General features: G+C 48.5%; 4 protein-coding genes across 4 annotated transcripts; 1 reads left to right on the top strand and 3 right to left on the bottom strand.

Moving 5' to 3' along the window:
* Positions 1–36,952: 36,952 nt before the first annotated feature.
* On the top strand, positions 36,953–92,557 carry RIMS4 (regulating synaptic membrane exocytosis 4). The gene is made up of 6 exons (XM_059480648.1): positions 36,953–37,093; positions 68,445–68,586; positions 81,806–81,918; positions 82,543–82,644; positions 82,896–83,035; positions 84,902–92,557. Exons 1-6 carry the CDS (start codon positions 36,997–36,999, stop codon positions 85,118–85,120), a joined length of 813 nt encoding a protein of 270 aa, XP_059336631.1. The 5' UTR covers positions 36,953–36,996; the 3' UTR covers positions 85,121–92,557.
* Positions 92,558–94,411: 1,854 nt separating this feature from the next.
* KCNK15 (potassium two pore domain channel subfamily K member 15) lies at positions 94,412–100,227 on the bottom strand. The gene is made up of 2 exons (XM_059480923.1): positions 99,945–100,227; positions 94,412–96,673 (listed from the first exon to the last, which is right to left on the bottom strand). The coding sequence occupies exons 1-2, from the start codon at positions 100,225–100,227 to the stop codon at positions 95,760–95,762; spliced, it is 1,197 nt and encodes a 398-aa protein (XP_059336906.1). The 3' UTR covers positions 94,412–95,759.
* An 11,215-nt stretch (positions 100,228–111,442) lies between these two features.
* On the bottom strand, positions 111,443–114,075 carry LOC132078592 (P2Y purinoceptor 1-like). The gene has a single exon (XM_059480833.1). It carries the CDS (start codon positions 113,751–113,753, stop codon positions 112,701–112,703), a length of 1,053 nt encoding a protein of 350 aa, XP_059336816.1. The 5' UTR covers positions 113,754–114,075; the 3' UTR covers positions 111,443–112,700.
* Positions 114,076–117,287: 3,212 nt separating this feature from the next.
* CCN5 (cellular communication network factor 5) lies at positions 117,288–123,515 on the bottom strand. The gene is made up of 5 exons (XM_059480974.1): positions 123,456–123,515; positions 120,874–121,090; positions 120,002–120,256; positions 119,245–119,438; positions 117,288–118,771 (listed from the first exon to the last, which is right to left on the bottom strand). The coding sequence occupies exons 1-5, from the start codon at positions 123,513–123,515 to the stop codon at positions 118,748–118,750; spliced, it is 750 nt and encodes a 249-aa protein (XP_059336957.1). The 3' UTR covers positions 117,288–118,747.
* Between the last annotated feature and the right edge of the window lie 4,600 nt (positions 123,516–128,115).

Raw genomic sequence — 128,115 nt, 5'->3', positions numbered from 1 at the left:
ATTGTAAATAGGGTCTGCTGATGAGGAAGAGAATGGTACATCTGACTCTATGTTCTTAAAAAAATAATTTATTACTTTATTATACTATAGTAATAAAAATACTATATTAAACAATATAATATTATTTAATATAATATATTAAAATACTATACTAAAATACATTTTAAAACTTACTAAATATTTAAAAATAATAATGACAACTCGTGATATTACACTATATTATATTAAAAATACTATACTATACTAAATATACAAAAAAAGCCTTACTAAACACTAGAAAAATAATAATGATATATATTATTTTTAATATAATATACTATGTTATATTAAAAATATACTATACTAAAAATACAAAAAAACTTACTAAATATAAAACAATAATAATGAAAACTCGCGATATTGTACTGTATTATATTAAAAATACTATACTATGCTAAAAATACAAAAAAAACGTACTAAATACTAAAAAGAAATGAAAACTTGTGATATTATACTATACTGTATTAAAAATACTATACTATACTAAAAAATACAAAAAAACCCCCTTACTTAATACTAAAAAATAATAATGAAAAGTCGTGATATTATACCATATTATATTAAAAATACTATACTAAAAAATACAAAACCACCTTACTAAATACTAAAAAAGTAATGATAAAAGCTCTTGACTCTTTTCAGAGTCCCACACAGCTTAGCGCTAATTAGTCAATGAGTTAGAACAACTCACACCAAAATCCAATTAAGCAATCACCTGTAAGTAAACAATCTCCAAACACATTCTACAACACAAGAAAACAAACACAATAATAAAAAAATAAATCAACACAAGAAAAGCAAATGAAATAAAAATTATTTTTCTTTTCTCTAAAACCTCTAGCTGCTTTTCAGCTTCCCAGAAAAAAAAAAATCCTAACAAAAAAATCATGTTCAAAAAATATGAATACCGCATCACCCTGCAGTTCCTCCAGGGATGGTGAAGGTTGGAACCAACACCAAACTTCAACTCTGGAAAAGCTTGCACCAGCAGCACGTGGTTCAATGTGTCACCCTTAGAGGAGGAAGTGCACATCAGCTCAAAGGAGCTGAGACAGGAGACACCAAAGTCTGTGCAGGAGCAGCCTTTTCCTCAGGGGCAGGCTGGATCCATGGGTAAACAACACAACAGAGAGACCAGCCTGCCTGGCTCTCCAGCAGAAAACATCCTGCTGTGTGTTTTTCCCAAAGAGCCACATTTCAGGTAGAGAAGGGTGAGATATAAATGGAATTTGGCTTTAGCAGCTGGTCAGTGTTAACCCTGTCACTGCCGTGGGGAGCACAGAGCAGCTGCCCTGAGCTACAGCCTCACAGAGAGTAAATCCAGAAGGGAGGAAATCACGGGATTTGCCCTGAAAGAGGAGACAGCTCATGGCCGAGGTGGCGTCCCTTTGCTGCAGGAGCGGTTCTTTACAAGGCCTGTGAGACCTGAGCCCTTCCCTGGGTACACCCCAGGCTTCACCTTTCAAAGGAGGCTCTGCAGGCAGCTGGGGCTGCAGGGACACTGTTCCTGTCTTTTGCAACTGATTCACCAGAGAGAGAGAACTTCCATCTCCAAACCACTTCTCTTGCATTGAGTTAGTGCTTACCATCAAGAGCAGGTAAAAGAAGTGGAACGAGCTCTTTGACAAAGATGCCAAACAGGGAGGGCTGGCTCCACTCCCCGTGCGAGCAGCAGTGTCAGAAGAACATTGTGATATCTGTTCCCAGCAGATGGCACAAGAGCTCGGGCTGCTCCAGTCTCTGCTCTTGCAGCCCGTACCTGCCCTCAGGTGTGCGGCTGCTGGTACAGGAAAGATGAACCTGAGATTTGTACTAAAATAAGTGCGTAAAGCTTTGTTCAGAAATGCCATGCTGACCCGTCGCTCAATTTTTGTGATTTTTTTGTTTTTGGTCATTTGTGTTGAAAGTAGTAGGTCTCAGCTGCTGTAGGTACCAGAAGCAAACGGTTGATGGCACTGCACGATCGCTGTCCCTGCAGCCGATCTGCCCCTGCGGCCTGAGTGAAAAACGAGGGTGTTTCATTTTCATGCCGTAGGAAAGACATTCACAAAATGCAATCGCCACCGACTGAGTATATTTTATCTCTTGACTGTTCTGGTACTCATCTTCCCAATCTTCTGCTCTGTGTATAAGAGTGTACAGCCTGGATGTTTCAATTATTCTAAGCTGGATCTCCCAGATCTCTAAATAGTGGATTAGGTGATGGATCCCACATGGAACTGGTGTAGTGATTTATGGCAGCTGACACAACTGACCTGCTGGAGCTGACAGCTGGGATGTCCACCAGAAGTCTCATCAGAATATCGAGAATTCCATAATTTGCCAGTGGGGGTTGTGCTGTACTTTGAATTGCACATTTCTCCCTAAGAAAGGAGACTTGTAAGGAAGCAACAAGGAACGTGAAAGAGCAAAACAGTATTTTTAAAATTAATATTTCTGCAATAGAAAATTTAAAAAAGCTCCAAGGGAAAAACTTCTGCAAAAAGTCTTGTATTTTCTCTGTGCATAAGGTGCTTGTGACATTACAGACTACTGTGATGAAGTTAAAACTAGAATTAGGTTAGTTAGAACTAAAATTACAACTAAACTGGGCACAGGCATAAGCATCTTGCATAGGATAGAACTATTAATAAGTTTAATTAAAGCAACCTTTAAAGCAAAGAGCATCAGGTTTTCCTCATGGTCCCTGCCAACTAAATGCTAGACTAAATAATACTTTGTTTGGGCATCTTTCAGTCCTTCCTTCTGTCCAAGGAATGCAAGTGATTTAGTGCAGCTTCTCTATTAAATGTGATTTGGACAAAAGTCAAATGGCTGTTTTAATTTGAAGGTGTTTAAAGGTCTGAAGGTGACTTTAGAGAACTCAGTTAAGAGCATAATTGCAAAGCAACTTACAAGAAGTAACTGTGGGAGCATGAAAATATAAATGACCTAAATAGTATAAAACAGTATGATGGGAAATGTGGTTGGAACAAATGTCTTGGATGGGATAGGAATTCAGCTCCAGGAATGCAATTTTGGCAGTAGTGCCCCAAACAGAGAATGCTATTTCTGGGGAAATGCACTGAACTCTGGGTCATGAATTAAACTCAGGTAATTTATGTTCTGCTCATAAAAAGTGGCAGTGTAAAAAAACAAGAAGAAATGGAATGGAATATATTGCTGTAAATTTTGTAGCTGCTGGGACCTGGAGAGTCAGTGTGTACTTCTGATGCCAGGTAATGCCTAAGAAAAATTCAAGCCAAGGAACACATAGTAAACCCTTCAAAGCTGCCAACTCAGTGACCCTAAGGAAATCCAGTTTCAAAGCAGCATATGAAGAGAGGTTTGAAGAGGTGACTTCCCAAACCCTGAACTTTATTTATTAGCTGTTTCTGACAAGCTCTAAAGAAAGGCAAATATCTTGATATTTTGAAATTGCATGGCATGTGTTCATTTTCATAGGAAACTCTGATCTTTAGGAAATACCAATATTATTCCATTTCCTGATTTCTCATTCTTTTCTCTCTTGGTATTTAATACCAGTCTGCTGTGTAGAACTTCCAAGGCACTGTCTTTTCTAAGCCTTGGCTGCCTGGGTCCCACAGAGCTCCAGCTTCCTCACAGCCAGCTATCTTCCAGGTGCCTTTGAAGTGGGATTTCTGCTAGAAAAGCAGCTATGGGAGGAATAACCCTCCCTGTGGTAATGACAGGTAGGTCTGCTAAGGTTTGGATGCTTCACTCCTCAGCATGTGCAGGTCAGCTGGAATTCTTTATGGGAAGATGCAGCCAGATGAGAAATCTCCACTTGGCAGAGGGATGGGTCCCTTTGGGATTTGGTGAGATCAGCTTGGACAAGTCCAGGCCCCTTATGGAAAACTGGGAGAAAAATCTACTTAATACACAGAGTGGTGGAGCTCCTTCTTTGGTATAATGCATAGGGGAGCCTGGCATGACGTTTTCTCTGGGTGTCTCTGGGGAAAGGCAGCTTCTCTCCCAGCAATATGGATGGTTTCAGGCCATACTTCAAAGTCCAGCCTGGGTTTTTGGTGTTTGCTTTTCTCCTTTTAAACAGGAACTATCCAAAGGGCTAAAAATCTGAAGTTTAAAGAACTATACAAGCTGCCTGGAGCTCCAAAGTGTTTCTTTATAATTAGCATAAATGCATTAAATATTTAACCTTCATCCTGTGAAAACCCTGACTTTTAAAAAAGAATTTACAGCACAGGGTGGAGTTTTATCTGCTCCTAAATAGGACAGCAATTTCCTTCTTTCCATTTCTGCCCCAAATCTCAAATTCCAGAGTGCAATGAATCAATTGCAGAGGAGGAGATGACTGTTCATCCCCCTCCCTATGCAATTGACTCTCAAAAACTTGATTTTTCTCAGACGAGTCAGGGTGAGAGTTCTGAAGTAGCACAACTCCAGCTGGATATCTGTTCTTTATTCTGGCTTGTGGTTCAAGGTGTCTTTTTCTTAATAAGCACCTACCACTAGACTGTTAATAGTTTAACAGTCCACAGCTTCCAAGGAAATGCTTGCCAGCAGTCAGAGCTGGAAAATAACTCAGAGAATGGCATAGGCCTGATAAAAGGATTAATAAATCATAGCCCTGAGAGCTGTAAGTTCAGTTTTGTCTGACACTGGCTCCACGGATTATTTTGTGCATTCAGTGCTCTTAATTGCTTTTTCTCCCCGGAAGTTTGTGTGCAGCTCTGGGATAGATTTGGAGAGTTTTCCCAAACAAACTGAACTAGATTTCTTCCTAAATTATATATAAACTCTGGTCCTTACAGCAGACACTTGTATTTGAGCTGTACTGAGGGGGCTGAAAAACAGAGAGGGGAAGGAGTGACACGTCTTCTCATGGCAAAAGTAGAATATTTTTGCAGAATAAAGCTGCCAACCATTTCAACCTAGCTCTGCTATTCCACTTTTACTGGAATTGTTCCGTCTGTTTCTCTGAAAATGAAAGTCTGTTTCTACTCCTGCCACCTGCTATTTCCATATGAAAAAGCTGTTTGGTTATAATGAAGGTACCATTTCTCCCAAGGGCGAAGTAAGGACATTTCATCACACTGCTCTTCCTGAAATTTCACTAACCAGATTCAATATGTTACTAGATTTGATCTACTTTTCCACAAAGCTTAAAGCCTTTAAGGGAAACCTCAAGTTCTGCGTGAGTATTTACAAAACAAAATGTCATTTCCCTGCTGAACTGTAAGACAGTCTGATCTGGCAAAACAAAAAAGAGAATCCAAAACCAAGATTCACTTTAGCTTTGAGACTTACCCAGTGACAAGCTTTTGGAAATCACAATGATTTCCAAGCACAGAACATATTTTTATCCCAGGCAGAAGTCAACAACAGCGTAAACAAAAAGTTCCTTCCTGCTGACCTCAATGTGAGCAGTGGGGGGCAGTTGAGATGGCCAGAATTTGGGTTCCTGAGCAAGTCAGCATTTTGCAGGTTCATTTGTGTTTTTAAGGAACTGTTTAAACAGTCCTTGACTCCAGGAGAAACTCTCCAAATGAATCACTTTTGACATCCACCTTTTAATGAACCCTTTGACATCATGAGCATTGTTCTCCTGCTTTCCAGGAACAGAGCAAGAAAACAGTCTGAAGACTGATGCTGGGCCACCTGAGTTTCCTGAACAGGATTCCTGGAAGAGAATCATGGAAAATTGATCCTGCTCTTAACATTTGTACAGCTGACTCAGTATCTAACCCATGACAGAATGTACTCTGCGGTACGTGACACCCAGGAGTTTATAACAAAATTAATTTGATCTTGCAGACCTGGATTCACTGCAGGAGATTCCCAAATGGCTGATAAAGGATTTGGCAAGGGAAAGAGCAGGGGGTCTGCCCTGGGCCATTTGCTGCACTTTCAGCTGTGCCTCAAGTCACCTTTTCAGGGCAGTGCAGACACAAACATGAATCAGAAAAGATTGCACAGTTACAAAGCTCTTTTCAGCACTGTATCCCTTTTCCTGGTAGCCTGGCAATCTCCTGGGCTGAGATACACTCTCTGCTTTGTCCAGGGCTAATAGTTATCATCAGGGATGGAAAAGTACAAGCTGCATTGAAGACTGAAGAGAAGACAGAGCTGAATTTTTTTCTCAAATCCCCAGAAAGCCATCAGCTGTGACTAGAGCTCTGGTTAGGATACTGCAGCTCCTTGTAGACTATCCAGGCTCATAAAACACACCAGGCTCTTGCTGCTTCTTTGAGTCCTTTGGGTTCCAGCCTAAGTTCAGTCCTGAAGGAATAAGGATTGGGGCCCATAGCAGACAGAGGCTTTTTTGAAAATCTCAATTGACACTTCCCTATTAATATTAAAGATCTGTCTGGTTTTTGCAAGCCATCTTTATTTCAGGCTTGATTCATTTATCAAATGCTCACAGATCAGCCAAAGGCCAGGGCAGTACATGGGAGTGTGTTAACACATCCACTCTTGGATTGCCAAAACATTATCCAATTATTTATGCTGATGCCAGCTGCTTGGAACATGGAAAGCCTTTCATACAGAAAAAACTCTGGTAAAGAAACAATGAAATGAGGATAGCTGAAGATGTCTTCCCAGGCTGGGTGAGACAGAGACACAAAGGAATCATCACAAATGCACACCTAAACACTTTACAAACATGAATATATCAAGGGATGAAGTCTTTGTAGTCCCAGGAATAGAGGCAGAGGGTGTCTTTTTGTTTTAAATCGGTTTTCTGACAGATTTCTTGAAGGAAGCACCACAAAACTGCTGTAAGCCCTTAACTACAAGTGCTACCAGCCACTAGATGTCCCAGAGCTGCACTCAAACTGCACCCATCAGCTGCAGACAGAGGGAGGGCAAACTTGGCAGTGCAGGAGACAAGGTATAATTTAACAGACTCGCTGATTTGTCTGGAATCAGCACACATATGTCCTCTTTAGGGCTTGTGTTGTACCTCTGATGGTGCAAAGAAATAAGGGATCTGAACAGACAGATGTGAGGAAGAGTTTCCACATCCCAAAGCTGGTCTTGCTTCATTTATTGTTTCTTTTAAACAAGGGTACAGCAACACTGCTGCCACATCAGGAAAGCAAAGAGGGGTGGGAAAACTGACACTTCAGTGTTAATGAACTCCTCAGAACTGCAATATGGAAGAGCAGAAGGCAAATATTTCTGATCTTGTCAAGCTGGTGTAACTGTGGATCTGCACATGCACATGAAGGTGCAATGTCAAGTTGCTTTTCTTTTGCTGTTCCTCATTTGTGGTTTAGCATCTCTGCTCAGCAAGCTGCAATGATGCAAGTTTCTATACACACGTGCACTGTTTTGTGCCCACTGTTTCTCCTTAATTTTATTGCTTTGCTATAATATTCAGAAGTGTTGTGATTTGGCATTTGACCCAGGAGAAAGTTGTGAACAGCTCACTCAGAGAAAAAGTCCAGAAAATGGCTCAAGCATGGCTTGTGTTCCTTCCATACAGAAGTGGTTTAGAAACATTCACTTTTCTGACATCCTGATGCCCACAGGGCCTCCCTCAGCCTATGTTTAACCTCCCTCCACCTCCAGTTCTTGGCTAATTCTTCTCTCTGAACAATCTTTGTGATGATCAGCCATATCTCTGCTTGTATGAAGCCTTCTGCAGCACTGGAGTGTTGTGTTAGAGCTCCCCTATTTCTCTTCTCCCTGTTGCTCTGCTGCATGATCCACCTGATCCATCCCAAGCAAAATAACTTTGCCTGATATGCACAGCATATCCTGGCACTGCTCTGAACACACCCTCACACATAGCTGGGATTTTGGGGTGCTCAGAAATCCTGGGGAAAAGTCCTCAAAGCCCACTGCTCTGCCTCCTGCTTGAAGTCATCTCCTACACGTGATTTTTTCCTGTTTATCAGGGAAAACAGACTGTGATCCTGCAATGCTCCCAAATCTGCCTCTTTTCTATGGCACTCACTTGCCACACAATTGTTATTTCTTCTCTGTCAGAGCAGTAATTTAATAACACATGCCAGGATCCAGCCAGCATGTCCAATAAAGGAACAGAAGCAATTTAATGTGATTCATGGTCAGGACTAATCATGACAGGACTAATTCTTTGGCATTCATTCCTCAGAGTAAAAAGTCAAGGAAAAAATATATTCTTGATTAGATTCTAAGAAAGTAGAAGAGTCCATAACCTCTTCACAGGCAGAAAGGAAGGGAAATGAATCCAGGACATATTTTTTTTATAAGTGACCCCCTGCACTGCTGGATGAGGAGGGAGAAAGGACTGTGTCAGAGAGAACTGTGGTGCTGCACTTGCCTCCTCTAAACCATTCCTTCCAGAGTGTAAAAAATTTCAGGAGACAAGGCTGGATGTGACAGTAAAAGGTTCTTGAGGTACCGTGGTATCTTGCTTGCTTCCCCTTGATACATCAACTACTAAGCAGGGTGAGATAGAAATGGGGTTTTGGATGCAGAAAGGTTGCATGGGGACATCTGCTCTCCATTCTGGTGCAGAATGGTGGTGCCATTTGTGCTTGGCAGGTCCTGAGGATGAATGAGAGAGAACTAATGAGAACATCAGAAAGAAACCATTTATTAATGCTTCCCTTGCTAGGAAAATCCATCGTGTCAGTCTCCTGTTCCTTCTACCTTACACCTCCATGACACTGGGTGACATTTTTAGCTTAGTCATTTTATCAAGGCTGTGAGATAAATCACTGCCCAGTGTGGGAAATGAGCTCAGCAACATTTATAGCAGTGTGGGGTCTCATGAAATCTTAATTCAATGACCTTTGAGTAAGAATAGAGGCAAATATACACCCCTGTCAGGCAACCACATCCTGGACTCCATCAAATCCTGCCATCTACTGCTCTGGCTGTTCTGATCCTGTGCTGCACACCAGCCCAGGTCTCTGCTTCAGTCCAATGGGAGTGCTCAGAGAGTTCATTTCTGCAGCCAAAGCTGCAGGCAGGAGGGATGAAACCCTTTCCCAGGGTGCAGCAGTGCTGGTGACAGAGCAGATGGTTAATGCCATCTAAAGGCAGGAGAGGCTGCAGCCCTGCTCTTCTGAAGCCTGCCTGTGACCATAGGAGCCACAATCAAGACCTGTTGCAGCATTATCACATCACATTCATCTGACAAAGCTGTCATTTTGCACTTTGGGCCTGGGGAAGCCCCATGGTGGGCAGGATGGCAGCCAAGCCTCAATGTATGCATGATGTGACAACCCTGTCACAGTGCCTAGGGACCTCCTGTGGCATGTCTGGCCCTGTGGTTAATGGCATTAACCCAGGCAATAACTGTGAGGGATCAGGACAATGTTGTGGGAACTGCACCTCAAAATCTCAGCAATGACAAGTCCACAGTGCAGCTGCACAGAGCTTGTGACCAGCAGGCAGCAAAACAAAGCACAGAGGCTGTTACACTCTGGTTGTCAGAGGACTGATGTTATGGTCCTTCATAACACATCCCTTCCCTTCAGTGCCTCTTTATCTGCCCACTTCTCTTTCTCTGACCAAGCCTCTGTGCTCTTCTCTTCACATATATCTAAATAAAGAAAGAAATCAGAAGAAACAGTGGAGCAGCAGTGATGCCACTATTCCCGTGATCATCATTATTTGTCATATCTACCCTCAGTTATGGTTTGTTTGTGCTGGGTTTTATCCAAAAGCATGGGAATAAGATATTCCTCACCAGAGGGAACACAGAGTGCAGTTTAGGATGTGATGCAACAGGTGGGGGTGTTTCAGGCTGGCAGGGACCATCTCTCCCTGCTTGGCTGGGTGGCAAATCTCTCTGGCCCTGGGCAGGAGGCAGCCAGGGAGCCTCTCACCTGCAAGGAAGCAAAGGCAAAGCGTTTGGTGTCAGCTCAGCCCGGTGACAAGGAGAGGAGCACTCCTCAGAAGTGCAGGAGTGGCTTTGCCAGGAAGCTGAACTCCTGGGTGGTGGGACATGGCTGTCAGGAAGCCCGGCCAAATGTCTCAGAGAGCCTGTGACGTGGCTCTGCCTCTCCACCACACACACACCATCTGCCACCAGCCGTCCCCAGGCACAGCCTCAACGTGTGCCTGCTCGCAAAGCAAGGCTACAATTAGCTCTGGGAGAAGGAGGCTGGTACCAAATGCCACCCCACACGAGCTCTGAACTGAGGTGGGGGCACTGCACGGTGCTCTGGCCACCAGTCTGCCCAGTTCACACAACCACCATGTCCACGGGGCAAAATACTTCCTCATCAGTGGCTTTCTCACTAAAGTCTGAAGAAACTTCCCTAAAGAGAGAGAGAGGAGAGAGCTCACTGTGACAGGTTGACTCTGGGCCGTGTTGGGGTGGTGGAACACGTGCACGTGCAGCCCATTGCACCTTGGTTTGTTTGAGTAGATTTGGAGCTCAACTCCCCACCCAGCACAGGGTGCATCAAACTGCTGATTCCTCTGCCAGCCTCATTCCTCTTCTGCAGCTCAGGCACTCCTGATTTCCCCATGAGATGCTGCAGGGATGGGTCTGCCTTCCATCCACACCGTGGCTTTGGAATGCACAGCCCAGCATTCCCTCTGGTCCCTGCCATGGGTGCACAAGGTAGGCTGGAACTGGTGTTTGCTTTCTATAGGGCCTGTCTCCCACATGCCCTTTGCTTTCTTGATGGTAGAACTCCCCCTGAACTAGAAGAATTTGCCATTTTAATTGAAAACTATTATTGATGAGGGTGTCATAGATTTTACTGTTCTCTACCCTCTCCCTTTCCTCTCTTAATTTTCTTGCTGTTGGAGACAGCCATCTGCTCTTCCTGCCCCAGGGCTCAGCCCTTGGGATTATAATATCTCCAAGCAGTCCTGAGTACAGGAAAGCTATGAGCCAGTAGACTTTGTGAGCACCAGAGTGAGGAAGCCTCATGGGAACAGAGTGAGAAATAGCAGGCCCAGCTTAATCATCATCTTGGAGCTCTCCCCTCACTTGGGAAGCTGAGACCGGCGGCAGAGAGAAGCTGCTCTGTGTAATCACTGCTGCACATGGAAAACCTGTGCCAGGCATCTTTCTTGGTTCCCAGGCTGCTTGGCACCTGTCTGCCACCCAGCTCAAATCCAGAAACTTTGTAAAGCAAAAGAATGCCAATCTTCTGAACTGCTTAGTAGTGAGTTCCTTCCCAAGAAGGGAAATGTGGCTTTCAATGCAGCTCCTGTTCTCCAGGGGTTTATGGTGATCAGCTGCAGCCTGACAGTGCTGTGAGGACTCCAGCAAAGCCCAGATCTCTGGCACAGTCAGCAGAGGCTGGACAGAAAGAGCTGGAAGCTTAGGATTGCCCCTTGTCTGTCCTTCTGCAGACTGGGGCTCTGGTGCAGCTTCATGGGGCTGATAACTGGTGATAAGGACAGGCTCCAAATCTGCTCAGTCAACATGGACCTGCTGCACTGCTTCATGGGCACCTCACAGAGCTGAGGGATGGGGCTGATAACCTGCTGCACAGTGAGGGATGGGGCTGATAACTGCTGCACTGCTTCATGGGCACCTCACAGAGCTGGAAGGACTCAGCCCCAGGACTCTTCATCAAAAGGGTGGAATGTCAAGTCCAGCTTGGCCAGGAAAATCAATTCCTTCCTGCCCAAAGGCGGGGTGAGTTCAGCAGGCTGTGCAGTGGACAGTCAGCTGTTTCGGACAGTCAGCTGTTTGTTGGAGAGTAGGGTTGAGCTCCACCATCCAGGGCATTTTCCCTCCTCCCTCAGGAAACAGAACTGTGCTCCACTTTTTCCTCTAAGAACTTTCTTTTCTCCCTGCAGTCTTTAGTTAACGAGACTTCCCCGCTCCAGAAACTCTGAAAAAAATGGTAAATTGTTGCCAACTTTCTTCAAGATTCCGTTACAAGGAGTCCAATAAAGCACAAGAATAGACCTGATTTGCTAGAAAGTAGGACTTTTTTTCCCCCTAGAGCTTGTTCCTATTGCCACAGAGAAAGCTCCAACACAGTCATCCACCTGCACCTGGGAGTGTGGTAGGAACAAGCCCAGAGGAGGTGGTGGATCCCTGGCTCAGCAGAGCTCCTGGAGTGCTGGCAAAGGGCTCCATGCTGCTGCTCTGTTCACAATCACCTGGTGGGATTTCCAAGTAGGGCAGATGTACATAACTCCATTTCTCTGACCCTCCTGTCAGGTATTAGATGTACATGCTGGAGATTGTGTCTGTAAAGGATTGTTGTAAACAGAAACTTTATATCAAACAAGAAGAGGTGACAAGGAATGAGCCACAAACAACCTTCCAAAGAGGGAGCTGGGTGTCTGCGAGTTTTCAGGTCCCGGCAGAGTGTTGTACTACTGAGGTGGAAATATGGAAGTTCCACAGCTCCACACCCGGTCAGGTCGCTGTGTCCAGCCCAGGAGGAGCTAGAGCCCACCTGGACTCCCTGGGGAGGGCATCCACACAATCCCATGTTTACAAAATGCCCATGTAGTGCTGGAGCTGGACACACTGGGATGAGTGCCTGTGCCAGGGAAATGCACTCACTCAGGGTGACAGGCTGCCTGCAGCCCTGCACAGGTGTGTAGGACAGGAAACCAAGGAGAACAAATATCCTGTTCAAATACTGGAAGACAGTGTGTAATTACCTGAGCTGGGAGCTGGCCAGGATTCCGGGAGCCATAGTGCTGCAAGAGCAAAAGATGAAACACGTGAGGGAGTGATGGATGGGGGAGATGGGTACCAGAGAACCAGGCACAGATTTTTACTCTCTTTAGGAAGGCAGCATCTCTGCACTGTGCCCATTGCTGGAGCTTTGACCCAGCAAGGATGGAGAGAGAGATGTGTGTGCCTGCTGCACCCTTCCCAGCCCCTCCATTGCCCTGCAGAGCTGGGGATGTGCCCAGGGGATGCTCTGGCCCAGGTACCCCTTGTACCATCCCTCACTGCTGTGTCCCAGCCACAGCCCCTCACACAGAGCCCTCAGCAGCTCCACAGGACTCTGTGCACTGGGCATGTCACACCCTGTGCCAGGCCCAAGGTGCATCCACACCTGGACACGGCTGGAATGGCACAAAGCATTTCAGCCAAAGCAATCCCAGAATCTGGTGAGGAATGCAGATGGGTTGGAGCAATGCATCACAAAACCCTTTGGGGCAGAGCAGGGAGTCAGAGCCTTCAGTTGATTGTGGGAAACCTCTGTCCCAGGCCTGTGGTGCTTGCAGAGACCAGCCCACAGTTCCCTCTGTGGAGAAGTGTCAGCCTCCACCATCTCTTCCTTCCCATCCACATCTCCACATATCCCATCACACTTTTCAAGAACCGTTTTTCTCCTTAATCACCAGCCCCAAGTTTCAAAGTTAATTGGGGCTGGTGAGGTATAAATAGATGCTGGACCAGATGGAAACTCTGTCGTGATTTATAGCTCACTGAGCCATCACATGTTCCACTTGTACTCTGAGCAAGGGCACCATTAATTATGACACTGCCCAGGCAGATCACAGGGGAGGTTACAACAATGATTTTCAAGCTGAGCACTTAAATATAACCAGGTTGTGACGTTTTGCTGAGTGTGTGAGATGCAGACAGGACCTGCTTGTTGCAGTGGCACCATTTCCAGAGCATTTCTCCAGTGAGCCCCAGGGGAGCTCATGAAGCAGCTATTTTGGTGACTTTTGCATGGACAGAGCCAACACAGCCAGTCCTTTGCAGGGTCTTGTCTTTGTCCAGGCAAACTGCAATAAAGCTGAGGGATATTTTCTAAGTCCTGTGAAGGGAGAAGGGAGAACTGTGCACTCCTGGCCTGAGGAAACCAGAAAAAGAAAGGAGATGTGGGCACCCCATGCTACAAGCTCTGTGTCCTTGCCTCCATGGACCATCATACACCTCCCCAGGGCTGCAGTCCAGGCTGATGAGAGCAGAGGAGAGGGACATCTCCTGAGCAGTGTTTTCAGGGGGATGCAAGGATCAAAGGACTTGCTGGAGGTCATCTGGGAGGGTCTGGTGCTGCACCAGTTCTCCTGAGTTTTTCAGGCCTCTTTTTATCACTGCCTGTTTCTCCTTGTAGCCCACGCTTAAAACTTCTATTCAGTTATCCATTGTGAATTGGGATTTTGCTAATTACTGGAAGAAAGGGAAGCTCAGGGCAGAGGGGTTGACTAGTCCTGCCTTTCCCCAAACCCGTTCTGCCTCAGGAACACACTCCCCATCACTTGTGAAGCACCCAGTTCAACAAGAGTGTGCAGTTGTCCTGATTTTCCTGGAACCTGCTGCTCAGAGGTAAAATGAGAACACAAGCCCCAGCCTGCTCTTGCTTTTCAAAAGTATTGACCTCTTGCATTCCCTGCACAGTGCAGCTTCAAAATTCAGACATGTGTCACACCCTGCTGCCAGATAGAGAAATCTTTACGAAATCTTCCTTGGGAACTCTTTGCATGACAAACTGAATAAGATGTGCAATTACAGAGCCATGATTTAAGAACTTAAAACCCAGCTAAGCTCAATAGAAGGTATCAGACTTAAAAACAATACGTAGGGAGAATTTAATCTTGCAGGGACTGCAGTTATTTGAGGGGAGAGATTGTGTTTGGGATTAAGAGTCAAATTACTCCACAAGTTTTTATTAAACCTTTATATTTTCAGCTCTACCTTCTTACAGCTGTTTTGGGACAGGAGCTTGATTTTATGATGGGCATAAATCCCCCTGAAATAGTTTGGATTCTCTGAAACAGGCAAAACATTAACAAAATGGATTTGGACTTTATCTGGGCTGCTGACGACTTAGAGCCCACACAAGCATTTCATTAAGGCATGCAATTTTCCAGAAAGCAAAAAGAGATCTAAAAAAAATATCTAATTTCCCTAGTGTTCCTTAAAACCCCAGAGAAGCCTTGAGCACATACACACACCCCTTGCTGTTCTGCATGCACACTCCTGCTGGGAAGTGCATGTCTGAGCATCCTTGTTTTGAATGGATCCCAGCTGACACACCACAGAAACATTCACTTGGGAAGCAACCTCTGATTGTCTTAGAGCTCCAGGCAACACAGCCCAGCTCCTCTGGGGGGATGCTGGGTGGGGTGGATGCACAGACAGGGCTCTGTCAGTGCCTGGATCTCAGGATCTCTGCTGGTCACAGTGACTCTGAGATATGTTCGAGTCTCTTTTTCCCAGCCCAGCTGTCAAAGAAGGAGTCAGAATTCTTCTGCTCTCATTCTTAAGGTTGTTTATTATTTCTTATCCATAATATTCTTTCTCTGACCTGCTGAGATCTGTCTGGCAGGTCAGGTTGAGGCATACTGGTGTCATCTTTTTATAATAAAAACTACGTGTACATTATTTACTATAACTTCCCAACACCTATCACCTATGTTACACAATGAGCTTCTACCCTAAACCAATCTAAAAATACCAACATCACCCAGAAGATGGAGGCTAGGAAGAAGAAGGAAAACGGACAAGAATGCCCACATTCCTCAATCTTGGGACCCTGAGCCCCCATTCTAAAAACCCCAAAATCTATTTTTCACCCTGTGATAAATTCACTACCAATCTACTTAAATTTTCATGGCTTGTAAATCCTCATATAAGGTTGGTAATTTTTCCCATGGGTCAAGATCAAAGGCACAGGGTCTTGGTCTCTGTGCCAAGGTCTTTGAGACCCCTGGGCAGGGGCTGGAGCCCTCCAGGGCAGCCAGAGGAATTTCCTGGGTTCCAACACCTGGATGGCCACAGTTCTGGCTGGACACAGGATGTGTATCAAATACAGGCTGACCCCAGTGTCTGGGGATGATGGGCATCTGACTCCATTAATTGAATACTGAATAATTGCTTTATTTAAACTATATTATATTATATTATATTATATTAATACTATATTGTAACTATACTATATTAAAGAGATACTATACAAAAGATACTAAATAAAAACCTGTGACTGTCTCCAGACAGCCAGGACACAGCTTGGACCAACTGGCCAAGGAAACAAAACAATCCTCCGCAGAATCCAATTCACAAATCACTTCAGGTAAACAATCTTCCTAACACATTCCACAGGTGCAAAAACAACAGGAGCAGAGAATACAGATAAGAATTGTTTTCTCTTCTCTGAGGCTTCTCGCTGACTTTCCCAAAAGATATCCTTGTGAAAAGTTGTGCCTGCTTGCTCTCTGTGGAGAGAGCTGTGGTTGCAGATGTGGTTTTATGGTGGTGGGAGGCTGGGGGCTCAGGGGCTCACACCTGTGATTGTATCTACAAATTTCCATCTTCCACCTGACAAATTAATCCAAGCACACAGACATCATGTCCTGGTGTGCAGTGGATGTATCTGTGCAAGACAAATGTTTGGTTTTGAGTGAGCATCATTGCTGTAGCAGAGAGGGCAGGAGCTGAGACAAATGCTTTTCCTCATTGATGCCTCTGATTCAATGGGGTTTTATTCAGCTAGCAGCCAACTCGGGGACTGGGAGCTGACCTCAGAGCTGAATGGAGCTGGCTGTCCCCAGCTGCAGGGTGGCATCCCTCTCCAGCTGTATGGAGGGTAATGTCATGCTATCAAAACATCTCTTCCTGCAAAAATACCTGGGAAAGAAAAAATGAGAGTCTGTGGTTTGATGCAGGCAGTGCTGGCCTGGAGGTCCCTGTGCAGCAGCTCCCTGCAGCTCATCCTTGGTGCCATCACCCAGCAGCAAGTGCTCTTCTTGCCAGTGATACTGAACAAACACACTCCTCTCTCTGCATCTCTGCAAGTGGGGTGACAAATGCAAAGTGCTTTAAGGCCCTCTGTGGGAAATAACTCACTCCTGTTGCCAGACCTGAGTGTGTGAACATCATTTTGTCTACAGGGACTGCAGGTCCATGCCAGGTGAACATGGGTATAGACCACATGTTATTAAATGAAACACAGAGGCCGGGAGAAGGAAGGAGCAGTCTGAGATGGGGAGCAAAACACCAAACACACACTGAGGTGTTTGCAGGTCTGATCCACGGCACAGAAACCTTTCTCTGCTGTGTCTCTGCAGTGGATCTGTGCCAGCTCCCCACAGGCAGGGCTCCTGTGCAGGCTGTGAGTCCCTGACAGGCCAGGCACTGTCACAGCTGACATGGCAGGAGGAGGAATGCTTCTGTCTCCTTCTGCTCTGCTCCCTGTCCCCTCCTGCTCTCCTCCCTGTCCCCTCTTGCTCTGCCCCTGTACCCTCCTGCTCTCCTCCCTGTCCCCTCTTGCTCTGCCCCTGTACCCTCCTGCCCTCCTCCCTGTCCCCTCCTGCTCTGCTCCCTGTCCTCTCCTGCTGCCATGCTGCTGTCTCACCCACTGCTCCATAATGGCTCCTCTTCCCAGCTCTGTTTGCTCCTTCCAGCCCAGCTCAGCTGCTTTATTCCTGTGGGGATTCTCATGGTGTCCTTAATTTTCTGAGTCTGGCCAATTCCAGCTTGTGCCAGGTCCCAAGGACCTTTTCACCTTTGCACTTTTCATTTGGAAAGGATGAGGCAAAGTGGGGCAGCATTGTGCACCAGGGAGGCTGAGGTGGGTACCAGGGAGCTGCACCTCTGAAAGCATCCTGGGTACATGGATTGTTGTTATTATTAAATGTTATTTGAGGAGTAGTGTGGTAACACAGTGCCATGAAATTGTCCTTGTCACCATGGCTGTGTCACCTGCCATCACAGGCTGATCTAGGCAAAGGCCCCATTCTGTCCAACAGCTGTGCAAATGCTGTTTGCAATCCCTGGCCTGCAGCACCATCCTCCCTGCCCATCCCTGCTTTTGTGCTGGGCAGCAGAGAGGCAAAGGGCAGGGAAATATTCACCAGGTTCAGGGCTGGCTTCATACCTGGTTCTCTCAGCAGGATGAGCACTTCTCATTTATGACAGAGGGAAGTAATTTGATGTTTTCTGCTGGCTGCACTCTTCTATCAGCCTGACCCTAACCCTGGTGGTGTGAAGCACTGGCTCTGTGGAGGCAGCTGGCAGGAAAGGAAGACAAGGGCCCTTCCTTGCAGCCCCTTTGCCCAAGCAGCACCATCCTGGTGCAGGGCTGCTCCCTCCTCCCCAAGCCAGCTCCTTGCCAGTGACCCTGGCTCACTCCCACTGCGGTGCTGCTGCTCTGGGTGATTAATTCACTGTGAGTAATTTTGGAGCAGATGATCTCATTCACGTGGTTCCTGCTATTTCCCTGGCAGAGTGGAGAGAAGGGGGAGAGGAGAGGAGAGGAGAGGAGAGGAGAGGAGAGGAGAGGAGAGGAGAGGAGAGGAGAGGAGAGGAGAGGAGAGGAGAGGAGAGGAGAGGAGAGGAGAGGAGAGGAGAGGAGAGGAGAGGAGAGGAGAGGAGAGGAGAGGAGAGGAGAGGAGAGGAGAGGAGAGGAGAGGAGAGGAGAGGAGAGGAGAGGAGAGGAGAGGAGAGGAGAGGAGAGGAGAGGAGAGGAGAGGAGAGGAGAGGAGAGGAGAGGAGAGGAGAGGAGAGGAGAGGAACATGATGTCCATGGGAGCTGTCCCTCTGTACATGCTCAGGAAGCCCAGCTCCAGTTTGATGACCACTTAGTGGTACAGTGCTACAGGCAGAGCGGAAGAAAATTTGCTGGCAAATTGGTTTCTCCCAATAGAGAGCAATTTGATCATTTAGCACGATAGGAGCTCACTTATGGCTTTGTAACAAGGCCAGCATTTGGGGCAGCAAGTGGCTCCTGTGGCTGAGGAGCAGCCTGTCTTGCTGGGCTCCTGGGGGGCTGGGGAGGGCCCCAAATGTAGGATGTGGCACTGGAACTCTGGGCCCTTGGAGACTGCCAAGTTCTGCCCCTCCAGGGGCTGGGGAAGCTTTGTGAGGAGCTGCAGGGACTCCCTGCAGTCCACAGTTACCAGTAGGAAAGCCCAGTGGATTTAGAAGCCTCCAGCTGCCTGCTGAGAGAGTCAGAGATGTTAAAGAAACCTTTAAAGTGAGGCCATGTTTGGACCTGCACTGAGGTGGCTGCTCCTCACTGGCAGCACGGTGGGTGAAGGGAGAGCGAGGGCAGCAGCACTGCCCTGTCCCGGGGTGCACCACGAGCAAACTGGAGTGAACCCTCTGAAATGGGATGAGATTAACAAAGCAGCTGAATTATTCTAAGCTAATAAACTACCAAGTCCAGATGGCTCCCACTATGAATACTATTAAACAGAAAAACTCAGGGTAAATTAGGAGATTTGAAGCGAAGGCTTTTCTTGTACAGAAGATGCTCTGTGGGGTGAGCAACAGTCTCCTCTCCCTGGCTACCTCCAGGGACAGAGATTTGGTGCTGTTTTTCAGCCCTGGATAAAAAGAGCATGTGCTCCTTTTAACTCAATTTCTGCTGTCCTTCCCTTGGAAACCATGCCTGTTGCCTCCTGGCAGTGCCAGGCTCAGAGCCATGGGGGCATCTTCCTGCCACACACATGCCCCAGCTGCCTGGGATCCATGGGCAAAATTATTTCCCATCCCTAGGAGTGATGTGAGCCCCAGCCATTTCTGTGTTGGCCCCCTCCCACTGTCTGATAGGATCCCACTCAAAGACTTTCAGCTAAGGGAGTAGAAAACATGAATTTGGTGCCTGAAATCATCAGCAGCAGCCCTGTGCTGTGTTTGCCGTGGGAAGGGCTGGGCTGTATCCCTGCATGGAGAGGCTCAGCAGGAGGCTGCATTTGAGGGCCAGATCCAAACCACAGCGTGCCAAGGGCTGTTTGTCCATCCCCCAGCCTGGGAAGTGGATCCAGAGGCAGTGAGTGGCGGCAGAGCTGGGGCAGCCCCAGCCCTGAGCAGCTGCAGGCAGTGAGGCAGTGCTTACCAGGGTTCAGGGCACCTGGGACATCTGTGCCATGCAGAGAGGAGTGACAGCTTGTGTCATGGGGCTGGCACCTGCCAGAGCAACTCAGGGCAGGGCAGCAGAGCAGGCAGGACCCAGTGGGTGCTTAGAGACACAACATTTCCTGCCCACTGTGGGGTCTGGCTGAGGACGGACATTTAAAGCACGTCCTTGTTCCAAGAGGGAGAAGAAACCACAGCAGGGAGAGAAGGAGCTGGTTTTGCTCCATCCACAGTGCCTGGGGCAAGAGATGGCTGATGTGTTTAGTGTCTGAATTACCCTGATGAGATGTATAAGCTTGTTATTTGTTTTAATTAATGAGAAGGAAACTGTTAGAGTGCCAGAAAGTGTGAAGAGAGGGGGAGCAGAGAGGGGAGATGGGGACATTTGGAAGGGAAGGATCCTATTAATATCTCTGCTGTTGAATGAAAGGTCATTAATGATCCAAAGAAAAATGAGAGTGGAGAAAAACAAGAGAACCAAATCCCTCCCTGCCTCCCATCACCCACGTTGTTAACAGAACATCTTCCAAGCCCTGCTGCAGTCCTGCTGCCCCTTGTTCTCTGCTTTTTTTCTGCTGCCTTTAATCTGCCACCCTCCCCTTGGTGCTGGATGGGGTGGGAGGGTTTCAGGGAAGATGAGAGCTGGTGCCTCACAACACTGACTCCTCAAAACTGCATCCTCCTGCTGAGATCCACAGCAATGTCTCCTGCCTTTGTCCCAGGACCTCACCTGTCCTGGGAAGTCTTGATTTCTGCTGAAAGTATTGAAATACCAGCCTTGGAGTGATGTTTGACAGGCAAAGGTGCTGCAGCAGGCAGAGAAACCTTCCTTGGTTTATTTCCCTAATTTTTTCTGCTTTTTTCAAGGTTTCCATGACCAGTGTGTGTTCCCAGCCCTGTGCTTGCCCAGGAATTGGTTTGTCACGCCTGAGGTGGAAGCAAACACAGATTAAATTTAAGCTATTTGTTCAGTACCTCAGTTACGCAATTGGACATCACAGATTAGGGAAGGTGACCTCCTGTAGCACAGGGGGGATTTAGTGAGATGTTTGAGCAAATATTACACTTCCTGGGATCCAGCACAGCTCAGGATAAAGCATAAAAAGGGACTGGCTGGCTGCCTCCCTGCACAAGCACCTGAACCCCAGTGATCTCTGCCTTCCCTCAGAGCCTCAGGCTGGAGGACCCAGGATCTCCAAAGCAGGGCCAGCCCTGGCTCTTTTTGCAAGGAGGAAAAGGAGAAAAGAAAAGATAAATGGAAGGAGAAGGGGGGGAATTAGCCTTTGCAGGGTCTCAACCACCTGCTAAACATGACCAGCCCAGGAGATACAGGGTTTTGTTCCAGTCACCATCACCCTGAGGCCTTCATGGTGTTGGTAAATCCAAGGCTTGAGGCTCTTGCTTGCTGCAAGGAGGCTCCCACGGACAGGGCTGGTCTGAGGGCTGTGGCAGTGGGTGGGGAGCAGGCAGAGCAGAGGACACAGCTCGAAGGATCACAGAAAGGTTCATTTGCTCAAGAGGCTACCAATGGACCAGCACTTTAAAATTTCAATCCGTGTGCTTAAAAAAAGAACAGAAAGGAAAGGAGCCAGCCAGGCTTGGTGGTTGCACTGCAAACTGTCAGTGTGTGTTTGTGGAAAGGCTTTTGACTGACAGCAAAGTTGTCAGAGGCCCCTGACGTCAGAGCAGCACAGCGAGGTGCCGAGGGAGCCGAGGGCACCATTGCCAACGGCAACAGCAGCATCAGCTCTTCTGGGTAGCTCTGAGCCCTCCTCCTCTTCCTCCTCCTCCTCCTCCTCCTCCTGGGCTCGGTTTTGGAGCAGACAAGCAGGCTGCCCCAGCACTGATGTGTACCTGCTGCCTGAGGAGCTCCCAGGTGGAGGAGGGAAGGGGAGATGCTCCCTGGATGCTGCATGGCTCTGTGGCCATGGATGTTTGAGAGGGTGACATCCTGGCACAGGCAGGGCAATGCCCAGTGCCAGCTCCTTATCCCTGAGCCCTGATCCCCATGGGCTGGGACAGGCTGGGCTCAGCCTGCACCTGGAAAGGGAGAGGGAAGGGGAGCTGGGATCTCACACAGCACCGAGCCAGAACAGGGCCTGCCTTGCACTTCCCACAGCCCTCCCACTCCTCCAAACCTCACCCAGGGTTTTGCCCACCCAAGTGCTCCACAGCCCCTTCTGTGGCATCAGAAAATTCCTGAATGTGCCAAGTGCCAGAGTGTAACACTAACCCAGGGCCTTCCCACTCTCCTTGCCTGGTTCTGTGCCACCTCCCACACGACCTGAACAAAACCAGGGCTCTACCTGAACAAACCAGGCAAACCAGATGGAGACCAAACCTGTTTCTGCATGCTTTGGCACTGAAAAAATTACAGTATCTGTGGTCATGGCAAGAGCAGGGCAGAGCTGGGATGGAGGGGGAGGCTGGGGCGAAGGCAGCACGGATGGCTCATGTTTGCTCTCTTGATGTGAGGTCTTGCAAATGGAAATGATTCTCCAGGAGCATCTGTTCCTCAGGCAGGGGCTGTACCATTGCAGGCATCCTCCAGAGACCCCCCTGGCACACTGTGCAGATAAATAAATCAATAAAAGCAGTGGCTGCAGGAAGGGATTTGGCCTTCTTGTCTTGGAAACACCTGGGTCACTCAGAATAATCACCCTGTGGCCGTGGCTGGGTGGGTTTTCAGAGCCCTGAGACACCTGCTTGCTGCTGAAGTGGTTCAGCCCATCTGTTTAATGCTGTGCTGGCTGCAAAATTGTTTCTCTGCTTCAGTTTTAAGTGATGAATTGTTGCCTGAAAGATTATCCTTTGTTTATCTCTGTTCCAGTGACCCCCTTTTCTGCCTCTCCTCTCCCCTCTGCCTGGGCATTGCAGCAGCCAGGGCAGAGGAGCAGGAGATGTGAGCATTCCCAGGCTGCTGATCTTTCCTCTGAGCCATCTCCATTTCCAGACACAATTCTGCCTCTTGTCCAGTTCATGATTTCTCCAGAACACACAGAGACTGGAAAGGAGTGCCTGAAATATGGAATAGCTGGGAGGAGAAGGGTGGGGAGGAGAAGGGCCCTGTGTGGGCACAGCCTGTGTCACTCCAGCACCTCAGTGCCAGCACTAAGGGCACCTCTGTGGCCCAGCTCAGAGGATTTCCTGCTTTCCCTGTGCCACAGAATGGTCTCTAGAGCAGGAATTTGCCAGCTTGATTTACATTTGAGATTAATTCCCTTAGAAACATCCTTGGGCCATAACTCTCTCAGAAGGGCCTCCCTGGTTGCTGTTGATATTTGCTGCCCCAAGATGTGCAGGATGTCTCTACTTCGGCCCATGCAGCTGAAGAACGAGTCTGGACTCTTCAGTTTTCGGTCTGGAGGTTGTTTATTAATTCTTATCTACAAAATTTTCTTCCTGCCCAGCCGAGATCTGCTCAGCAGGGCAGCCACAGGCACTCTGACCGCCCCTGAGGCAGTGTTGTCCTTTTATACTACAAACTACGTATAACATATTTACACTTAATTCCCAATACCCATCACCTGTGTTAGACAGTGCACTTCTACTCTAAACCAATCCCAAAGTGCCAACATCACTGCAGAGAATGGAGACCAAGAAGAAGAAGGAGAAAGGCTGGACACGCCCAGATTCCTCCATCTTGTCCCCATAACCCCCATACCAAAAATCCTAAAATCTACATTTTCACCCTGTGATCATTTTGTTATTACACCATTCAAACCTGTGACTTTCATGTCCTCATACAAAGCTGGCAACTTGCTCCAGGGGTCACAATCAAATCCCCAGGTGCTCTGGGCTGTGTGCCAGGGTCTCTGAGCCCCCTGGCGGGGTCCTCAGCAGCTCTGGGCACCCGGAGGGATGTGCTGAGTTCTGACAAGGCCCAAGTGTTTTCTCTCTGGAATCTGGCATGGCCTGCTGCTCTGTCAGTGCAGGTGTGAAACTGTTAAACATCCAAAGCCAGCTGGGTCTCTGACCCTAAACTGAAGGGAGCAGCAACCCCAAGTCCCAAAACCACCTGTGGGAGCCCCCACTTCATTTGTGTGCTCCTGAGAACTGCAGCCTGAATCCCTCTCTATATTCCTGACTCAGGAACCAGGTTTTCATGCAAATAAATTCAGAGAGGAAACGGAGCCATTACAGAAAGGATTGAATCTCACTGAGGAAGCTTTTTGCAAGAATAAAGTGATGAAGGGACAGGATGGATTAGTCTTTAATTTGGTTAAAGCTGGGGTGGCAAATCTGCAGAAGGTCACAGTGACACTAAACAAGTGTCTTGTATTAAACCCAGCTCAAGTTTTCATGTCTTGGTAAAAGAGCTGGAGCATCTATAACTAGTAACAGGTTATTTTTGGCATCCCAACCTATTTTGTAGCTCCCAGGAGGACAAAACTGCTTCTCTTTGACTTTGCAAAGCCTGGATTTCTTTTTGTGTCGGCAGGATGCTGGGATCTGCATTTAAATTCTTCTGACACTGCCTGTCTTAACAAAAACTCCCAGGTCCAGGCAATTACTGCTCTTGCTTGCTTTGCCTGTCCAGTCTAGATGAGGGCTGTGTTCAAAATAACAACACAAAAGCTTTGTTGAGTGACCAGCTCTGAGGGGATTTGAAAGACATGTAGATGTGGTGTTGTCACAGACCTATTTTATGAAAAATCCTTTTGTTAGGATCTTTTCTCCTGAGAAGCTGCTTTGGAATGTGATTTTGCTGCTTTGGAATGTGATTTGGAGAATTGTTTACCCAGCATGTGAAATTGTTTTTACTTGATGACCAATGACAGCCACCTGTGTCGAGGCTGTGAGCAGTCACAAGATTTTATTATTATTCCATTCTTTGCTTTGCTAGCCTTCTGATGAAATCTTTTCTTCTATTCTTTTAGTAAAGTTTTAATATATCATTTTCTTTTAATATAATATATATAAAATAAAATAATAAATCAGCTTTCTGAAACATGGAGTCAAGATTCTCATCTCTTCCCTCATCCTGGGACCCCTGTGAACATCATTCCATGGTTTGTCTTGGAACATGGATTAGTGATGGTGTGGGCAGTGCTGGGTTAAACTGAGCTCAATGATTTTATGGGTCTCTTGAGTGATTCTGTGATTCAATTAAAAGGTGCCACAGCTCTAAAAAGCCTCAATCTTTGGTAGGCACAGTGCTACAAGAGGTTTTTGCCTCCTCACAGGTCTCAGGGGCTCAGACATTTGTTCAAGGGAATCAGCTCTGCTGCCAGAGCTGGGCCATCAGTGGTTACTGCTCTGTTATCAGACAGGTTTCCATGGCTCTCCCCCTTCCTGTGCTGTCCCTTCCTGTGGCCCAGCTGCACCCACACCATGTTCCCACTCTTCCTGAGGCTGTTTGCCAGATGGGTGCCAGATCTCCAGCTCTGCAATGCACAGTGTGACATCTGCTCTGCCTTCCCTCCTGCTTCTCCCAAGTGGGGATAGCCAGAAAAACACTGAAGCCAGCACACACAGAGCCATCAAAATCAAAGTACTACACAAAATTTACTGCTTTTCACTGGAATTTTTGTTTTGAAACAAAACAAACAAACAAAAAATCTGGCAGAATCAAAACATCTTGTTTCAGTGTTTTCAGAAGAAAGAAAACCTTCCTGTTCTATTCTGAAAAGGCTTTTCACTGCTGAGATTGTTTCAGAAAAGAGCTAAATCAAGCAGAAAGCAAATTAAAAAATCGAAGTCTCTTGGAGATGGATCCAATTTCCAGATTTTTCCCTAACTGGCAGCCAAGAGGAGCAGTGCCCCTTGGGCATCCCAAGGTGCTGGTACAGCCCTGCTCTCCTCTGGCTCCCTGGGTGTTCATGGAGGGCACAGGGAAGAGCAGGGATGTGACCCAGGGCTAAAACCTGGGAAAACCAGGCAAAATCAGGGAAACCCTACTATTAGTGAGGAGCTTGTCCTCCTCTCATCAAGGACAAACCTCCAGAATAAAGCTGTGCATTGATGAGAGATACAGAGGACTCAAGATGTGACAAGATCAGATGTCCTAGAGGTGTTCAGACAGCTCCTGCCTCTGCTTGAGGAGGAACTGAGTGGATTTTCCATTGCACCAATGCCCAAAACACTCACAGAATAGAGGTGGGGACAGGAGTGTTCCCACCCTGTGAGTCCTGTGCCAGCAAGATGGGGACAGCAGAGCTGGTGCTGCAGCATCCTGCATCCCAGGTGATGGGAGGAGACCCTTCAGAGCTGGGGTACAGCTCACAGGCTGCTGCTGCAAAATCCATTATGGGAGAATTTACATGGAATTCAGGGCTCTGGCTCAACCCTGGTTACCCATTACCCAAACATCTCATCTCTTCCTATGTCCATTTCACATTTCCTTCACATATTTTGATGTAGGCCCCTCTAACACTCACTGGCACTATGGAAAGCAGCTTTGTTGGGAAGCAGAACCCCTGGCACAGGGAAGATGGGCAGATGCCTGCAGAGCCATCAGCTGGAGGTGGGGAAGGTGTGCGTGAGGGGAGCAGCTCCTGCTGGCTGCCCAGGGCTCCACATTGCGTGCATTTTGCCTTGGAAAACAAAACTCAGCATCTGCTCCAATGAGTGATTTGCCCAGGGCAGCAATGCATCTGCTGGAGCAGGAGCACATCTGTGCTCAAGGTAAAAGTGGAGCAGGCAGTGGAGCTGCACAGGAGCAGAGCGCGGTCCCAATGGGCCTGGGAAACCCGACATCTCCTGGGGTTACTCACTCAGGCACAGCTCTGCAGGAACTGACACATACAGCTTGAATTTCGCCCTTTGTTCAAGGAAAATGAAAGTGGATTCGAGCCCCTGAACCCCACAGTGAGCTGCCACAGATGCTGAGGAGTGCGTCATCTGCCCATTAAGACCTTGGGCAGGTGCTGCTGGATAAACAAAATCCTCATCTCCTGTGGTGCTGTGAATTTTAGAGACACAGGAGAGAAAGAAACAGACAAGGTGTTTACAAAATTAAAAAAACCCAAACAAACCAAAACTAAACCTAGATCTCCAGGGAATGGATTGTGCTGTCCCCTCAGTCCATCAGGGATCCAGCCAGGAGCTGGAACAATCTGTGCTGATGCATCAGGAGCAGTGAATCCCCCCTGCCCATATTTCTACATCCCCCACAGTTTTACTGATATAAACCAAAAGCAATTTCAGACCTTGTAAAACAAGGTAGTTATCTCTACAGCCAGCCAGCAGCAGATTTATTGACCTCTAGGATGCATTCAAACCATATTTGCTTTCATATGACAAGTGTCCTGTTTTATTGAAGCAGCTTTTCAGCAGCCCTGAATCACTGCTGCAACTCCATTTTGTCAGAGGCAAACTGAAGACGTTTTCCACTAGAGTCAAGGCAACTCAGCACAATATCTTTGTGAAATGGGGGACATCAAACCATTAATGATAAGAATTGAAGTTAAAAAAGGGCAGATTTTCAGGCAATGATGATAAACACTTCAATAGCTGAACTCTAAAGTGAGGGAGTATTTTTGGCAGCAAAAGCAAAATATGGTAAACTGTTTTACAGTACTTTTACTAAGTATTTGAATGAGTAGGACTAATATTTTGAAGATTGGAAGCAATCTGAATGAACTTGAAAATTTTTCCTTGTGAAAAGTGTGAAACGCAGCCTGAATTGCATTAGGAATGCTGGCAACCATGCCCTGAAACAGACTGAAAAAAAGGGTGAATGATTTGATGAGACTGCAAATGTAAAAAAGAGTTGAAATTAAATGTGAAGAGGGGAATAAAAACAAGACGGGTGAGATAAGAAATGGAGTGATATATTCCAGTACTTGGGGTGAAATATAGTGTCTGTAAAAACATGAAAACATTATCTGGATTTTCACTGGTGCTACCAGTGTATCTTTATAGGCAGATGATAAGAAATATAATAACTCTGAAAGTACTAAAACAATCAATGTAAAAATATATTTCCAAGACATGCTTGTAGTGAATTTCATAGTGTGCTGCTTTAATTTTAAGCTTTCAGAAGATACACATTCTGCCCAATACAGAATCCCCTACATTTCCTTCTATATTTCCTTCTATAGTTTTCTATACTTAGAGATTTAAGAGAGGAGTTACAACACTTGAAGGAGCAGTCTGTTGATGGCATATATAGATAAGGCATTTTGAAAGGTAGAGCACTTTTGTCACTTTTTTAAAATTTTTTTTGGGACTGTCAGAAGACAGAATTGAGTTGTGAAGCTAAATGTGAGCTTGCTGGTGATAACTACAACAGGTCATTAAGATCTCTGTTTATTTTCAAGCAGATGCAATGTTTTAGGGTATTATGATCAAACATGTGTTGTCACTTGGTTGATCAGCACTGGCCTTGCTTTCAGTTTGTAGTTCCACAGTTTGAGTCACAGCTTTGAACTATTTGTCTCGTGTAGTGTTCTATAGACAATCTGTTAGGGGCTTCTTATGTAACATTATTCCTCTCAAGTTCAAGCAAGAAATGCTGCATCGTGAAGAATGTGCATAATGTATAACAAATTTAGCCCCTCTGCTAACTGCAGACAAGTGAATCTTCCTTTCCTTTGGGGACACAGTTATCACAGCCTGGAGGAAGGAGGAGGGAAAAGGCAAGGAAACAAGAGAAAGGGTTAAAGCAGCTTCTGTGGCAGAGCTATAAACATGGAAACACGTTTCACCAAGTTGTTGTTAGCACCTGAGGTGAAGAAAAGGAATTTTCTCCCTTCTCCATTGGCTCCTAGTGCCTTGCCCAGCACTGTGGGGCACAAAAACCCTTTAGGCTGACACCACCTTCAGTCCAGGTGCAGGCACAGGATGGGAACACATCTGAAATACCCTCAAGTGCTTGCAGGGATTTGTCCCCACAAATTCCAGTTGTGCTGCTCCTGCATCACCTCATTTCATAAATCTGCCAGTGTCCATCCAATCCCGGAGCAAATCCATTTGTTACAACATTTACAGGTACTAAAATCCATCTGTAGGAAGCCTCACAGAGGATTATTTCTGTCCTCTTACTAGAAACAGCAGACCCATTTAAAAGAGATATTTCACAGACTGGTTGCCTCCCAGGCTGGGAACTGTGTGCAAAGGGGCTGCAGTCCAAAAGCCACCAACTTCAGCAGCATCCATGGCCCTGGTGGGCCCCTCCTGCAAGGGAGCAGAAATGCTGGGATGAGGCAGGTGGCAGTGAGGACCTCCACATGGTTATATGTTCTGGCAACTGAAGGGCCCAAATCCTCACATTAAAACTAAATTAAATTACCATTCATTGGGCTGCTGAGAGGCCTCTGCTCTAAGGGATGGTTATGGCAGGGATTGCAGCAAAATCAGGAGGCTGGGGGTGGTTCTCTACCTCTGCTCTGCTCTGGTGAGACCACACCTGCAGGACTGCATCCTATAGTGTCAAGGCATCCCCAAATGAGCAATAATTAGCAGAGACTCCATGATTCACAGAAGGCTGATCAATAATAATCTTTATTAAGAAACCCATTTTTTCCTTTATAGACAGTTATCATACAGGTTGACCTAATTGGTCCTCCAATCTAAACACCATCACCGTGGGCTAATTAAGAAACCACCCTTTGGTGAACAAATCTCAGTAACACAGTCCCCATGTTCACAATACCAGGTGGTGTGAGTTAATACAAGAATTGTTTCTCATTCTTTTCTCTGATCTTCTCGCAGCCTTACCCAGCACAATGCCTGGGAAAGTTGTGTTTCTCTCTGTGGCCAGAGAGCTGCTGCCAGAGCATCCAGCTCTGGGGAACACAACACAAGGACATGGAGCTGCTGGAGTGACACCTGAGAAGGTCCCAAAGATGCTCCAAGGGCTGGAGCCCCTTTGCTCTGGAGACAGGCTGGGAGAGCTGGGGCTATTCAGCCTGGAGGAGAGAAGGCTCTGGGGAGCCCTCAAGGCCCTTCCAGTGCCTAAAGGGGCTACAGGGAGCTGGAGAGGGGCTTGGGACAAGGATTTGCATGGATTGACAGGACAAGGAGAGATGGCTTCAAACAGCCAGAGGGCAGGATTAGACTAGATATTAGGAAGAAAGCCTTACCAATGAATAGTCTTACCTGGCACAGGTTCCCCAGAGAAGCTGTGGCTGCCCCACCTCTGGAAATGTCCAAGGCCAGGTTGGATGGGGCCCAACTTGGTCAAGTGGAAGGTGTCCCTGCCCACAGCAGGGGGATGGAACAAGATGATCTTCAGGCTGCCTCCCAACCCAAATATTCTGTAATTTCATAAAACCCAAACAAAACCAGCTCCAGGAGCACACTGGACACAGAGCTCATTTGCTGTGTTTCTCCAATGATGTCTGAGCTGGTGTAGTGCTGTCCAGGGCATGGGCAGATCCTGCTATGGAATGCTTTCCAGAGTGGCTGGGAGCTGTTCAGCTCTGAGAGTTTCTGAATGCCAGGTGTGGCAGTAGCTCAAAAATGCATTCTTAGCTAAAAAGCTAAATTCACAAACTCAGAACACCAGAAAGATGAAATGTCTGTGATGTTACGATTCTGTTTTCTGTATTCCTTCCAAGAAATGCTGTAGCTGCACAGGTAGCAGAACTTCCCAGTCTTGGCTCTGAATGTTGTTGCTACAACAGTATTTAAATATTTCCTCTCCTTTCCTCTGTGCCTGTGTGAGTGCACAGGGGAATCAGATAGAGACACAGCCCCTGAAGTGCCAGTGAGAGAGGCCAGCCTGAGTCTTTCTAAGCCTGGCCTGGGATGGCTGCCATTCTATTAATATGTAATTTGGCTGGGTAGTTCTGAGCCATCTTAATTCTCCAGCCATCATTACTTTGCTTGGTTATCATTCATACATTTCTATGTGCTAGTTTGCTTGGAGGGAAGAGATTGGACATTTAGAGTGGATGAGTCTATATTTTTGGAATTGGAGCTAAATTACCCACCAGTTGAAGCATCATTGTGTTTTACAATAATTGCTGATTAAAATCCAAATGCACTAAATTCCACCTGTCATTCCCAGCATTGCCTCTGTTGTGACAATGCCAACACTACGAGCCGATATGAATGAAAGGACCGAAGGAAATGGTTTGTGTGCACATTTCCATCCTTTCATTCTGCCACAATCTGCCAAACTCCTCTCCCAAACCCCTGGGAAATTTGCCACAAAATGTCTGCTCTGTCAGATGCTTCATAGAATGAAACCCCTGTGGTTCAGGTTTCCACAGCAGCCTCTGTGGATTTACAGCCACACAGGACAGGCACCCACCTGCCTGAGCTGCACCCCTCTCATGTGTGGTCAGTCCGCCAGGTGCTCTAAAACACTGACTATTCATGGAGTTTCCAGATGGGCTTCTCTCTTTTTGGAGGAGTTACACGGGCTGTTTGTGTACATGAGCTCCTGCTCAGTGTCTCTTTTTCTCCCAGCCATGGGATGTGCCCAAGTCCATTTCTTCAGATCTCTTGAACTTGCCTCTGGCTGCAAAACTTTTCTGGACTGGCTAAACTCCCCAGTCCTCTCCTTCTCCTCTTGTGCCTCCCACACTTCTGCATTTTTGGCCTCCTTCTTGCTTTTGATCTTCCATTCTCTTTTTCCCAGATCTCAAGCTTTTCCTCACTGTGCCTAGCCATTTCCCAGCCTGGAGAGCTGGGGAATAGCACAGCCCCCGGGGGAGATGGTTTGTTTATTATAAATCAGGGAAGTGGATAAGCAAGTACTTGCTCTTAACAGCACTTTCTACATGCAGGTGCTTCCTCTTCCCTTTCACATGTGAGTGAATATTGCAACAGACAATGTGTCTGCACATCACCACTACCCTGCACTTCATCAGGCTGGATGCGCATTTTAGTCATCAGAAGAGAATCAGCCTGATTTAACAGCCTTTTACTCATCCTGGCTGGCTGAACCAAATAAAAGCCTGACCTACACCCCAGCATTGAGAAGAACGCAGCGAAGCAGAAGATGGTCTGCTGGGTTATACCCCATGGGAGTGTCCAGCCCATCCAAACTCCTGCTGCCAGGGCTTGGAAGTCACTGAATGAGCTGAACCCATTCAGTTTTAGTAGATACCAACAGTGAGAACAGAGCAGAGCACGTGCTGTGCAGCCTTGAGCTCTCTTGCCTCAGGAAAACCCTGGCTAGACAAACGTGAGAAGCAGCAGGGCTAGCAAGGGACCCGAGGCTGACGGCTCAGCCTCTCATTACTCATCCTCTGGGCTCTGCCTCACCAGTCACTTAGCGCCTTTGTGGGCTTGTTTTTGATAGCTAGAGAGGGCGTGAGAGAGATGTGACTAAAACAACAGGATCTGTGCTCTTAGATGGGCTGTCAGCATTGTGAAAGGCTCCACACAGGTAGCAGCCTGGCTGCTCTTTAGGGCATTATGTGGTTCAGCTGTGACAAACCAGAGCACTCCTGGCTTGCCTGGATCCCAGCCAACAAAGGATGTTGTAAAAACCTGTCTGGCTTATAATTTAATTTTGCTAAGGTTAGAACATTGCTTCTATTAGTGAAAAGCAGGAGGTAGTTTTGAGATTATGGCAGGAAATCTACAGTCAGTTCCTAGCTCCAACAGAGATTTTCCTTATACAGTGTTGGGCAAGCCAACCAAAACCCACATGCTTTGTACCCTGAACTTGAATTTAAAAAAAATTATATTTCCTTCTGTTCTTTGTCTTGGCTTCTTGGACAGTGAGCACTTGGGGAAGAGCAAGGCTTTCACTCTGTATTTATAAAGGCTTTCACTCTGTATTTATACTATGCCTGGTTATTTGAGCCATCAGCCTGCAGTATTCCCTCTACACACATAGCAAGAAAGAATAAATAAGTTAAAATATGTATTGTTATGTAAGTGTACAACAACCAAGCCCAGTGAAGCTGTGGCACATGAGCCAGTAGCTCAGGGCATCCCCCTGCACTGCTGCCATGCCATGGCACCCCAGGCCCTTCTCTGGTGTTCAGTCCCTGGTTCTGGGTATCCATGCTCAGCGCATCTCACCTCCTGCCCCCCAGCCTGCCCAGAAGGGCCAAGAGGAACTCCTAAGTGGAATCAATTAGAGCCCTGAAGAGCAGGGATGGTCAAGTCTGTGTTTGTCTTTGGGTGCTGGAGAACATGGTGTGCTGCCAACCATGAGCTGCCTGGCTCCAGCATCAGCTTTGCTCAGAGCAGGGAAGGGGTAGCACGAGACAAGGAGGAGCCCAACCCTCCTCACCCTGAGGAATGCTGTATTTACTCTGAGCAGATTTATGCATGTGTTTTCACTAGCAGGGCTTGTTTCTGTGCTGCATTTGAGCTCCCAGCATGTGGACTATTTTTTGAGCAAGCAGTGGGCAGAGAGAGCAGAAAGAGCAAACATACACAAATCAGAGAGTTTGGTTTTATTTCCAAACAGGCATACACAAAACCATAGGGAGTACAAGAGGGAGAGGGCAGCATATCCTCTTGCTTCAGTATAAAAATGAACTTCCTAGGCTGACCTAGACACCTAAGAGTAAAGGCAAAAATATAAGCTACGTGACTAGTGGGAAGAGAAAGAGCCAGCAGGAAAAATCTATCAGAGCTTTCCATGGTTCAATCAGTCAGAGCCTGCTTCACTGGGGAAACAATCAATTAAGCACTTCCACTGGGGCAGCCACAGACGTGCTGCTCCGGAGGCAGTAAATCTTGGAGTTCATTTGTTCCCGCCTGCACTCTCAGCTTATTTACAGCATCACAGGAATCTTCCCCCCTGTTTATCCTCACTTCTGCAAGTCCCTCCCAAGGATCTTGCAGTCCATGTCGATCAATGAAGAAGAACTCTTAGAGATTAACAATTTCCAGCTTCATTGTAAATCCCCATTCCCCTTAAACAGGCAGCCAAAACAAACAGTTTCCTCCAGGCATCCGGAGGGCATTACTCCTTTAACTGTCCATCCCATTTCCAGCTGTCAGTGCATTTTGGCTCACTTTAAGGCAGATGGTTTTGGTTTAGGAAGCTTTGGCCCAGCCAATAATCAAAGAGCCCTGCAGGACACATATTTGCCCTGGCTCTGAGGAGCAAAATGTAGCAGTGAAATGAGAAGCAGATGACACCAAAGCTAAAGGATGATGTTTAGAGCACTCAGCCTAAGCCACTCTGAGGCAGACAGGAGCAGGGAAGGACTTGAGCATGGCTGGTCCCACAGATATAGAAAAGAGGGAAGTGGAAGACAGCCTGGAAAAATGCACTAAAGTAGCATTTAGAGAGTGTGACCCAGTGGTGCTGAGTTGTGCAGGTGCAAGGGGTTCAGACTGTGTCTCTGGCAGATGGATGAGCATGGAGAAAGGTGCACAGAGGTGGGGGGGGATGATGATGGTCCCCATTAGCACCTCAAAAGGAGGTCTCAAAGCACTAAAAGCAGAAGGGTGTTCAGTCCTAGTATGCTGGTGAAGGAAACAGAGTGTTGGAGACAGAGATTAACTCTCCATGCCTGTGTCTGCCATCTCTGTGCTTCCAGGATGTAGTGAAGCAAGCAATTTAGATGGACACAGCATAAAGCTGAGATTAAACTTCTATTCCCCATTTAAATTTTTTATTGCAGTCTTAAATGAAAAAAAAAAAAAAAAAAAAAAACAGCTGTCAGCACTTTTAGGTAACTTCTGTGCCTGGCAACCTGGAAGCAAATTTTGATTCACAGATGCCTCTTGCTCCTCTGATCAAATGTGCTGGCAGGACTGGTAGACAGGAGCTGTCTTAACAGTTTTAATGCACCTAAATTTGTGCCTGTAGCTGCTCTTAATGCCTTGATTGGTGCTATTGAAATCTCTTCTTAAACATATGGTAATACATTCCTCACTGATTCCTTTGCCTTTCAAAACTCAGACCTGGAGATATCATTGTCTGTAATAAGTTCATTCTGTTCCTTCTGCTTTACTGCCTGCCTAGCCTAGCTTTGATGAAGTAATTCATATAACTCACTAACTCCAGAGCAAGTTTTGATTAGTTTTTGAATTAAATAGCATGTTTTCTTTTGGGAAGTCCTGCAAACTCATCTTGGCATCTGATATTCATACGACCTCTGCCATTCTGGATGTATCACCAGTAATGAAGAACCTGGATGTCAGGGCTGAGTACAGTTGGCTGTAATTACCCCAAAAACCTTCGTTTGGGCCTCACATTTACCCTCTCTGTCAGGAGCTCCATTTAATCTCCAAGCCTGGGGGGCTTCTAGCTCTTGCCTAGGCTGTAGGTGAGACTGTCTCAGACCTGATCCTGAACTGATGTTTGGCTTTCCATGGATGACTTTGGAGCTGGTGTGTTGACAGGAGGCACTGCCATCCCCTCCTGCTCTGCCTCCCATGGCAGGGGACGCTGCCTGGCCATAGGTTTGTCCCCGGCACCCCTTCCCTGGGAGCAGCCCTGCTCCTGCTGCTTCTGGGCACCAGCAGCCACAAACACAATTTAGTTCTGATAGGACTTTCAGTAGACAGAAAACTTTTAATGGATTGATGAATTAACTGTTTGAGAATGGAGAATACAGGCTGTTTAGCCACACTTTTCCTAAGGGAGATATTGGACTCTCAATATGCATTTTTGGAGTAGGACAAGCAGGCCTGTCATCTCAGTGGGATGACATTTAGTTATCAGGATGGGGGGACAGACCAAGCATGAGGAACATCTTCCTTTGTTCCCTGAGGGAACAGCAACCTTTTTGTGCAGACAACTAAAACATTCTGTCTAATACCATCCCAGGGTTTTGTTGCACTGAATAAATAAGGCTACACTGCTTTCCTTCCCCAAGGCAGGACTGGGAGATGCTGTGATGCCTCTGCCATAGGCAGCACCTGTGGACAGCTGGCAGCCTTGAGCCACTAATTCTCCATAAAGCTTGCTGGAAAAAAATGAGACTTGGGGAAGGATCTAAAATTCGCTCATTTCACAGAGCACAGCAGCTTCTATCCCACAGGGTGCTGCAGAATGGGCTCAATGCTGAGCCATAACAGGCACCAGCCTTCCTATTTAATGTAACACACCAAGGAAAACCTCCCGGTTTGTGTGCTTTCTGCCTGGGAGCTTGTATACAACCAAATAGCGGCTTTTATATTTTGGGAAGGGGTTTTTTGTGTGTCTAAAGAGAGGTACGTGGGAGAAGGCTGGGAGCCAGGCTGCTCCTCCATTCACACCGGGGTCACTTATATCCCCTCTCTTTCGGAAGAAACCTTCAAGGTTCTGCACCTGAAATCTTCAAAGTTGTTTTCTGCCGTTGCACTCAGTGAGATTAAAGCCAGGACCACGCTCTTCCTCCTGCATCTCCCCCTCTGTCAATTACACTTTCTCGGTGAATAACTGAGAAATAAATACATTTCTGTCTATTTCAGAAATAAAAAAATAAACAAAATTCTATTTCAAAAATATAAATAAATTTCTATTAAATAAATAAATAAATAAATAAATTTATGTCTATTTCATAAATAAATAAATAAATAAATTTCTGTCAATTTCAGAAATAAATCAATTTCTGTCAATTTCACTTTCCCAGATCAATTCACAAGCAAATCTACACCTGCGTTATCCCAATGCGAAGCACCTTCCCGGCCCGGGGAAGGCGAGAACACAACCGGGGCTGCCCCGGGCCGGGCTCGGGGCAGGCGCAGCACGGAGCCGGGGCCGCCCGGGCCTGCGGGATCGCGGAGCCGGGGCCGCTCGGGGCTGAGGGAGCCGGGGCCGCTCAAGGCGGGGACAGCGCGGAGCCGGGGCCGCCCGGGGCTGAGGGATCGCGGAGCCGGGGCCGCTCAAGGCGGGGGCAGCGCGGAGCCGGGGCCGCCCGGGGCTGAGGGATCCCGGAGCCGGGGCCGCTCAGGGCGGGGGCAGCGCGGAGCCGGGGCCGCCTGGGGCTGAGGGATCGCGGAGCCGGGGCCGCTCGGGGCTGAGGGAGCCGGGGCCGCTCAAGGCGGGGGCAGCGCGGAGCCGGGGCCGCCCGGGCCAGGGTGATCGCGGAGCCGGGGCCGCCCGGGGCTGAGGGTACCGGGGCCGCTCAGGGCGGGGGCAGCGCGGCCGCGCCGGGCCCGTCCCGCCCCCGGTTCGCGATTGGCGGCGCTGCGGCGGGGCGGGGGCGGGCGGCGCGCAGGGCCGGCCGGGCGGCAGCAGGTGGCTGCGCTCCGCTCCGCGCCGCTCCGCGCTCCTGCCTGCCTCGCCTCGCCTGCCTCTCCTCTCCCCGCCGCCTCAGCGCGGCCCCGCCGCCGCCAAGACGCCGCGGGCCGTGCTTCGAGTGAAGAATGGGGCGGCCAAGCTCGCCAAGCCGCCCGCGGCCGCGGGCGAGACCCCCGGCGGCGCCCCCGGAGCTGGGCTCTTCATGGAGCGGTCGCAGAGCCGCCTCAGCCTCTCCGCCTCCTTCGAGGCCCTGGCCATCTACTTCCCCTGCATGAACAGCTTCGACGAGGAGGACGCGGGTACGGGGGGCCGGGGAGCACCGCGGGGCGGTGGTTCCCGGGGCTGTGTGTCTGGGCAGGCTAGGGTGGGTGTGCTCCGTGTCAGCGCCATCCCCGACCCCGGCGGGGGTTCATCCGTGCGGGTGTGCGAGGGATGCTGGGGACCGCTGGATGCGGGTGCCTGTGGAGGTTAGAACTGGGAATGTGCTCCAGCGGTGGAACACGCTCCGGCTGCCGATCGATAGGAAACACGGGTTATTTGCAAATGGAGCGGCTCCCGCTCCATCCTCCTTCTGTGAGAATGAAGGGCAGAGCTCAGGGAGGAGGCGTCCATCCTGCCGGGTGGTGTGTCCGCTCTGATTTATACACCATCAACTCTCGGGCTGATTGTTCCCAGGGGTTGTTAGCGCCGTACACCGTGCTGCTTTTGGAGAGAGAATAATGGGATTCCGTTTAAATGAGGGCAGAGTAAATCCCAAAACAATAAGCCTTTCAGAATGGATGCAGTGATTTTTTTTTTGCCGGCATCAGAAAGACCTTTCTGGCCTCAGACAGTTGGCGGTGGTCATAAAATGCGACCAAGCTTAAAAAAGAGGGGCACTGGTAGGAAAAAGTAGGAAAGGCATTGGGTTGAAGGGGCGAGGAAGGGTGGTGGGAGCTGGGGAAGGTGCGGGGAGTAGAGGGCAGCACAGCCGCTGCGTGGGTAGGAGAGAGGGAGGGAGGGCGTGCGCGGGAGTGGATGGAGAGCGGTCGGTCTGAGAGCCCTCTGTCCATTCCCGGCGCATCCCTGCTAATTGAGGGGTGTTTTTCCCAGAGCACACTGTACTAGGGACTGAACCTGTGAGTCTTGTGAGTGGCAAATAATAAAAAGTTGGTAACTAAGGCGTATTTTAACGCTGACTGTCATGGTTGCATCCCTCAAAATGCCGGCATGCTCCTTTGTCTAGTGGCTCATCCCAAGATGTGCAGATGCCAGCAGGAATACATCAGCCCGCCAGCTGCTACACCTGTAACGATGTTGTTTTTAAAGGAGTTGACGTAAGAATCAATTCATCATCTGTGTGATTAACCTAGACTTGTCATCAGCATCATGCAGGGGTGGCAGGCAGAGGATTGTCTCCTCCAACAGATGTAGTTTAAAAAATTTTTATCTAAAAATTTTGCTGATAATTTATTTGCACTTCAGATTTGGCTGGAATGCTGAGGAGCATACAAGACAATAACGGGAGCTTTGGGAAGTCTCAGCGCTGTTGCTTCAGGAATGATTGATAGTGAGACATGCTCAAGTATGAGAACCCAGCACAATGCCTGGGACAGCATTTCATTCCCTGGTGTCCAGCCCCTCCTGCCCTGAGCAAGGTGATAGTTTAGCTGAATGCTTCCTCTTCCACTGCTTAAAAAACCATTTTTGCGCTCAATTTTATTTATTCACGCTTAGTGAATGTTCATGATTGAATGTTAATAAGCTGCTCTTAATACAACACAAGTACTTATCTCTGAATTAAATAAATCTCCAATTAAAACCTCATTCTCCAGCAGCTTATGAGCAGATCCTGCCTGTGTGAGTTGTCTGGTCAGTGAAGCTGCTGAGGGTGGATTCAGTGCGATGGGGATGTTGCAGTGCTGCTCCTGTATTTCGTGCCTGTGAGTGTATGCTCAGACATGTATGAGCTACCAGCCAGGTGGAACGTGTGCTGCTTTTTATTTTTGGTCTTAAAACTACAAGTGTGTAATTTTCTCAAGCAAGTAGATTACATGGAAGAGAAATTATAAGAGAAATGCTGAAATTGTGCCAGATAAGATTCTGTATTATTCATACCCATGCATGCTTCTGAAATAGTGAGAGATTCTGATCAGTTTGGGTTGCAGCATGATTTCTGTCAAAAAAATGGATCTCAATAGCTCATTCAGGGAGATGAATACTGCACTTGGCAAGATGTTCTCTATAGGAGGAGGCAGAAAAAAAATGAAATTGATCCCAGGGGCATTGACAAAGTAAACAATCCTATTTCAAACAGACACATCATCCATTTTGTCTGAAGCTGAGAACCACATCTTTAAGAGAACAGCTGTCCTACAGAAAAAGGAGAAGAGCTGATAAATGACCACGCTTAAGGGAAATGTGATGTTTTCCTCTGGAAGGGGAAAACAGCCTAATGATCGTTTAAATCTACAAACAAGAAAAATTCTTGAGGTATTTCATTTAAGTTATTATGAGTGGGTAATATCAAAGGAGCCTAAAAGGAAATTTACAGATGTGCTGAGAGCCGTGGCGGTATTTGGGCCGTGGTAACAACACCTCTGGCTTCCAGTGTTTCACCCTTTTAGTCTGGAAAAATGACACTGCTTTTGAAAAATACAGAATATACTTTTACTTATACACTATTTCGTTCCTGTCATGGCTCTTCTTTGCTGTCTACCTTGTGGACATAGGGTGAGAAGACTCTCCTCATCTTCCACAATTCCTTTGCCTGGTAGACCTGCAGTGTGTCTGGACGGGGTTCTGAGCAGTGAATCTGGGTGCAGATGATCTCTTCATGTGTAGAAACAGGCAGCCAGTGGAGGCAGGAAAGCAACAGAGCACCAGACAGATATTTGAGTGGTTTCAGAGCATGAGGGTGATGAAGTTTCAGATATTTCATGTCCACATGTCTCTCCAAAGAGGTGGATGTAGACTTCAGGGTTCCAATACCCTTTTCATTCCTCAGCTGCATCTACAAAAGAAGATGCTCTGAGCAAATGCGGAGCTTTTTTTGCCAGGAAGTTGCAGTGGGGCTTTGAAATAGTCAAAATGCACTCAGCAGATCAAGGACTCGGGGTTAATAACTCTTTTGATCTCAGCATGGTAATGTTGCTGGCTTTCCTGCTGGCTGAGTGCCACTGTCTTCGCTCCACTGAGGTCCCCAGCAATGTCAGTGAAGTTTAAGGATTTTTAAACTCCAGTTATTAGCAGAATAATTGTTGGTTTAACTTATGCAAATGTCTATCCTACATTTCAGTTATGGAGCAGTAGAGTAAGAGGAGGTAAAAGTCAGTCATGCACTCTTTGTGGGCACATTTCTAGAACGCCTGTTTCTGACACAAATCTTGTGAACACAAATCTGATCTGTTCTGACGATCTGCCATACGTTTGGTCTTGGCTGGAATCAGCTGTTTGGAATGCTGATATCCCTGTGGGAACATGTCAGAAGGAGCCAAACTGCTGAGAACTGAACTGCCAAGTGGCAAGGGCGTGTAGGTTAATAACAGGATCCATGATGGCTGTGGGCACCTGCCTTGTAGGCAGCTTATGGTGCACCTGGGTGCAGCTCATAATGAAAGCTGAGGGAATGGGGTGTATGAAATCCCTCTTTGACTGATGGTGGCCTTAGCACAGCCCTCCCCAGTTCAGGATGAAGGTCATCCGTAAGGCTAATGGTGTGGAGGAGAACCATTTTTGTGGGGCATGAGGTTTGGAAATGTAGCTGAAGCAGAACAGAAAGTAAGGATTTTGAAGAGAGTACCAATAACCGACTAAGAGCTGCACATGCAGATCAGGCAGGCTTTGAGCAGGGGAGAGGAGGTGGTTTGAGTAGCTGGGACAGTTGATGTGGCAGTGCTGAACCCGCTGGGAGTTGGGAAATCAGAAGCAGTGCTCAGCTCTGGAGGGATGACAGCTTCCAGATCAGGACCCTGTGTACTACAGAGGACAGGAACTACACCTAAAGAAAGACAGGTAGGTAAATGCAAAAAAACACTGGAAGGGATGGGTTTCCTTTCTTGTGCAGGATCCAGCAGTGCTGTTCAGGTCTGGGTGTGTGGTCCAGCTGTGCTGTGGCCCAGGTGGGTGAGACCCTGCAGTGCACCAGCTCCTTTCATCTTACACCCTGGTTTTCTATGGAAGGACACCTGCTTGCACTGACAGAAGGCATTTGTAGCATGCCCTGACAAGGATGGAGATTTGGATGTCTGGAATTGTAGCCATGGGTCACACTGCCCATGCAGCTCCCCTGGAATCCAGATCCAGCTTGAGCATCTACACCAGGTTCCTTGCACACACAAGTGTGAGGAGCAGGGCTGCTCTGTCAGGCAGCAGGGGAAGGCACAGAGCAGCTCTGAGGGACTGGCAAGTGTCCCTTCCCTGGTCAGGACCTCAGCACAGGGACTGTCCAGCTTGGCAGACCCCTGTCCTTGCTGCAAGACAGGAGAATCAAATCATGTCTCAGCCAGCTGGAACCAAGTGTCTGGCAGAGAGAAAATGGTTTCCAAAGTCAAAATGTCTCCTAGATACTGACAGTAAGCCTTCCTTGTGTCAGCTGCTCATTCAGAAAAGAGTTGAATTAGAGATAAAATTCAGCCCAGGCTGCTGCTTTCACACATTATAAAGTACTGGCAGAGGCACTGTGTTACGATCAATTGCTTTGAAGAGAAACTATGTGAAATACAAATTTAATGGATTGATAAAAAACATTTAAACTATTGGGGTGTAAGAAGGGGCTGTGGATATTTAGATTGGTTTAGGATATTCTTTTGTTTGGGTTTTATGCATTGAACTTCCTCATAATTTTAAACATTGACCTGCTCTATAATTTCAAACATTAAGCGTTACAAAGCTATTAAATAGAGAGAGCCCCTATGTGTGTTTTCATGTTGCCATGGATATATCTCAGTTGCAGCACTGTATTGGGGTACATATGGTTTAAAAGAAAATTATGATTCAAGACTTAACTAGTCCATTTTTACTTTTTTTTTTTTTTTATTTTTTAATATAGCCCAAGTGTGTTAAGTCCTTTTTGTGCTTATTTTGGGTTTGCTTCATCCAGAGTTAATTTTTGGAGCTCTGGAAGCCTCTAACCAGTTTTGTTAGTTGTTTGTAAGATAGGTAGCCGGGCTCATGTGGCAGACACGTAGGGAACAGGGGAAATTATACATCCATCTGGAATGTTAGCTATTTTTTAATCAATGTTTTATAAATAATTGGATAGTTCAGACCTGCAAAGATAGCCCCTAGAGCTCACCTGGGCGTGCATTGCTAGCTCTCTTGGTTGGTGCGGGAGGCAGTAAAATCCAGGGCTTTTCCCTGTTCTTGCACAGTAAGGAGTGTATCCTTGGCTGTAGCTTATCCTGGTGATTGTAAGAAATGCCTCTCTCCCTGCTGGGCACATTCTAGCTCTAGGTAAACATGTTTATTTCATAAATGGATTAAGTTGAAATAAAAAAAAATGAGAGCAGTTCTGGAAGAGCTGCTGTCAAATCAGTCTTCCATCAGAGGAAATTGTATGAAAGGGACCAGCAGCCTGGAAGAGGAGGCTGTGGGTATGACCTGCAGAGGCTGGTGATCCAGATCTGGTTATGAGTTAGTCCCGATCCTAAATACAGCGACTGATTCTTTACCTGGTCAGGCAGAGCTGAGCAATCTTTGCTGTCCCTTCCCTGCCCTGAGCACTGGAGCAGCTTTCTGCTCTCAGGCCCTGCTGCTGCTGCACGTGTGCTCAGGGGAGCGCAGGTACAGACAACAGATTTTGTCTTCAGTGGCCATGGGAGGCTGAGAATGAGTCAGCACGAGGAGCAAGCGATTGGAAACCTTGTCCTTGTTTGTGTTGCTCTCGGTGCTGTGGCTGCACGTGAGAGCCGTGGTGCTGGGCCAGGTTCTTGCTGTGCCTGTGGAAAGGCAAAGCAGGATGTCAGCGTCAGTCGCAGGGCGCTCGCGGTCCGTGGCAGAACCCGGCAGATGGGGACGGTGGGACAGATGGGCGAGCGCGGGGAAGGGTGACGTGGCATCGGCCAGGGCTCAGCGTGCCAGGCTGCCTTCCTGGCCCACCAGCTGCTCCCCACTGCTGTCCCCCATGGGGCATCCTGCAGAGCACCCCCCGACCAGCAGCATCCGCCTGTGCCGTGTTGGGAATTGTTAGAAATGCTGATGTAAGGTGGAGGAAGAGCAGCAGCTGCTAACCCAGGGAGCTCAAGCACTGTGCCACAAGGTGCTGCCTAGAAGTTTCCTTGGTGGTCAGCTGGGTGTGGGTTTACAGGGGAGCGGGATGTGCATGGGTCATGGGCCGTGATGGTGGCTCTGCTGTCCCCTGGGCTTTTGCAGCACACACGTGCAGCCATGGGGAGCACAGCGTTGTGTCTCCTTCCCTGGAAGGTGGCCTGATGTACTTCTAGATATTCAGAGGATGATGCTGAGTTCAGCTGTGTGTGCAGGAGTTGTTGAGGGTGGGTTAGATGTGACCCCTGCCAGCCACAGGAAAAGGATGTCTCTTTCTCTTGTTCTGCTGTCAGCTGGTTTCCAAGTAGAAGAATCTGTCCCTAGAAAGCTTTCTATCTATGAGACACTGTTTTTTTACTGCTTCTATTTCATGTGCAGTTAATTCTAATGCAACATTTATTAATTCAAAAGCACTCTGTTCTCCAGGCAAAAAAAAAAAAATTATCTTTGCTCTGTCAGATTCTTGCATCAGGACAAGTTGTGAAACGCTGTAGCTACTTTGCTTCAACATTCCTGTCTGACAGAATGTGTGGATCTGCTTTGTGTAGGGAAGAATTAAGTTTGATTGGAGTAGTTGTCTCGAGAAATAATTTATCTGTGCAATTGTTTTCTGAAGCACTATTTGCTTATATTTGAATGCCTTCAGTTAGATTAGAAATGTGAACAATTTAATTTAGGAAATGGTCTGTAAGTCATTGATGGTTTTAGTGGGGCAGTGAGACCTGACTCACTCAAGGCTCTCAGCCCTGCCGTCTCCTCCTCTCTCCCACAGACATCTGTTGAGAAGCACCATTAGCATATTTGAATAAGGATTTCTGCTCCTCTGCGGAAGTGTTCAACACATTTTGAATATCCCATCTATCCAGATGATGTTCCTTGGGGTTTGGTTTTATTTTCTGGGAGGTTGCTATACTGTATGGCAACACGTGTCACGACTGGGGTTCTGCAACACAATGATCCATCAGTTGTGCCATTGCTTAAGTCATCTGCTGATGACACACAAATTAGGCACTCTCTGCTGTCTGTCAAACCATGCCTTGAAATCTGCATTTAAGTTTTGTCCTTGGCTTGGCTTTTGCAAAACAGCACAACTTGTAAAGGCTGAGTAGCCCTGATACAGCCTCCCCACACGGGGTACAGCAAGCTCTGTAGCCTGACCTTCTATTCAGATCTAGCCACAGTTAAATCGCTGAGATGGATAATGTTCCACCTTCATGTCATCAGGGTGTTGTATTAGCTTTGTCCAAAACACAGAGCACTCATACAGCCTTGCAGAAACCAGTCTAAAATGTCTGAGTGCTCAACAATTTGGAGAGTACACTGTGTACAGAGGTAAATGACACATTTTTCTCAAAACTGTTTTGTGACTAAGAGATATTTAAGCTATTGTCTGTGTCCTTATTCTTGCAAATGTAGAGGTAGAGGGGTCACTTATATCTGTTCCCTAAGTAACTAATCTACTCCTAATCAGAAGAATAGTTTATCCTAAAATTTAGCTTAAATTTGAATAAAAATAGCGGATTGCTATTGCATTGCTCCCAGCAACATGGCAAGCAATTGATCACTGCTCTTCAAAGCAACTCTTCACATCACAAAACTGTTCCTTCTTGTGCCAGTAATTCCAAGCCAAGAAATGGCTGTAATGACAGCTAGTGCTGCCTGGCATCCCTCTCCCTCCTTTTGCTGTTTGGACCAAAGAAACCTGATGGATGGTTTTGTTTTCATCAGGTGTTTTGGTTTTTTGTTGGTCTTCTTTTGTTGTGGGGTGTTGTTTTTTTGTTTTTTTTTTTTTTGAATAAAGCAGTTTTCCAAATGTTGGCCTTCTTGCTGGGCTTGGGATTGTGCAGGAGGAGCAGTGTGGTCAGTGCCCTGGTTGCTGTGCTGTCTGGCCCCTTGCAGCGAGGAGTATCTGTTTCCCACACTTTGTATGCACTATTCCTGTAAATACACACTCTTGCTCCTGGCTAACACTCAGGGTATGATCCGTGCTATTTTCCAGATCATCCCCAGCATGAGTGCTGTTGGCTACTCATTCCCTTTCTGGCATTTGTATGTTAATTTTTTCAGTGCTCTGAAATGACTGGTTTTTACATGTGCCTTTAGTGATTTTCTTTGTGTTGATTTGGAGGGCTGAGCTATTTCATCCCATGGGTATTGGTCTGAATTCAAAATCTGTTGTTTAGAGAGACCCGTGCTTATGGGATATTTGTGGGATTGGGAGGTGGGGTAAATGTCTGTAATGAGATGCTTTATCCTCTGGGCTCCAGGAAGGCAGCAATGTTTGTGGATGAATTTGGGCGCTGGAGGAGATGCTCTGTAACTGAGGTGAAATGCAGCATCCTTGAAGACCTTTGCATTCAGAGTGGGCTGTTTTGTCAGGCACCTTCTCATCACTTCACTCTGTGATGCTCAGGTCAAGGGACTGCCAAGCTGTCATTCCCAGTTAGCAGCTGTAGTGAGGATAATCGTGGTTCTTACTGTGCTTCACATTGGTGACATCTGATTGAAGAGGCTACAGTCTCTGTGCCCAAGGAACACGTGGTTGTGTCCCTCTCTGGAGCTGCCCATCCTCTGAGGAGCAGCAGCTCAGCTCTTGGTGGGCTCAGACTTGCAGAATGATCCAGCAGCAGTGTCGCCAAGGGACAGGAGTGTGGGGACAGGCTGCCTCTCGCTCAGCTCCCTGGGCAGTGTGGATGAGGCTGACATTTCCCAGTGGTGACAGTTTCCCAGTGGTGTGGGACTTTTGCCAGCTGCCCACCAGCAGTATGCATATTTACAGTTAGCAGGGAATGTATCCTGCCACGTGGATGGAAAACATGTTAATTGTGTTGCAGCCAAGATGTCTAAGAAGATTAAGATTTTTTTTTCCCCTGTTGTAAATCCAGCTCCTTGTTTAGCACTTTTCAGCATCCTGGGAGGATTGTGTGGGTGGGTTTTTCTTTTTTTCTTTTATTGTTACTATTCACCTTTCTTTTCTTGTATTTCATGCATGTTATCACAGCTCCAGTAGAAAGTTAGTAAACCTTCACTCAAGATTGTAAGGTGGCTGCTTTATATCCATATTTGTGTTTTAATCAGATTGTCAGAAGAAAAAAAGAGAAGGCTTTTCCTTTCTAATGCCTGTTGGATTTCCAGCTGCTGTAGTTGATTAATTCCTGAAAGTATCATGACAACTCAGACCCAGTAACTTTCCCTGTCCCTTAGGTTTAGGATGTGCTGCTGTCCCTCTGCTGAAGCTCTGCTGCCTCCTGCCCTGAGACCTCTCCAGTAGCCTGTGGGATTAGAGCAACTGCTCTGCAGAACCCTTCCACCTTTATAGCAGTTTGAATTAAATTCACAGTAAGGGTAGACAGTGCTCCAGACTAACTTTTGAAGCTTGTCAGTATTCTGCTTTTCCCCAGATCCCTCCAAAGCAGAAGGAATTGCAGGAATTGCTGTCACAACCCACTGTTGCATTTCAATGGTGAATTTGGTATGTTTGCCAAAAATGCAGGCATTTTTGTGTGGGTTGGACCCCACACATCTGCCTTTGCAGATCATGTAGTCTACAGTACATCCCTTCCAGATACAGGATTTTTGTTGTAATGTAAGTAAAGAGGAAAGGCTTAGATCGCGTTATCTAGTGTACCTTGAGATAAAACCAAGCATTCTGCCATGGGCAGTTTCTACTAGAGTCATGCTTGTTTTAAATATTAAATGTGCAAAGTTGGGCTTTTTCAAAAATGCCTGTGAGTTTTGGTCTCTGGTATTTGTTGAAAGTGAGTGGGATTTGGGGCTGTGTCTGCTTTTGGCAGTTCAGAAGATCACCCCACTGCTCTGCAAGTGTGGGGCTGAGGCTGCTGCCCTGGCTGTGCAAAGCCAGCTGGAGCAGAGGAGCAGACCCTCCCTGGACCCTGCAGTTCAAGAAGTTGAACTTGGATGGGGGAGTGTAGCATTCACATTCTCTGAAAAAAATCCCTTCACCCAGGACTTTTCTCCTGGGAAGCTGAGAAGCCTCAGAGAAAAGGAAAACAATTCTTATCTCATTTGCTTCTCCTGTGTTGTGCTCACATGTGGAATGTGTTTGTAGGTTGTTTACCTGCTGGTGATTGTTTCATTGGATTCTGGTGTGAGTTGTTTTGACTCTCTGGCCAATTGGGGCCAAGCTGTGTCAAGACTCTGGAAAGAGTCACAAGTTTTCATTATTAGCTTTTTAGCATTTAAGTAAGTATCCTTTCTGTATTCTTTAGTATAGTACAGTATTCTTTAATATAATAGAGTATCATAAAGTAATAAATTGTCCTTCTGAGAACATGGGGTCAGATTCATCATTCCTTCCTGCCTTGGTGGGGACATTCCCAGCAGATACAATAGGGGAGCATTGAGAACACTGGTGTGGAAAGCAGGGCAGGCAGCGCTGAAAGTGGGCGTGCAGGCCAGCGCTCAGCCTGGCAGACGGAGCCTGTTAAATCAGGGTGATTTATGGAGCAGTGGCTGTTAAAAGCTTCCTCGTGCACTTTAGGAAGCGGAGCTGCCAGATTGGTCAAACTCCAATGCCCAGACAGTTTGAATTGGCTGCCGGCTGCAGGAACAAGCGTGGCAAACTCGCACAGCCGCTTCCTCCTGCCTTTGCAGGCTGCCACATCGCCGCTGCTGCTCGCCAAACAGACAGTGTCAAAATGTTACGTGCTATGAGGACATTGCCATGGCAACCTTAGCATCCCATGACACCCCTTCTCCTGCTGTGGTGTCAGCGCAGGCTGTGTCGATGTACTTTCCTCCTCCATCTGGGGCCTTGAGGAGGGCTGTGGTACGGGATCATGTGGATTTCTTCAGTTGTGGGGCTGAGGGTGGAAGAGAGGCTCTCTCTGGGCTTTTGGGTGTCTTAAGTAAGGCAATGATTCCTTCTTTTAGCATAGCAATGCTCTCATGATCATGGTTGGGCTCAAAAGCACCTGGATCTGCTTTCTGCTGCGCTGAGGAAGCGGCTTTCCCTCCATCAGATGGGCACAGCTGCTGTAGCCGTGTCCTACCTGGCATCAGAGCACCACACTCCTGTCAGGCAGCTCTGAGATCACTCAGTTTGGACAGACACTCTTTGGGACAGTCCTTTGGTCTTGCTTTGGGACGTCCTTTCAGCCCAGAGAAAGCCTGTTGCTGATGTCTATCTGCAGCCTGCTGGTCTGCTCCCTCCTCCCCTTGCTTAGCAGGAGCCATCAGCTGCCCTGGGCTGGTTTTGGACACCTGCCTCCCACCTTTTGGTGGAGTTTCCTCCATGGCTACCTGGAGGTTTCATCATATCTTGATCAATGTTTTGAACTCCCCTAAAAAATATTTCAGTTTTTGCTGCTACCTCTGTGTCCCGCCAGGATTTTCAGTATTCCCCAAGGTTTATTTTCTCCTTGTCTTCCTATATTTCTGTATTTCTGCCAGGTATTCCAAAATTAGCATCATGGTTTTTTTCCACACATGTTTATTGGCTCTTTTCCCTTGACATAGGGAAAGCTGTTCTCAATATAAGCTAGAGCTTTGGCAAGAAATAACAAAGGTGGAGATGTTTCCTGTATGGCAGCCTGTAGACCTTCCACCAGTGCACGTTCCTCACTTCTACTTGGTATTTTATTAGAACAAGAGAGAGATCTGGGGTTAGTTATTGTGCATGTGAAGATTCTGCAAATGGCAAGGACAAAGAGATATTTAAATAAGGATTTGCCTGCCCAATGTGTACAGGCTGTGGATGTGCAATTCAAGGCATGTGGGTACACAACAAAGCTGTTTTTCACACAGTGGTGCTACAGCATAAAGGGATCACCTCTGATGGAACCCAGAGCTTGTGATCTTCACATCTGGTCTAAAGGGTCTGAGAGGGTAAATGTGAGGTGTGAGAAAGTACCTGTTGAGGCTAGGGGAAGGAGCAGGACTTGATTTTTCAATAATTTTTGTTTGTCCAGACCACTTCTGAACTGTTTCACAACAATAATTCTCAGCTCTCCCGACTTGCCCAGTGCTCTGCTTTGAGTCGTGCCAGAGTCCCAAGTTAATCATTCTGTAAACTTGTTTTTCATCTGTTTCCACTGAATTCCTGGCATCTGCCTAGTAACAGGAGTAGGTCTGTTCTTGTGACCTGGCTGCCTAGTCTCTGCAGAAACACTTTGCTCCTGCACAGGAGACACTGCTATGTCCTAAACTCAGTTTTTCCCAAGACCCAATCCAAGCCAAGAGCCTCTAAACCTGGCATCGTGTGGGCCCTATTTCAATATTTTTCTATTTCTGTCTCAGTACTGCCTGGCTTACCTACTAAAACACACTATGAAATATTGCATGGTCGGTTGAGGCAAAATCTGGCTTGTTGCTCTAGGAATAATACCAGGCAAATTATCCACAGTCCATTTTATTTGGTGAATTTGACTGTTTTCACAGCCTGTTCACTGCAGCTGTCTGCTGCAGAATGGCAGCAAGCTTGTTGGACAGAGTGACTGTAAAAATCAGGAAGTCTTATTTCAGGACATAATTTTGTTTAATTTCCTGAAATCTAGAAAGCTGTATATTTTCTAAAACATCTTTGCTCTGGAGCTCTAAGGCTGGGTTTCCAAAGATTACCCATACAGGGTATGCATACCTGCATGAAGAATGTTGGTGAGAGGTTGAATCCTGAAGCAGGGACAAAATGATGGTCTGAAAATGCTTCACTGAGCAAAATATTAATAACTTCACAGGCTTGTGCCAGTTTTGTTAAGAATGTGCTTTTATATACAAGCTGACCAAGACAGGAGTGTTCTGTGAATATCAGTTATGCAGATTAAAGCAGCATTTGGCATCTAATACTCAGTTAATGGTTTGAAAACTGGATTTTGCCTGCTTTAATGCTAAACTACTATGTCAGGAAAGATTATCAGCCTGTTATTTCAGTTTACAAAGGGGGGGGGGGAAAGCTTAACATTTTGATATAAATACATCTTGGAGGGTTTAGACATCATAAAAGGTTTGGTGACCTGTTCTTTTAACTCCTTATAGTCTTCAAATTTGAGAGGAAATTGCGGTCAAAAGTGAACATTTTATAACCTGCTGATCTGAAGAGTCAACCTGCTTTTTCCTCTTGACATTCCTGTGCTTAGTCCACCAAGGCTGCAGTGCAGGAAGGGGGAAAAGAGCTGCAGAACTAGGACAGACTTGGGGTATATTTAACAATGTTCTATTTCGATGTGACAACAGCTATCGAACACCTACAAGATTGCAAACTGTGATTCACTCGGAAGCTGATATAACTGATGTCACGTTGTATTAATAGCTACAGAATTGTAACTGCTTTTAGCACTGAGATTCATTAACAGCCTCTACAAACACTCTTGACAATCAGTTGAAAACCTGAAAATATTAGGTGTATGTAAAAATGGATTATGCCATAAAGGAACCTCCCTGTGCTGCCAAATGTGTTTACAGCAAGTTCTTGAGGGTGTTATGCATAATGATTCCTCTTCATCACTTTCAGGAGGTCTTAGTGATAGCAAAAGGTGTTTGAGAACTGATCCACATGCTAAATTAATTAGGAGCTGCTGATCTAATGGGGTTGCATGATGTGAGTGCATTTGGGGATTATGGTGTCCGTGGCATTTTTCTTGGCATGTGGGAGCTGCACAACCTTCCTGCATAGTGCTGCTGATATCTTGTTCCTTCATCTGTTTTAGCTGCACATTTTGGCTTCAATGGGTGTGGCAAACCATGCCTGGACAGAACTCTCCAAGGGATACCAAGTGCAGGGTCTTCTGCTCCCCTCTGAGCTGAGAGCCATGTCTGAGGGGATGGAAGAGAAGGAAATGGCTGTGGAAGAGAAGGAAATGTTCAGTTCTTCCTGTCCTTGGAGATACTGAATTAGTAGCTAACAATGGTGGCACATAATGGCCCTCTCTAGCCTCTGTTGGCTCTCCTCTGGGCTGAATGAGCTGGCTGCTCTTCCAGGCTCTTCATGAACTCATCTCTTCATTACACACATGTGGTTTTAAGCTTTGCATCCCCTGCATGACAGGTCGGGACACGGTTGTAAAAGTGAAATGAAGACTGAGATGCAGGAGAGGAAGTGCTCAGGGTGACATTTGCTCTGTGTCAAGTTGTGTAGTCAAGCTTGTCACTGGGAGTGAATGTGTGGACGTGTAAAGCTGGGCTGACATTTCCATTTCTCTGGGTGTTTCTGAGAGTTGCTCCATCACGATTGGCCACCTACTTCGCTTAGTTCCTTCTTTCCCATATATCACAGTACTTCTCTTCCTTTTGGCCATGAATAATTGCCTTTTCTTTAAGTTTTCAGGTGACATCTGCTGTGTCTCATTCATTTGTCATCAGGTTTTGGCATCTCTCATTTGGATGTGACCTTACTTTTGGTGGCCTGTGACTCTTAGGCTGTGGTGTGCTGACTTCTGGAGATGGAGTCTTCTGAGATTGGTAGCAAAGTTTGGCTCAGGATGCAGCAAAATTGCAAATAACAGTACTTTGAAACCAGTACTGTCTGCCAAGCATGCAAAGCTCTGTATTTGGAGAAGATGGAAACCCTAAGTCCTTTTTTTCCTTTTTCATTGTTCTTTTTTACAAGATTGGAAATCTTGGTTTTGAGTACATTGTTAAATGGTCATTTGCCCTTCCTCTCTAGAGTTACAGGAAGTTGTTCAGATAATTAAGTACAGTTGATCATCTTCCAATAGCATTGTTTATATTTTAAATATCTCAATAGCAAGGGATTCATTGGGCACATAAAACAGCAAGTGATCAAACCACGTCTGGCTCAACATGTCTGTTGAAACAGCCTATGACAGTTAAGGAGTGTAATTAGCAAGACACATAGAATGGGATTGAAAAAAGATGTGAAAATAAGCAGAAGGATTTGAAAAGGATTAAGAATGTTAATGACAAACCAGTAGTTAAATGGTGCATGATTAATGACTGTAGAAGTAAAAGGTTGACTAAATATTGTGACTCTGTAATGGCTGCCCCAAAGTTATAGAAGAATACTCTGTTCAGAAGAATCCAGACCTGGATTTATATTGACACATATACTGACTCTGGATTTAGACCTGTTTCTTAGACTTGGTTTAGGTGAGCATCCCCTGAGATACCTTTCATGGTTGACTTGATGACCTGAGATTCCTCTTCCATCTTCAATATTGATGATCAGGATCAATATCTCACCACCCCACTGAAATGCTGAATCCCCTTCTGAACTGTGTTATAGGTAGACTGGACAGGCAGTTTGCAGTGTTTCAGTAAAGCTGTTCTGAGGAACATCAGGCTCTGTGCTCAGTAGCTCCCAGTTTACAGAGTTTAGTTTTGTCTCTGAGCACTAAGTTGCTTTGATTTCAATAATTCATCTCCATCCAACTGTTTTATTGTCACTTGATTTATTAATGAGTTGACTCGGACACTGTCCTAGTGCTTTCTCACAGCTGAGTGAAACCAAGGGTTGTGCTAAGCACAGATTGTGTGAAAAACACACCATTTCAGCTGGCCCCTGAGGGGCAGCATGGTTAGACTGATGTGCAAGTGCTGTAACTCCCAAACTACAACCTTGTTATCAGTAGCCCTTCCCAGCACTCATTCTCTCTCTCTCTTGTTGTAGAAGAACTTCAGATCATGCTTTCTTTTTTCTAGGAGTGGATTGTGATGGTTAATTGGATAATGTTTGTAGAACAGTGTACAAAACCTGCCAAGGGTCACTGTCCTCGCTGGTATTATTAGAGCTGGAGGAAGACTGCCAGAAGGTATTGATTACTTGGTAAAAATAAACTCTTCAAACTTCTTTGGGTTTTATTCATTGCTGCTTTTTATCTTGGCATCCTGCAAACATTTCAGAGGGTGGATTTGTTTGCCAGAAGATCAAAACAAAATATTGACAACTACTGGTGCCAATTTGTAGCCTCCCGTGTGGGTGGCATCAGAGGAATTTGTGCAGTGCTCTGGGAAGTCTTTCGAGGCTCTGAATCCCCTTGGATCCTGGAAGTGTTATTTGAGCAAAGCTTCCAAGTGTCCAGGTGGGATAGCCCATTGAGAACCAAGCCCAAGAGGATCTCTTTGGGGCTTGTGAAACTCTATTGTGTATAGAAGCTTGTAAAAACTTCCTGAAGCTGACATTTTGATTTCTTTAGTGAAGTCTGTCAATTAACTGAGTAAAGCTGAGCCTTGCAAGGTGCAGTGGGTGCTGCTGAGAGTGCTGTGTCTGGCTGGTGGGAAGGGCTCAGTGCCCTCTGTGTTTTCTAGTTCATCTCTCAGCCATGGTTTACACTTCTCACACACCTCACCGTGGAAAACAAAATGTCACACTTTGAATTCATTAAGCAGCTGTGACTGTTGAAAGGGAAAGCTGTTCCATATGACAGTAAAATACGGGGAAAAGTCACAGATCTGTAGCAGAAAATACATGGGAAAGACAAATATTGTGTAATGTTCAGAAGGGCCAAGTCATGCTTCATAAAGGGAAGTTTCTAAGGAGAATGGATACAACAGGAGGACAATTCAATCAGGAATATGGCTTATGTGATAGAAGGAGGATGCATTAGTCAGTCATGGATCCAGAGGAATAGAATTCAGGAGTGACTTCAAATCAAGTGTGGCCTTGTGGTTTCTCTGATGAAAATATGCAGTTGGAGCAGAAGCAAGATGTTACATCCTTCTCCAAAACAGGCCAAGGACAAAGCACAGACCTCCAAACATCTGCATGTGTTCTGACCTAAAAATTGCTTCAGCAGGGAGACTAAACCAGGCTTTGGTGGAGACTGCAAAGTGCTTTCTGTGCATGTGTCAGACTTGCAAATGGGTTCACTTTGATTATCACAAGTCCCCTTCATGTTCATTCTGAGACACTAAGCTTCTTTGAATGAATATTTGGTGAATGAGAAGTTTTTAAGTGGACAGACTGTCATCCAGCAATCTTAAGAACTGACTTGTCATGGAGCAAAGGGCAGGACTTGTCAAAGCAGACCAGTGGTGCTTGAAGGTCCAGTGCTGGCCTGGCCTGCCAGTCTGCTTCCTCAGGCACAGAGCACCTGCTTGGGCTGCACTGACCAGTCACACTTTGGTAATCTTGAACAGGTACCAGCTGCTTTTCTTTTAAATTTCAAGACAATTCATGAGCAAAGGAAGAGCAAGAACCACCAGCAGATGCTGTCAACTCACTCCCTCAGTGCTAGTTGCTCAGGTTTGTTCCAGAAGTAACTGAGATGTGAGCAAGTCTTCCAGCTGCCTGCTGCATAAAGAACGAGTCAAAATGGTTTAAAAAAAAAAAGGCAGATGACAGAATTAACATCTGTCTGTTTAGGTACATGGCTGGTGAAAGGGAAGAATGGTGCTAGTGCTGAGAAGTGGCAAAGAGGTTTCTGTTATTGAGATTTTTATTATTTCAATATGTCACAACCCATCAGTAACTGAAAGATGGAGAAAGAGCCATGGGAAATGGGACAGTAAATACCTGCCAGCACAATTTTAATGCTCTTTCAGTTGAGCTGTTTAAATGTAGTTGCCTGTTTGAGGAAATCACTGCATTTCAATTTTAATGTTTTTGCTGTTTGGTAGGTTCTCTTGTGGGTATTGCAAAATCATCCCTGATGGTCCAGGCACAGGTGGAGTTACACATGAGCATGGGAGAGGAGTGGCAGATTCTCTGCAGGTGTGATGGGGCTTGCACAGACCATAGAGGGCACTCAGTTTGCACAAACTAGAGAGGAGGAGAACCTGAAAGCAGCTTAGGAAATGGTTGGGGAACTACTGCAGTCTGAGGACTGATCTCATTTCTCTGCTGTGGCAAAAGGGAAGGAGTAAGAGATCTTTGTGTCTGTCAAGGAGAAAGTCAGGCAAAATTTCTTAGGATGCTTCTTCAGGATGCTGGCCCGCCTTCCACTGATTCATGGCTTAGGGACTTTCTCTACTCTTGAATTTTTTCCTCATTGATTTAATCCACTTTCTTTTTGACCCCTCATAAATGTCCATGAGCACCCCAAAGTCCTGCAGTGAGGAGATACCCAGCAGTGCCACTGCCCCTGTTGCCTCATAAGGATGTCTGATAAAGTTGGCATGATGAGTTCTTGGCTGTGGGTTGCCACAGAGCCGTGGCAGGGCAGACCCTAATTATAGCACATTATGCTGGTTTAATGACAGTAATAGAAAGTCAATTTATAGGCAAGAGCAAAGTGCCTTTTTATATGGGGAGGAGGATAATTCCTCCCATGTGTTGCATTATTAAATTTGTAATCTTCATTTCTAATGCTTTTCAAAAGTGAATATTAACAGAATCTAAAATGCAGCTCATAAATTTATGAGCTGCATTTTTTTCCCCAAACTCTTCAAGTTCTATAATTTGTCTTAAAAGGTGAACTTCAGCAAGGTTAGGGTTTTTTTTCCTTTCTTTACTTAATAAATGAAAATCCCTTACTTACTACCTACCTCTGGACAAGCTTAAAGGCTCCAAAGATACTGCATTTTAAATAGCAGTAATGGATATCTATTTCCATTCTTGCTGAGTGGAAAGTTCTGAATTCAGGCTTATTCCCTGGTGATGAAAGACACTGGAGAGAAAAAAAAAGTGACACGTTTTCATATGTCATTTGCTAGCAAGGAGGCTGTTATGATGCTCTTTTTTGTTGCCAGGGAAACAGAGCCTTGAACTCCTGTCTCTGCAGGAGGAGGAGGAAAGGATTATTTCACTCCTGAGCTTGATTTGTAATTGTGACTTGTGATCAGAGGCTGTGAATGGGTTGGGACTGAGGGTCTCACCTTCAAGCTCATTTTCAAAACTGTGTGTCCTACCTCCTTCTGTGTGTTTCCCTGTTGGAATGAGTGTGAAGGGTGGGGCCTGGTGGGGTGGGTGGCTGGCACAGGTCGCTGGCACAGTTGCTGTACAGCTGAGTGAAACTGAGTGCTGGGAGCCCAGGTGGTGATGGAAGGGATTGTACTTCTCTGACCTTGCCAGTAACATCTTGAGAAATCCCAAGGCTTCCTTATGTCTGCCCAGAACAGAAACATGAAAGTTACCTGCAGGTATCAGAAGGGAGGAAGTGACAGTGATGCAGGCGCTTCGTAAGCACGGTGTCCTCTCCTGACCTTCTTCCATTACTGTGGAGAAGTCGTTGCCGGCACATTTTATAAAGAGATTGCCATTAAACTTTTTTTTTTTTGTGGTTACATTAAAACTGTTTTTTCACTCACGCACTGCCCTTTAATGCGTATTTGATCTCACTGAACTGTCAGTGTTGCCTGCGAGGCTGATGCTGTCTGTATCACAATTGCTTCTTCATCTGCTCTCTTTTCTGCTCTCGTAGTAGAGAGAGATAAGCAGGGCACTCTAAAGCATTTTGTTCGTCCTTGCTCCTTCTACAAAATTTGTTCAGAAATATTTGGGACAGATCATGGGATTTTGGTGAACTTTCTGCCAGGTACCTGTCATGGAGTAGCTGCAAACAGGCATTGTTTCTCAGGATGCTGTGCTGGTGTGTGGCTGTTGTTCACTGTGTGTGATTAATGCAAATTCAGTTCAATAAGATATTGAACACTGATGTGCCTCTTCTTCACAAGGGACTGATTCTTACTACATCTTAGTTGCTGATAATTGAGAAAACGAGATTTTGGTATTGTTCCTAAAGTGTATTAATTAATCTATATTAATCTGATGATTTTTTGCTTCCATCCTCAGTAATCTACATTGAGACATGATATTTTGGTTGGTCTCCCACATTCTGCAGCATCTTTCAGCAGAGATGAACACATCATGTTTATTTTCCAGCTCTGGCCAAAAGGCTTTTTCTCCTCTATTGAAAGCTCAATACACTGCATAGACAAACAGTGAACTGAATTTCCCAAAGGACTTCAAATAATCTGGGATGTTTTTCTCTCTGAGTGCTGCTTTTGTGCATGCAGCAGGCAGATGTAGGAGGCAGCTATGTGTCTGCCATGTTCATCTGTGGGAGAGTGTGTCACTCCTGTGAGAGCTTGCATGTGTCTCTTCAGGGTTTGGGCTGTGAAATTTTTGAATGTTTTTTCTTAGGTGTCTGCTAGTTAAATTCCAGCGCCTCTGTTTTTGGTATTGGATGGTGTTTTCCATGTGTGACGGCCTGACTTGTCCCCAGTTGGAGATATCTGTGATGGATGATTGGCAGGGCTGTTTGCAGTGATACAAACTCACTTTGATTTCTTAGTCACCCTGAATGACTTAGCAGCGTAAAGAACCATGGCTCCTGTCCTGCTTCTGGGTATTGAAGCCTGACCTTCCCTTCCAGCTGTCATGAGATATCTGCAATGAAATTACTGCAGTCATGAAGGGCTGGGTGCTCTCCTTTCACTCCACCCCAGCAGAACCTGGCACTTGATCCAGAACCTTGATCCTGAAAGGGATCTGTGTGAGAGAAACACTGTGAGTGCACTGGATCCATTTGCAGGCTTTTGCGAAATGCAGTCACTCTCTGAGCTCTCCCTTCAGCACCACAGGTGTGCTATAAACAGAGGATTTGTACAGTTCTTGGTACCATTTGGGAAGAAAAGGGTTCCCTTTAGTGCCCTTGTGGTGTGCTGTGGTGCTTGCCTGGCACAACAGGCACTCCATAGCCTTGGACCTGTCATGGGATGTCCCTGTGGGAGTCAAAACAATATGTAGAGTTAAAGGGGAAGAGCATGCTCCTGTAGCATTTGCTACAGGTATTCCATGAAAGCACCTTTGGTGAAGCCCAACACAAGCAGTTGTAGTATCTGGTGAGATTGTCTGCAGTTAGGAACTCAATGCCTGAAGTTAACTTCTTTGGAAACCAGACCATTGGCTCCCCCCTCTCTGCTTCCATAGTGCATCAAATAATTGCTTCCAAACGGACACAAGTTATTAAGCAGTGTGTATAATTAAAGTTTCACTCCTTGTGAATTTGAGCATTCATTTCCTTAAGGAAAATATGATGGAGTAATTATTACCCAAGCTAAACACAAATCAAATGCTGTTCTAAATGCAATTCTGCACGAGGATTCTAGTTTATGAATGACTCCAGGGTTCTGTGTGGCTTTGTGCCTGTTAAGGAAATGGGGCTGTGTTTTTAATTGTATTTATAACGAGTGAACAAAAGGTTGCATGACTCATGCATTGTGCCAAGACTGTTGCTCTCTGCACTCACACACACGTGGTCTTGACAAAGCTGCTCACTCCTAAAAGAGCATCAGTAGGACAGAAGAAAAGGCAAGAAATCTCATTAATAAATATGGCCTTGTCAACCGCTTCCTCTGAATTTTGTCTGTCAAAACTAAACTTTACCTGCTGTGTAGTAGCTGTGATTTTGAGGGAGGCAAGTATTTCTTCAATGCTTAAGCTGCTGTCTCGACTTTCTTCCCATCATTACTATGTAGCAGACACTTTCTAGTTTCAGCTAAATTTGGGGGAGACATCCAAGATATGCAGACTTTAGAAATGCTGGAAAAGATGGCTCTGGGTAGAGAGAGAGAGACATAAGCTAGTGCCTCTGGGAGAAAAGGCCTGATACCTAATCTCAGTTTAAAATTCACCTTGTGGATGGAAGCAGACTGCTGGTGCTGAGCATCCAGTGGGACAGAAAGGTGTGTCAGCACCTCTGGCAGGTTTTAGTGGCTTCAGGAGGCTCATGACCCGAGTTCTCTTCTGCAGCAGGGAAGCACAGCTTGCAAACAGGCTGCTGAAGTTACTTTGCCCCTGTTTGCTTCCCAAAATTGAAGAGCCCTCCGGGCTCTGCCAGGAGGGGCACTTGGTGAGCAGGCAGGTCCAGCAGGCTCAGGAAGGGCACAGCAGCCTCATGCAAAATTTCCTGGCTCAGTGAAGTGTAGGCAGAGCAGCTCTTTCATCTCATGCCATCTTTCTCTTCAATGGCTCTTTCTAGTAGCTTTATTTTTGTGAATTCACCTCATTTTTGTGATCCTTTTCTAAATCAAGAGGTTTTCTGCAGCTCAGGCTCATTCATATTTCAGAACCTGGACTTAGGCAACATCCTCAGTTATTAATAGTGTGAGATGGATGGCAGAATTAGCACATCAGGGTGCTCTGGTTCAACTCTCTTGTAATTAAGCAGAGAACCTCACCTGGCCTTCACAACTTATGTCGGTTAGCTGGAGGACTTCCAGCCTTGGGGACATAAATTGGCTCAACCTCTAATTCTCCTTGTGAATTAAAACAAGAAGAAAGCCCTGAGATGGTGTTGGCACACTAACCAGCCACTTGTCTTTCTACTTTGATGTTTTCCTGATACCCACATCTTGACAGCTGGCAAAGTTCCAAGAGTTTGGAACTGAGAACATGGAGAGCACCGCTGGTTGATGTTGTATGTACGGCACTTCCCTCAGCTTTCTAGGGAGTAAATATTACAGTGTTGTAGTTTAAGTAAATCAGTTAAGTTAATTACCTGTGCCAAATGTACTTATTCTCTGAGCCCATTGGGTAAATTTTCCTGGACTTGGGCTGAAGACCCTCTGGGGTTCCCAGATGGGCTGATGTCAGAGGGGAGTTTAACTCTTGGTGAGGCTTAAAACCCAAAATGCAAGAAGTGGAAAGATTGAATCCCCCAACTGCCATGCAGTGGGAGAGTGTGTGCGTATCTGTGGTTTATTGCACTCCAAGTATCATGGTAAGATTACATTTTGAAGCCATCACCCCTTGCCCAAGCACAAAAGCAGCAGATGAAGAAGGGTCTGGGATGTGGGATGTCTGTCCCAGATGTGTCCCAGACAACATCAGCAGTTCTGTGCTTGTCTTTCCCTGGAGACCTGGGCTACAGACAGAGCAATGTTCAGGTTTCATTGCTGCAGAAATATTAGAGCAGTGAATTTTCTGGGTGGCTATGGACGTTTCATTTAATCAGACTCTACTGCAAAGCCTGGCAGATGGGGGGAAGAGAAGGGGGCAGTGTGTTCCATTTTCTTATAAAAATAAAAATGCAAAAGCGTCCATCAGATAAAGCTATTTGGATCCTGCTGCTGCAAACAAAATAGAGACATGGAAAGAATTCTGAAGAGCTGGATCTAGCTGCAAAGTGGTTCCCATGAAGTACTCTGAAAGAACCAAACATTTTTGTTAGTGTTAGGGTACTGCAGCTTTTTTGTAGTGAAAAGTGAAACAATTTTTATGGTAGTCACAAACTCTATTTGAAAGTCATTGACAGTGAACATATGTGTTTACCTTTTTGGCTGTTGGCTTTCTCTCTTTTGACAGGAAAGGAAAAAAATCTCCAAAGGATTTTCCTGGCTGCGTGTTTGCTGCAGAACTTTTTCTTTAGACACTTCTAAATGAAAATTTTGGCCGTTAAATTTTTTATATAGATGAATTATCAAAAAGGTCACAATTAAAAATAGCATCATGGGAACTGTTTGGTTTTAACCTCAAAAGGAGGAGAAAAAAATATGTTTAAAATAAGAAAATGGAGCTTTTGAAGAAAGGAGGAGAAATTGATACTCTACCCATGCCCCAGACAAGCTGTAAGAGATAATATCATCTACTGGGGTGGAGACTTGCTTAACTACAGGCACAGCTGGATTTAAACCAAACTGAAGGTCAGACCAGCATGGAGGAAGAAAATGCCTTTTGAGGTGTCTGAGGAGCTGGGATTTGGGCTGGGTTGTGGGGGACCTGGGGAAGGCAGCCTCAGAGGCTGGTCTTGAAAATAACCCTGTGAATGATTTTCAGTTGTCTTCTAATGGTGATTATGGTCCTTGATCATATTTATTCTGGGTTTCAGCAAAGCAAGCCTTCCAAGGCTGTGTGGAACACCTTTGGGAATGATTTTTGGTCATCTTCTAATGGGGGAAGAACAGAAACCTCTGGGTTCAGGGGGAGTTGGTTTGACATCCCCACATCTGAGTGAGGACAGGCCAGTGTGAGCGCTAGGATGAGAAAAAGCTTTTCTGTGCTGAAATATCTGAAATATCCTTGTGGATCAGGAGCAGTGGAGTTGGAGCTGTGCTGCAATGGGAATTTGGAGGTGTCTCATTGGCATCTCCAGAGGTTTCCCAGGCAGGCAGGGTGTCCTGGCCCTGCTCTGCATTCAGCTGGAGTTGGTAGCTCTAACAGCAATGCAAATAGTTGCTAATTTTACTATTTTTCTGGCTCTCACAAGAAGAGTTGATTGAACTTTCCTAACCCTGTGAATGTACCTAACCTCCACAGATTAGAATTAACATGCTGATTTTTTTTTTCTATCTCACAAAGATTCTGTGCTTAATTTGGAAAGAAAGAGTGTGATTTTGTTGGTGTCTGAAACTAGGACAAGGGGAACGAAGCATGCAGCCTGATTAGTGCCCCTGCTTATCCCCAGCCATTTTCTGTCATTCTGGTGGATTACTCAGGCTGTGATGATAGCCTGGCATGTTCTGGAGCACAGTACAAACTGCCTCTCTTTAGGTGCTCATAATTCACACTCCATTAGGATGTTGATGTAGGGAATGCTTGGCAGGATGTCAGGGCTTGCCAGGCATGATGAGATTGAGTTCATCTCGTTAAACTGCATTCTGAAGTGACAATCCAGTATATATATATATATATATTTTTTTTTTTTTCCCCTCAGCAGAAGCAGCCTCTTAGGAGAGCACCAGGGCTTGCTCTGAACAGAGCAGCCCTGCAGAGGGGCCTGTGCTGCCCACCCTGGCAGCCAGCAGCTCAGTGTGTGCCAGGCTGTCACAGGTGTTGGGTATTCATGCAAGGCAGTGGGAAGGCTTCTCCTTCTCTCCTCTGAAGCTGAACAATGGAATTTTTATTCATCTCAGAACTGATTCATGGCACACAAGTCTTAGTACGTGTCACAGGGAGTCAGTGTCTGACTAAACAGGAAAATTTTTTTTAAACACTAAAGGAGCAACAATGCAGTGACAAAGTTTCAAGTGGAGAAGTTAATGTGCTGACTCTTTTCTCAGAGTAGCTGAAAATAGGTAGGAGGTGGAATGGTCAGTGCTTTAGCAGTCTGATGGGGAGCTGAGCTGAGACTCCCACTGCTGCATTTTGCCCACAGACATCCCAAATTGTTGGACTTGGGGACCTCCCTCACCTCAGCAGGTGATATTATCCAGGCGGGTGCTTCATGGTTTTTCTTCATTTTCAGCCCCAAACTGTTTCATTTTTTTCTCAGGGGCAGATCTCCATGGGGAGGAAAGCTAGAAAAACCTCCTGGGGTCAAAACCAAAGAGTGAAGTTAGTGACTGTATAAAATGGAAGGGCTTGTGAGCCTGTGTTTGAGCCCAGGATGGAACAGGCAGGTGAACTGAAACGAGATAGCTCCAGGCAAATCTCCTCTGCAGGCAGCCAGGTCCTGTCCTGGCTCTGCTCTGCCTGATCTACAGCATGCTCTGAAGGCTTCCTTGACTCTGCCAGATGGGTTTTTCTGTGGTCCCTTGCTGGAGCTGTCAGTTCTTCATGCTTCATAAGCTCAGGTTTGTGTTTTGGGGCAAAGCAGGCGATTCATGTGCTGAGGAACCCAGGTGTGAATCCAGGGAGCAGAGTCTGCCCAGGCTGATGCCCTGCAGCATGTTTGGATGGGAATTGTTCCATACTGCTGCACCTGGATAAGAAGAGCAGTGGGGATGCAGTCTCTTTGCTCAAGCTTGGACTGACTTTCTTGGAAAATACAAAATATTATATTTTTCAGAGCTTTGCAACAGGAGCAAACAAAAGTAAGCATCCAAGTGATTTCCCTTCCTGATTTTCCCCCTGGCTCCTCAAGCTGAAGTTTGGGAAAGGATAACAGCTACTTGGTGTCTTGGGTGGCCCATGTTGGTGCTGTATGTCCCTATGCTTTGGGTGCCACTGTGCTCTGTGCTTGGAAGTGGGTGGGTAATTTAGGAGTCAGGCCGATTGAGTTGAAAGTCAGTCAATGCCTAATCTCAGGGCTAAATCAATACCAATTAATTCTAAAGTACAGGAGGGTCTGTAGCACATGCATCATGCTGGGTTCTTTTTGTGATGGTGGCAAGCTGCAGTGGAGGAGAAAATTGAAAACAAAGTGGAATACAGAAGGATTGTAACAAGTACCTGGGTGGAGGAAAAGGAAATGCTAAGAGATTAGACAGTGCAGGGATAACAGTGAGAGACACTTCTGTCTCTCAGAAGTGCCATCAATAAACACCTATTTAGAGTAATTCTGTGTAAGAGTAATAATTATATAATCATGACCTTGTGATGAGTTATTGCCAGACTCACAGATTTTTCAAGACTTGCTGGCCTCTGAGCATGGAGAGGCCTGTCAGCAGCAGAGAGGAACAACTTCAAAGAGTTGTGTGTGGGAGTGATGTCAAAGAGGACACGAGGAGTGGTTACTCTTTCCTTGGGGGAGAGAAGGGAGCAGCACCGTTCTTATTTTTCCCACCCCATAATTTCAGGCAAATCCAGTTCTTGGTGGCAACTCTTGCACAGGAGTGGCACCATCCTTGAGAAGAATTGCCTCTTGGTTGGCAGTTGAAAGTTTAGTTAAGAGAGCTCTCCAGAAGAGGCTCTGCACAGGGCATCTCCACGGTCACCTTGCTCCTCTTCATTTGTTACTGGGCTGCCTGGAAGGAATTTCTGGTTGGCTGGTCTGGCTTCACTCAAAGATGAGAGGAAACATGATAATGAGATCTAATTCATAATGAATAAAATGATGGGATATAATTAATATCAATCAAGAAGAATGTAGGGAAAATGGGTCTTGTGAGAAATTATTTTTTCGCCAAGTTTTAGAAGACACAGATACTGAGTGTGGTAGGTATGTTAGGGTTTTGTCCTAGAACAACATGGCCCTAAAAATGTGATTGTGATAAGTGGATTAAAACCTTGCTTCATGTATCAAAAAGCAATTGTCAAGGGAAATCTTCAAAGACTGGAGGGCTCTCTTGAAGGCCTGGTGGTGCTCAGTGTTTTCATTTGATTTGGAGCAAGCATGAGTTTAAACCTCACTTAATTCACAGGTGATGTGGACATCAGATAAAGAGTAAATAGTATTGAGGGTGGGAGAGCTCTATAAAACTGTCTGGAGTTTTGCTTGCTTTCTCTTCAAATAAAATTCATTTTGTTACGTATTTTTTATTATAATGTTCTGCAAGGTCTTGCCAACAGGACAGGCAAGGGACTGCAGAGCCTCCAGATGAGATGTCTCCTCCAGGAGCTTGCTGTGGTCTCGGGAGATGCCAGCAGAAGTAGTGAAGATGAGAGTACAAGCTGATTTTTACCTCTGTATGCGTCTCTGCACTTAAATGCAGACTTCAGTTCTGTTCTCAAAAGGGCGTTTAAAACCTGGGGAGGTTGTTAGAAAGATTCAAGGCCAGGAGAAAAAAAAATGCCAGAGCATGAGAGACATAGACTTCTCAGTCTGTTTAACTTGTCAAAATAAGATTGAGAGATAACTCATCTGCACTGCAGAAAAGTCTGTATAGTGAGAACACAAAGCAGCTCTTGGGGTGGAGAAGGGCACTAAAAAAACCTGATGTGTGAAAGCTGAAACCAGGCAAACTTAAGCCACATCTCTAAATGTCAGGTAGTAAAATAAACTGTGCAGGCAAATGGAAGATTCTGCATCTCTTGATATTCTTCACACCCAGAGTGGATAGTGCTTTAGAAGATATTCTTTAGCCAAACATAAATTGTTTGGCTGAGCAGAGCAAAATCAAAGCACCTGTCAGCACTGAGAGCTTGGCAGAGCGACTCCTGGGCCCTTCTGGTTGTTGGCATCAGCGAGGTGCTGTGTATCTTCATCCTGGATATTTGACCAAAAAATTTCTTCTCCCCAAGGTCATCCCAAACTGAAATCCTCTCTTAGTGAGGTGTTGCACTGCAGGCTTGACTGACTGCTTAACCTCTCTTGTTTGCTGCTTAATTGGAAGAGGTGCAGGGAATAAATCTGGTGACGCTGCAGAAAATGTCGATACTGCTCTTACTCGTTTCAGATACCACTGACAAATTAAGACAAATGATTTTGCCAGGCAACACCCACATAGATGCATTTCATTTACCTTCTGATTGGCAAAGGTGTCAAAGCACAAAGATTTCAGGAAGGGGAAGAGGCACAGCCCCTATGCCATGCTCCACACTGACCAGAGAAGGTTGATGGTCAGTGACCGTTGCTTGTGAAATATTTTTGGCTCACAGATGAGAAGTGCAGTGTCATCCATATTTATTTCTCTTCCAGGTGTGCTATCCCTGATCTGTCCTACTCTCCCAGCTGATGGGGATAGTTTAGGAACCTGTGCCTCCTTTCTGATGGCCTTTCTAGTGCATATGGTGATCTCTTACCCTGTTTCAGTCATGCCTCTGGCTACTGTGGTTTGGGAGCTTGCCTTTTTGACAAAAAAAAAAAAAACATTCTCCTTCTGTTTAAAGAAAACTTTCAGCAAAAAGAGACTGTAGGGAAGAAAGGTTTCTCCAACCTTTCTCTCCAGAATAATGAGTGATCATTTGTAAGATGCAGGAGTTTCTGTACATCCCTGTCTGGAAGAAGAGGGAGGAACAAAGGATTTTTTCCTTTATTTCCATTGTCTTGTTTTACAGAGATTCTCAATTAAACTTTTGCCATTTTTTTCCTCTTTTTTCCCCAATCTGCAAAAGCAATCAGGACTACTAGAAGATGACCCACCCAGCAGTGGAAAGCTGTGCATGTGGTGCTCTACAGCTGAACTTGCCTTGTGCCAGCTAAATCTCTAGTATAGTGCCCTGGTGCTCCCACAGTGCTGCCTTTCCTTGCCTTTGGGCCCTTCTCCTTTATTTCCCTAGCTTTCAATCAGAAGATAGAATAGGGCAAGCACTTAGTGTTGCTCCAAACCCTTGCTCTGTCCCAAGCCTCTCATTTGCTGCCAGCTGTGGATGAATAGTCTTTTAATTCTGAGTGTCTCCAGGCACATCTCGTTAGATTGGGGAAATAGGAGATTATTTTTAAGCAGATGTTGTGTGGCTGGCCAATGGGGCATTTTTAATTTGTATCCTACATTTATGTCATTTGATGCTTTGACTGTGGCTGCCAGCAGAGCTCTTGTGAGGAGTAACCTAAAGGGCAGGAGGATGAGTCTCTGAGTGCACACGTGGAGGAAGGATGGGCACTGGTGCATGTGGGTGACTCAGAGATTGTTTGTGGAGGTGAATGCAAGACAAGTGAAATGGACCATCAAGCCTGCCCACATGGCTGTGGGATGTGCCCTCAGAGGAACCTGCAAACCCCATCAGAGGCTCCAGTGAGCTGCACAAGGCTAAGGAGGGCGAATCAAAGGGAGCTGCTCTGCACTGATTGGGAGAACAAGCATGGCCATTTCACAAAGCTTCGCTTTTGTTGATGCCCATATTGATAGTCTTGCCTGAAGGTTTGGGTTTTGAAAGCACATGAGAAATATGTTTTACATTTGTGTGACTTCCTGATTTATACAATGTGCTTCATGCATTGCTCTAGGCACACAAACAGCACAAACTGTAGTTAATGTTAACCCAGAATGTGCAAATTCGATCCCCTCAGCTCACAGGGACGTGTGTACACAGGCTGCACCATATGTGGGGACAGCAGCTGGTACAGAGCCCTGGGGCCAGCACATTTACCCAGTTGGAAACCTCATGATAGTAGAGGAAAAGGTACTTTGCAGCTGTATTGATAGGAGAATTTTTGTCTTTGCATTTCCATGTACATATAATTGGAGAAGTGAGATAGGAAGCATTTCTGGTATCTTACGGAATTTTTTTTCCAAAGTCCCTCTTCCCACCAAGATCTAAAGAAAAGTATTTTAGGTCAAGCAGCCTGCTACAAATAACAGTGTATTTTAGGCAGGTTATTACAGATACCCTCATATTTCCAAAGTAGTTCAGAAAGTGATTCACCAGAAGTTCCACCTGAATATGAGGAAGAACTTCTTTACTGTGTGGGTGCACTGGAACAGGTTGCCCAGAAAGTTGTGGAGTCTCCCTCACTGGAGATATTCAAGAACTGTCTTGATGTAATCCTGTGCAGTGTGCTCGAGCATGACCCTGTTCCAGCAGGGAGGATGCATCAGATGACCCACTGTGGTCCCTTCCAACCTCACCCATCCTGTGATTCTTTGAAAGATTTGCTTTCTTTAATATTTGGCAATCCTGAGTTCTCCAGACTCAATAGCTGGGTCATTTCTCCTCTGGAGGTGGTACTCAAAAAAGTTGGAAGGTTTCTGAGAGCACTGTGGGTCAGAGGTTTGTTGCCTGAATCCAGGGTAATGACTGAGCATCTTTAGAGGATTGAGATAATTTTTACTTTGTTCAGAAAACTTGTAGCAGATGTGTTTCAGGATGAGTGCTCTATGTGGGATGAAATCTGGAGCTTCCTAACACCAGCTACAGCAATTAATAGTAATGGTATTCATTACATATTCATTGCATAACATGGTTTGTTCTGAGAAACAGACTGCTTGAGATGGAGGATGAAAATAGCAGCTGTTAATTTCAGAGGGCTGAGCCTCTGAAGACTGCACCCAGGAGGAACCAGAACCTACTTAATTCCCTCTACACTGTGGCTGAGGGCGTCTGTCAAGGGGAATAGTCCTCTCCAGGGTTTTCCACTGCTGGTTCCTTTCTGGTGTCACCAGGGAACATATTGGCTGTGCCCAACCATTCCCCTGTGGCAGGTCTGGGAGGGGGCTCCTGCTTTGACAGCACCTCTGGTGCTGCCTGATCTTTTCCTCCCCTTGATACCCACCAGGACCTGCCACTCTTTGTGCTGTTCCACACAACCTGGGGCAGCAACATGGGATTTGGGAAAGGCTTGGAGGCATCAGCTGTGCCCGTGGTTGCTGCTGCTGTGTTCCCTGACTGGGTAGCTCTGGGTGTAGCCAGCTGGTGTGGCTGCCTTCTCAATGGGTAATTAATTGGTGTAAATGGTTGGAGCAGGTAGGGGGGGTGTGCATGCTCTAATTATCTGCTGGGCCTGACATGGTGGAGCAGTGAGTGTGTTCCAGAGGTGACTCAGGAGCTGATGATGAAGCAGGGCTGGGTAAGGGAAATGTTATTTCCTTTGTAATAAAGGAATTTTATATTTTATAATAAAGGAATTTATTATAATCTTTATATATTTATATTTAGATATAAAATATATAAACATATAATTTATAAATTTTATATATTTATATTTTTATATATTTATAATAATATATAATATAATAAATGTATAATTTATTATAAAATTTTCTATTTTATAATAAAGGAATACAGAAATATATTTCCTATATAATAAAGGCATTTATTATATAAAAATGCCTTTTATAGATATATATCTCCTATAATAAAGGAATTTATTATAATTTATATATTAATAATATATGTAATATAAGAAATATATAATTTATTATAAATTTTTCTATTTTATAATAAAGAAATATATTTTCTATATAATAAAGACTGGTCTTCCAAAAGACCTCCTCTGCTTCCCCTTGGCTCTGTGAGTGCAGAGGCTGTGGGAGCAGAGGCTGACAGCCGTTTCTCCCGTGTGTTCCCAGATGGTGATGGTCGGAGGCTGAAGGGAGCCATCCAGAGGAGCACAGAGACTGGCCTGGCCGTGGAAATGCCCAGCAGGACCGTGCGCCAGGCCAGCCACGAGTCCATCGAGGACAGCATGAACAGCTATGGATCAGAGGGAAAGTAAGTCATCAAAAAGGAGCTGGCTATTCACTCGTGGGATGCACTGTCCCTGAACCTATTAATTTTCCTGCAGCATGATGGACGATGTGTTTTTCTGACTTGCTGTGCTGCAGGTGTACTGCCCATGCAATAAGAGCAGATCTCTCTGTCTGCATAGCTGGCACATACTTGACTGTTTATATACTTCTTTTAGTGTCCTCATTACTCTGAGCTGAAGCAGATACCCATTACTTTTAACCACTTTGCCTTTGGATGAGTAATTCAGGGTCAGTAGCAGAGGCTCATTACTGCTCGTAAATTATAAGCCGGTAGTTTTTAATGTTGCACAATCGTTTTCCATTTCCCCTGTTTCAAAATAGCCCTTTGGTTTGGAGCAGGCAGAAGTTTCAAGGTGCTGAAAAGGGTGGAAGTAATAAAATACATGATAGTGCAGCAAAATTCTCATATCAAGATATATATTCTGGAGCCTGTGTGTACTTCGGTAAAAAACTTAATTTTGTTTCATCTCAATTATAGTGTCCTAAAAGAATGGGTTTCAGAAAAGATTTTTGACTCCAAGAGAAGTTACAACATGCTTACATTTAGACTTTTTACCAGAGTGCAAAGCAGGGGATATTTAGGCCAGGACTTTGAGACCTGACTTGTCTCCAGTTCTGGTTTTTGTATTTCCATTACTTGAAGCCATATATGGAAATTTAATTATTTTACTAAGATGACTATTCATGGGAATCTTTGGAAGCAAAAAACCCACAGTGTTTAGAGAGGAAGGCAGTACATACCATCTGATTTTGTGCTTTCTAGGTGTGTGGCCACAATGTTTCTATACCTGAAAGGTGTCCTGTTCAAGCCAAGGACTACACTTGGCATCACTGTATGCTCTCTCGAGTCCTGTGTGGTATTCCAAGTACACTGTACAGCTAAAATGCTGAGATAGTCCAAAAGCACTCTCAATTAATGTAATTCTGGTGTTAAATAAGTAACAAGCTGTAAATTAAGGGAGACTTTCTTTAGCTTTAGAAGTAGGCTAATCCTGGAAAGGCATCATAGATCTGTGCTGGAGGTTCAAAATAGTAATGAGGCACAGACTGCGATAGCAATCTTGTCACTCCAAAGCTGTGATGTACCTTATCTCTTCTGTGAGCTGCTGTCTCCAGGGAAATTTTCCTGCTACACCAGCACAGTCCTGTGGCTTGGAGTTCTGCCTCCGCTACTAGATGCAGAGGATTAGTGATTAAGTTCATTCCCTGGGCAATGAGGAGTAAGAATCTGCTTTCATGCAGGGCAAAATTCTTTCTTTTTCATATTTACATAGCTTATCCTCCTGGGAAGGGGTGTAGTTCCCTGGATGGTTTGTGTCCTCTCACTGCTTCCATCAGCTGCTTTCGTGGAAGGGGAGTATTTCTGCCAACAAAATACTGCACCCCTGCAAGTGCTGTCTCACCCTGAAGGCAGGTGACATGCAGCTACCAGCTGGACAGAAAAAGGAAAAGCCTGTCTTGCAATGCAATTGTCTTTATTAGAACAAGCCTGAGGTTTGGTATGCCAACCTTGAACCCTGCCAGACCATCCTTGCCAGCACCTCAGCCAGGGATGGGGTGGTTTATTCCCTTCTCTGAAAAGTGTGATTAAGTGGTTCCTGGATGCTTTGTTCCTGGGTGGGATAATTAATCTCTTCTGGGAACCCAGTGGGAATTGCAGCTATATGTCTGAGCCACAAGTGATAAGCAAACAGGGCTGAGAGTACAAAGAGCTAAGAGGGCTCAATTCTCTTGAAACATGGTGGGAGGGGAGTTTCTCTGCTTTCTTTTCCTGCAGCAAAGAATGGAATTGTTTGGGGAATAGCCTCGAGGAACAGAAATGTGTTCTCCTTAATCAGATTTCTCTTGACCTCTCTCATTTGCTGTAGCTGTCTTCCCAGGGAGGCAGAATGAAGATTCATATGTCTCAGTTAGCTGTGGCAAGTTGATTTTCTTTCTAATAAAAGCTGGGTTTGTGACTGGTGCACATTCTCCCAAGTCAGAGAGTTTTCAGCAGTGACTGTCAAGCCCCTGGTTTTCAGCAAGGCAGTGCTATTCTAGCTCATTCCACCATGGATCCCTTTGGTGTGTCCACACCTGGAAAAAGATGGATTCACCTCTCAACTTCCATGTATTCTTATGATCCTTATCAATTTAAGGGCTGACAGGACAACTTCCAAAGGTGGCATGCTGAAGTGATCAAAGATTTGTTGAAACTTTGCTGCAGCAGACCTAAATACCTGCCCTCAGCCATACAAACTGCTTTTAGAATGTGTTGCTCACTGACTGCTTTTTGTTGCAGGGAGCTGCTCTGTGCTAGTGCAAGGTATGGCAGTTTAAGAATGTTCTGAAGTGCATGATTTTGAGCAATGCTGCTTTCATGTGAACACCAGCATGCATAAAATCCAGATTTTTTTTTTTCATGGAGAGGCTTATTTTGTAGGGATATACCTCTGAGGTATGCTAGGCCTTCTTTTGAATACTCCCTTTACCTGAAAATGAAGTATACTGGAGACTTAACTGGGCTAAATGATGATAAATCTCCTGGAATTAAAGCTCATATAGCATGCCAGGAAACGCTGACATTGTGAACACACTGCTTGGTGTAAATTTTTGCCAGACAAGAAGTCCTCCAACCTTCTTATCCAGAATTTCCATTGCACACTGGTTGCGCACTAGTATAGGAAATGAATATAATGAAACTCAATATGAGACTTTGTAGAAGGAGAAGTAGATATTTACCATGAACAAAGCTGTTTTCAGTCATTCCCATGTCCAGGTTTCATTCCCTCATGCTCTCCCCACCCCTTGGGGGCACCAAGCCTCATGAATCCAGGTGCTGGAGCCAGGCTGGGTTGTGTGCTGCAGGGAGGACAGGGGACACCATCTGTCAAGCCCTCACTGTGTCTGCTGAGTGGTTCTTCACAGCAGACTGGCTCTTAGACTGTGTTTTTCTTACACTTTCTAGGACTTACCTGCTATTTTGGAGTGATCTTTCACCTCAGGGTCTTGCACTTTTTCATCTCTGTGGATCTCAAGCAGCACTGCCACCTTTTAGTTCCCTTTTTTGGAGGGTCTTTATGGCTACAATCTGCCCTCAAACAGGGTATGGAAGTGATGTTCTCTCTAACCTTGTTGTCTGTTCTTCCCCTTTCATTGGAGAACAGATCTGCTGCAGCCAGGTTGGTTGTGCTTTCAGGTACACAGATGTTTCCATTCATAATTCATCCGGAACAATCTTAGCACTGGTTACAAATCCTGCAGCAGTGAATATTTTCTTCTATGTCTATTCTTAAAGATTCGCTTGAGGAAACAGTTGCCCACTGTAGTAAGTGCCTGTGGGGTAGTCTCAGGACACCAGGATTGCTGCAAGGATACAATTCCCAATATAGGAATAACTCACAAACAGCCCTGTGAGATTCAGCAGAATCTCAGCTCCATCCTGGCTCTTGCACCATCTGCATCTTGTTTTGGCTGGATTTTGCTGCAGCTGCATGAGACCATGTACAGCATTCAAAAAGCAGTAGATTCTGGACTTGTATGTAACTTGTTCCTGCCAAACACTTTTCTTCCTGAAAATGGAGCAGAAAGATAAAAATGGACCTGGAACAAAAGCCTGCTAGCTGCCATAGTGCCTAGTGAGTGGTACTCATAGGGCTTTTGTTCTTGCTGGCTACTGCTGAGATGATTAAGTTCTGGAGAGATCAGGTGATTTTTACCTTAGAAAAGCACAGCAGGTAGTGACTAACAAAGACTTGAAGGATTGTTCTCATATTATCTGAGATGAGTGTGCAGGTCCAGTGAGGAAACATCTTGTGGTTTCCATCTCAGCTCCCTTCTCCTTGGTGAGGGCAGTGCTGCCTGAGCCCTGCCCTGTTGTGTCCTGGGCAGGAGCAGGACACAGCCTGGCACAAGTGCCACCTGCAAGGGCATCTCACACCTCTTGGCTTCCTTCTCTCTCTGGTACCAGCTCTGCCCCTGGGCTGGTGTGAGCCAGCCCTGGGACTTAGGCTGGGGGAGCTGCTGCCCTTCTCTGCTTCACTGTGGAATAATAATTAACAGGAAGCAGGAGAAAATACTGGCCTGGGTTGTGACCACATGAAAATTCACTTCCCTTCACCAGAAATTCTCCATCAATGTTCAAGAATGACCAAAAGACTTGATTCCTGAATGCCCCATTCAGGAGATTCACATTGCAGCTATTCCCTGAATGTTTCTTGTTTGATTTCCAAAGCCAGGAGACTTCAAGACTCTTTTATAACAGATTATCTTCAGGCCTCTTTTTATCCAAGTCCTTTAAAGAAATGTAATGAAACATGTTAATATCAGTTCAGGCTGCAAGAAATCTATGTCTTTTGAGATGGCATGGAGATTATTTCTGTAATATATCAAGAAATTCCTTAGCCTGTTCAGCAACAGCACATCCTTTTGTGCAGGCAAAGCTTGACCAGAACAGCTTGGAAAGGATGTGACCTTGAGAGCTGTAGTTCCAGCAGGAAATACAGTGAATCCCACCTTCAGCAACCCCTTGGGAGCAGACAGAATTGCTCACTGAAGACAGGTAGCTATCTTTTATTCAGTGCATCTAGATGACTAGTGATTGCTAAAAATGGAGCTAGCCTGGCAGGGTGGGGAAGGGAGTGGGGGAGGTCTTTGTGCAAAATTCACTGCATAGTCTTTATAGCACTGTTTCAGTGGCAGAATTCATAGAGCAGAGCAGAAGGAGCGGGATACGCGAGCGGAGTACAATGTGTTACAGCACAGAAGACAGCACGTCACAGTGCTAAAAATGCTACAGAAACTGGAGTGGCCCAGGGAGAAACAGAGCTTGTTGAGAGGCAGAGTTGGAGATCTTGCCTGGCACAGGAGGGGTGTGCAGTTGGTGGGGTTAGGGTGGGTTTGGGTCATGGAAAACCTTCCCAGCCAAAGTGAAGGCTCCTGCAGCGCTCACATCGACTTTGACAGGGGCTCTGTGCCCAGTCCCTGGACAGTGTAGCTGCATGCATATTGCTCCTGCACACCATAAATATTTGAAAGATGGGGTAATGGACATTGGCAAGTTCTGCCTTCCTCCTTTCTGATAGATTCTGCTTGGCTCCTGCCTGGGAGATGTGATTTAAAAGACGTTAACATGCAATATGGATGAGTGTGATTGTTACACAGAACATTACTGCTCCCTGAAATTGGAGTTCTGATGGGGTTTTTTTAATGCTCAAATAAAATAACTGTCAAATATGTTATCAGTTTCAGAGGAGACTTCCCTCTCCCCATTTCTTCTGGTTGAAGGAATCTGTTGCTGCCCCTGTTTTAAAGATAGAGCTGGAGAGTTTAGCTCCGTATTAGATGTAGATGTGTGATGTATCAGTTAGCTGTGCAAGTCAAACAACTGAGATGCATGGCTGTGTTTAGGCAACTTGCTTATTAATTTTGGCAAGTTTGTGCCATGAGAGGATAAAGAAAAAGAGGCTTTTTTATTTACAAGAACAGAACAATAATTTCTGAACCCTGGGCCCAGACACATCCCATGCACATACCAGACACAGTGGAGCAGCTCTTTAAGAATGTATCACCTCTGGAGACTTGAGATGATGGCAAATAGGTGTTTGTGTGGATGGTGTAAACGATTCCTTGAAAAGAACAAGGCAAAATGTTATCTTCTGAAAATATCTGTTGTCTGGGTGTGCCAGGGGGTGGCTGTGTTGAAGCTGTCTGGCCTCACCACCTCGCTGAACCCAAAGCAGTGGAGTTCTGTGGGAGCCAAGGTGTGCAATGTGTGAAACAGAGAGACAGGAATGGGGATTTGGTCCAAGGGAAGGACACAAAATTCTCTTCTCCTGAGAGAGCTCCTGGACAAAAGGGTGTTACACCCAGCCTGTGAAGGGAGATGAATGCCTTGCTCTGTATTTCCTCTGCACAGGCACAGCAGTGAGTGTGTGGCCATTACATGTTAGTACAATCAAGACCACTCTCAAAGTCATGTAAGACTTATAAAAAAGTGTGATATCAAGAGGAATAGAAAGGAGTATGTGGTCTGTTTTTCAAACTGATAATTCACAAAGGATGTTTAGGACTGATGTGTAAAGAGGAAAAACTGGGAAAAGATTTGGAAGGAAAAAGTAAAATAATGCACAGGAATAAACTCAAAGGGAAGGATTTTAAGAACAGGTTAGAAAAGCAGCTGTCCTAGATGGTGTAAATAAGGCTGCTCTGGCCTTGGGACCTGGGTGTGACTGGCTGACCTGTGGAGATGCGTTCTGACCATATTTCCTGTGAGTATTACAAGATTTTGACAAGCTGATTCTGCAAACGCTCCCAACAGCATAATGGGATACCTGGCATACAGAGTCCCAGGAGCAATTTAAAAATAGATTTAGAAAAGAGGTCGGACAAACTCTGCACGGACAGAAAAAGAAATTAATGATACATTTTCCCTAAAAGTGTCTGCCTCTGCACACTCTGCATGCTAATCTGCAGCCACCAGCAGGCAGGAGTGTGGAAGGGACTGAGCAGAGCCACATATGCTGTGTGAGAGGGATCAGCACAGCTGCTCTGCATTTTCCTCATGGCATTTTGCATTGAAATCAGTGTTGTCCATCTAAGCATTCAAATCCTGATCAGTTTACAAGCAAACTCTGAAAAGCTGGTTCTCCATCCAGTCATATATAAGGAGCAGCTGCTGTGCCATGAAGGGAGCGACTGCATGATTTGCCCACAGATCTTTGCAAGGAGCAGGTCAGGAAATGCTGCTACCCTGAACGAGCAGAGAGGCAAGCAGCCGGCAAGGAGCCTTTAAGCCACTCTTAAATTACTCTATAGAGGACAGATCTCATACTCCCTGACCCACAGCATGCAGCACGAGAGCACAGTCTTCAGAGGCTGCACAGATTTTGTAAATAATCAGGGTTAGGAATGTTGTGTTTAAAAGAAGAAGGTCTGGGCAGTTTCAGCCCCAGTTTGAGCACACAGCTTCTAAGATCCATAGAATGTAGAATATGCTGAGTTGGAAGGGACCCACGAGGATCCTCAAGCCCAATTCCTGGCCCTGCCCAGGACACCCCAGGAATCCACCCTGTGCCTGAGAGCGGTGTCCAAACGCCTCTAGAGCTCAGACAGGCGCAGGGCTGTGACCACTGCCCTGGGGAGCCTGTTCCAGTGCCCGACCACCCTCAGGGTGAAAATCCTTCCCCAATATCCAGTCTAACCCTGCCCTGACTCAGCTCTAAACCATTTCTTCAGGATCTGTCACAGAGGGAAAAGATCAGTACCTGCCCCTCTGCTTCCTTCCTCTCATGGGGACGTTGAAAACCACAATGAAGTCTCCCCTCAGTCTCCTCCAGAATGAGCAAGCCATGTTACCTCCAGTGTTTCCCCTCCAGTCCCATCAGCATCCTTGTGGCATCTTTTGAATAATGTTCTCTAATAGTTCAATGTCTTTTTTGTATTGTGGTGCCAAAACTGCCCCCAGGACTTGAGGTGAGGCTGCAGCAGAGCAGGGAAGGACAATCCTCTCCCTTGCTGGCAATGCTGTGTCTGATGCCCAGGATAGGACTGACCCTCCTGGCTGCCAGGGCACTGCTGATCATATTCAACTTGCCATCAACCAGGACCCCCAGGTCCCTTTCCACGGTGCTGCTATCCAGCTTCTTGTTCCCCTGTCTGTATATACAGCCAGTCTTATTCTGCATATAAACATGTCACAAAAAGACAGAAGGGCTTTATGGCTCTGTCCTCTGTGCCATAAAGCCGGGCCGGTGGTTGGTGCCTGCTCTGCACGGCCCCGCAGGAGTGCGGGAACTGCGGCGCTGCCGTGGGCTGGTGTCTCCCTCTCGCGGCTGGCCCGGCTCCCTCTGTCGCTCGGTGTGTCCCTGCTGTCGCTAGGCGTGTCTCTGATATCCCTGGCTCCGTCTGTCACTGGCTGTGTCCCTGCTGTCCTCGGCTCCCTGCTGTCCCCAGGTGTGTCCCTGCTGTCCCCGGCTCCCTGCTGTCCCCAGGTGTGTCCCCGCTGTCCTTGGCTCTCTGCTGTCCCCAGGTGTGTCCCCACTGCCATGCCTGCTCTTGTGCCGGGACACTTCAGGAACAGCAATGGTTATTTGATGCTGACTTGGTGTTTGCAGCCTGTGCTGAGCCTTGGTGGGAGCTGGTGCCTGTGCAGCCAGGGTTAACCTTGCTGCAGGTTTCTGCTGTGTTGGTGGGCTCAGAGATCCCAGGATCAATAGTATCCAGTAATATTATTATTGCTAATAGCCAGTGTTATCTTTCTGCTGTCCCTGCTGTGTCTCCTTGCCTACAGCTGAAGACCGTGGTCTGAGCATCCTCCAGCAAAATGTCCTTCATTTGTCCTTGACACGCAGGAGGCATTGCTGACCTCCCTGTGCTCTCCCTCTGCCTTCTGGCCAACAACAGCATTACATTCAACTTAGGACCAATTCCACAGCAAACCCATCATCTTTAACTCTGTTAAAATCATCCCCATTTGGCTGTGGCAGAGCAGAGCCTGTAAATCATGATTAGTGAAAGCAAAGGGCCAGGGAAGAGATAATTAATTTCACTTTGCTGTTCAAAGGCTGCGCTGCCCTTGCTCAGTGGAGGATTTGTGCCCTTTAGACAAAAGGCTGACAAGTGTCACCTGTTAATCTTCTCTGTGTGCAGCTCTTTGCAGCGTGAGATGGTCCTGTCACAGGGCCCTGCTGGCTCTGGCAGCTGCTATTTGCAAGTCAGCTGCAATGCTCTCCCTCTTTATTCCTCTGGCTATTTTTAGCATTTCTCTTTAGATGCAATGAAAAAAAGACATCTCATATCAGTGATAACCAGGTTGTGTGATTGTTCCCCTTAAGGGACAGACGTGTTGGGCAATGGGAGGGGCAGGGCTTTCCAGGATTGCTCCAGTGTGTGTGAAACATCTGCTGGCTGTCACCCAGGGTGGAGACACCACTGTCACCTGCGGCAGATCCCTTCAGGAGCCTGTCTCCAGCACATCCAGCGTGTAGTGGTTCAGCTGGAGAGCTGGTTTCTGCATCAAGGGCAGGTCAGAACAGCTTGATATGTGCAAAAGGCAGGCAGGAAAAGCCTGCTGAGCCTGCAGCATGTTCCAGAGTGGCAGGGAAGGGCTCTTGGGAGCATCAGGGCTGCATTTAAGGAGTTAAAAGAAGTCACAGTGCTCCCTAGAGCTCTTTTCCTCCCTGCTTTAACTGCAGGAAAAACAATTGAGGGAATAGGGAGAGCCTGTCTCAGCGATCTCACCATACATGTCCCCCTCACCTCACCATCCCAGCTTCTCTCTAAGCGTTTGACAGACAGCTCACCAAGCTGAATTTGAGCATCTGAAATTTAGTCTATTCTGCTGAATCTTTCCTGCTGGGTTTAATCCACATTCATACTAAATTTCTGCTGTTTTATTTTCCCCTTCCCTCTCCCCTCAAGGGAGAAGCAGTAGCTTTCTTGGAGATAGCTTATGATTTTTCCAGAGAGAAATTGTTTCCATTCCAGGGTTATTGGCAATACCCAAATATGTGTCCAGGAATTGGTCAAAGCCAAGATTTAGAGCTGCTGCTTCTAGTGTCTAATAAAGCAGGACTGCAAAAGGTCAGCCTCTGTGCAACATAGCAGCCAGTTCCACCAGCTAATGGCATAATCTATTATAGAAGTAATTCCTATGTCTTCCCTTCCCAGTCAAATGTAACAACAGTGGGGAACATTAACTGTTTAATTTAATACTGAGTTTCTTATAGTGCTAGTAAACCCATTAACTATGGCTGTTATCCAGACTGATTGAGTCTTGACCTTGGCCTGTGTTTTTAAGTGAGCTTTGCCATTCCCTTGGGATCAGCAGCTCCATTCAAGCAGCAGCTCCACTGCCCTCGTTGCAAGGCTCTGTGCTGGTGGCCCAGCCTGGGTGGCCCTGCAGCACTGTCCTGCCCTCTTGCTGTGGATTCACTGCAGAGCATTCATCATTGCAAGGTCATCCAGAGCTCTGACTCCTGAATTTATGGAGGGTAACAGCAGCCTTTGCTTTGCTGTAAGCACTTCCAGTTGCCATTGGTTCACCTTTACCCAAACAGTCCTTGTTCTTGTGCTTTTTAACACTGTCCTTCATACTCTGCTGCTTTTTTCCTCTATATCATCGATGCAGGCTGCAGCATCAGCTGCTCTGTTAGCAGGTATTTTTGCTTTTTCCTGAGCTGCCCCAGCTGCTGGGCAGAGCCTTTGCTAGCAGCATTTGTAGTTAGCATCACATAACAGCTTGGAAGGGACCTTAAATATCATCTGGTTCCAGCCCTGCTGCCTTGGGCAGGGACACCTCCTGCTAGAGCAGAGGAGAGATGGGCTGGTGTGAGAGCGCAGGTGCCTCCTCTCACACAGGAATAGTGCAGAGGAGTGCTTGGCATCAGCCTTTGATGTGATTCTCCCTGGCAGGTAAGAGGAAATGGTTTATTGAATTGTTTTGAGTGTTCAGGGGCCAGAGGGGTTTCTGTGGGTGGTCTTCTCCCCACTTTGTGTGTCCTCTGCAGTAACATGGCTGGACTTCCCTCTAGAGAGGAATTGCTCCAAGACCTGGTTCTGGGTGTGCTGTGAACTCTCATAGCCCTCAGCTTCACCCAGTCCTGGGCTTCCCTTCCTCTGTCCTGGTCCTCAGCATCTTGCTAATTAGCCCAAGCATCTGTTCTGAGCACAGCAGTGAACATTTCCCTGAACAGCCATGAGTTGTCTTGCCAGATTGTTATTTACGTGCTGGTTCAGGTCACACACTCCCCAGGGCAGGAGTGAGACCCGAGTTTGGCCCATTTGTCTTCCATGAGTTGAAGAGAATAAAGAAAACATTTACCTTCTGGCTGATGGTCCATTCATCTTGTGCTGCATCTTACGTCTTTGTCTGTCAGATCTTTCTTTTTCCTGCACTATTTTGAGTTCTCTAGGCACTAGTTTTCATCCTTTTTTGACTGTCTGTGTGCAGCCCAAAATGCCTGAGCCAGCAGGGTCACGGAGTCTCGCTGGTCCTCATGTGCACAGAACTCACTTCTTCCCTCCTTGTATGGGCAAATCACGAGCCTGATAAAGCCTGTCTGGCTCTGGGCTCCCTCTTCTCTGCTTTCCCCATGCCATGTCCCTGCAGATTTTCCAGCCCTGGGGCTCTCTCTCTCTCTGTGTGCACAGTTTATCCTGGGGAGCCACAAATCAGCAACTCTGCCCTGGTCCCAGGGATGGCTGCCATGGGGGGCTGACAGATGCCAGGTGGGTGGTGGGGCAGGAATTGTGTGCCCACAGGGAGCAGAGTGTGGTCCTGGACATTGGGGATGCACCTTGTGCTGGTAGGCAGTTGGTGTCACAGGAAACTGAGAAAAATGCTAAGCCTTCTCTGCAACAAATGCCAAATAAATGCTGTTTCTGTTGTATCTCAAAATATCACCTGGAGTGTTTGGTGCAAACAGTGGATGCAGAGTGAAAGAAACACTGAACAGAGGAAAATACACCCAAGCAGAGCCCCTCCCAAGCCTGTCACCCAGGATGCTGAGACTCCCTCATCCCTTTGCACAAAGGTGACATTCGTGAAGAGCTCAAGGGCAGGTTTTTCCATGCTGATGGCTCAGCAGCTCTGCCTGCCCAGCAGCAATAACCAGGTTTCTCAAAGAGCCAGGTCAGTGTAGAGGGGAGGTGCAGTATTCTGTGGAAAAGTTGGGCCATTTAATGCAGTGCCCCTGTCACAGGGAGCAAAGCCACCCCATGAACCCATGCTAGTGACATGTCCTCTTCAGTCCCCACGAGTGGTGAGCTGCTGAGGTGTGTGTGCTGGCATCCTCCTTCCCTGTCAGAATAAATAAATACTCCCATGGGGCTGAGAGCAGGTCTGCAAATAGCTGAAATCCCAACCTGAAATTAACACACTGCTGCTTGAATGGGGTTGGAAAAGAATTCCTTTTCTTTTTAATGTCTTTTAAATGTAACTGGCTAGCAGGGGGGCATCAGCAAGGCTTTGTGGCTGACTCAGCTGTGTGAGAGCCTGCCCACCCCGCAGGCAGGGCTGCTCTCTGCCGTCACTTGTACCCAACCTGCAGCCTCCTCACAGCTTCATTGTGAGAAAGGGATTTGGGGGACGGGGGCTGCATCACTCCCTGGCTAATTGCCCCCATTCAGGGAAGTTTGGAGAAGTGGAGGAGGTTTGTCATTGTGCCTGGCTTTGGCACGCAGCAGGCAGAGAGCAGCGCCCGGCACGGCAGCGTGGGTATCCCAGCACACAGCTCCTGACGTGGCTCAGCAGCTGTGTCATGGCTTGGCAGATGCCTGTGGGACAAATGTAGGTGTCAAATGCTGGCCTCAAGCCTCCTCCTTACCATTTGCAGCAAGTTCTTCTACAACCTCCAAAGCAGCTGCGTAAATCAGGGTACAGCTGGGTAAATCTTCATTTGTATCAGTGTACCACAGAGTTTGACTCTTTTGTGTGGCTACATGCACATCCCAGTGCAGTGACCAGTACCTTTAGCTTGCCATGGGCCAACCTCAGTGCCTAGAGATGAGTTTTGGAGGCTCTGTCCTCCCAACAGCTTTTGTTTTGCTGTGGTGGCTGTGGCAGAGACACTGCTGGTGTTTGAGGATGTTGTCCTATTGCCACCCGTATTCAGATCCTCTTTGTGGCTACAGTTGTGGAAGCAGATATGAAGACCACAGTGTGGGTAGGGTGGATGCTTCTGGTGTTGAGCAGGAGGAAATGAGACCGTCTAATCAAAAAGGAGATGTATTGCTCTGTGTGTGTGATAAATGGATGGGGAATTGAGTCCCAAGGGGATTGATGCTTGCCCTGCTCATCTCACTTTTAACTGCTGCTCTAGATGGATTATTTCCTCTGCAGAAATGAGGATTGGGAAGGAATGGCTACCAAGAGACATCCTATAAGCTATTCTAGCAATCTGTTACCTGGAGAGGTGACAGCCACATATGAGCCTGAGATAGCAGAGATTTTCCTTAGAGACAATTAGTTATAACTAAACAAATATTGACCAGCTGGTGACTGCAGCCTTTATTGGGGTTTTTGAATGAGGAAAGAGATTTTAAATGCATTCCATCTAACTAAACTGTGTGGAAACCATCGAGTTTTTGCTCAAAAAAGACTCCATAGACGTCATTCATTTAGAAGATAAATCTGGTTCTTTAGTTACTGAGTTGCTTTAAAATGCAGATTAACCACTAGCCAAAATAATTTTCTCTTGCAGCTTGAATTTCAGTGGAGTCCATCTGGCATCTGCTGGGCAGTTTAGTGACTTCCTGGGGAGCATGGGCCCTGCACAGTTTGTTGGCCGTCAGACCTTGGCCACCACCTCGATGGGTAAGGAACACAAAGGAGTTGGGTGGCTTTAACTGAGCCTTGAGCAGACAGCTCCTACAAAGCCACCTAATAATGTGTCCAGCATCTGCTGATCTAACACTGTCCTGCTCCATTTCTCTGTTAAATTGAGTGAGCTTGGCTGAAAGGTTTTGCTGACTGCAGCAAACGTGGCATTAGGAGGAGAGCAGCAGCTTTATGCTTTTCTCCCTGAGCTCTGAAAGGCACAGACTGAGTAAAATGCAGCTAAAATCCTGAAAATGCAACTTGTGGGGTTTTTCTTTCTCTAAGGCCCATCAGGCTCTGTAAGAATTTTGTTATGGTCCACTATAATTGCATTTTCCAAAGCAGCTTGCAGTCCTAGGTTCTTCCATTTGGGAGAGATGAGAAGCTTGCTGCCACAAAGAGTAGGAGGCAGAGCCACCAATGCCATTTTAGAGGGCTCCCAGTGAAGTTTGCTGTAGAAAATGTGGCCTGGAATCGCTGTGGAGCTGCTCCAGAGTAATACAGGAGGAAATCAGGCACATACATGTGCAGGAGGGACATGAAGACTGTTTTTAAAAGATTTTTGTAACCCAAAGAGTATTATTTTGAAAGTCTTCTATGTATTTTGACATTTTGGTTTAGGGGATGTGGAAATTGGCTTGCAAGAGCGAAATGGACAGCTTGAAGTGGATATCATTCAGGCTCGAGGACTGACACCAAAACCCGGCTCCAAAACACTGCCAGGTAGGATGTTTTGATCTCCTACAGCACCTCCCTGAGCCCCAGCCTCCCACAATGCTTGTGAACCGGGAAAATTTGAATTTTTACTTGGCAGGACTAAGCAGCATATGCGTGGTACTGCAAACGAGGCTGCTTGGGCAAATCTTTTCCCTTCTGTAACTGCCTTCTTTAGAAACACCTGAGACATGCCACACTGTCTTTTCTAAAGTGAGCATGAAGATTTTCTTCATATTTGACCATGTTCTTTGTTCCAGCTGCTTACATCAAGGCTTACCTGCTAGAGAATGGCGTGTGCATTGCGAAAAAGAAGACAAAAGTGGCTCGCAAGTCACTGGACCCTTTGTACAATCAGGTGTTGCTGTTTGCTGAGAGTCCCCAGGGCAAAGTATTACAGGTAAGATGAGCAAGTCTCAGGTCTGCCCCTCTCTCTCTTCCACCTCTCATGGAAGGTACTGAGTCCTGTCATGCTGGTTAATTAACATAGATGAGAAAAAGCCAATGTTTGCATTGAACCAAATGCATTCATTATGAACTTAACAAAGGGAAAGGAATCCCTCTTTCTTCATACTCAAGCTGATGATTATTTGACACCTTGCCAGGTACCATGACTGCCTACCAGGAAATTATTGATTTTTAATTTTTTTAATTCTTTTTTTCCCACCCAGTTAAGATGCTAAAATGATCTTGCAGCATGGGTTGCCTTCTATGCTTATACACATTCAGGGCACTCTGCTTTGCCATCACCCAATTACATATCTTACCTTTTTATACCTTTTTTGTTACTGCCATGTGTTTTCTGCCATACTCATATTTTCATATACTCTGTACCTATGTTTCCAGAGCAAAGAGTGATTTGCATTGTTAAATCTTATAAAAATAATTTCCATCCAATAAAGCCTGGCTAAAATCTGTTTGTAATACTAATGTAATTAATCCTTGAGTTTCTATTCTTTACCTCCACTGGTGTCTAAATTGCCAGCTAACCTGCTGGACCCTTTTCTTCAGTAACTTCTACCTCATTTACCTTGATTAGGAGCATTTTCCCCTGATGCAACAAAACTGCACTTTTATGACTGGGAAATGGAGTGGGACCTGGCTTGGTCTGCTCTTGCCTTTCATGGGTTTCCTTACCTGCTGCCTTGCTGCCAGGAAAGGCACTTATTCCAAGAATAAATTGAGGAGCTTGGCTTTTTTTGCTAATGGACATGTCACCAAACCCTCTTTGTGCAGTGCCTTGCTCCATCTCCTGCTGAGATGTGAACTTTTGGTTTTTGATTGACATTCATTGTCTCTCCTACCTCATTTTACAGAAAACTGCAGTGTTGTGGTTGTAAGGAGCTTAGGGAAAGAAGCTGTCAGGATTATCCAGAGATCACTAATTGTCATCATAACCCATCCTACTCATCCTCTCCTCCTCAGAGCACGGACTCACTCTGCAGTCAGTCGTCACCTTTGTCACGACAGGGCCACCTGGCCAGACCTCCAGCATGCCTAAGCCCATGACCCTCACTGCATTTGTTCTTCCACCCACTGGTCTCCATCGTGTCGTAAGTGTGACTCAGCTTTCCCTGCTCCTCTGCCAGCTCTGTCATTGCCCTTCCCCTGTGTCTGTGAGCCGTTCTGGGCCGTCTGTCCTGCTTGCCCTGCATGTCACTCACGTGTGCCCCTCGTGTCGTGTCGGGTCCCTAGCTCCTGCCCTTCTCCAGGTGAGTGGCCATGCCTCATCTCCATCTGCCCCATGGCACAAGCTCTGTGTGCAGAAGTTAAAACATGCTCTTCTCCTCAAACTGTTGGCTTTTGGCCCAAGTTGTTGCCCACCTTTTTTTTTGCTGGTTTATTTTTCCAGATCAGGAGCTCCTCCTCCCCTTATCCTCCAGGCCACTTTTTGGTGTCCAAGGCCTGTTATATGGCAGGACCAGATTTTACCTGCAGGTGTTGGACTGCAGCCCTGAGGAGACTTCGTGCAGGTGCTGCCCCCTGCCCAGCAGAATGGTGTCTTATCCACATTCACATTCACCTCTGCTCCATGGGAGAAAAAAAATCCAATAACATTAGGATTTGTAAACATGCTTAAAATAAAAAAGTAGTATCATCAGGCAGAGCTTTACGTTGCCTGTTGGTAGAGTAAATATTTCTGGTCATCTCAGGCTGTAGCAAAACTCCAGAAAGTTGGATGAGTCGAAGGATTGGTCAGACTTGTGCTTCCCAAGGAAGTGTGAAAGTTGGAGGATTAACTGTGCTCCCCCTTCTTGTCCCTAAGGTGATAGTCTGGGGAAACTATGGACGCATGGAGCGCAAGCACTTCATGGGAGTGGCCAGGGTTCTCCTGGAAGAACTGGATTTGTCAACTTTAGCAATCGGCTGGTACAAGCTCTTCCCAACCTCCTCGATGGTAGATCCCACCACAGGCCCGCTCCTGCGCCAGTCCTCCCAGCTTTCCCTGGAGAGCACAGTGGGACCCTGCTGTGACAGGTCTTAGTGAGTAAGGAAGGGGGAACTGCTTTTGTTTTTTAAACATGCTGTCAAGGTTTTGTTTGCTGGAACTCTGACCTCAAGCGCAATGCATGTTCAATCAGTTCTTGTGGAGCTGGAAGAGGAGGATAACCCAGTGACCTTAGACAGAAGACGAGGGGGAGGGCACTGTGCCCTCTCCATCCGAGGAGGAGGTGCCATGGGGCATGAGTCCTAGTTGTCAAATTAGACATACACCTCTTGTTTCACTTCTCTCGCTGTCATTCTTGGACCCTTGTTTCAGATCAATATTAACCCTGGAAAAGTTGCAGCATTCGAAAGAATTTGGGGGGAGTAAGGAATTGATTTCTCTTAGCTGTGCGTGTTAGAAATTTCTAATATGAATTCTTTCACAAGAAAGTACCTGAAAAATTTTGAGGTCATCATCTGGCCTAAAAAAGAGCAGGAACGGAAAGTTTAAGAGGAAGCGTTAGGTCTTTTTATAATGTCTTTCTTTCTGAGAGGAAGAAGAAGAAAAAAACCTGCAACTCTTTCTTTAGAATCAGTTCCCTGTCACTGAGTCATGTTAGCTGTAACACTGTCGTTGCTGTGTTTTCAAACTGTGCCAAATTACCAGCAAGTGTCTTTACTGCATTACGTGTCTAACACTGCTGATGAAGCATACTTGGTGGGAGAACAAGTAGCACCCACTTAGAGCAGACAGTTTAAACAGAGTTCAAGTTTAGCAGGCTAATTAACCACAATTTTGCTCAGAAAAAAACCCCAAAACACTAGAAGTGGGAGCTGAACATCACACTTGCAGCTTGAGGTGTTTTGTATTGTCAGATAAGACATTCTGCAGTTTGCTGACTCCCTTACTTGTTGCTGTGCATCTTTCAGTCATGATGTCTTCTATCTCCTGCCTTTTTCCTTCATCTCCTTGGTACTGGTACATATCTGCTGGAGATGCTGCCCTTCCTTCCCAGACCTGAAACAGGACTGTTTGTTTTATTCTGCCATGGGAGAGGAAATGGGGGGTGCTGGGGGTGCACAAGAACAGAATCTCAGTTTGCCATCTGAGAAAAAGGTGCTGGAGAGCCCACAACCTTCCCTGTGGAGAGAGGGGAGCTTTAGGCAGTCCTGGCACTACACAGGCGTCGACAATTGTCCTGCAGGAGGAGACGTGATCCCCAAAGTACAGAGAGGAATGAGGAGAGTGAGGAATGTGACGGCACAGTGGTCACAGCACGTGTGTTCTGTTCATGAAATGAGTAAAGCACATTTGCTGAGCTGTGGCAGCTGCTGCCAGCAGAGCCATGTGCTGGAGGAAGTGCTCTGGATCCTTCAGACGCTTAAATTATCCAGAATCACAGAGAATCTCCAAAGATTTTCTGTTGATAGCTCTGTTTTGGCTAGGTTTTGTCTTAGTTCCTGAATGAGGATTTGATGACTGCTGTCCCAGAATAAACTTTTAGAGATGTTTTGCTTTGTGGTTTAAAAGTGAAGGTCCCGTGTCCCATGTAGGAATGAGCAGATTCTTGGCCTGTCATAGAGCATTTATTTCTGCATGTGGACCTCAGCTTTTTTAGAGTAAAAGCATGAGTGTTGAGTGGATGGTAAAAGCAGTTGCTTTTGGTCCTAGCTTGTCTATGGCATTTTAAATTATTTTGAGATAAATTACAGGATAGATGCAAAAATTATATAGGCCTTACAATAATCTGTAAAAAAATATAGAATATAAAGGAGAGGGAAGGAGGACAAGGGACATAGAATGACTAATTTTTTGAGTCTTCAGTGGCAAAAGCCTCAACATTTCAGATAAATCTCTTAATTTCCTTGATCAGATATGTCTCTGGCCTCTCACTAATTATTTTTTCTAATGTATTAGACAATTTCTATATATTAGCTGAAGAAAGTTTGTTGCATGCTGGTCAAACTATGTTGTGGCACTCTCTCTTTTATTTTTATTTTTAAAAAAGAAGCACATTTACTGTAATTCAAGTCAGCATCTTTTCCTCTTGGTATGTAGTGAGTACTAGGCAATATTGTACAATATGTGTATGAACTAGAATAGATTAGGTAGATTTAGTGGTTTGTAGCACTGGATCTTTTAATAACTATGACTTTAAAAGGACTGTGGGGAGCTCCAGGTACACACCAGACCTGGCAACAGGACTTCTGTCTTAAGTTATGCCAAAAGCTTTGTATTGGTACTGAGTTTGGACATTATATACCAGTAAGAGCTAAGTTAATCCTGAGTTTCCTGTGCCCAGTAAGACGAATGCAGCATTTTTGCAGTTTCTAATGGGGAGTAGGAGACTATAAATGCCAAAAATATTTCCCCAGAAAACTTTGTTTAACGACTGTCTGTCGAAAAGCTCAGTTCTGTGTGCCTGGCAGATGCAGCTTGTCTCTGTTTTCTGCCCCTCTGAAAGCTCTGCAGGCTCAGTGATGATCAATTTAGTTACCACAGGACTCCTTACACCGAGGACTATCTTCCGTCTGGTTTTAATCACGCTGAAGGGTCACTGTCAGGGTGAAATAAAGAAGTTATGGTTCTAGTTGTGTTATTTTTGTTAACATCTCCAATTCTGCCATTTGGAGGCAGTTTCACAGTCTGCTCCATGCGATTTTCTTCTGCATTTTTGACGTGGTTGATTGTGGTCCAGTGCTTTTGTTTGACTCTCTCCAAGTCCTGTTTCTCCCCAGTAAGTGAACCCTGCAATCCCTGGCTGCCAAGCACAGCACAGTCACATGGACTGGCAAGTGCTTCCTTCACAAAGCAGACTCACAGGAGCACTTCTGCAAGAGCCCACAGGACACACAGTGAGGCTGGGGGAGTTCCATGGTACCCTGCAGTTAAATTCTTGCTTCACCCATACACAATTCCTGCACTGGCCATGGGGCATTGGAGTTAAAAAAGAACTCTGCAAGTTGCCCATTGATTGAAGACTCCCAGTGTAGTATCCAAGACAAGTCTCAGGCTTGGAATAGCCTATGTTTATAAAGCCTAACCCAATTTTACCCAAAAAAATTTGGCTGCCCAGTTTCTGTCTAAGGTGATGTGGTGTGAGAGTTGGGATAACCAGTGTGGTCGTGCATAAAGCAGTGTTTTGCCATAGTGATGAGCAGCTGAAAACTGAATTTTTGTCCCCTTTGCAATCCCTGGCTGAGTCCTTTCCTGTGCCTGAGTTTTGCTGTTGGTTACAGCCAGGGAGGGAGAGAGGGAGAGCAGGAGACTTAAATAAAAGAACAAAAAGGTGTCACAGTAGTTTTGGTTGGTGAGTGATTATGAGGGATGAGACTGAGGAGGGATAAATACCTGCCCAACTCAGGGGTGATTCTCTGTTCCTTGTGCATGAACTGCTACATTGTAAAGGTAATGGGAGCATTGCTGGTCAAAAAACCCATGGAGAGCCAATCCCTGAATGTTACCTGCATTATGGAAAACAAAGAAATCTTGATGCTGAGAGCAGAATGATCTCTCCCCAGTGGGAATCCCCTGCACACAGGGAGAGCAGCCTTGCATGTGGCTTTGTCCTCTTTGTGCTCTGAGCAAAAAGCAGCCATGACCATGGTCCTGGTTTGTTCAGGAAAAGAAAATGTGATATTTTCCCAGTCTCCTGGTGTTTCTTTCCCTTTGCCCCAACACAGCTGGGATGGCCAAGGTCCTCACTCTGCAATTCCATCCATGGATCCTCATCCTGCAGCTGGGGCTGCTGGAGCATCCCTTTGCACTGCAGGCACTGTGGGCAGGGTCAGGGCCAGCATTTCTTGGCCATGGATTGTTTCAAAGGACACTGCAGAATTATCTGCTTTGAGTGAAAATATATATTTATTGTTCCTAGCTACCAGATCCTTTATCATTGTACTGTTCTAAATTTGCAGGTCTTCTGGAGTATGAATATCACAAGTTCCTGTAAAGGAGCTGTTTTTAAGATGTTGAGGCAGTTAACAGAATCTCAACCTAGGCATGTTTAGTAATGTTTAGACAGCAAGACAACTTTTTTATGAGACTCATTTTAAGTTAGTTTATTACATGCTGTTGGTAATATTTTAAAACAGGAAAAATATTTTTCTTTAAAGACAAAATGATATGTATGTTTTTTAACAGGTAACATAATTTAGTGTTTTCAAAACTGTTTGATGTTCTTGGTATGAAGTTTACTCATTCTTTTGATTTCTATGTTCCTTGTTATATTTTATCAACTTTTTTCCAAAAGAAAAGAGGCATATGTAAATAAACACCAGAAAAGAGTCCTATAAGAAATTCTGTTCAAACTGGCCATAAAATTATTAGTAAATATTTGTTATTGTTCATTAACTCTCAGCTACTTTGTTGAAAGAATAGATGTTGTATTTTCAAGATGAGAACTACTTAGCTAGTTTTGTCATAATCCTGTACTCTGTATAAAAATCTTTTTATAAACAAAGTCTAATAGGCTACCAAGCAATAATATATTCCATTGGGTGTGCACAGATTGTGACTTGCAGGCTGTAGTACATATTGTTGATACAGTTTATAATTGTCTTCAATCTGAACAACATCACTTTTGAAAAAGATCCATATTAACTTTGATTGTAAAAAAACAAAGACCAGGCTGTTGCCCTGTGAGATATATTCATTCTATAGATTCTCTGTGAGTGTCTGTGCCCATCAACATGAGATCTCTCTTAGGTGAAGAAAGAAACAGCTGTAGGTGACTTCATACTACAGAGGTAAAAAATAGTTTCAGTATAAACTTCATGACTGTTTCAATCTCCTGTTTTTCTTAGGCTATCTAGTATTTGTAACTTGACGAGAATGGATCCCACTGCCATTGTAGCCCTGATAAAGCAAAAAAGCCTTTGCACTCTGGGGCCACTTGAGTTCTGCCTGACAGCTGCCTAATTTTCCTCAAGATACCTGGGGCAGGCTAAAGGGAGGGTTTTTTTCAGAGCAGCAGGTTGGGCTGCTCTTCTTTGAAGGCTCTGTGGGTTATTTTGTCCATTTCATAGGTGGTATTTGTCCATTTTGTTAGAAAATTCCACCCAAGGCAGAGAGGTTGCACCTTTGCAGGGGATCAGGGGGGACCAAGGTGTAAAACAGGCACAGGCTGCTCTGTGCCTTGCTTCAGAAATTTGCTAGTGCTGGGCTCTCTGATTTTTTTAAAGTATACTGAATTTTAAGTCAGTTCCATCATTGATGCAGTGATAGAATAAAAGAGCTTCAAAACAGCATCCCAGTCCATTGCCTGTGGATTCCTCCCAGCATTTCCCAGGGACAAGTGTCCATGTTGTTCTCAAGATTGCCAGGCTGCTGGCTGTGCAGGCAGCAGGTCCCAGTGGTGCTGGGAGCCCCAAGGAATGCTGGAAGAGTTCCTGTTTTTTGTGAAATGCTTTGAAAAGAGACAGAGAGAGATGTGTGTGAATGCAAAGTGCCATCAGTGGAGGAGTCCAGGGCCTATTGTCACCTGGAGGGAGCATCTAGAATGAAATTGCAGCTGCCAGATTTGAGGCAAGCATTTGGAAATGAGAATGATCAGTGAAAAGAGGATGATCAGTGAAAGGTTTTTTGTGTTTACCCCAGTGCACACCTGCCAGGGTGTGTGTCTGTGAACACGGTGATTCCACAGGGAGTTTGCAAGTGATTAGGTGTTCTCAGAATGTGGCTTCAGCTCTCACTGCCAGACTCCTCTGCTCAGAGGCCACGTCCCAGTCACCACCAGGCAGCCTCAGATCCATCCCCAGCTGCTCACCCAGGACAGCAGCATCACACTCACCCTGGGGAACCTCCACTCTTCCCACAGTACGGGCACCCTCTGCCCTCCCTTGCCCGTGGTAGCTGCTTTTATCCTGGTGGAGGAGAGGAACTGGGGAGTTTCTTTGTAGCATTTGGTTCTTTGCACTTTAGTGGCTGAAACAGAAGGACCTTGCACCAGCCCTTTCCAGAGCACCAGCAAACAGAGGCAGTGACCCCAGGACTTTCCCTTTGTGACTTTCCAGTGGCTAAAATGGCAACCAAAGCAGTCCAGCTTGGCAAGGTCCATGGACAGCCTTGGCATTTACTCTGGGTGTGTTACACGGGCTGAGCCCCCTGTGCAGGGGCAGGGAAGGGCTGTGTCTGGCAGAGAGGCTGTGTGGGCACACACTGAGCCCAGGCACCTGTGAGCTCCACTCACTGAGCCATGGTGGCAGCAGAACCAACCAAGAGAATGACTGAGGCACACCTTGCTGAAGCCATCCCACAAGCTCTGCAGGAGCTGGTTTGTGTGGTTGCTTGGGCACCAAATGTTAGGATATCTGCCCATGGGGACTCCAGGTCTCACTAAATGCCTGCCTGGAGCTTCAAATCCTTCAGCAGTTTTTTTCTTTGAGGTGTTGCTTCTGATCCAGTGCTTGCACGCTGGTCTCTTCTTTGGTGATTCCATCCTCTTGACCTGGAGCTGGTTTTAGCTTTGGAGCCAGGGAAAGTGAGGTTTGGAGGGTGAATCTTAAGGCATGTTCCCCTAGCCTCACCACACTGGGATTGTCTTCCTCCTGCTCCTTGCCTGGTGAAAGGGCATTCTGGGGATGCAGTGCCTCCCTGAGACCCCTCACGCAGCACTGCCATGGCCTGCCACCCACCAGGGATGCCCATGTCCTGCCAATGTATTCAAACTGCTCCCTTTCCCATCCTTGGAAGGAGCCAGGGCTCCTCTGCAGGGCTGGGCAGCCCAGGCAGGCAGGGTGTGCCATGCCTGACAGCCAGGAGAGGACAGGGAGCTGCCTCTGGGCTGGGAGAAGGGAGCTCCCAGTGAGCTTTCCTCTGCCTTCCCTTTGCTTTCCCCAGCACCCTCTGCTCCCTCCATGGGTCCCCACTGCCCTCTGGACTCGAGGCCTTATTCCAGCCCGAGGGGGCTGAGGCTGCCCACACATCCCTGCACTGACACATCCATCCCCCACGGTGTGGCAGAGCTGGCCTCTGCTCAGGGATGGATCAGCCATCCCCTGCCCATCCCTGTCCCTGCCCCACTGCCAGGGCCTGGCCGCTGCAGGGAAATCTGCTTTCACAGGTTCAACCTTTTTACTTCATTACTCCTCCACAAAACCCAGTGACTTTGCAGGCACACTGCAACACTCCTCTTCCTTTTCCCTAGGAGTGGGGGCAGCTGAGATCTGCTCTTTTTGGCCTCTACAACCCTCTCCAAAACTTTCTGGAGGTTTTTAACATCATTTGGTGGGGTGTAATCTCTGTGGAGCCAGAGGGAGCACAGGCAATGGAGCTGGCAGCCTGCTAGCCCAGGTGGCTTGGAGGTGCCTGGGCTGCCTTGGGTGGAAGGTGGGACACTGGCCACTCGTCTGTAGTCAGGAGAGGATTCTGCTATACTTTTTTCCTGTCTGTAGGTTTTATTCAGACAATATGTAATGAATAAGTGATTTACAATTCAGTGTTAAGCTAATGAAAACGTTGATAATGGTGATAATAAAACCTTTTTTTTTCCTATGGTGTGTTGGAGGTTTTCTTTGGAGTGTGTCTGCCCTCTCTGTTGTCACCACCGTTATCTTCAACCTGGGATTTCAGCTGGACCCTTCCTTCTCCTTGTGCCTGTAGGGAATGAGAGCAGCTCAGCCTGGTGTGTCCAGTGCTCTGTGGAAGAGCTGTCACCCTGGCTCCCTCAATCAGCCCCTGCTTCAAACCTGCATTTCCCTGAGCCACTTCTGGATGTAATTTGGCCACGGACATCTCCAGGCACAGAGCTAAGCTTGCTCCCATTTGTGCTCTGCTCACCACCCCAGTCTAAAGCTCCTGCTGTTTTCTTTTCATGACCCTTCATGGTCAGCCCTGGCCACTCCAGGGTGATTTTGAAACCCTGGAGGTGAAGACTCTACTGGCAGAAAAAAGCCACCCCTGGCCCAGGCTGTTGGGAGCATCCAGGGTGGGTGCAGGGGAGCCTGGGGACCCCAGGGAAGGACCCTCAGATGTTACTGGGTGTGCAGCTGTGCCTGGATGACCTGGAGCTGTGAGCCCTTGGGTGGGAAATGTCTGGGGGATGCTGCTAGAGGGGTCTGTGGAGGAGGTGGTGGTGCTGACAATAGGCACCGTTCTCTGGACAGCTACTGCAAGTCCTTGTCCTGTGGGAATGAGGAATCACAAAGCCATAGTTCACTAAGGATTTCTTAAAAGGTGTTTGTCATGCCTCCAAATCCCTCTGCTGGTCACCAGGGTGAGACCAAGGGGCCTGCCCCAGCTACAGTCCCTGGGGGAGCAGTGATGGAAGGGGAGGAGGAAGAGGAGGAGGAGGAGGAGGGTTTCTCCAGAGTGTCAAGGGGCAGCCCAGCATCTCCCACCCTCAGACCACCCCCAGCTTCCCAAGCAGGATGGGGCTCAGGCTGTCACTGAGCAGCCAAGCAGTGCTGCCTGGAAGCTCAGGCCACATGGGAGCAGCAGCTACAGGCAGCTGCTGTCACCTCACCACCAGCACTGCCCTCCAGGCTTTGGAGGTCATACCGCCAGCCCTGCTGCCTCTGCTTGGCTGCATCGTGGGCTTTGGGACACAACCACAGAGCCACTGAGCTTGGGCAGTGCCCTGCTGGATCCAGAGGGAGAGTGCAAGGCTGGCTCAGCCTCTGGGGTCAGGTTTTCTCCTGCTTCAGCTCCACCAGAGGTGGATCTCACCAAGGCAATACCACACAGGTGACTTGAGCAGGAATCAAGAACCTGCTTCTTTCCATAGCTGTGGGTGAGGGTGAGAGGTGGCCACTGGGAGGATGTACAAGGCTCAGCGTGGAAAGAGGGAGGGATTTCCATCTGCTCAGCTCTGATGGCAAAGGGCAGCACAGCAACAGCAAAACCTTGGGCTGAAATATGTGGGGAGGATGGGGGAGATGGGACGTGGCAACAAAAGGGCTGAGCTGGTGGGATCAATGTGAAGTGACACACTGAAGCCAATGAAAGCCTCATTTTTAAGCCTGTTTTCCACACTCACAGCCTGCTTTGTTCCCCCCTCCTCCCCCTTTCCCTTTAATCCAAGGCTCCCCCAGCTGGGGCAGGTCTGGGCTCACTGCTGCAAATGAGGCAGTGGTTGGACCTTGCAGCCCCTGGAATGGCACCCACCCAAAGGGCCTGGGGAATACCCAGGTGAAAGTGTCACAGACCAGCCCCTGGTGGCAGCCCAGCAGCACCTGCATCCTGCTCTCTGCCTGAGTGCCCACAGGGATTTGGGGTTTGGGGCTTGGACACATCCCTTTGCTCGTCCTTGTGACAAATAATCAAGCACCACATGATGGATTCACCTTTTATTAAGCTGCCACCCAGAACAAAAGGAGAAGAGAGCAAAGCCTGCCCTGAGACCTTTGCAATGCTGGCAACTCTGCATGCTTTCCCCACCAGGAAAAGGGGCTATTTCTCCACAAAAACCCCCTCAGAGGGTATTTTAAATAGAACTGAGAGTTTAAATGTCTATTATTGGAGGAAAAAAAAAAAATCAATAGAGCTCCTACCACTGTCAGAGCCCTGCTTTCATGCAGATGAGACAGGATGGACAAAGGCCACGCTGGGGTCACCAGCTGGAAAGAGCTGCCCAGGTGTGGCTGTGCAGGTACCACATCCCACATGGGGATGAACGAGGAGATGGGACACCCCCACCTCAGATAACCCCAGCAGCAGCAAGCACAAACCCACGGGCTCACAGGGACTGGGAGGAGGTGAGGAGCCAGCACAGCTGCTGGGCTGCCAGCTGGAGGAAAGGTGGGGAAGGAATGAAGGGATGAGTTTAGCTAAGAAAAAAAAAAATCTGCTTAGGACCAAGCTGTTAGCAGGTGACTGTAGTTCAGGAGGCTCTCCTTGGGGCTGCCCTCAGTACAGTCTGGGCTCAGCATGGAGGGGAGCTGGGGCTGGGCTGGGCTGGACTGGAGGAGTTCCGCTTCCCCTGGGAATGGGGCACACTGTCCCTCCAGCCATTTCAGCCAGGAGGATCTAGCCATGGTGGGGAGGTGTAAGAGACAAGGTGTGCTGGTGGGCAAGTGGGTGAGTGCATGGGCCTCCAGCTTCCAAAAGCACTGAGCCAGCCACAAACCTGAGCTCAGACCCAAAGGGCTGCTCACAGGAGGTGAAGTTCCTCCATGAAGCTGTCCCCATGTGCTGAGCTTCAGGACTGCAGCCCATTCCCTCCTGCCCACCCACCAGCTGCAATCCTACTCTGTGCCACTGACTTACCTGCACCAGGAGCCAGGGGACAATTTGGTACTCCCCAGCCTCACAAGGCTTGGTCACACGCACTTTGCTTTTGACACTGTCAGCAAATGCAACCCAGCCCATGGAGCAAGAGTCATGTGGCAGCAGGCACAGCCAAGGCTCAGCAGGGTGGGAGGGCAGCAATGCAGCCTTTGGGGAGCAGGGAGGTGGGACAGCAAAGCCGCAGCTCACTGGGGTGGGAGGGGGGGGAATTCACATTGGGGTGTGAGGGGGGGGCTCTTGCCAGTCCCAAATGTTTTCCTCCCTACTTGGGAGGAAAAAAACAAAGAAAAACTAACAATGTCACTCAGTGCCTGCAAAAAAGGAATCATTATTTCCCAACAGGATTTAGAGGCTCCTGCTGGGGGGAGGGAGAGGAACAGAAGAAATGAGTAAGAAGAACCTGACATCTCTGTTCTTAATTTATCAGCATGGTAAGACTGGAGCACTGAGTGTGGCTCAGCACACGCTCCTAGATGGATCTCCTCCGCAGCCGGGGGTGCTGCCGGCAGCGGGGGCTGCTGGAGGACAAAGTGCTCCCCGGGGAAGAGCCGGTCTGTCCCCGCGTGCTCAGGGACACCTCGTCGATTTTGTAGGAAATGGAGTTGTAGTACACGGGGTTGGTGTGGCAGCTCAGGGTCTCGGGGTGGGAGGGCGCCGGGCTGCCGCACACCTGGGGCCTGTAGCACAGGCAGGTGCAGAAGGACGGCACCTCGGCCGCAGACACGGCCGACTGCCGCCGCTGCCTCTCGGCCTCCTCCTGCACCAGCGGTATCAGGTTCATCTGGCTCGTCCTGTCCTCTGCGGGGAGAAAAATGGCGTTGCTGCTGCGGCTGTCCTCTTTGGGCTTGAGGTGGATGTTGTTGCGGGCTCTCCTGAGCGAGGCTCGCTCCTCGGCGTCGCGCCGCTCGTCCTCCGAGTTCATGGTGAGGAAGCGCAGCACCACCAGGTTGAGGAAGGCGCCGATGACCGTCAGGCCCACCAGGATGTACATGAAGCTGAAAGCCACGTACGGGGGCTTCTTCTGCAAAGCCTCGTTCTTCTGCAGAGCCACAAAGTCTCCAAAGCCAATAGTGGTCAAGGTGATGAAGCAGTAGTAGTAGGCGTGGAAGAAAGTCCAGCCCTCGAAATAAGAGAAGGCTGCGGCGCCGATGCACAGGGTGCCCATGCAGGACAGAAAGCCCACCAGGACCATGTTCTCCATGGACACATGGGTTGTCCTCATACCCAAACACTTCTTGATCTTCTTGAGCAGCAGCCTCACGACGGTGTTCATGCGCTCCCCCAGGCTCTGGAACATGACCAGCGTCAGGGGGATGCCCAGGATGGCGTAGAACATGCAGAAGACTTTGCCAGCATCTGTGCCTGGAGCAGCGTGTCCATAACCTGTCAAGGACACAGGGAAGAGGAAAGGTGGCATCAGACCCTCACTGGGGTTTCCAGCAAGGCTGCCCTGTGAACAAGAGGAGCAGTAGAAAAATGGAACTGGGGGAAGAATGGAACTCAATAACAGATCTGTAGGCAATGCTAATGGGGCCGTGGATGCCCATCCTTTGGGATGATGGCACATTCGTGTAGGCAGAACCTCATTTGACCCCTAAAGAGAGAAGGTACCCTCCTGATAGCCCCCAGTGTCACAGAGGCCAAGAGAAGGCCTAGAGCTGGACTGGGGTCTGCAAGCCTCCTGCAGCTCATGAATAATTCAGAGACCAGGATGCTGTGCCAGGTGTGCAGGGTAACCTGAACCCCACAGCAAGGGGGAACAGAGGCTGTGCAAGATGCTGAGACCAACAGCGCCAGATTACCCTGTGGAGAGAAACACACCCAGCCAGGACCATCCACAGCTGCCCTTGCAGGGGCATTGCCACCTCCCCTGTCACCTCCTCCTCCTCCTCCCAAGCCATCCAGTGTCACAAACATTTGAGTCTCATCTCTATGAGCACTTGCTGTGTGCAACCCTGCCCCCCTGTGCTATAGGGACAGTCCCCACAGGAGCAGCTAAGTCTGGAAGGACTTCTGCAGACCCATTCCAGATTTACTCCAGTGTGACTAAAACTCAGACCTAAAGCACCACTGGCCTGTTGGGGAGGAGGGGCTGTGCTGGTTTAGATGCAGGGTAGGGAGCATTTATGCTACTACAGCCCTGTCAGCCCTTTTCCTGGGGACAAAGGTTCTCCTTGAACGCCTTCTGAGATTTAATTTCTCCACCTTGGCCCAAGTTTCAGAGCTGTGACTCAAGGACACACACAATTACACTGTGAGGCACACTGAGGTATTCACTGCATGTTCCAGGCTCCAGTGATTCCGTGCCCACCTCAATTACAGCAGCTTAGCAGAAATTGGTGGCCCCTGACCTCAGAATGAGTAACAAAATCAGAGCAAGGGAGTCACGTGGTGTGGGGAGTAACAGCATCCAAAGGCATCCAAAGGCATCTGAGCCTTTCTTTTGAGTTGCTTCTACAAGAAACTACCAGGGTGAAACTTCCCTTCTGAAAGTGCCTGCAGAACAGTGCCAGCTCCTTCCTGCACTACTGCCAGGCCTGCCACAAACAGCTATTTGTATTTTCACTTTCTGCAGGAATGTGTGTGACTTTTGCATGTGGAACATGGGGGAAAACACCCTCTTGTTACTGTCTTAAGTGGTGACTTGGCTTCACCTCAGTCCTTGCTGCCTGTGGGATTTCCAGGATACTTGGGGAAGGTGTTGCACCCACTGATGGAAGGACCAGAGGAGGATAACCATGTTATCCTGGGCTCCTGAGCACACCTCCTGCTCCAGGAAACTCCTGCATGGGACAGGGCTGAGGGGCTGAGGACAGCATTGTCCTTCACCATGCTGTGCTCACAAGTGCCAGCAGGCAGCAAGGGACCAGCTTCTAATTGCTCTCTCTGTTCACAAATTCACACAACAAAAAATGATGGATTTAATGCCTGCATACCACATTTCATGAAATAGAGAGCAGGCGGGAGACTGCAGTGGCAAAACCTCCCAGTCAGATCCAAGCTTAATAACTGAGTGCAATCACCAGGTCCCAGGCTACAAGATAATACAATGACAGCAATGAGGATGTAAAGATAATGATCCACAAGAGCAGTAAGTGGAAAAACAATTGTTATACCCTGAGAGACCATTGAAGGAGTGTTTGACTGATGGTTTTGAAATGACAAAGAGAATTAGAAAGAGTAAACACAGATACAACAACATTAAAACTGAGATTTGGAGCACAGCCCAATATAAAGAGATCTAACATGTCAGTGGTTGAGAAATACGGCACCTGGACTGAAATTATTTATCATAGGGGGTGTGTGATAAGCACAGCCATTGTTTGTCACAGCCAACAGGAAAATCATGTAAATGAAGCTATAACCTGTCAGGTGATGATGGGGAATTTTGCTGAAGCTGTTCATCTTCCCCTCCTGCTGGGGTCTGACCTGAGCCATGCCCTGAGCCCACCGTGGTTTGCTGACCATGTGTGTTCCCAGCTGCACAAACCCCACACCATACCCCATGGGAGCACAGGCAAGATACCTGTCCCTCTTCCACCTCTTGTCCTCTGGTAACACAGTGCAGCTCATCCCACCAACCCTTGTCCTGAGGGATGATGCTTCCAGCTACCAGAGGTATTTCAACCATCCCAAGCCCTTTGGGAAGGCTGAAGTCCTGTCCTGAAGAGCAGGAGGAGGCTGCTGGCTGTGCCAGGGCAGGATTTGGCCTCAGATTCCTGCCTCCAAAACACATCTGCTGAAATTCCAGCACAGGCAGTGACACGAGCACAGGATCCCTGTCTACCCCCACGGGATGCCAAGGGTGCATGAATTAATCAAAGTGGATTCATTAAACAATGCTCAACTCCCTTGTGACTAATCTCACCTCAATTAAGGCAACCCTCATTCAATTTAATTTCATCCTCTTGCAAAATTGAAGCGGACAAACCAAGGCACTGGGCTCTAGTATGGATAAGTGGGTCTACAGAGGAGTTTAATGTGATTCAATCACTCCCCTCCAGGCTGACACCCATGTCTCTGCAGGGTTCTGTGCAGGCAGAGCAGCAGGCACTGGCTCGTGGCTCTCTTGGCTCCGTGAAGCAGATCTCACACAGCCAAACACCCAGAGTTCTGAGCCAGCAAAGAAGCCAACGATTCTTGCCCAACTCTTCACGCAGCTCACTGGCTAGAGCCAGCACAGGGGACAGACACGGCCCCTGCCTCTGCCCTCCCACACCGCTGCCAACTTTGGCAGCTCCTGCTCCAAAGGTTCCTGCAGGAGCTCCCCAGGCTGCTGCCTCCCTGGGACAATGTCGTGTCTTCAGCCCCAGCCACAGCAGCACCCCCAGCACAGGGTGGCCCCAGCCTGCCCATGGGTCCCCTCGCCCACCACTGGGCACTGGGGTCCCACAGGGTCAGAGATGTCCCAGCCTTGCAAGGGTGACACCTGCCTCTGCCGAGCGGGCACCCCCCAGCCTGCCCTGGAGCTCCCGGGGTACTGAGGCGTGGGGCTGGAGAAGGATGGGGCACGGGGACATGGAGGGACATGGGATGCAGGGGCGTGGGGATGGAGGGACACGGGAGGCAGCGATGGAGGCACACGGGGTGCAGAGGTTCAGCGATGAAGGGATGCAGGGATGCCGGGCGCGCCGGCCGGGCTGCCCGCACTCACCGATGGTGGTGATGACCGTGATGGCGAAGTAGAAGGAGCCGGCGAACTTCCACTGGCGGCCGGCGCGGTGCGGCTCGGCCTGCAGCACCAGCCGCTCCAGCTCCCGGTAATCGTCGGCGGAGAAGCGGTACTTCCTCCGCAGCTCCCCGCGCTTCTGCTCCAGCAGCCGCTTGCGGCCGCTCTCCGCCTCCGACTCCAGCGCATCGAAGACCGCGGCGCCCACCAGCAGGTAGGAGAAGATGCAGAGGATGAGCGCGGCCGTGCGCAGGTTCTGCCGCTTCATGGCGAGGGGCGGCCGCCGCGCTCAGCCCGGGCTCCGCATGGCCCCACTGCCGCTGCCGCCCCCCGCCCGCCCCCCGCGCAGCCCCGCACCGCGCACCGCCCCCCGCGCACCGAGCGCGCACCGAGCCCGGGCACCGCGCACCGCCCGCGCAGCCCCGCACCGCCCCCCGCGCACCGAACGCGCACGGCTCGACCCGCACCGCGCACCGAACCCGGGCACCGCGCAGCGCCTCCTGCCTGCCCCGGGCACCGGCTCCGCCTGCCCCGGGCACCGACTTCCCCGGCCCCGGCACTGGCTCCTGCCTGCCCCGCGCATCGGCTCCTGCGGGCTCCAGTTCGCATGCACACCTAGGCTGGCTCTGGTGTGCCCCGAGCCCTCCCAGCCTGGCAGCCCCGGGCAGAGCCTGGTTGCAGGTGAGTCCTAGTGAGGCCACGGTTCATTCTCGTGCCAGTGACAGCAGTAACATCCCCGTCCCCGAAGCTGCCCCTAGATGCTCCCAGGCTGGAGGAGTTTCTTGTGCCTACACCCTCTCGGCTTGCCCTCCCGAAAGCAAGGGCGTTGGGGCTGTGTGGCTGTTGCCAAGTACCCTGTGGTGTCATCCCTGTGCTATCATTCCTGTGCTATCATCCCTGTGGTATCACCCCTGCATGGCCAGGCCTTGTTCCTGCTGCTCTGCCCAGCTCTGGGCTGCTTCACACCCATGGTGCTGAGAAACACTGACGTGTTACCTGTGTAATCCATTTGTGTTACCTGTGCAATCTATCTGTGTTATCTGTCTGTGCTATCTGTGTTATCTGTATTATCTATCTGTGCTATCTGTGTTATCTATCTGTGTTAACTGTGTTAGCTGTGTTATGCATGTTATCTATCTGTGTTATCTATGTTATCTGTGTTAGCTATCTGTGTTACCTGAGTTATCTATCTGTGTTATCTGTGTTATTTGTCTGTGTTATCTGTCTGCTTTATCTGTGTCATCCTTTTCCCAGCTGGTTACCAGAGCAGAGTCTGGCCTCCTGTGTCCAGTGCTGTATTAAGAGGGCAGAAAGGAAGAAAAACAGATTCAGTGTTTCTGCTGCTTTCTTTGGCACATTGGTGAGAGGCTGCAGGCACAGGGGATGTGGGGCCTGTCCACCCCGTGCTGTGTGGGGGGCAGTGAGCTCAGCCTCTCTGCACTGATGTGCTGTGGACAGCTCAGGTCAGCCCCAAGGAGCAGGGAAGTTAGCTGTGGTACGAGGCAGAGCCCACAAATTGAAGACCGTGTTTCTCATTCCTGGTTACCATAGATTTTATGTAACTCCTATACTTCACTTTTAAAAATAGAAAGATACTTCTGAGTTGTGTTGAGTTGCAGGCGATAGTATCTCTTTCAGGAAAATAAACTCTTCTTCTTTTGGCTGGGAATAAAACCCACAAGTGAAAAAAACAACAAGGCTTACATCCCTCTTCATCCATCTTGCTTCTCTCTCTGGAGAGGAGAAGATGCTTTGCTATTTAGTTGTACCAATCAAGGTTTGAACTGGACATAAGAAAAACTTTTAACCATGAAGACAGTGAAACACTGGAACAGACTGGTGGGGGAGATTGTGGCACCCTGTCACTTGAGGAGTTTAAAAATAAGATAAACAGATGTCTGGGTGTCTGCTGAAAATGCTCTGGGTGCAATGGGTGCTCTCCTGAAGGAGGGGGTGACTCCGTGCTCTCCTAGAGCCCCGTCCATCCCTGTCCTCAGCATTGCCATGGCCAGCAAAGGGACACAGTGGCCTTTCCTACCGTAATTGTGAACTCTTTTTCACCCTGGCCACTTGCCATTTCCCTCCTCCTTGCTGAGCCTCTGTGCCAGCACCATTAGTGAAAGTTGTTATTGGAGAAAAAATAGACTCCAGCATCCATCAGGAGCAGCAAAGCTGTCGGGTGCTGCTCAACATCTCAGAGCTTGCAGGCTCCTAAATCATGGGGCAGAGCCTCTGCTGGAGGAATGTGTCTGCTTTGTGTTCTCAGCCCTCCTAACAGGGCCTGGGATGCTGTCAAACCTCCAGCCCCAGGCATGTGTGGGCCTCCTGCTCATGAAGATGCACTTCACCTGGTACTGGTAATTTTTTCCACTGGTCAGCAATGACTTCCCACCTTGGAGACAGGAGCCAGAGCTGCTGACTGAGCTTCTGTTGCAGAGGAAGGAGATCTTATGATGACTGCATCTCTGGGTGCCTGTCACACATATTTTAGGACGGGTTCTGGGGCCTGCAGTGCCTTGCAGATGAAATTCTGGGGTCCCTGGGTGGTATTTGATGCTGTAGCCTGTTATTGAAAGGCAGCTGCTCTGTGCAGATGTTGGGCCAACATGCCATTGTAGGTTACAGCCAGGAAAACCCTGGGAGATGCTCTCCACCAGTGGGTGACAGGCACAAGGTGCTTGCCCAGTCTCTTTAGGAGCAGCATCAATCTCAGCTGATCATCAACTAAATCCTGCACAGTTTGTTTCCAGACCTGTGTTTGTGATGAGAGCCAGCAGTGCTTGGGCAGAGATGGTACAGCATGGCTTTCCCAAGGTGCTGCCTACACAGGGAGGGGTCTGTGGGTGGCATTTGCCCCTCTGTGGGGCTGGGGATACTGGGGACAGGAGGAGCATCTCTGCTGACACAGTATGAGCAGCTCTCAGTGCTCCCTTCTGCCAGCCCTGTCCTCTCTGTGGTTTGTGGTGGGCTGACCTTGACTAGATTCAAGGTCTTCTCCTGATCCCAGAAGAAATCTTTACCTTGCAGTGTCTTGGAACTTCCCTCAGCATGGCCTTTCCCTGCTGCCCTGGGAATTACAGAGATTGGGATGTCACTGATTTCTCCTTTTGGAGCTTGCTTTGACCTTTTGAAGGTCAGAGGTGTAGAATAAATGCTGCTCAACGGGAAAAAGAGTAGCAGGATCCATCTGCTAATGAGAATCCCCCAGTAACAAGCCAGGGCTGTATTTGGAGTGGGACTGGAGGCTTCAAAATTCAGGCTGGATACAGCCTGCTCTGCCTCTCACTGCTCACACACTGCTTTCTCCTGCCTGCAGTGATCACAGGGATGGGTGACACCAAACTGTGTCAGATGGCTGTTGAGGAGCCATCCTGTCCTGTTCTCCTGACACACAGGAAAGTTTCACACTTTCCTGTTGGGAAACCATAAGTTCATCCTTTGTGTTTCCCTGGACTTCACTCTGCTTGAGGAAGGTCAAGCTGGAGCCGTGGGCTCAGGGCAGGCAAGATAATGTACTTTATCATTGATTTTCAGTGAGAAGTTGCATTATGAGATTAAATGTCTCATTTTTATTGCATGGGGAGGCAAAGAAAAAGCAGGAGCTCTGAAAATAAAGCCTAAGTCCAAGTGCTGTGTTTGTGTGGGGAGGTGCTTGTGACAGGGAGGGAATGTGCCTTTTCCCCAATCCTTTGGAGGTGAACTTTGAGAAGCTGCTTCCTCTGAGGCTGGTAAACAAAGTCAAACCTCATCTGTGTTTAAACCAGTGCCTAATTAATGTGTCTAATTGGCCCACATCTACTAATTCCAGGCTGGCAGGGAGTTTATTAAAAAGCTTTTCTAGTTCTAATGGATTGAAATAAACAAAGCTGCTTAGCAGTCTCAGATGAAAAGCACTAAACAGGGAACCAGTTATGTGGGTCTGCTTGAGTCAATCCCAAACCCCACCAGGTGTCAGCCCCTTCCCTGGTTTCACCTGCAAGGTGCTCCAGCTCTCTGAGGGCTTGGGGAGCATCCTGATGTACTCTGCTTCTTTTGGTTATTTTTAAACACCAAATTGATGTTTTTGTTTGCTTTAGTAAAAGCATCAGCTATTCTAGCTTTAATGCCACTTACACTTCGATTATAGATAGCCCGGCAAAGCCACAGGGTATTTCTAAAGCAATAGATTAGTTAATTTCCAAAAAGTATTAGGTGTCAGGGTATGGATAACAACCAGCTGCAGGTGCCCAGGTGATGTCCTTAAGCCACAGCAGACTCCAGGCTCTGCTGGGCTGCCCCCAGCCAGGCAGCACCATGAGCTGGGCACAGGGAGAGATCCCTCCTGTCTGCATGCAGGGCCATGGCAATGCCTTCCTCTGCAGACACAGCACCCCTGACTGCTCCAGGCTGGATGGACAGTTTGCTTCTGTCCCATTGCTCCACAAATCATCCTGTAAAACATCCTCCTGCATGCTAGAGCTGCCTTGGAGCTGTCCTTTGGCCACGCTCAGAGTTACTGCAGGCTCAGGAAGCTCACAGCTTTCCCAGGGCTCTGAGAATTCCTGCTGCCTCTTTCCTGGGCTCTTTGGAGCTTGGATGGCTGCAGGCACTTTGCTCTGCATTGTGATGTGGAAGCTCAGCAAGGGAACCAATGAAACATTGGATGTAAACTGGTTGTAAATGCAGATTGCCTCCACGTGCTCTCCCATGGAGGCGACTTCCAGGTTTCCAACCCCAGAGCACCTGGACACAGTTCCACCTGTGACTGTCTTCAACCACTTTACCCAGTACCAGCCAGGCTAAAGCTCATCATGCCACCTCCTAATAGCCCAGAACTCATTAGAAAGCCTTTCCCAACTACCTTTCCTACCCAAAATGGGTTCTGTGAGGGGACACACAGCCCCATCCTCCCACCCTGCTCCCCCCAGCAGCCTGATCTGCCAGTGCTTGTACACAAAGCAGACCTGGGCTGGAAATGCTGACAGCACTCTTGAGAGTTGATGGTCACAAACTCTATTTTCAGCCTAATAGGCTTTTTATATGCTTGGAAAGCTGTCAGTTGAACATCAGCCAGGCACAAAGTACCTGCCATAAAGTGCCTGGACCGCAACCAAACGGGAAAGGTGCTGCTCTGCTTTAGCAACTTCTTGATCTTGGACGCTTTAGTTCAGTTCATTTATTTTGTTTGAGGATCTTGGCTTTAATTATAAAATAATAAGATAAAATCATAATGCCTCTACATAAAAATCTGTGGAAATATTTGCTGAGAGCCTGTTAAATCAAAGCTGTTGGCCAGTCAGGATTGGGTTTTGGGGCTGGGAGAGTCTGTGGTGCTGCTGCTGGTGCCAGAGTGGATCAGTCACTGCTAGGAGACCCTGGATCCCTGGGATGAAGGAGAGAGGCTTTGGGAGTGTGTCTGGAGAAGGGTCCTGCTTCTGGGTGAGGTGAGTCTGGAACTGAGCTGCCGTGGCCCCCAGCACAGCCTCAGTGTAGGAGCATGGCCTCAGGGAGAGCAGGGCTGGAGCCCAGACATGCCTCTGCTCCCAGCAGCATCACGGTGCTATAAATGACTGCCCTGCATCACAGCCTGGGGGCACTGCCAGCAAGGTCAGGCCTGGGGGGACAAAGGCTCTGGGAAGGAATTACAAATATGTGAGGGAGGGTTCCCCCGCTGACAGCTTTGCCCCTGTCCTAGGAGGCATGGTAGCACGGCTCTGCAGGGATTGGAAAGGTCCTGGACAGCTGCAGGGATCCTGTGGGACACCCCAGGGGGAGGGATGAGTGTAGGAGCTTGGGGGGTAGCACGGTGGGGACAGACAGAGATAAGAGATCTCTGTAGCCAGGTCTGGAACCTGGGGTTTATTGCAAAGGGCCTGGGGGCAGGGCCCTGCTGGGAGCTGCCAGACACAGCTCAGAGCAGGCCCGAGAGAAGAGAGGGGGAGAGAGGATGAGACGGTAAGAGAGTAAGAGGGTAAGAGCGTAAGGGGTTGTTTTCCCGTTGTTCAGTAACTCAGGTATCTCAAAGCTTGCTTTCATTTCAATCTCGCTTATAGTTTCTATATTCTCAAAATCTTTTGCCAGACAATCATATTTATAAGGTTTTCCTGTTTCATCTTCCACAAGAGATGGGCTCTGCCATGCTGGGTGCCCTCAGTGCAGGGGTCTCTGCCTGCATGCTGGGTGTGCTCAGCGGGCCCTCCCCACCCCATAGCACTGTCCTTCCCCACCGGGGCTGGTGGGGCAGGAGGCAGCCCCTGTGCCTGCCTGGATGTGCCTCAGGCAGGGTCAGAGGTGGTGATTTGAGGAGAGAAACAAAATTTTACAACTTTTGTGAAAGTTGTAAAGCCGGTATGTTTATTACAGTACTGGACGCATGTGGGAATTGTTCCCTTAAAATGACATGCGTACCTCTGGGAACTCTAGATCCCTTTTTATCTCCCTCTCAAATACATATGCATTCAATTTCACAATAGGTTCATACATATTTATTTCACTGATTTCGCGTGACACTTGCTTCTAATTCTTCTTTATCAGGTTGCTCTGCTTTGTCTGACCCCCCTTATCTCTTGTCTTTTGGCTGAAGCAGCCTGTCCAAGCACAGGCCCTTGGTGAGAACAGGCACTCAGACTAAACAGCAAGCTAGAGACTTAAAGATGTACATTTCACCTAAATCAAAATGGATTTCTACTCTGGAAAATTTCCATTCTGCCTCAGTGTGTGGGTAACCGGGGTGCTGAGCCCCGCTCCGGGCCGGCCGGGGCCGTGTGGGGCCATGTGGGGCCGTGCGGGGCAGGGGCCGGCCGGGGCCATGCGAGGCTGTGCGGGGCCGTTCGGAGCCGGGGCCGTGCGGGGCCATGTGGGGCCGTGTGGGGCCGTGTGGGGCCGTGTGGGGCCGGGGCCGTGAGGGGCCGCTGCCGGGGCGCTGCCGCAGTCCCGTCTGCGGCCCCCCGGGCTCCGCTTCCCGGGCAGACAGTTTACAGCAAATGGCTCCTTTCGATGCTAAAAATAACCCGCTGCCCCACGACTTCAACCGGAGAAAAGTGCATTTATTAGTAAAACTCAAGATGTCCTTTCCTGTTTTTCTCTGAAGAACCGGTGCTGAGAGGCTGATTGAGCTTCCCAGCCAGGCACCGGCTTATTTCAATGCAGGGTTTGATTCCTCCCAGATTCATTTTTCTTCCCCTGCTAGCGATGCTCCGTGGCTGGTCCCACACTCCAGTGGCCAGAACAGCTCTGGGTTTGGGGCCACAAGCGATTTCCCAGCCAAGGGAGCTGTAAATGCCCTGTGAAAGTGCTCCTGCTGCCCATGCCTGACAGCACAGCAGGTTCCCAGTGGGGAATGAACAGAACAAAATGAAATATCTTGTTTTCTCTTGCAGTGTAAGCACCGTTTTAGGGATGTATTTCTTCCTCCACCTTAAAACTGCAGATTTTACTAAGTCTTGTTTATATACAAAGAGTTTCCAGCTGTTTCTCTCCAGGCTTTTCTCTGGAAGGACTAATTGGGGAGATGAGACAGATCCTCTCTACATTGCAAATGCAAAAACATCACCGTGTTTGCTTGGCCCAGCTGCTTGTCCCCTGCTCCAGCCTTGGCCCTTCCTTTTCCAGCCATGCTCAGGGGCTGTGTGGTGTCCCTGGGACACAGCAAACCATGGCACAGGAGTCACAACTGTTCCAGGCACTGGGACACCAGATTTGCCATGAATGTGTCAGAGGGAATTAAATTAACAATAGGCTTTTTGGAGGCAGACAAACCACCTGAGGTAAATGGAGAAATAAACCAGAAGCTTTCTGTGATCTGAAACATTTAACTGACTTCTAGGTGCTTTGTGTGTCTCTTGAGGCAGGAGCTGAGGCAATGACAGGAGGTGATGCTCTGGGTATCCCTTGGGATCTCCACACAGGCTCAGGGATGGCCATTTGGGGGTCTCTGGCTTGAGAACCACGTGTGAGCAGCCCCCTTTATGGAGGCAAGGAGAACCTTCCCCAGGCTGGGATTGGCAGGAGAGGCTGCAAGTCCAGCACTCATCCCTGTGCTATGCCTTTGGGAGAGGATGTGTCCTGTTCTCCCAGCTGAATCTGCTGCTTTGTCCATGAGCCACTCTCTGCTTCTACAAGCCCCACTGGAAAGGAAAATAAAGTTTCAGCTCATGAAGACTCTCTCCCTCACTGTGGCCCTTGTGTTGCTGGTGTCTGCCCTGGGGCACCCTGCCAGAGCTTTTCCCACATCCCAGCTCAGTGCAGTGGGATAGTGGCTCCAGGGATGGATCTGTTGTTTCAGCTTTGCACACAGAAAGATTCTTTCCTCCAACAGCCCTGAGGAAGCTGCAGCATCTCATGCTGGGGTCTTGGATTGCCCCAGGCTCATGGAGGAGCTGCATCCCAAAGGAACTGCCCCCCATTTCCTCTGGGCTCTCAGCATGGCACTGTGTGGCCAGCACTACACCCTTTCAAAGAGAGGTTTGTGCCTCCCAACCAAGTAATACTTCATTCAGTGAGAATTCCTGGCTCTTGGCACTCCCACCAGTGAACTGCCCCTGAGCTCTCCTCCGTGCCAGCAGCCCCCCATTGCCATGGGACTGTCCCCCACTGCCTGCACTGGACACACAGAGGTTCTGCAAGGTGGGCTGTGCTGGTAGGAGCAGCCTGGGAGCTGTGGTGGGTGGCTCTCCCCACCTTTGCTGGGCACAGATGTGCACCCCTGCACCTCCACATCTGAGCAAAGCAGCCAGGACAGGGTTAATCTGTCTCCTGTCCTTGGATGTCCTGAGCACAGCACGGAAGCAGCCTCTCCAAGGAGGAGCTGTGGTGCCTTTGGAAAGCCTGGGAGCTCTCTGATGCTCCTTAGGGTAAACTTTTTGCCCATAAGCCCAAACAAGCAGAAGAATTTCACGCTGGCTGGGCTGTGCGTTGGCACGAAGGGCTCTTCAGGGAGCCAGATCGGATCTGAGCGTCTCCTGCTCATGACAGAACGGAGGTGTTGGGCAAAATTCAAATGATAGCTTCCTCCCAGGGTGCTGAGGAGGCAGCGCAAGTCGTGGTGCACCGAGCATCTCCCGGGGCTTTCTCGCTGCCCCGCTCCTGTGCTGGCGCCTGCCTCGAGCAGCGATCCGGGGCAAGGAGCTCTTGCTGCGGGGGATATTTAAAGGAACGGCGTAAAAAAAATGCCACAACTCTTTTAAACGTGGGCTGGGCGAGTCCTCGAGGACAGCTCGGTGCCCGCAGGGTGCACCGCAGTCGCTGTGCAGCGCACATACAAATGCGAGCGGGGCCGGAGCCGCCGAGCGCTCCTGCCCTCCCGCCGCCCCGGTCCGCGCAGCGCGGCATCCATCACCTATTTATAACTGCAGGCACCGCAGGAGGGGCACTGGACTGATGGCTTCACGCAGGCACGCTAAGTGTTGTTCTATTTCTGTGATTTGCTCTCTTCTGCACAAGCTGTTGGTCCCTCGGATGCCAGAGCACTCCGTGTAGTGTAGACAAAGACTCAGCTTTTTCTCTTTTATTAAAATATTCACCAACAGCACCCCAGTGGCAGATATATTTACTATTTTTCCGAGCTCACCTGGATAATTGCATCTACTATTCCTTCCCAGTCTGATCGATACCCTTGGTAAATAAGATAACCTGTCAGGTCTGTTGTCACTGCAGCCAAAGGTACTTCAGCAATGAAGAAATAAATGGCTCTCACTGAGTCTGAGGGTGTTGTGACCTTTCATCAGTGACCTGAGTGACTCATCCCCTTTTTCTGTGCACACTGCAGCCTCCCACCACACTGTAAAAGATGCTCCACCAAAGTCCTACTGCTGGGTGCCTGGAGCAATGGGGACCCAAATCCTGTGGGAGCCTCCTGCTCTGGCTGCTTCTCCTCCAGCTTCACACATGCTCTGGGCTGAGGGTTCTCATGTTATGGCCATGGCCTGTTTGTCCAACAGGGACCTGTGCACCTCCCCAGTGCCACTGTGATGTCCCCAGCACCCCCAGCCCTGTGTGCAGCAGCTCCCCTCTCCCGGGCTGTGAAGTCTCTGACACAAAGGCACGAGCCCACATCCTCAGCACAGGGCAGCCAACCCACACTTGTTCAGCAATCAGGGCTCCACTGGCCATATCAACACCCCTGAACTGAGTCAGAGCCTGATTTTATCTAATCTGTGCAAAATGAAATAAAGAATTAATCAGAGTTGAGTTCTATGCATTTAGATGTTGCTGATAGCAATATTTCCTTCTTGTAGAGTGTTTTGCATGCCAAAAAAACAAACCAGTTCTGCATTTTGGAGGAAAAAAGTGGTTGTACATCTGTGCATCTGTATGTGTGCCTGATATTTCTGCCTGACTGGCTTCCCTGGGCTGTCAGCTCAAAAGTTTTCAGTAACATAACAAACCTTGACTGCGTTTGCAACATATCCTCAACCAAGAGCGGTTTATTTAATGAAGCAAGAAATGCTGCCAAATTTCCAGGCTTGATCCTGATCCCATTAGTGTCAGGAGGAGAATTCCCACCATGTTTGATTTATTGGTTGGGTCTAATCTTGATAAAGGAGTTAAAAATCTGCTTTCAGCTTGATTTTGCAGACAAGACCATTGCTCCATGCTGCTGCAGCAGAGAGGCTGTGGGAAGAAGAGATACCACAGGTGGGATTCCTCTCACTTGCTTTTAGACATCTTCAGAGTCTGGCAACAGATAGCCAAGGGAGGGAAAGGGGAATGTTCCGCTGGTCATAAGGCAGGAGCCCAAAAGGGGTGATGATTCAGGAGGTAACCATGGCACAGCTTCTCCAGTGACACTGGCCCCTTCCTGCCAGCAGCAAATGCTTGTGGGTGGCCCTGCCAATGTCTGGCAGAGTGTTGGGAAAAGGGGAAGAACAATTATGATTGCTCTCTGCCTTCCCTGCCTGTTTACCCAGTCCCAAAAGTTCTTCCCATGCCACAGGTGGCACCTGGGACAGGCTGGGTGCTGCCCTGGTTGCTCCAGGCACAATCCCACCCTCTGGTTCCAGGGATAAAGAGCCCTGGGAGGTTTTGAGAGGGGAGCTGTAGCATCTTAGACAGGATCCATGTGTGAAGATGGAAGAGCTGGACAGCTTTCAGAGGCGTGGGTGTTTTTTGAGGAAAGGAGAAGAGTTCAGAGCTCTGGAGAAGCCCAGATCTGAAGCATGTGTGCAAGGAGCAGGGACCAGGTCTGATCCTAATGTCTCAATCTTCCTCCTACAGAGAGAGAGAAGATCTCATTGGTGCATTTATGCTTTATTTTTGGTTTTCCTCTGGATGAGGTGGGAGCTAGACATTTCAGCACCCTGAGTGGTGCTGAGCTGACTCCTCAGTGTGTGCCTGTCACAGATCACTCCCCACTGGCTGCCTGCAGCCTCCCAGCAGTTTTCTGTCTGCAGAGCACTGGGAAGATCATCACCACTCCCTGAGCAGGCAGGCCCCTGCTCCAGCCTGCAGGCCAGCTGGCTCCCAGGCTCCCATAAAGCTTTAAAAGAAGGCAGACAACTCACAAGTGAAAGCATGAGGTGTTTATTTGCACTGCAGACATATTAACTGCACTGAAAGCCAGCTGTGCTCCCTCCTGTGCCCAGCTAAGGTGGGTCTGTGTAGGAGCAGCTGACAGAGATAAATGTCAGGAAAAGAGCACAACATCCGTCCCTGGGCCAGTGCTTTCCCAGAAAGGGCTCATTTTAACTCACAGTCCACTTCCTTCAGCTGGCCTCCAAAAGCTGCTGCTGCTGCTGCAAATCACATTATTGAATTGAAGTGTTTGAGCTGGTCATAGTGGGTAACACCAAGATAAAAATGAAAATACTGCTTGGGAGCCTCTGTTAACCTTAACAGAAGAGATCTGTCACCCCTGGTGATGATAAATCTCACCATCACATCCTGCCTTCACAAGCCTTCATGCCAGGGCTGCTTCTCTTTTTATTTGCACATCTAATTTTTACAAGTCATATCTAATGCCCTCTCAAGGCTGGATGCAAGATGCAAGCACCCACCTGAAGATTTGCAAACTCTCTTGGCATTTTCCTGCTGAAAGCAGTAGTTCAGGCTACTGCAGTCATTCACCTTCCAAAATAAAACCCCGACCAATAGCCTCCAAAAACTTTAAAATGCCCATTTGTTAGTTCTGCTATGTGCTCTTCCAAAAGAGAGGAAGTGATGCCAAAAATGTCTTTTTCTTCTGCGAAGGAGGTGGGCAGTAGAGGATCCCACAGATCCTGAAACAGCTCAATCACCCAGGAACTGGCACAGCTTGGTAATGTACTTAAAACCCGATTTTTAAATGAATATTTCCATTTCCAAAGCTCTTCTTCCACTGCAAAAATTTGCCCTCTCAGCTGTTCTGCAATGCAGGACCTCTCCTTAGGTGCAAGAGGGAATGCTGTCTCAAACCCATGTACAGTAGAGGAGGGAGGATGCAGTGGAGGGACAAGGTGTCACTCCCTCCATCCCTCAGTCACACAGGAGCTGGAAAGCAAGGGAATGTTAACCAGCTCAGCCTGCTGCAGCAGAGGCTGGAGGGAAATGCTGTGGACTGGAGCAAATGTGATCATCTCTTTCCATAGCCAAAATAGTCGGGTTGAGTAGTTTTGCTTCTGAAATCTGGTCCCAGTTTTCTCTCAGATGCTGGCAGTCCTGCCTATCCCTTGTGTGCACAGAGCCCATGATGCTGCTGTCACCATCTCTGCAAAGCAGGTGGGGGCTGCCCCCAGGGAGGCGCCAAGCACAAGCTGATGTGGCAGAAGCAGGGGGGTGTCAGGTACCTCAGAGCTTGTTAGAAGCCTCCCCCTTACAAAGAATGTCGTTCCTCTTCTCCTCAGCTGCCTGGCCAGAGGTTTTGCTCCGGAAGGGTGGCCTCAGACACTGTCTGGCACTTTGGCTGATGCTTCTCATTCGTGACCTCCAGTCTTTGCTGGTGATCACATAGAGCAGGGGGTTGAGGGCACTGTTGAGGCTGGCCAGGCCCCGAGTCACCTGGTAGGAAACATAGACATCCTTTGAAGCCTGTGTGCAGGACCCTGGTGGCCGCCAGCGAAAAAACAAGTTGAGGTTTCTGAAGATGTGGTAGGGGAGGAAGCAGATGGAAAAGAGAACCATGACGAGAATCACCAGCCCGATGCTTCTCCTCCTGAGGCTGGCGTCCACGCTGTCATTCCTGCAGAGCACGAACACCACGTGGCAGTAGCAGCCGATGATGATGAGGAACGGGATGACAAAGCCCGTCACGGTGACAGCAAAGGTGTAGGGCAAGTAAACGTGCAGGTGCTCCTGTCCTGTCGTGTCGTGGCACACCGTCCTGTTGCCGTCCGCCTTGCTGAAGGCGAGGTCGGGAGCTATCTGTGCGATGACCCAGAGCCACACCGCCACGCTGAGCCACACGGAGGAGGCGGCACCCCGGCACCTGCCTCGCACCTTCAGCGGGTGCACGATGCCCAGGTAGCGGTGGATGCTGATGCAGCTGAGGAAGCCGATGCTGGCGTACAGGTTGACGTGGAAGAGGCTGCGGGTGATGCGGCACCAGGGCTGCCCGAAGATCCACACTCTGCCTTGGCGGTAGTAGCTGACGAGGAAGGGCAGGGTGCTGACATAGAGCAGGTCGGCCAGCCCCAGGTTGCCCACCAGCAGGCTCAGGGGCTGGCGGGCACCCTCCCGGGGCCCCGTGCACAGGTGCCACAGCCCCAGCCCGTTGCCCAGCAGCCCCAGGGGAATCACGGTCAGGTACACGGCGGGCAGGAAGCGCTGGGCGAAGGCGGAATCCACGGGGCAAAGAGCCCGAGTGCCATTGCCGGGCCACGTGGAGAGAGCGTCCGCGGCCATCGGGGGCTGCGCCAGCCGTGCCTGGGTGGCAGAGGGTGGCAGAGCTCGGGGGCACCGGTGCCGCGGCAGCTCCGTGTCCTCCGGCACAGGCTGCGGCTCCCCTCGCCTCTCCGCTCCGGCTGAGCCCGGCCCGGGGCTTCAGGGCGCTGGACTTTCCCCGGGACACGGGGAGGATGTGCCGAGAGCAGCCTCGGCCGAGCGGCTTCCGCCACTCCCCCGGCGCCTCCCCCAGCCCGCTCCGAGCCGGGGTCACCCCCGGCTTGGTTCGGGGTGCCTGCAGGGAGCAGGAGGAAGGGAGGAGGCACAGGGATGCCTGAGGAGGAGAGCCAAAGCTTTCAGCCTGTTCCTGTTCTGTCCCACTCGCGGTCAGGAGAAACCTCCCAGTTATCCACACCGGGGGATGGAAGCTTGCACCCCATGAGCCTGCCATTCCTGACAGCCTGTCTCCTGGCTGTGAGGCTCACAAATAGCGGGAGGGCACTGGAAGTGTTCCATGGGGCTCCTGCTGCCATCGCCGGTGCCGCGGGCAGTGCCAGCAGGCAGAGATGCACCGGGCTGGCTGCCCCAGCACAGGCAGAGTGAGCCCTGCTCAGGAGCTGCCCCCTCCCTACAGCTGCTCCTGCTGCCTACTTCCATCTCCTCCCCAAGCACAAGAACTCTTTCCCCGTTCCTCCTTCGAGCCGTCCAGACCTGTGCAGGGAGGACGTGAGACGGGCTGTGCCCTTCCTTTCCCGTCACAGGAGACACCCAGATAATGCGAAACTGGACCAAGGACTAAAAGCAGCGACCCCAAAGCAGACCCCGAGGAAGGGCAGCCCCTATCGCATTGCTGAGCCGCTGCTGCAGCATAAACGGGGCCAGAAGTCACTCGGATCTGCAGGCGCGGAAGCTGACGGGGAAGCAATGAGAGGTTTACCCTGAAAAGCCATTTCGACCTTGGGGAAACGGCTTGAGGTGAAGGGCTAGGCTCTGGAGAGACCGCGTCCGCTTGCTTTCCGGGAATTGAATCCGGGCAGGGGCGGGAGGAGGCTGGTATCTCACCGGCCAGTGGGGAGGAGGAGGAGGAGGAGGAGGGAGGCTGAGTCCAGCCCAGCCATCCCGACCCGCGTCCATCCCTCCCCGGGAGCGGCCGAGCATCTCCTCTGGACCACGCTCGGGGACACGGTGGGCAGGCCCAAGAGGCAGAAGGGATGGGGGTTAGCTGAGTGTTGAGGGTACCAGTGTGTTTGTTGACTTCAGAAAGCGCTTGCCGGAGCAGATAAGCGGTGGGAAACGTGTGTTATTTCCTGCCGGTGCAGTAAAATCTCACCGTTATGGGTGTGCCGCCGAGAAGGTGAAGTGTGGAACTGTTTCCTTGTGGTGAAGATACGGCTTTGCTGCGGTTTGCAGATGCTCTGGTGGGTGTGTGCCGCTGGAGTGACAGCATCAGGGGGGTCCTTGGGGCTGCACCCCTCAGGGAAGTGACCCCGTCCTGCCCTGCTCCTGCCCTGCTCCTGCCCTCTTTGTCTTTGTGTGCTTCAGCTGCTCCTGCAGCCTGGGCTCGGGGTGGCACTTGCAGAGCAACTTTATGGAGCTGTGGAAGGGCAGCAAGACGAGAAGAACAGGAACTTCCCCAGAGCATCAACCTTTAGGGAAACTGAGGCAGAGACAGCAGCTGGCTGGGAGGGCTTCTGTGATCATGGGAAGGGTTATGAGCTGCTCTCAGCAATGAGGGCAAAGCTTTCCCTGTCCCAAGAATGAAAGCTTGGAGTTGGTGCCTCCTGCTGTGGGAAGAGAGGAGCAGGGCAGGGCATGGGGATCTCTGTCCATGGGGAGAGCCCCATGCCCTCCACATCTCCTGTTCCCTGGACCCTTTGGAGGCACAATCACAGAGCTTTTCCCTTGTGCCTGCCTCCTGTGTGTTTTAGGTGTTCATTTGACCCATGGTGTCACTCACAGTCCAGGTGCTACTGCCAGCTCTGCCCAAACATCCTGCATGAGGATGCTCCCCTCTGGCTCCTGGCTCTGGCAAGCAGCAGCAGTGCTGATGTCAGGATGAGAACACAGGGCCAAGACAGCTCCTGCAAACACAAAACCTGAATCATGTGTTTCCAGGAAAAATAAAAAAAACATTTGATCTACTTGATTCTTTTTTTTCAGTTGAGCACCGCATTCCTGTGCTCAGTTTCTGAAAATGTTTCACCTATAACAAGGGGCTCATCCAGCCCTCTCTCACCCAATTCTATGCATTTAAAATCATCAATAATGAGAATGGCTTGGAACAGCAATTCTGATGCATGTTGTTTACTCATCCAGCGGGACAGTTTTCCTTCAGCTGCTGCGTGTGCTTGCACAGAAATGAGCTGTGCTCTGCTGCTCATCACTGGCTCACGAGTGTGGTTGGCGCATCCCAGGCTGTGTGCAGATGTGCCTTGAGGATAGGAGTGAATTTTCTTTCAGTTTGGGGATTTTTATCCTTACATATCACTTGTGGATGGGGTGGAATATTCCTCTGTTGCCCCACACGAGCAGGCAAAGCCAGGACCCTGCGTCAGAGCCTCAAATAACCACGTTTCCAGGGTAGCAGGGCTTTAGAGAGAAATATTGAGAGACTAGCAATCAAACTGCAAGAGCCGATTTCCCTGTATTCATAGGGAAAAATAACTCTGATTTATTTGGAATCATTAATTCATTATTTAGATGCTTAGTGAATCAGAGAGACATTCTGCAGGGAAAAAAAAAAAAAGATAATTATAGCAGAGGTGTGTTGAGTCATTTGTGTTTGAGATGAGAATTGCAGGTTGCTGCCTAAAAAGTGACCTTCTGATTTTTACCATCATCCAGAGGTGGCTAGGCAGGATCTGGGAGTGTGTGACAGCCCCGGCAGCTCACCCAGCCTTGGTGGCCGAGTCCCAACATGCTTGAACAAGAACTGGCTTAGAACCAGGATTTTCAGTACCCACAATGTGTTTTTCCATGTCAGTCGAGGATTGTGGTAGGTTTGAAGTCTACATGAGCTTTGGGTCACCACTTGTTTGGCATTGCCACCAGAGAACTGAAAAAGCCAACCCAAGCTGTTTGTTCTGCAATTTGCTGCCTTGTGGAGGTTCACCATGTGCCCCACATCAAACAGAATTAATGATTTGTATTCAGGCTGAGCACCAGATGATTGCAGTAAATAATTCTCTTTGTAGGCAATATATTACTGCAAGAGCAGTGAGGTTTCTTTTTTTCTTTCTCTTTTTTTTTTTTTTTTACCCCCATGAGGTGGCTGAGCCACATCCTTTACTTTCATTTTCTTTTCAGTTCTTGCAGAGCCTGAGGGAATGAATGAGCTGCCTTGGGCCTGCTGCATTTCTGCTGCTGCAGGGGAGGCTTTTCCTTGGGCTGGAGAGAGGAGCTCCCCCTGCCATTCAGGCTCTGGTCCCTTCAGCCCCAGACCTGCCCTGCTCAGGAGCACAGTGAGCTGGGGATGGTGCTGCACCACGCTGGGGAAATCCCAGCCCAGAGGAATGGAGGAAGTGTGGGCCTGGCAGTAGGAGGGATGAGCTACAGGGGAGTTTGGGCGTTGATTTTTGGGAGCTAAGAGGCTGTTCCTGTGGCTGCAGACACAGCAGCAGTGCCATGCCCTGCCCTGCCCTCCTGCACATCCCAGCACTGGAGACCTGGGCACTGCTATGGCCAGTGCTGTGCCATCAGCAGAGCTTATGGCTGGGTTAGAGTGAAGGATTTAACCCAGGATGTAATAAATTGTAATATTGTGTTCAGTGCTTTGATTCACATTGTTTTCTTTTTCCTTCTCTTACTCTAAGCAGCCTGAACTGAGGTGCCTCCAAGCTGCCCCACCCTGTGCCAGGACTTTCCTGCGCCCACTGAGCTGGCCCTGAGCAGCAGGGCTGGGCTCGCCCTGCACACGCAAGCTCCACTCCTGGACGAGCACATCTTTATTTTTAGTTCCAGAAATACCCATCTAAGAAGTCCATCTCTCACCTGGACGCCTCACCCAAACCGCGGCTCCTTCCAGCTGCGCGTTCCCTCCGCACATCTGTGCGAGGCGTTAGAGGGCATTTGGGTTTCACTTTCCATCACCCAGAAGCACTTTTCCCTGGGACAAAGTACAGCCAGAGCAGCCGAGCAGCTCTCCTGCGCCGACTCCTGCATGGCTGGAGCAGCTCCAGCCCGTCGGGAGACGGCCCCGACTCATCTTTGCGATTTGTTTTCCCTTTTCCCTGCTTCTCCCTTGGCCCCGGCTCGCGGGGAATGTGCTTGGATGGCAGGCGGGTCTGTCTGCTGCTGTCTGAGCTCCTGGCTTGCCGAAGCCCTGCCAAACCACCAGAGGAGGAGGCCAGGCAGAGCGGGAAGGCTCGTGTTTATTCTGGAGGGATGAGGGGAAGGTGAGTTAGAGCTGCCATCAGCAGGACCCTGCCCGTGCCCGAGAAGGCAGGGTGGGTACCGTGGGCTGGCTGAGCTCCTGCGTGGCTGAGCAGCTCAGCCTGGTGTGGCAGTGACTTGTGGAGTCACAGGGAGCTCGATGACCTGCTCCCTCCCTGGGGGGCCAGGGCGTGAGGGTTCCCTGCAGGGATTTTGGCTTCCAGGTGCTGGAGATGGTCTCTCCCGAAGTCCCTGCAAAGCAGAGCTGTGTGATGTGGCAGAGAAGCAGCCCACCTCTTCAGAAGCCTCACTGCTCCAGGAAAAGACCAATTCCTGGTTTCTTGGGTGGTTTATGCTTGGAACAGGATTTCCCCATTTCCCATTTCATTCAGCCTAAGGAACTCGGAATGCTGCCCAGTACCCCTGCCTGGGGCAGCGGGGTGTGCAGAGGAGGCAGGTGATGGGTGACACAGGGATCTTGTTCTCTGTTTCCAGCCTCCTTTGCAGCCAAAGTCCATCATTTCTTCTCTGTTTTCCCAGTGGAAACACCCTCCATCTTCACCATAATCACAGTGCCATGGGTTTGCGCCTGACTCTTTGCAGGATGAGGCGTTGCCTTCAGGGTGAATCCAGGGTGGGCACAGCTACAAACGACCTCCTCTTGCCCTCTGGAAAGGCAGAATGGAGATCAGTGGGGACATGGGGAGGGCTGGTGGTGAGTACCCTGCATGTAGCATGGCAGTGCAGGGGGAAAGAATTGGGCAGAAAGTGCCACCTGCACACCAGAAAGGCAGAGTAGCACTGTGTCCACACTGGGGTTGTGCCAGGCTAATGAAGGGTGGCAGAAGCACCTCCCGTGTGTGCCCAGGGAGCCAGGCAGGAGCTGCAAATCCATCTCTGGCCGTAGGGGCAGAGCTCACCCGCGTGACATCCACAGAGCTCCTGGATTCAAACATCCAGAGACCCCAACATTCTGGTCAGCACCTCCATGGGCTGTCTCAGGAGATGGCTTATGTGTCCTGAGACACGCTCAGCTCGTGGCTGAGGAGGGCTGATGGGGGCCCACAGGTAAGAATTGCTGGCCTTCCCTTTGTCATCACCCGTGTGCCCCCCGGAGGAGCAGCCCCCCAGCCCCACTCACCGCGGGCAGCGCTGCGGGCAGGGCCGGGCAGGGCCCGGCCGAGCAGAGGCGCCGCTGGGTCTCCAGGCGGCACAGGCGGTTCTGGTTGGACACGCGGCTGGCAAAGCCCAGCCCGCAGGTGGCCGAGCAGGGGCTCCACTCCGTGCCCCACGGCGGGCAGGGGTACCGCAGCAGCGGGGACACCGCCCCGGGGGCTGCAAGACACGACACGGGAGAAAGGGGGTTGGAGGCAGGTGATGTGCACGCTGTGGTGCTGCAGGTAAAGAGACCTGGGAGGTGTCCCCTGCTGGCATTTCACAGCCTGGGGTGAAGGAGCCATCCCCAGAGATTCGCGTGGGCATCCCTGTCGCAGACATCTTTTATGAGAAATCATTTCCTTAGGATTTTTCCTCCTGAGAAGCTGAGAGGCCTCAGGAACAAAATGTAAACAATGGTTATCTGCTGCTGTGGAATGCAACAGGTGCATCTGTGATTGGTCCATGTTGGTTGTTTGTAATTAATGGCCAATCACAGTCCAGCTGGCTCGGGCAGAGAGTCCGAGACAGAATGTTATCATTCTTTGCTATTCTATTCTTAGCTAGCCTTCTGATGAAATCTTTTCTTGTATTCTTTTAGTATAGTTTTAATGTAATATATATCATAAAATAATAAACCAAGCCTTCTGAAACATGGAGTCAGACCCTCATCTCTTCCCTCAACCAAAAACCCCTGTGAACACCGTCACACATCCCCTCCTTGGTGCTGCCCTGCATCTCACCTGCCCTGGCATCGCGGGGCAGGGGCTGCTCCCAGGCACCTTCGCAGACCCACTCGGGGCAGCATTTCCCTGGGATCTCCACGCGCCGGGGGAAGGGGCAGTCGGGGCTTGGCAGCCGCACGTCCTCCTGGCACAGCGGGATGCAGGTGAAGCCCCCGTCCAGGCAGTGGCACTGGATCTTGCAGCTGGGCTGGAAAACCTCCCCGTCTCGGTAGAGCCGGCCATTCACCTCGCAGCCCTCCTCATCGTCCTCAACTGCAAGAGTCAGCAGGGGAGCCCGTGAGGGACAGAGGGACAGAGGGACAGAGAGATGGGGATGGCAGGGGCAGTGCTGGGGGTAACTGTGGGGCTGGACAAAGGGATTGAGGTGGGGGGATCAAAGAATTGATCAAGTGGTGTGCAGGGCAGACATGGGTGTGCAGCAGCATGTTCATCACTCAGTCCCCTCCCCTTCCCTGGCTTTTCATCTCTCTGTTTTTTCAAAGCTTCAGCTCACAAGCTGTGAGAACCCCCCTGCCCTTTGGCTCTGACCCTGCCTACAGAATTTCCAGGCTGGGAAAAGTTTCTCTGAGATTCCTCTGCAGGACCCCCAGGCTCCAGCCTTGGCATCCCTGGAACCCACTGTCCATTGTCACTGAAACCACCCTGAATTCTCAGCCAAAAAGCAGCACAAGAGCTGGCAGGAGATGGGGCACAGCCCCACGGCCAAGCTGCATGCACCATCCTCAGGAAAGCTGCTCTCCTAGCCTCACCCCCTCCCCTGGTGGTGCTGAGGGATGTCCGTAGCCATGTGAGGCCATGGCTGGAGCGGGGCTCTGTGCTGGGCTGGATTCTGGGGGTACCCCCGGGGAAAGGGGACACCCTGTGCTCACAGTTGCAGGTGCCTGCTGTCCCCGCAGGTGCTGAGCTGTAGTCACAGACGAGGCCCTGGCTCTGGTCACAGACGTGCAGGAAGTCGCAGGGCTCTCCCAGGCGCCGGGCACAGACCTTGCAGCAGCCACAGCCATCCAGGACCAGCGGGGAGCCGCGGGGACAGCGCGGTGGCACCCAGGGACAGTAGCAGGGCCGCCGGCACAGCTGGGCACAAACCTGTGGGGGCAAAGCTGAATCCATTCGGGTGGTTTTGGCTAGCAGCTGCTTTGTCACTGGGACAGCCAGGTAACTTTTGTCACTGGGACAGCCAGGTAAGTTTGTCTCAGCCATGGGGACATATTTTTGGTGAAGGGAGGCCCCAAATCTATGGGAATATCTCAAAGCATCCTGGAAAGCTACAAAGCTACTGTCCCCTTTGAAGGGCACCTATGGAAAACCATGGAGAATCAAGGATGCTCAGAGGCTCAGCACTCTGAAAGATGGGGTCTTTAGTGTGCCACTGCTCTGAACACACAGGAGAATGGAGTTACAAGGTGAACAACCCAGGCAGTGGTGGTTATTTAGTGAGGTCAGCAGCCCCAAACAGCCCTGTGGGAGAGAGGAAGGGAGGGAGGTAAAGCATCCCACCCCCATGCCTGCCCCCAAGGCAGCAGGCTGTGGCCAGCCCAGGAGAGGTGGCTTTGCGCCTGAATTCACGTGGGGAGTGCACAGCACCTCATTCCTTACAGTCTCAAGAGCTCTTATTCATGCCAAAACCAGGACATTGCACCAGCAGTGGGGATCTGAAGCCAGGCAGAGCTCACTGCAATCCTCACTGGGCCAGCTGCATCCTCTGCTTGTCCCTGGCTGCAGCATCCTCACCTGGCCTGGCCCACTGGGCAAGGAGCCCAGAGATAGGCACGTTTCAAGGACTGGGAGCTGTTTTCCCTTGTGCCTGGACTGAGTAATCCCTTTGGCAGGGCTGTGCACTGCAGTCCTCTGCCTGCTCAGCCAATTGTCTGCCAGGGAGGTGCCCACAGGAGTTCACCTGGGCAGGTGGATTTTATACCCTTGGCTCATCCTGCTTGCACAACCACCCTGGCCCCACCAGCTCTTTTAGGCAGCTCTTGGGCTCCCATCATGTCACATGTGACAGAGCTATTGCACATAGAGCCTGAAGCCACAAGAGCTGGCTCTGCAGTTTGGGAGTGAATCCTCTGCTAGTGAATCCTCTGCTAGTGAATCTGCAGTTTGGGAGTGAATTCTTCACCAGTGCTGGCCTGACAGTGCTGAGAGCCCCCTGGCAGCCCTGCTGCTCAGCACCATGCACATACTGCTGGATGCAGGGCCAGCACAGCAAACCTGCAGCCAAAACATTCATCCCTGCCCTGGTCTAGGTACTGCTGTGACTGCTGAGTCTGCCAGGAGATCAATGGGCTCAGCCAGACCATGTAGGTTTTAGATACCACTTTTCTTTTTCTTTCAGTTTCTCCCAGGGGCACCGGGTCTGACATGATGAGTCAGACAGACAGGGTGGCTCCTGCTGCTCTATCTGTTCCCCATTTGCAGCAGTTCAGATGCTTTTCCTGGGCCTGTAGGAGTGTCAGTGCCAATAACTGGAGTTAAAATATGGATTGGGATGGGGTAATCTGGGTCTTGTCCTAGTTCTGCCAGTGAGCAGCATTATTAATGTGGCAGGGACTGAGGGACTGGCTGTGGTGGCCAGGTTTGGGCTGGCAGCACGATGGCCCTTGGTGATTCTCCAGGCACTTGTGAGCACCTGGGGCAGGAATCACTGCTCTGTTACAGCTTGCCAAGGGCATTTTTCATCTTTCAGGAGGTTGTTATTACAAATCAATGTTTTAGAAAGATTAGCCAAGCCATAAATCCATTTCTCCCTGCTCCTTGTAATTTACTTGTCTTTAGATGACAATGTGGCTTCTGTCAGAGATCTGAACTCTGGGAAAAGAGTCAAATAGGCATGACATGGCCACAACATCCCTGCCTGGGGATTCAGGCAGCAATTAGAAATTGGAGCTGAGATGCCCGACATTTTTCAACATTCCTGTTCTCTGCACAGGCAAATACTTTCACACGGAGTCCAAGAGAAAAAAAAAATAAAATTAATAAAACCTCTACAACAACCCAAATCCCATTGGAGGCACTGGCTTGGCGTGAGCATTCCGAGAAGTGGGGAGAGCTGAGTAATGCCAGGGCTGGTGCTCGTGGCTTGGCCCCTGCCTCGGGAGCCTGGGCGGGGATGGAGGAGCCTGCAGGAGCCCGGAGGAGCCCGGAGGAGCCTGGAGGAGCCGCTGCCGCCCCGCTGCTGCTCGCTGCCTGCCGGGGACCGAGCGCGGAGAGCGGCAGGGGCGCGCAGCGCATTGCCGGCATTCCTGTGCGCTCCGGGCATTCACGGCGAGCCTCGGGCCCAGGAACGCTCCGACCCCGCTGCTTCATCCCAAACTCCTCTCCGAGCACAGCTCTGCCCCCTGCATCAGCACAGCCCGGCTGCCGGGCTCAGGGGTGGTGACACCCCATCCCTCCTGCAGCCCTCTCCGGGGGCTCCTCGGCTGAAGCTGCCCCGGTGCCCCGAGTGCCTTACCTTGGAGAGGATGCAGAGCAGGGAGAGGAACAGGAGCTGCTTCTCCAGCTGGAGGCTCATGCTGCTCTCCCCGTGCCACTTCAGCACATCACCCCCCAGGCAGTTTGGAGGCAGTGTTCGCAGGTTTTTAAAGCCCAGAGTAGGTCCTGCTGGTGTTTATACTCTCCCTGCTCTGATGTCACTCACAGGCTCCAATATAAACATGAGTAGGTTTGGACAGGCCTCAAGATTTTCTTTTTTTCCTTTCTTTTTTTTTTTTTTTTATTTTTTTTTTATTTTTTATTTCCAGCCCACATTCCAGCTGCCATTTCCAGTCTTCTCAAGGTGAGAATATGCTGTCCACAGGGACGAGGAGTGAAGGGAAGGGATGCTGTGCTGTCCCTGGAGAGCAGGTTGGGGAACCAGCCTGCTGGGGTGATCCAGCTCCTTTCCCCTAGCCTGGCAGGGAAGCTTCATGCCCTGTCCTGCTGATCAAAGTCGGGCCAGGCAGAGCTGGCACCTTCCCCCTGGGATTTGAAGGGGTTGGCAGGGCTGTCCCTGCTGCTGCTGTGGGACAGTGCTGTGACCAGGCAACAACAGGACGTCCACCCCTGTATTTAATGCATGGCAGGCTGTGGAAGAGGGGTCGCCCAAAGGAGCTGGAAATGGATTTGATGTGGTGGTGCTGCCACATCATCCCCACCCTGAGAGGGACTGTGGCCACCTGGGGAGGCTGTGGGGTGGGGTGGGATGGTTGGATGCACACTGTGTTACATTGTCTTGATGCAGAGAATGCTGCAGTCAGACCCTGCTGATTTCAAACCTTTTAAATGCAAATTCAGCCCCTGAAGTATTATGATAATATTAATCAATTGTGAGAATTAGAAATCCAAGTTTGGGGAGGAAAAGCAGGTGTCCAACCATTGCCTCCCAATGCTTTCTCATTCTGCCCCGTGCAAGCTTTTCTCTTGTCCCCTGTGACTGAGGATGTGAGGCTGGCTCTTAGGAAAGACAAACCTTAGCACCTCAAGACCTACACTAGACAGAGCCACTTCCCCATATTCCCATTCCCAAACCTTATCACAAGATATGAGAGGACAACTTGTGAGCCCAGAGCTCAAAGGATGCAGGATGTCCTGCAGCTCTCCCTGGCTCCTGCAGGATGAGTTCTGGGGCCAGGACTGCTGCTCCTGTGCTGGCCAGGGGATGATCCTGGTGGCTGTGCTCAGAGTGATGAGAACTGCTGCTGGATATCAGGTCTGTGATGGCCAACACACAGGAGCTGCTGGCTGCTACAAGTAGAACACCAACACCACACAGCCAAGGGTGATGCTCCATCTCTCCCTCTGGCCTTTTCTCCCTCTGTTTTGCTTTTGTGAATCAGGTTCTCAGTCACCTGAGCAGCAATCCTGGCCTCAGCTCCATATTTTCTAGAGCCTGGAGGGCAGGGCATGGAGCAGGGTGGGCACAGCCCGGCAGGAGCAGGGCAGGGTGAGCTCTCACCACCCCAAATCTCTGCTGTGGCTGTGCTTCATTAGCTGCAGCCAGGCTGTCAACGAGGTCATGGCAGCTTGTGGGAGCACCAGGACACTTTCCAAAGGCTGCTGTCACTATGCAAGGGCCAGAGCCCCTGCTCTGCATGGTGGAGCCCCAGCTCTGTGCATCACCCAGGCCATGCCTGGAGGTCAGGGAGCTGCTCTGGAGCCCTGCCCGTGGCAGGGGAGGAATGAGGAGGGCACATTGCTCTGAACTCACTGGCAGGGGGTGGTTCAGACCCACTGACAGGTGCTCACAGCCCAAAGGTTTGATACCTGGGGCTGCAGGCACCTCTCATGTTCCACTTTCTGCCCCACAGCTGGTGCCCTCCCACAGCTCAGCCAAACATCCTGGGAGTGTCTTGGGAAAGCCAAAGTACTGATCCGGCCCTGCCACCTTTAGTTATTCCAGCCTTGGGTTTATTAGGGATTCTTGATTAGTGGCCATGAGTTCATTTCCCAGGTAGAAATCAGTGCTGGTAACAGAAATAAAAACCTCTCATTTCCACAATGAGGCACCCTTGGAGCAGCTGACAGACCCCTGTGTGAGGTCTCAGGGGGCAGCAGGGCACCCCTGGGGGAGGCTGAGGCTCAGGGCTGCCCAGGGGAGCCAGCTGGACATGGGACCCCTGTCCCCTGATGTGTCCTGGCTACAGGGTCAGCTCCTCTCTCTACTCTTTGCTCAGCTCTGAACAAGAGGGGACCTTGCTTCCCCCCACAGGTTTGACATCACCAGGAAGCTGTGAGAGCTCAGGCAGTGACAGAGAGACCCAGTCAAGCCTGAGCCAAGCCAACACCCCCAAGTCAAGCAGTCAGATGGGGCCAAACCCAGCATCCCACGCCTGGCAAGCTGCCCACACTTCTGATGGCAGTGGCAATCCTCTCTGGGACCTGGCTGGGTTTTGGAGGTGCCCAGTGGAGCTGGCTGGAGTTGTACCCACAAATTCTCCCATGATCTGCCTTCCCAGAGAGGATTCTCCATGGGTGACTTGGGCTTTGGCTTCCCTTCTCCCAGCTCTGGGTCCCACATCCCCACCCAGGTCACTGCAGGCAGAGCCTGGCACAGCAATCCAGCCCCTGCAACTGTTCTGATGTGCAAAGCTGCAGCAGAACAGCACATTAGCAGTTCATTTTATAAATGCTGTTATAGCCCTTCCCCTCTGGAGCACATAACCTGTGAGTGTTCTGTACCATACGTGTGATTTCAGAGCTAGTAATTAAGTCCATATGTCTCACTCCACAGTTTCCATGGTATTATTGTCAGGTTTTTTTGGGAGGTTATAATTTTTTTTCTTTTTTTTGTGGTCACTTGTGCAAGAAAATAGTTGATACAGGGATCTGAATACATCTCCTTTGAGTTAGCCACTGGCAAGCTTTGCTGTTTCTATAGAAATGAAGGAACTGCCCTAGTGAATTTACATTTTAGAGAGCTGAGTTCTTCATGTGTTTGCTCTCCTAACGTGCCATCGTGAATAACACAGAAAAGCTTCATTTGCACACCCTGCTCAGCTGAAATTGCATCCATCTGGGGTGGATATTGAGCATATTCTCCCTTCATGCCTTTCCTTTGCTGGAGACTCCTCTTCTTCACTCTACATCATGTATTAAGCACCCTCCCTAGGGCTGGGGAGGTCAGAGCAGGGTCTGGATGTCCATCTCTGGCAGGCTGTCTCTCTGTGAGGCTGTTCTGGGTCCTGGATGTGAACATGTGAGTGAGCCCAGCCCCATGGCTTGGTGAGGAGAACATTCCCTTTGCTCCTGCCCAGCCCCATGGCTTGGTGAGGAGAACATTCCCTTTGCTCCTGGGCACCCAAATTCCCTCTGCAGAGGAGCAGGGCTGCCCATGGAGGGTGGACAGACATCCAGCTTGGAAAAACCAAGAGCCCTGAGCTGAAATGGAGATGCCTCAGGTCTCCTTTGGCTGTTGGACACTTTGGCGTGGCTGCTGCTCATGTTTTTCATGAGACTTCTGGAAAACACCATGGCTTTGGGAAATTTTGAAATATCTCTGCTTTTTGGCAAGATGGGAGAATTGTTTCCTACCAAGAATGAATCTGGCTCCAGTTTCAAACAGCAAGAGCAGAGAGAGGTGCTGATGGTTATTTCCACCCCTGTCTGGGCATTTTTATTCCCTCTGGTTCTCACACCTGAGCTGTTGAGCAGAGCCAGGCTGAGAGGACTGGCCACCCTGAGGGACCAGGGATGGGCCAGGCACTCTTTTACCTTGAGGTCACTGCTCCCACCCTGGGCTGGGATGCAGGGACTGAAAGTATTTACCAGCTGGGGCCTGGCCAAGTGACTTGTGAGAAAAGAATTCAGGGCTGCTGTCCAGGTTCTGATGGTCAGGCAGCGGCACCAGGAGCCTTGGCTGCATCTGGGACCAGCTGAGCCCTCCCAGCTCCCAGCCACGGTGGCAAGGCCAGCAGGGCATGGCCCCTGCCAAAGGAGACACAGGAACCCTGCTTGGTGCTGGCAGCACTGCATCCTTCACCATTCCCCAGAGGTTTTTAGGTAAAAAGAAGCGCTGATAAATGGGGCTTGGGGCTGGTTCTGCTCTCAGAGTCTGACAGTGCCAAGAGGAAGGAGCTGAGGGATTACATGAGGAGCAAATGGACTGTCACAACCAGGAAAAGGCTTGGCTTAGCCAAAATTATAGTGAGAGCTCATCCTTCAGGCTGAGGGTCTTCTCATTAGCACAGCACAGCCTTGCATCAGCTGTTGTGAAGGGACAACAGAGAAAGATCAAACCTTGGGCAAAACTTGTGGGAGATTTTTTTTCCTGCAGTCCAGACAAGAGCAATTCATAATTGTCCCACTAAGTTAAACATTCAGATAACTCAAAGAATAAGACTTTTGTAAAACAAAGCTTGGAAACTTCAGCCAGATGAGGTTTTCCATTGTTATCTGGAAAACAGTGTCAGAAATCATCACATATTCAATATTGTGATCCTCTGGGAGTTAATTTTTTTTATTGAGTATCAAACATCATCAAACATAAATGTTGTTTAAAAATATCACTAGAAGTTTTATCTTTCGGACAAGATATAATCCCCAGATCTGACCTTGTGTGGTTACTGACAGACCCTTTGTATTTTCCATGGAGCTGGATGGCTCGCTCATGTTTCCTGATCAAATTGCTCATCCTT

This window comes from Ammospiza nelsoni, chromosome 12, assembly GCF_027579445.1.
Source record: "Ammospiza nelsoni isolate bAmmNel1 chromosome 12, bAmmNel1.pri, whole genome shotgun sequence".
In the NCBI taxonomy this organism is placed as follows: domain Eukaryota; kingdom Metazoa; phylum Chordata; class Aves; order Passeriformes; family Passerellidae; genus Ammospiza; species Ammospiza nelsoni.
This window is presented reverse-complemented; position numbering and strand designations above follow the sequence as displayed.

Coding starts and splice junctions, on each gene's coding strand:
- LOC132078592 (XM_059480833.1), bottom strand. CDS start 113,753: ATGGCCGCGGACGCTCTCTCCACGTGGCCCGGCAATGGCACTCGGGCT.
- KCNK15 (XM_059480923.1), bottom strand. CDS start 100,227: ATGAAGCGGCAGAACCTGCGCACGGCCGCGCTCATCCTCTGCATCTTC. Junction 96,674..99,944: donor CACGGTCATCACCACCATCG/GTGAGTGCGGGC, acceptor TGTCCTTGACAG/GTTATGGACACGCTGCTCCA.
- RIMS4 (XM_059480648.1), top strand. CDS start 36,997: ATGGAGCGGTCGCAGAGCCGCCTCAGCCTCTCCGCCTCCTTCGAGGCC. Junction 37,094..68,444: donor CTTCGACGAGGAGGACGCGG/GTACGGGGGGCC, acceptor GTGTGTTCCCAG/ATGGTGATGGTCGGAGGCTG. Junction 68,587..81,805: donor AGCTATGGATCAGAGGGAAA/GTAAGTCATCAA, acceptor TTTCTCTTGCAG/CTTGAATTTCAGTGGAGTCC.
- CCN5 (XM_059480974.1), bottom strand. CDS start 123,515: ATGAGCCTCCAGCTGGAGAAGCAGCTCCTGTTCCTCTCCCTGCTCTGC. Junction 121,091..123,455: donor TGCTCTGCATCCTCTCCAAG/GTAAGGCACTCG, acceptor TTGCCCCCACAG/GTTTGTGCCCAGCTGTGCCG. Junction 119,439..120,001: donor GCCCCGCGATGCCAGGGCAG/GTGAGATGCAGG, acceptor CGTGTCTTGCAG/CCCCCGGGGCGGTGTCCCCG.